Source organism: Ochotona curzoniae, unplaced genomic scaffold (assembly GCF_017591425.1).
Source record: "Ochotona curzoniae isolate NIBS_2020 unplaced genomic scaffold, NIBS_Ocur_1.0 scaffold_3835, whole genome shotgun sequence".
NCBI classification, from domain to species: Eukaryota; Metazoa; Chordata; class Mammalia; order Lagomorpha; family Ochotonidae; genus Ochotona; species Ochotona curzoniae.
Window position 1 is genome coordinate 20,870,140 of NW_024467114.1, and position 144,179 is coordinate 21,014,318.

Consider the following 144,179-nt stretch of genomic DNA (forward strand, 5'->3'; position numbering starts at 1 on the left):
AACTGTGAGAAGTCAATTTTTCTTGCTTATAAAATATCCAGTTTAGGACTGCCCTAACAGCTAAGTCACAGTCCAGCTTGGGAGAGACACAGAGTAAGAATGATGACCTAGTATATAATAAAGACTCTAAAAAATAGGTGTACCTTGTTCTATAGGACCACAAGAAGGATCATGTAATAGTGAGGGACATGAGTAAAGTTCCAGGGAGAAGGCTAGCCGCAGTGAAAGATCCGGAAGGAGGATCCAGAATGTTCTGGTGAAGAAGTGGCAATGAGTGGAAGGCAAGGGAAAAGCAAGCAGGGCCCAGGGGTGAGGGCAACAGTCTGGGTGTGGGTGAAAGGTCTGGGCAGGAAGCAGGAGGTGTGACAGCCTCTCCTTCCAGCTGAAGGTTCATTGGGGTGCTCTGAGCAGGACAAAGAGAAGAGGCACAAAAACTTTGTGCCTATAAACATTACTGTTTATTCACACACTCACCTTCTAGGTACGTTTTAGAGGTTTCAGCCACACCCCAGGACCAACCATAGGGCCCAGTTAGACGTGAGCCTCCCAGAGTTGGCCTCCCCTCGTGTTACGTGCCCACACTGGGGACTGGTGTAAAGGTGGCTATGGGAACCAGAATGCTGGCGCATGGAAGGAGCCATTTGATCCAAGGGAAAGCAGTCCTGGTAGACACTACCCACCAGGGACATGTAATGAGGTCTCCTCTTCGCCCTCCAAAAACTCTTTTATTAAAATCAGTTCATGGGCTCTCCCTGCACCTGCTCTGCCCCATGACAGAAGCAGGAAAGGCTATTTACTATTTACCATATGCCAAGCCTCCAAAACTTACAGCTGCTGTTTTGAGGAGCTCCCCAGTTAGTCAGGGCAAAGGGGCAGAAAGGCAGGCAGGCCTCCCATGGTTAGAACAATCAGCCCAGACCAATTGCTCACGACTGCAAAGTACAAGCCATCAGGGACACTCAGCCCAAAGCCCGAGCTAAAGCTTGAGCTGATTCTCTTTACGGGAAAACAGTAAGGAAGATTGCTTGATCCCAGCACCCTTGGCAAGAGTGTTGTTAGTTGTCCTTGGCCGTCACCAAGCACCCCCTTACACTCCCAGCTAGGATGTTCAGCCCAAAGCCCAAATGTGCAGACAGAGGCAGGTAGTGGTTTGGCACCACTAAAGTCTGGGTTTCCAGGCCAAACTCCACACTTGCCAATAACTATTTGCATTACGGAGGCAGTGCACAAAACCCAGGGCCTCCTCAGGGCTGCAGAGCTGTGAAAGGACCTTAATGAGCCCTGAGGAGCCTGCCATCCATGCCCAACAAGTGGCTCAAGGTCAACACCATCAGAATCCCCAGTGAAGACCTTGTTTTGCCTGAGAGATCAAAGCAAGAGGTGTTTTTGATCAGAGTGGCCAGCCTCCAATTTATTCTGATTATGCAGAACAGGCCAGAGAGGGTCACAATCATTAGCGGGATGGTCACTCAGCCCAGCCAATGTGGAGGGACAAGAACCCTGTTGGAGAGTCTCGAGACTGTAGAATGTTCTACTAGATTGACTAAGGTGATCAAAGCAGGTGATTCCTCCTGGCCATGCTTGCTGAGCTTGTTACTCTGATGAGAAAGGGAAGATGGAGCCAAAAACGGGGCCCTCTAGAGAGTTCCGGGGCTCATAGCCAAGGTCCAGCAACTGGCTATACAGCCCCAAATGACCAAGTTGAAAGGTAAAACAGGCTACACATCTTTCCCTGCTGCTTCCTGTTAGAAATGTACCATGGAACATAACTCCAGATGAGAAGTGCCAAGTCCTAGAAAGATGCCAACACGTGCCTCAGAGATGTCCCTGGGAAGCTGGGGTGAGCAGTGCACCGTCATAGCTGCAGCTCTGAAGGGCTGAGAAAAGCTCTTCTGGAGGAAGCCAGGTCACGTGTTCCCCAAAGGTGGGCTTCACAGACACTGTAGGCATTTGATGAGCTCTTTCTGCAGCTGATTACATTAGGTTACCAAAAACTGATAGAGTGCTATACATTGGAAGGATCAACCCTGGCAGCACAAAACGACAGCCACACACAAGGTGCTCTCTCTCCAGGTGATGCAGCATGCAGTTTAGAAATCTATTGTGAAAAATTACACCTGAATCTGATGAAGTCTCTGCACATACCACCATCTCAGAGAAACACTGCTCTGAGATACAATGGAAAAATCTGATACCAGGGCTGTTTTCCCCTGCTGGAGGAAAAGACACAGCAGGGATATGTGGACAAAAGAAGCTTCAGAAATAAAAGACAAATCAAAGATGTGGACCTTACTGAGACTAGGATCCAAATAAATCAGTGGGGAAGTCTTAGCACCCACAGTATACCAGGAGTATCCATTTCCCTTGAAACTACAACTAACTGCCACAGTCCAGCCAGTGAACACAGCACCTGCCTGTCATCTCATGTTCCATAGATCCCTAGACCAACAACAGCACGGCTCAGCTGGGCTTGTGCTTAAACCACAACATGCCAAATTGCAGGTGTCAGTAGGTTTCTGCTCCTTTCTACAGTCTTTGGAGGAAGAATCTGGTTCTAGGCCATTCAAGTTGTTGGCCTGTAAGTCTAAGCTTTACTGGAGGCCACCCTTAGCCCTCCGAGGCCTTTTCCTGGTCACTGCACGTGGTGCTCTCCAGGGTAGCACTAGTAACAACTTATCAAATTCTCCTCCCTCTCAGAATCTCTCCAACATTTGCCTCTTTCTTTCTTCTGCTTCTTCCAGAAGGAGAAGGTTGTCTATTTTTCAGGCCTTGCAGATTGCGATCACCTCAATAACTCAGGAGTATCTTCCTGTCTTTAGATCCCTAACCTTAATTCCATCTACACAGTCAGGTTTTATTTTCTATGTATTTGCTACTTCTGGGCAACTTCACAGAAAGGGCACTCTCCTGTCCACCCCACCAAGAAATCAGAAACTTGTCAGCAATGGTCATGCAGTTGTAGTTATGGGTCAAAGCAGTCCTTACCCTTTAGAGTGTATTATGTCCTCAGACGCTTACAATAGTCAAGGGCAGAGCCAGGGTGAAGGCAGGAGCCCGGAACACAATTCAGGTCTGCCAAGCAGGTGGCAAAGAATCAAGTACTTGTGCCATCACCCACTGCCTCCTAAGGTGCACATTAGCAGAATGCTGCAATCAGAAGAGCCAGGACTCAAACCCAGGTATTAATGGCTAATATGGGACATAGGAGTCCCAAGCGGCATCTTCATCATGGTGCCAAATGCCTGACCTTGTACAAAGAAATATTTAGAGGCTAAGAGATATAATAACAGATTTTCTTAAAGTACCCAAGGGGGTCTGGGGGAAGCTACAGGTAAGCACAATTGCTTAGTTCTGATCATTGTCAAGCGTGCCTCCGAAGGCATATGATGTGTCCAGTGGCTTACCAAAGAGTGGGAAACCTTTTCCACCACAACAGTGATCCTCAAAATTCAGCAGACACCAGCTACTAAAACTGCTAGAAAATTCATTATATGCACAGATGCAGAGCTCAAAATGCCAGGGTTTACAACAAAGCAAGCAGACAATGGAGCATGGATGGTGACTGCCAAGGAGAAAGGCATGCATGCAGCTATGTGTTCCAATCCAAACCTGCATTTCATAATAAATGCCATTTACTATCTGTCCAAGCCTTGGCTAGGAAGTATCGGAAGGTTTGGCCATGCTGCAGCCAATTACATGTTATCCAAAACCAAGACCAGTGCTCAGAAAGTCATGTTGCTGGAGGAGGGTGGCTGGACTTCCCTGGGCCCCTTTATCCTTGCTGTCTGTATAAATACACTTTACCAAAGCATGCGCTCATTATGAAAGAGAAATAACCAAAGTGGTAACTTTAAAACAGATCGTCACAGCTGCTATTTGAAATCCAGCCAAATAAACCTCTCATTTTTCGAAGTGTTGATTAAGCATGGTGAGACTCAGGCCACTGTTTGGAAAGGTGAACCCGACTATCCATCTTCCTTGTATATTTTGACATTTCTCAGGGAGAGACAAAGGGGTAAATGAGGTTGGGTCTGTGTTCTCCCTTTGGGAAATGGAGAATGTAGATTATTATGCTCTCCTCTCTTCCAGAAGTGCCTCTTAGACACTCAAAGAGACTTTTAAGTACCAAAATATTTCACAACATTTCTGCGCCTGTGAGCCCAGAATTCAGTGTGTAGCAGTTATGCTTGTTACAGATATGTACAGCGTGCACATACACACACACACACACACACAGTTTTATCTAAATGGAAAAGACCACATATTTTTCACTGGATTTCATTGCAAGTAAGACACTTCTAATTATGAGATACATCTTTAAACTATGATGCACTATTGATTACACAATGCAGCCCAATTTCAAGAATATTAAAATGTGAATTGATGATGTGTAGGATTTTGTTTAAATCCCTTTCTAGAAGGCTGTTCAAATTGCACCTTCCATAAACACAATCAGTCACCAGCCTTCAGGGAAACATGGAAGTCATCATCACAACCACAGCAAGGCTCAGACTCCAACTAACCCGAAGAATCAAATCACTACCTTCGGCGCCGATGCCAGGCCTCCTGCCTCCAACTGTGCCCACTGTAGCCAGTCTTGGAACATCCCCTGAGTTTTCAGTTCCCTTATGTTGTACGAGAGTTATGTCTTCTACTGAACAAGGTTATTGTGCAAATAAAATTATAAGCTCCCAAGGAGTCCCTACCTCTGAACCTGTCATACAACAAGTGGTCATTATGTGTTAGTTGAATCCAAATCAAAGCGCCTGTGTTACACGTCATGAATGCCAAGCCCAGTAGAGGCAACAGAAAGTGCAAAGGCAGAATAAACAATCAGCCGCATAAATCATTACTGAGATCGTCCCATGAAAACCCCCTCAGTTTTTATCCACATTGCACAAAGTGGTGATTCTCCAACTTAAGAGGATCAGAATCACTTTGAAGGGCAATTGCTGAAGCAGACTACTGGGCCTACTCCCAGAAGTTCTGATTCCGTACAATAGGATGGGGCATGGGGACTTGCACTCTTCAGTTCCCACGTGACTGCGACCCTGCTCTTTCAGACACTGCACGTTGCAGACCACAGCTTTTAAATGTCTCTCCCCACGGGCTCTTGGTTGTGCTGAAAAGGTAAGGAGAGGCTCACATGGGGCTTCCATGAACAGTAAAAATCTCTTTCCAAGGAGCCATCAATGTGGACTGAGATAATGGCTTCAGCAGAAGGTCCCAGGGAGAGAGTGCATGGAATCTCAAAGCCAGGTCCCCAGTGAGCTGATGTGAGAGGTGGTGGCACCTTTAAGAGGCAGGGCCTAGTGGAAGTTGGTTTGGACACTGGGGGCATTGTCTTTGGAAGGAGTTTTCAACACTGGTATTGGGGAAGCAGTCAGTTCCTAGAGAGATGGATCATTACCATAGAGGTGTGTGGAGGCAGAGGACGTACCCAGGTGAAGATGATGCACACACATGGATGCTGAACTTGCACTGCTGCTCTTCTGCTGAGCTTCCCAGACACGCTCAGAGCACAGATCTATCTCCTCCTGAATCAAACACCCAGAAGGGAGACTCTGCAGCTGGGATTTATTCTCTATCTCCATCTGCATGGCTCACCTCTCCATCTGCACGGCTGGAGACAGTTTTACTACACCATCAGGATGCCGGCTGGACGGCCCTGATGAAAACACGTATTACCAGACCCTGATTCAACACAGGCTGATGTTAGCTGGCATTTGGCTTTCACAATGCAAACTAGACCAGGCAAGAGGCTAGGGACCTGCCACCAATGGGCCAATACCCACCGATGAGATGGGCTTGTTCTCCGTGCTGACACTCCATGGTGCTGATGGAGGAACTTACGGCTGGGTGGATGCTAGGGACCCAGGCAGCCCTCATCATGTTCAATGAGCTGAGAGCACAACGGGTATGAGCAGTAGTATCTTGGGCCTTTGGAGAAGTCTCTGGATTTCAACACCCTTGTGAATGACTCACAGTGTGCTCTGGCCTGCTGAGGCATTAGAGATGATTTAGAGCAAGTGGGATTCATTTGTGGTTGGAAGGATCTCTTTACAATTCCAATTGCCAGCTTTGCTGGGCCTTCAAAACCCATTGTGCTTGGAACAAAGCCAGGCCCTTGCAAACTATGGTTGAGGGACCAGCAGTGTGGCCTAGCAGCTAAAATCCTCGCCTTGAACGCACCGAGATCCCATATGGGTGCCGGCTCTAATCCTGGCAGCTCCACTTCCCATCCAGCTCCCTGCTTGTGGCCTGGGAAAGCAGAAGAGGACGGCCCAAAACTTTGGGACCCTGCACCTGTGTGGGATACCCAGAAGAAGTTCCTGGATCCTGGCTTCGGATCAGCATAGCATCGGCCGTTGCACTCATTTGGGGAGTGAATCATCAGACGGAAGATCTTGCTCTCTGTCTCTCCTCCTCTCTGTATATCTGACTTTCCAATAAATAAATAAATCTTTGAATGCAAATCAGAATCACATGGTAGGGGTGTTGGGGAGAAGTTCAGTTAGTTCCTGTTTCATGAGGCCTGGGGGGACGCCCAGGAACTTGCATTTCAAACAAGGTCCCAGATGCTGCCAAGGCTGCGGTCCAGGAAGTGCATTTTGTGAATCCCTGGCCCCAAGGAACCACAGTGACCAGAGCCAAAGTTGCACCTGCTGGCTGCTTCGATTTTATCTCAAAGCCCAGCTCAGCCCCCCTCCCTGCACTATAATTAGAAAGTACAAAGAGTCACCCTTGTGATGAAGAGCACGGCACGTCCACTCTGTGCCAGGCTACCTCGGATCTAAACTTTAATTCAACGACACAGGCCCAAACAGAATCCATTACAGTGCTGCTTAGATTTGAAAATCAATCTCTCTCTCTCCACTCTCCTCTCTCCTTTCTCCCACACATACAATGGATTAAATGGCAATCAACCGAATTCAACCTTTCATTGAACACCAGTACTGATTCCTGAGCAGATGGGAGGATATTAAAGCCACAGCAGGGAAGGGCATTTTGAGCAGTGGGTAAGACACTGCTGGGGATATCCACATCTTCAGAGGGCCTGGGTTCAAGTCCCAGCCCCATTCTGACTCCAGCTTCCTGAGAACACACGTCCTGGGGAGGCAGAGGGTGATGGTCCCAATCCTTGAGCCCTGACGCCCATGAGAGAGACTCAGATTGCATTCCAGGCCCCTGGCTTTGGCCTGGCTCGGCTCTGGTTATTGCAGGCATTTGAGGGAGTGAATCAGCAGATGGAAGACTGACACATACACACACTGGGCCCAAATTGCACAGCAGAATGTGGGCGGGAGAAGGTGGGGGCAGGGGTGAAGGGAGGTGGTGAGGCAGGGAGCAGTTGGGCATACGGAAGCGAGGCCGCAGTGACCTGTGTGTGGCCCTGGGAGAAGCCGGACCTGGCTCACTCCATCTCCCCATTTCTTCAAGAAGAGTCAGAAACCTAAAGTTTCGTGTGCAATCTCTACTAGGAGCTCTCTCTCTCTCTCTCTCTTTCTCTCTCTCTCTCTCTTTTTAAACTTACACAGGTCAGAGGGAACCTCTAAAGAGCTGAATGGCATTCCAAGGTCACGAGCTTGCAATCTTTGCTCCAAGGAAAGGCCATACTCAAAGTACATATTTAATAACAAAAGAAGCCCCATGCAGCAGAGGAGGCAGGGCACTGGGCCGGGGCATGGAAAGAACTGGCAGCACAGACCAGGATGGCTGAGATGGGACAAATTATCAGCATAACTTATCTGCTTTAATTGAATTCACCAGATAATTGCACAGCCCTAGCCCAGAGCGCCCGCTGAGTATTCATGTTCAAAGTTCCTTCCTAAATTTAGCTCCGACTTCTGATAACCCAGTCCTGGTGCAGGTCTACTCTCTGACCTGGTTCTGGCACACATCCAAGGCTCCAGCACACTGGCGAGCATTGTACACCATTCCCCAGGACTGGCCTCGGGCACAATGCTTCAGAGTCCCGCACAGCATGCCAATGGCCACCCTGGCCTGGAGGTGGTGGGGACACGAGAGCTGGGTCCCTGTCCTCCTCTGATATTTGGGAGTGTACATGATATGCCCACTTAGTCCTAACTCCTTGTTCTGGTTTAATCTTCCAAACGTCTGATGGATGAGCCAAAAAGGTTGAGTGACTTGCTCGAGACCCCAGGGCCAGAAGGTGGCAACGCTGGGGTTTTGACCTGGGTTTAACGGGGTTCCCTTTCCACAGGCAGTTGAAGCTGAAGCAACCAGAATGACCTCCTTTCTGAAATGCTTTCCATCTCTGCCTGGCACAGGGTCCTCAGGGCATTGGCAGTAGATACCTAGGCTGTGGGCAAGGCCTCTCCTTCTGTGGCTAGCTCTTCCGGCCCGTGAAGTGGACATGGCACCTGCTCAGGGAATATTCTGAGGAATGCATCTGTTAGGCATGAAAAGAACCTGGCCCAGCCCCTAGCACAGAGAAGGCACCCAGCAAGGGGAAGATTCCCTTTCCTGATTTTGGGAGGACTGGACAGTTTCTACAAAGTGTGAGAGGTCAGGCATGGGCGCTGAAGCCCAGCAGGTTCGGCCCATCTCAGAGGAACTGGTGCAGCTTCCATTTCCTCCACTAACGCTCATTCTGGGGGCGTACTTTCAAATAAACTAAACAGGAGTAAGTAGGCTTTTCAAGAAGCATGCCCACGCTTCCCTGACACCTGGCATCTGGCAGAGTTACCCAGGGGATCAGCCCACCTCAGAAAGGTGCAGAGGACCCACTTGCTTGTCCCCCACCCCACCCCTTGTTGGTGTCACCTCCAAGAGTATCCACAGAACAATCTAATTTGCTATGTGTGAATCATGAAATTTCTGAATGAGGCAAAGTTACCAAATGCATTTCTGTAGATCCTCTGTCTGGATCTTCTAGAACATGAAGGTACTTTGTGATATGTCAAAGCAGGCACAGAAAAGGAGATTGTCCTGCTTTTGTTTTACTTCGGAGAATCCCACCAAAGGCATCCTTCCTGGGCCCCCTCATTTAAATATTTCATGGCTGTCCAGGCGCACATTCAGTTCCCACTAACACTGAGGACAGTGAGGTGTGCATATACATGCTGGACCCTTAGCTCCAATAGAACCACCACTGGCATTAAGCTTGGGCGTATGAATGGGCAGCATAGTGGGGAGGTAGTGCCATCTACAGGAAACATGTGGTACTGCACAATCCCACCAGTAGAAACTGCTCCACCCCAGGCTTGCCAATAGGGTTATTTAACAGGAGAGCTGAGAGCTCTTTAACAAGTAAACTCCACAACACTTTTCTATGTTTATTCTCAGGTCAGAATTCTGAACAATTATACATATACATATATACACATACATACGTGTGCATATATATACATGCACATATACATATATGTATATATAGATTCTTCCCAAAGAGGTAAGGCAATGGTGCTTACATCACAAGTGTGGATAATTTGTGATAAAACAGAAAAGGCCGGTGCTATGGGTCAGCGTGTTGGGATACTGCTTGCGATGCCCGCATCCCACATCAGTTTAAGTTCTCCTCTTCCTGCTAACGTACATGGGAAGGCAGCAGATGATGGCTTGGTACTTGGTCCCTACCACCCTTGTGAATCTTGGCTTTGGTCTGATTCAGCTGTGGTGATTGCAAGCATTTGGGGAAGCAAGTCAGCAAATACAAGATACATCTCTCTGTTTGTCTCGTCCCCCTCTCAGTTATTCTTTCAAATAAGTTAATAACTTTTCTTTCTTTCTTTCTTTCTTTTTTTTTTTTCAAAGCAAAATGAGAAGGTTTCTCATACACTCAGCAACCAGGCTGATGAGAAAGCAGTGAGCAAGGCACCCCGGGCGGGCGAGGAGGGCGGAAGTATGGTGGCGCTCAGCGTGAGATCACCGTCCCTCTGTGCAAACGGAGTTCCCTCCTTCGTCCCACGTCCCACAGTACTGACTGACCGGGGTTGGCACACACCTGGATGGCGTGGTGAGGATGACAGACCTAGTCCTCTGCCCGCCACCACTGATCTGCACATGTGGGGAAACTCAAAGGTCATTTTATAAGGAACCCCGACTACGAGGGCTTTCCGGGTTTGCAGGAGAATTTGTAAGTGGGAATAAAGCAGGGCTTATTGCACTTTGTTAGGTGGGCTAGCTGTGCCCAAAGTAGATATCATTGGTCTTTTCCAAAAATCCACTGGAAGGTGGGACTGGTGGCTTGCGCTCTCAGTCCAAGACCTATAAAGAAACTTCAAATAACTCCTATGAGGATATTTCACCTAAGCAATCCGTCCCAGTTAACTCAAACCCCAATCATCTTGCTGATAATTGATAGTCATATAAGTGAATGAAACAGCATTATAACTGAAACTCCAAATGTTAAGAACACCCAAATAATATTATCTTAAATGTTCTTAACCCATTCTATGTATTTGCTTTTCTTGTACATTTGATTTGACTTCATAAATTACTTGAAATCATTTACTAAATAAATGATATACTGAAGTTTTAGTATTGAAACTTATTGTTGAAAAGAGGAACTTTCCTGAGTATTTTTAACTTGGATTGTCTAACTGAACTGTTTGGAGAAAAGCATGCAATTCCAGCATTCCTGAGGGGCCAAACTCAGCAAGCCAGATGTCATTCAGGAAAAGCTGAAAGGAACAGTCCCACCCCCAAGCCTCATGGCGCCCTGCATTCCTACACTTGTGAACGGAAAACGGCGATGCATCGTTAGGCTGAGCTTGCCTCGAACAAGACAACTGTGGACAAGGGACTTAGCAGAGGAGACCACCATCAACTCCACCTGTACCCCCAGCAAAAGGAAGAAGAGTAGGGTCTGAAGTTGGGGTGCAGAGTGGGCAGGGGCCCAAGGGCAGCTCCCGGAATGTCAGCTGTCCATCTGGGGAGTAAAGAGCCAGGCTAGAATTCATCAGGCCACACACTCAGGATGAGGGCACTCAGCAAACTTTACCACGTTGTAACTTAATTCAACTCGCACAAATTAAATCGACTGCATTGCACTTGCTTGAATTAAACATGCTTTGCTGTGTTAGTCCTTCAAATACCAGCAATTAATACATGTATGTGTAAAACTCTTACTTCTGGGACCTTATTGAGTTCAAAGATCGCCTCAAATGAATTTTTAAAGAGGTTAAACGTTGTCCATTCTATTCAGACCGTACCCTTTTGCCAAATGAATGGAAGCGTTTCTAAGCGTCCATCCAGACTGAGCTGGAGACTAAAACACGCCCTGCTTGCACAGAGTCAAGACGCGTCACCCGAGGGAGGGGCCACCCTGGCCGGACCCCCGCTCTCTGAGAGCTCACCAGCTGCAGGCAGGGCCTGGCAGAGCTGTGCTGGTGGGGCTCCTGGTGGGCAGCAGGCAGTGCAGCAGGAATCTGGACGCATGGCGGATGCCCCTCCTGGCCAGGGGGCTTCCTCCAGCCTCCACTCCAACACGAGCAGCAGCTTCGTTGTATTTTCCCTTCAGCCTGTAGCGAGCAGGCCCACCAGGGAGGTCAGGCGCCACCTGAAGTATGGGCAGTTCGGGACTTCCCAATGTGCCTTGGGAACGCTGGCATCAGCTTTGGGCCCACGTGTGACGGTCACAGGGAGAAGGAAGCCACAGCAGCCTGCTGGCCAAAGGGACCCTGCCACTGTGGTGGCACGGCCTGAGCCCCATCAGCGAGGTGGAGAAGTAGGGTCCAGGGCACAGAGGGATCCGTGTGGCTGTGCCCACTGCTCAGCTGCGGCTACAGCAGCATCGCACGGAAAGCAAAAGCCTTCCCCCCCAGAGGTCTCAGAGCGCACCTTCCCTGCACACCCTGGAGGGACACTGGGCACTCCTCATGCTCCAGACCCTGGGAAGGCCCCTTGTGTGCAGGGTTTCAGTAAATGCTAGCAGTAAGGAGATGCTTTCTTGCCTGCCCATGGGGGAGCTGGCCAGACTGCCCGCGGGTGCACATGCAAGGACATGGGCTGCCTGGGCAACTGCAGTACGTGCTGGGGTCTGTGGGCCAAATGGACCCTCACATCTGAGAAAGGAAGGGAAGTCACAGATACAATCTGAGCCACAAAGGAAAAGCAGGGCTGAGGCTGAGGAGCCTGGTTGCTTCCCAGACCGACTCCAGGCCACCGACAGGGACAGGGCGGTGGGGGGGGGGGGGACACTAGGCACCTCCGGGGCAGGTTTACAGCTAGGTGGGCGGCATCACTGCCTGGAGTGTGTGGAAGCAGTAGTCAGAGGCCTGGGGGCTCCACCACAGTCACTTCCCATGGGCATTCCCCACACGGGCTGTCCGTTTTTCCTGCAGATTCAGCCTGCACCCCTTAGCGCTGCTCGCTGCTGCCCGAGTGCAGATCAGCTGGGCGCTGGCGCCACCTAGTGTTGACAGCACTTAATGACTCCTAACCGACCAGTGCACCTGCAGACCCTGACTTTAAAAAGACCTTCCAGTCGTCATGGTACCCTGGCGAGAACGACGTGATGTCTCCAAGGACCAGGCAGAAGAGAAACAAGAGCTCTGTGTCTCTACTTCACCGTGCGACTGTTGTTGCCGCAAATGCAGCATTTCCCACGCAAAGAGTCTCTCGTACAGATACTCAGCTGAAGCCCCTGGTTACTGCATGCGTTCTTCTGTATTACTAATGCATTAGTTTATCTTTTACTTCTCTGGGTCGTGTGTATGTGTGCGCATGCGCTTACTGAGTCACACCTGCGAGGATGCATCCACTTGTGAGTGACTCCAGCCCGAGAACCCCCTCTGTGAGCAGTCTTTGCCTCACATATGTGCCCCTAAGGAAGCTGTGTACACACTGATCTGCTGAGGAGAAGCGAGCAAATGTGGGGCTTCTGTTTATTTTCTATGAAAAATTAAGGAAGCTATTGAATCTTAGTAACACTTAATGAACAAGTCTACACGGACCATTTATTGGGTCCACCCGGGAGCCAGGTGCAGTGGTCCACAGCTTTCTAAAGGAGGAAGAGCTCCCAGGCAGCGGCCTTGCCTTCTTGCCTGCACCTGCCTACAGTGAATCATGCTGTAGCAGAGCCTATGCGCATTCATTATGCCCGCTTATGGTGCTGGCATTCAGATGGAACTGAACTAAGCCCCAGGAAATAAAGCAAGCTGCTTTAAGTAGTCCTTTCAGGATGTGGCAGATTGTAGACGATAATGATGAAGATAACGGTGCAAGTGTCGCCAACAGGAGAAAGCTGGTGCAGTCCTCAGCCACATTATTAGATAAAAGCGGGCTGACAGAAAGTCAGCCAGCCAGCATTAAGACAGAGGGGATATCTGAACACAAGCAGGAAAGAAGGAACAAATAGCAAACTGCTCTCCGAGCTCCGGCGAGCCTGCATTTCTCAGGGGGTGGATGTCTGGTGTGAGCAGTAAGGGCCCATTCAGGATGCCAGAAGAACGGGCTCAAGTCCTGGTTCCCTTCTGAGTAGCTCCCAGCCTCCTGCTAATGCTCATTCTGGGACAGTGCTTAGATGCCCTGAGCCCATGCGGGCAGTCTGCATGGAGTGCCAGCTCCTGCGTTAGCCCGGCCCACTGCTGACTGCTGAGGGCGATGGGAGCCAGCAAACAGAAGACCTCTCCCACTGCCCCTCTTGGAAGCTCTCTCTCTGTCTCTCTCTCTCTGTCCTTTTCTCTCTCCCTCCTTTCTCTTATCTCTCTGTGATTGTCTCTCATTGACATATGTGTGTCTCTTAAAATGCAAAGTAAAGAGCAAGCAGTGGTCATCACCAAGTGCTAATTGAAAAGGGGGAGGGCCGCCTCACTGCCCTGACAGGCATGGGTGTTACACGCATTTGCCCTTTGCCTGGGATATTGTTTTGTTTTGTTTTTGTAATTAAAACCATTGCATACAGTAACCTGTCATTGTCACCCTTATCCCTGTAAGGCTCCCTCTGCTAAGAGGACAGACTAGAAGCCTCCAGCAATGCCGAGCCTGAAGCAATCTGCATTTGGAAAGGAACATTGGAAGGATGTCTCAGACACAAACACCCGTGCCAACAGCCACAGGACAGTGAGAAGCAGGTACATGGTCTGGGTGAGGAAGCTGACATTTCATTGCTCTACTTACCGTGCTTTTTGTACTTTGAACAAACAAACTGTTTTCCCCCCCCGAAAGAAAGTTTTCAAAGGCACTTTTCTCTTGAGGCTTTTTCAGAATATTTCTGAACTATATCCTATAAAAATATTCTACTTTTGGAATCTGTCCTACTGGCTTATGATTCAGAGTAAAAGCTAGTCTTAGATTCGGTCAGGATTCCTGATTTCCAACACTTGTTCAATACACCCCCGACACACACACACACACACACACACACACACACACACACACACACGTTTTCCAGAACATTTCCTAAATGCAGCGATGGACATAAAGAGAAGAAGGGCTGGGTGGGGGGAGGGGAGAAAAACATTAGAATAGACGCCTCCTTCCTCCTACCTGAAGAGGTGCCAATCTGTTCCCCCCAAACTCTGTGCCCCTGCTCTGCCTTCAACCCTGCCCCTATGCAGGACAAATATTTACCCCTGAGTGTTTGGCCAAGCCTCGGTCACTGGACTAGAGTCCTAATCATCAGACCACACATGTTCCATCCTAGTCCTCCAGGGAACATCAGTCTAACCAAACGGACAAGTCATGTCTGTCCATCGTGACGGCATTTTACATCCAGGACCCCAGATATTTAAGTGGCTGAAAATACACTACCATTGGAAGTCGGAAGGAATCCTAGGTGACCTCTGCTTCTGGTCCAGGACACGAGGGACATGGAACTCGTCACTTCCACCTGCACAATGAGAAAAAAGCTGAATAAGCCGGAAGCCAGAGCTCTTCTTAGTTCTACCACAAGACAGAGGCCACAGGGACAAGTGCCGCCTCCTGTGGGAGATGTGAATAGAAAAGCATGGTTGACTGGGGTGGGAAGAGCCGTAGAACCAGTGCCAGGAGAGGGAAAGCTGAGCCACATCTGAGGAATTGCTGAAGGGTTCCTGTGGATGACTCTGAAAGATACACACACACAAGGAGGCTGATTTTAGGAGGGTCTCCCACCCTGGGGTCTACTTCCGAGAGCACTAGAGGGTCTGACAGGGTCAAACTGCCAATGAGGACAGAAGGGCGCCATTTTGAGAGTCAGAAGAGAGAAAGGAAAGCAAAGGCTAGGTCCATGGTTTGACTCGAAGGTGCTTTTCCCATTCCTACCACTGAAACAAGGTGAGTAGGAGGGGATGGGTGGGGACAGAGAAGGAGATGTAGAAGGAAGGGAGAAGGTATGGGATAGGTGGATGACAGCGTGACCTTCCCTACGTTGGAACAGCTTCCAGAACCTCCATGATGTGGACAGTCATACAGAGTACTTGTATTACAAGAACAAGCCCTCAGGTGACCTACCCTTCTACCCCATAACTCAAAACATCTTTAGCTAATGTCTTTCTCTCATGTTACATTGTTTTATTTATTTGTTCATTTTCACTTCTTTTTATTATTATCATTTTATGATACAGTTCCATAGGCCCTGGGATTTCCCTTAACCCACCCCCTCACTGAGTTCCCCTATATCATTACTAACATATAGTTCTTCATACACAGTCATATGTCCATCACTGCGGGCATGGACAATAGCAGAAAGTCCAGCATCCTATTGTCAAGATACAGTAAACAGTTTCATTGTAAGTCCATCTTTGGAAGTAGAGATGCATACTGCATTGTATCCTCACATCTGGATATGATAGTCTCCATTACACAGTTACTATACATCCCTTTAAATAAAGTCACAATGCAAAATCAACAACAGGAAGAAAAATAGAAATCTACAATGCCATGAAATTAAATAACATGCTGCTAGATATGATAGTCTCCATTACACAGTTACTATACATCCCCTTAATTGTGGATTTATAAGCTCATATGAAAGATCGCCTGTCACAAAAGACTTCTGCACTTGTAATTTTTTTGACACATACACAAAAGCCCATATCCATACCCAGGATGTGCACAGCCCTCTGAGGCAGGACAAGGACATCACGCGTGTCACAGAGATGGAAAGACCCTCCATGGGGGAGATACTTTTTCCTTTAGGACAGCTTCCCACCACATGGAAATGAATACATTTGTCATAGTAATGCCACAAATTCAGGCGTCATAACAATTGTCCTTACTGTCTGAGACTACAATGCTATCAGCTACTAGAAGATAAACACGAAGGTTTAGCAAAAATACACAAAGACATCTTACAAAGGCGACTGCCTTGTTCTCCTGATTAGAAATATGAGCAGGAATGCATGTTCCGCTTCGTCCAGCACAGCCAGGCTCCCATGCCAGCATCTACAACATCCGAAGTGTCTTTCTCTCTCTACCGTCTTCATTTAGGGCTACAAAACATGACTTAATGGGGGAAGCGATTTCTTTGCATACACAAGATGTAGCTTAAGGCCCAACTCTCAGGATACTTGCTTTCAGAATGAATGAATGCAAACAGACCAGGCAAATAAAGGAACCCAAGGAGGTTTTGGAATTGAGAGGAGAAAAGGAACTGAACATCTCACGGCATCACTTTGCTGGAGTCAGCTTCTTCAAGCCCTAGGTTCTTCTTTGTGTGGCTACTTCTCCTGACCAGCAGGAGGCCACCCTCACTGACTGCTCACATGGATGACCTCTTAGAGTCCTTGGGCTCCGGAAAGCCTGTGACTGTGTAGGCCACATGGGCACCGACACATTTGTTGCAGCGGAAGGTGGAAAAGAAGGTAGTTTAAAATAGACAGGGGAGAAAAATGTCCATATCAACCGAATCTTTTCAATGTGGGCGTAAAACGTGTGTTCTCGGGAACCTAGAGGCCGCCCATCTCCACAGGATACTTTAGAAAACAGATGACATACTTATCGTCAGATAATGGGAATACCTCAAAACAGAGAGAACACGGACTATATGGAGACACAGGCATCTTTCAAAAAACAGGATGTACAGTCGAGCTTTTTCAAGTTACACCCTCCAGAGCTAAAATTGATGTTTTTCTTTTATAATGACACACTTGGCTCCTGCTGGTCGCTGATAGGTCCCTTGGAAGTCCCTGTACTGTAGCTAAGAGCAGGAACAGTGTTAGAGGGGGCAAATGGTGGAAACAAAGCACTAGCCCCATTGTCTTCCCAGTCACCGGGAAGCCACGGGTGAGGAAAGCATGGATGTGGGCTTCCACCTGGCTGGTCTGGAGCCTGTGATGCCATTGCCTGTCCTGCAGCCTCGGAAAATAGAATCCACGTAAACATCAATTCAGTCACTTATAAAGGAAGGATGATTCTGCCTATTCTGGAATAGGCAGTACAGATTAAATGCAACGAGTATCAGAGAGCCTGGCTTAAAAAAAAAAAACCCAAAAAACGAAGGAGGGGGTGTTTTGAGATTCAGAGAGGCAGACAAACACCCATCCCCCCTCCTTTATAGAGTTAACTCCCCAAATGGCCACAATGGCCAGTCATCAGGCACTAACTTCAGGTGCCTCACGAGGGGGGTGTAACCCACCAGCTTGAGTTGCCTCCCAAGACCTGCTTCGGTTGCAAGTGGGAGTCAGGAGAATGAATCTGTCTACACTGGCCTAAATGGTTTTACTTTCCAGCCAAAACTGGTTTTCCTTGATGCAAAGCGGACATATTCATCACTAATCCTTCCTTTATATTCAAGGTTCGAAAAGTCAGTCACCTCATTCTTCCCCAACCCTGATGGCTGCCAGCTTATTACTGCAGCCTCTTGTAATTCTTATATATATAAATATTTTATATAATTATATATATTTGAAAGGTGTGGTGGGGGAGGAAGGAGGAGAGAATGAGAGTCTCTGTTTCATCCCATCCTCCTGTTTCATCCTGCTGTTTCATCCTCCAAAAGTATGCAGTAGCATGTAAGAGCCAGGGTTGCACCAAGCGGAACCCAGGAGCCACAGACTCTCTCCTTGTCTCTCATGTGAGTGGTGGGAGCACAGTACTGGGGCTACCACCTGCCACCTTCCCCGGATCAATGGCAGGGAGCTGGACCACAAGCAGATTAGTCAGGACTCAACACGGTGGCTTAACCCAGAGCACCACAGTGCTGGCCCCTGTCACTCCTCTTGGTCTGTCCTTTCCTTTCCCACTTAGACACAGACCCCCCAGTCACATCCCTTCCTTCACATCAGCCATGAGTGATTTCTGCATTGCTCTTCCAGCCTCCATCACTTCTTTTGCACCTCCTGACACCTCACTGTTTAATCTTCAATACACTCATGGTGAATACTCAGGCCATGTTCCTTCTCAGAACTTTCCAGGACTTCCCACTCTTTACGGGGCAAACATCATTAACCTGGCACTGAGGATCTCCCATGGTTAATGCCAGTCTGCTCTTCTGGTCTTGTCTCCCATCGCTTACCTATTCAAAGTAAACCAAGACAACCTTTGCTTCATCATCTGAATCTGTCCATGTTTTGGGGCCCTCCTATAATAGTAATTCTCAGCTCATTTTCTCCAGCATCTCCACATTTTCAAAAATCCTTCCTGCCTTCCAAATCTTCCCATCTCAATCACTTAATGCAAACTACCACCTGAATCACTGTAATCCTTTCACCATATAAGGCATTTGGATCTTTACTGTCCTCTGTTACAAGGACTTTGAATGCATCATTGCTTTAGTGGGGGAAAATGCTTAAACACCTAAGATAAGAGTATTCTTGTAACTGACTCTGTCTGACCCGTTGAAGATTCATTTGCTCACCAAGAAATGTGCCAGATGCAATTGGCCAGTCACAGAACACAGAAATGGAACATATAAAAATCAGTCATACTGGAATAGACCAATGAAATCATTGCATCCCAATTATCTCTTTAAAGACATTATCTCCAAATACAGATATATTTATGTCATTTATGTTTACAGTTTCAAAATAGAGATTAGGATGGGAGAGCATTTGGAAAGTGAACCAGTATATGGGAATGATCTCTCTCTCTCTCTCCCTAATAAATATATAAATACACTAAAGTGGCCAAGGTGGAAGTCATTTATCTAAAAGGAGATGGAGATGAATGACCAGAAAGTAAGGGACTTGGAATTGTCACGTTCTCTTTGGGCCAGGTGGGGACAGAGTATAGGAGAAGGAATAAAGGCTGAAAATAAAAGCACTTGTAGACCTGCACAGGGAACACTGGGTGGAAGCCCTGTAGTTGAAGACCTTGGGTGAAAGGCCATCTCAAACATCTGACCAAGCAGGTTACTTCAATGCTGCTCTTCTCATTCCCAAACCTTCTCAGGCCTGGTGCAAGCAGGGCACAGGGATGGACCTTAGGGTGGGAGAGGCAGTATCTGTGGGTTCAGGTACACAGGGTGGCAAGGGGAAGAGGGGAAACTAGAGGAGCCCCTAATTAAACCCTGGTGCTTGCAGCCCACAGCAAGGCATTGTTCTTTCCTTTCACACAGCAAGAAGTCATTACTAGCACTGCAGAGGCATTTATGGGACGCCACAACCAACCACCTTGTTGGGGGGGTGTCTGGAAGAGTTGAGAGGACCTGCTTACTTTCAAGACAGCAGTCCTCTGCTGTCCAGGCTTGAAGTTCCAGTTACACCTGTTCTGGTCCTTGTAAGCCTTGCATATAAAATACCCTACATGAGTTACCTGTTCACTTGTTTCCTAGCACCCTTCTGCTGAGATGTAAACTCCTCTGTAGGAAATCAGACTTCCAATGAGTGGTGGGGAGGGGGAGCAGAGTTGGATGAGGGGAATCTGTAACAGTAGGAGGAGTGTGTTAGATTCCAGAGGCTCCTGCGGCCTTTGGGGCCATTCCCTGGGTGTACCATGGATGCAGCTTTCATTCCCAGGGGCAGGCCGGGCACATAATGCAGAACCTGCAGGTATCTTGCAAGAAACTCACAGGTGCATCTTGCCAAGTCCCCCAAGTAAGTAAAAGCCTCGGAAAATAATGTGAAATTGTCCTGAGTACATTCATACACAGAATGAATGTAAGTGCCTCTTACTTTTTGCAGGTGGAGAGCATTTCAAGGCTTTGTCTTCATAATAGGGGAGACCTAAGGTGATGTGGGAGCACAGTGACATTAGTGCCACATGGAAAAGCCATGCATCTGGTGTTGAATGTAGAGAGCCAGGGCAAGCCAGCAAGCACCTTCTTACAGGCACCACTACGCAAAAGGAAAGAGGAATGGTATGCAAGTCAATGAAGGTACTTCAAAAAGTCTGTGGAAAAATGAAAAGATGAGTTTATTTTGGTGCATGATTTTTTTGAAACTCATACCTTTTTTCCCCCATAATGTGTCTTTTCCGTGATGTTAAGATACCTCCTGTCTTAGAGACAGTTACTAGGATGCCCTTTAGAGAAGGTGGCACAGCAGGTGAGACTGACTGAACTGAGGGAGGGGAACATTGGGGAAGTCTGAGAGAAGACCTTCCAGGCCATGGGAAAAAGCAGCGAAGGTCTTAAGACAAGAGCATGCTGGAATGTCTGTGACAGCCAGGAAACTATAGAGCTGGGGTGAAGAGGGTGAGGCCCAGGACTGACTTAGACCTTGTTCTGGGACTGGCCTTTAGCATCCTTCAGAATTAGCTCTCAGGTGAACTGCCAGTTTTTCCTATGCCTTCTGTTTCTTTCACTTCGTCTCCTTCTGCCCTGGTACTTCACTGAGCCAATGGCAGATGTTGGGTGAAAACATGAGGGCTGCTGGGCAGTGCTGCTCCCAGCCCTTGCTCAGTGATTCCATTGTGGAGGGTGGCTGTGGGACCAATCAACAGGGCACTAGGACAGTGCGACTGTATCCTTGTTGGGAGCGACAAGGAGTTTGGCTGAGGACAAGTTCTGGGTACAGGAGGTCATCACATTTTTGTGGTTTCAGTATCAATGGGCAGGAACTTGCTTCCTCTGAGCTAAGGCTCCATGGACACCAAAGTGGGGTGCTGTCTGCACATAAAGCTGAGAAGGTGCAGGGAGGAGGGCCTGTTCCCAGGAGTTCCATGCTCTCAGAATTCCCACATTCCTGCAAAAAGTGGGGATTTAGTGGGGGAGCTCTCATTGAAGCCAGATTAATCTGCCTGTGTATAGCAAAAGGCCAAGTACAGAAGCTATGGTCTCCTATGGAGAGACAGGCTATTACAGGGAGCCCTGTGTGGCAGCTTCCCACAACCAGGAGCACACACTGCTGGACGCTCTGCATCCACACTTCATTCTCATACGCATGGCACACTTCATTTTAGGACCTCAGAACAGACAGGTGATGGAGAGGGTGCAGCACCCTCAGGGAGTGGTTATACATTCTGAGCCATGGGCTAGGATCTAAAATCTAGGATGACCCAGAAGTTTTCTTGGACAGGTGAGGCTGGGGCAGACTTATTCCTGCACATCTTTGAGATATCCCACAGAGAATTCCAGAAATACAGACATGGAGCTTACACCTAGGGTGAACCACCAGCCCTGCTAAATTGGCCTCATTTGTGTCCTTGATGTGGAGGAGCCATGGGAAGACAAGGTAGCAACAGTAAGGATTGGCAATGACTACTAGTTGAGCACCTGTTCTAGTCCAGGCCCCATGCTTGCTGTTCTGAATATAGGACTGACCCCCTACCCTAAACCGGAAATGAAAACATATGACACAGGAGGAAACTGTTTCTCAGTGTCCAGGGAACAGGAAGGTGCTGTGGAGCTGCAGGGAGGTGGGACCAACACACTCATAATGGGCTCTGGGGAAGATCAAAGGGCAGTTAGCCAGCCAGCCAGCCAGCTAGAGGCCTCAAAGTCCATTCCTTTAGGTGGTGTGGCCACCTGTTAGGGTTCCCACGACTTTGGGGCAAAGGAAAAGGCATGTCCTACTCAGATTCCATATGGAAGTTTTTTCATTTCTAACAGAAAGCTGTTTGCTGTGGGTGCAGACCTCAGTCCATCTGGGTGAGAGAACCTTGTGTTGCTCCCATGCTGTCCCCCTGACCCATGGAGACCAGCCCACAGTGGCCTGGCTTGTCACAGCTCTTTCTGTGTGTGAAGGTTTGTCCACACTGGCCCAGGGGCTCTGCTCATCAGTAACTGAAAGAAAAGAGATCCACAAGCTGGGCGTGCCAAGCCAGGTCAAGCCAAGGCAGTCTTTTCTTTGGTGTCCTTTGGCTTCTACTGGAGGACTCTGCAGAGTCTCGGGCACATGAAAATGAATTGTGAGTCACTGGGGCAGGGGATTGGGGTGGGAGGACAGGGGAAGCACAGCCTTTCCTCAACCTATCTGAAAAAATCAAAGTCTTTCTTTGGAAACTGTGTGTTACTGTCTTAATAAACTGGTAATCTCTGAAAAGACCATTTAGGAAAATCTGCTCTGTGCATCTCTCTGCCTGCTTTAGGACTGCATATTAGCTCATTTGCTGAGACTCTCTCTCTCTCTTTTTGATAGTAAGTAAAATGATGAATCAGATGTATCATTTGAGCAACCTCCCCCCACTCCAAACATACACCGTTCCTCCTACTTCTCCTCTTTACTTCTCTCCATTCCCTCTCTCTCCCGTCCTCCCTCATCTGTTATATAGGAAGCCTGAGAGTAAAGTAAACCTAGGAAACAGAAGCAGAAATATGCATTAAACAATGGTTATTTCCATTGGATTTCGATTTCATAACAGGCAAAAATAAGCTGGCTTTCCTTTTCACACACAAAAAGCTGAATAAAATCAATATCTGGGATAAATAGGTGTTGGCTTAATTCCTGGAGCATGTGGCATGGTTGTTAATTGGAAGTATACCACATACACATCAGGAATGTAAAAGACACCATATTTTTGCACAGGGCACAGAACCTCAGTACTTCTGTACCCCAGGGGGCGCCACTTACACACAGGTCTAGGTAAATGACCACACAAAACCAGGATGTGGCAGTCCTGGATTCATTCCACATAAAACCGATTCTTTGGTATTTTAATGTCCCTATAACAATCACTCAATAGGAACCAGATGAAAATGTAGCATTTTAACAGGGAATGTTTACTGAGAACAAAAGCGAGATGAAAAGATCAGTTAGCACCCATAACATGCTGCAGAGTCAGTCAACTGTGGGTCTCGGGCCTGGGCATCATCCATCAGACCCAGTATCTCTCAGCATTCAGACTGCACAGCACTCAGCTACCTGTGCTGCGCTCAGTGCCAACAAAGCCTACCGAGTCCTCAAGAAATACTGGCAAGTAAAGCCAAGGATGGCAGTCAGTCTGGTACCACTCCTCCATGCCAGAGCCACCTGCACACCGCATGATACATAGCCAATAGCCAGAAAACCTAGCTCTTGTTGCCTGGAAACCGGCAGCAGTGGTGCCTGTGTATTGCATCCACCCCCAGTAAGGGGAGCTATGATGGAAGAAGGCAGATGGAGGGGGCCCAGGCTGGCAGAAGGCTTGGGGAGGGGGCATACCTATTCTTCCTGCTCCTCAGGAACAACTAGCATGGTTGTCTACTTGGTACTGGGTAAGTTGGTTCTTGCCCTAGTGTCACTGAAATATCCCCTAGTGGCTTTGGACTCCAACTACCTTTGGCGGTTGCAGCACATGATCCGCTCCATAACATAAGTCCTACTATACCTGTTACCATCTTTCACTGATTTGGGGGTGGGCTGCATTCAGCAAGGCAGTTTCTGGTCCTCACACAGGTCAGATAGTATCTGAGACTTCAGTTTACTTGAAAGTCTCCTTCCTGTTCACTTGGTCTAGTGCCTGGCCTGGGAACACACACATAGCAGGGAGCTGGGCGCCAGGATGTTGTAGGACATCAGGCCCTTCTCCCATCACAATGTGGCCCCTCCCTGTGGATTCTTTAAGGTAGCTTAACTTCCTACATGAAGACACAGCCGCTAAATGCACCTGTCCCAAGACAGAGGAAAGCAGAACGCAATTTCCCTTTGTGACCCATCCTTAGAAGTCACATGAAGTCACCTTTTCCACATATTTATGGAGGAGGTTAAAAGCCACTGTTCCCATTCCCTCATAGATGGCAAGCATATCAAAGAGTTGATGGACATTTTTTGAAACAACCACACACTCAGTATATCCATAAATTAAGTGGAGATGGAAATACTTCCTGGGCCGGATTTTTCAAGGATATTGGAGGAAATGTAGGGCTAATGTAGAGGAACTCGTGTGTGTATGTGTGTGTGTGTGCATGTGTATTTTAAATTCAGGTGCTTTCAAAACACAAGACAGACAATCAGAAAAAGTTATCTGTATTATAAACTCTCAAATAGGAGCATATTATTATACTTCATTGTCTGAAAAAACTTTCCTCATTGGCATCTTTCTTTTCAGCTGAATTGTAAAAATATACTTTCCCCCAAAGGAGCAACAATAAAGCCATCTTGAATGAAAAAGAATTATAGCCTGAAGCATTTTTTCTTTTCCCTTGATCTAAATAAGGTTGTCCACCACTATTTCTTATCACCATTCCCAAGGCTCAATGGTTTGAAACTATTGTTGTATGTTGTGCTGTGTTTACAGTGGAACAACTTAAAAACAAAAAAAGAGTTATCACTGGCTTATTTATCATTGAACATAAAGGCTTCTTTTAAGAGGTCAAAAATCTTTTCTGTATTGATTTCAATTGTTATGCCAAAAATAATTGACTGTGCTAATTTTAGGAGTACTGGTTGCAAACAGCTCCCTCTCTCTCACACACACCCCGGTATGAGCAGACTTCAACAGAAATGCGACATGGAAAGCGCCCTCAGCCCTGGGGTGCTGAAATGTGGTCATCTCAGGAAGGCTCGGGCACAGATAACAGTCAGGAGGCTGCATTCTAAGATTCTTGCAGTCCTCTCCCTCCTGTTTCACTGTGTCTGTAGCCTTGCTCTTTGTGCAAACTGTTTCATTTTCTACTTCTTGGTGACCCTGATAAGCTGTCAAGCACAAGGGACTGTCCCATGATCTTCTGATCTTTCATTCTCAGGCTTTGCCTCACTACGTTAATGACACATTCAGACTCTCAGGAAATAGGACACAAACGGCCCTGCATGGGTCACGTAACCACCATGCAACTCTGCTGCAGGCTGCTGGGATCATGTGGAGACAGGCAAGTGCTAGGAAGGAGAGATCTGACAGGGAGATTACTGGGAACTCTTTAGGAAATGAATGACATTCCAGAAGGTACACACAACCACCAATTTACTCACATATTTCCCTGCTCTAGTAGACTTGATAGCAGGGCTTTGTTCACTTTTACCCTCAAGATTAAGTCCACTCCTTAAGGACACTGGGTTTTCCTACGTTCTTAGGAACTCCATGCACACTGAACTTAGGATTGAAAGTGCCCGTAATCAAAACCACTGAGAGTTATGGTGAAGACTTCGAGTTTTGAGATCTTTGTGTGATTATTAGCATATTAAATGGAATTGTCTCTTTTAAGTGCATCTTGGTTATTTGAAATGTAACCAAAAGGCATATGTTGCTGTTTGAAAATAAAGTTCTATATTGAATTTCTTATCTTTAATGAAATAACACAAAGTGCATTTTAGATGGGAACAGACTGGGAAAAGAAAAGGAGAGCTTGCAGAATTTGCATTTAGATATACACTTGTCTTAGGTTTTAGTCTAAATAGTGCTTATGTGAACTGATACATATGTCCTGGTGTCTGGGCCAGAGATGGAGTCGGGTTTTATGGCAAACATATTCAGCTGAAATGAAAAGGAAATAATTTGGAGGTGGATTGCTGGAGGAAGATTGAAGGCAGGAGGGAAATAGGCAGCGAACATCTAGCAATCAGAGCTAGCCCTGCTCCGAGAAAAATCAAAATAACAAGCCAGCCTCGTTTTAATCAAAGCTTCCAAGACTTTTGCAATTGGTGGGACTTCAGAAATCACATGCTTCATCCCTCCTGGTCTTAAGTGATTGGACAGAAGCCACTTAGCTGACTTGGAGGATGAGCCTGTCATTTGCTCCTTCACGGTGGGGCAATCTCGGTCGGGGCTGAATCAGTTGTACGCAGTCAGTGCTGTGGCTTTAGCAACTCCCGTCCTGGGACCTTTTCAGGCAGCACACATCGCAGAGCTTCCCTTTATAGGCACATCTGCTCTTCCATGATGGGTCTGTTTTCCTACCAGCTTCTGCCTACTCTTCTAGGAAAGCTCTAAGCTGGGAGGCCTGATAGACACTGCTAAGGTCTACTTCCGTGCATTTTCTGGCTGCCTCTTTCAGCACAATTATATAAATCTCTCTCTGCTCAGGTTTATTTTCCAAACCAATGATTCCAGCCCTGGTGGTATCACAATACACTGAGGTACTGCACTTGTGCAAGTCATTTGTCACTAACAACAGAGTTCCAACGTCTGCAAAGGAATTACTTCAAAACATAAATTAAAGAGAATTTGAAGTAATCCTGTGATATGTTGCACTCCAACGCACTGAACATACTTTCATTGGACAGCTTGTGATGAGCAATTTTTAGGAGGTAGGCGTTTAGCAGTAGCTTAGGACACCAGCAGTTCACATCAGGGTGCCTAAGACCTCCACTTCCACCCCAGCTTCTGGAAAAAGCACAAGAAAGGCAGCTAGTGACGGCCCAAGTCCTGGGGTCCCTGCCACCCATGCAGAGACTCAGATGGAGTTCCAGTTCCTGGTTTTGGCCTTGTTTAGCATAAGATGTCATGACCACCAGGAAATGATGATCTTTCTCTCTTTCCCTGTGCTACTCAATGCTTCAGATTCATCAACAGATTATTTAACCAACAGATATTCCAGGTCCTAAGGGAAACCTCAACTGGTGATGCCTGACAGTTTTATGAATTCTCCATCTCATAAAATAGTGTAGTCAAGGGTTAGACATGGGCATTGCCTGGGTTCATACTCCAGGGTCATCCCTAACTTTGTGATCTTCAGCGAAGTTACCCAGGCTCTGTTGTTGTTTCTCTAGTGAACTGTGGACAATGAAAGTTATACATGGTGAGTTGTTGTGATAATTAAACAAGTTAATCTGTGTAAAAGATTTCAAACAGTGCCCAGAACCTGAAAAACAAAGGCCTGTTTTGTAGGGCTGTAATTATTTGCTATGATAAAGCTTTTCCCTTTTCTGAATGTCTTCCCTGAGGTTGTATCAGTATTCTTGTCTTTAGGCATAAAGAATGAATGCCTCATTACCGTGTTGAATCACATCCATACAGAAGTACATAGGTGTCCTCCTGGTTTTCTTTTGTTTTCATGATGCTTAAAATTCCATGGGGCCTCTTCTTTGGCTGGTTCCCCGGATGTGTCTTGTGCTTGGGTAAATCCAGAAAAAATGAGATTTGGCATGAGGAGCTATCTCCAAAATAGTTCATGATTCTTCACTGGTTCTCAGATTGTACCTTGATTCATCTTTCCCTCCCTACATCCATCATTTTTGGGCTCTTTCTGATTCTGGCCAGCTTGGAGATGGGAGGAGATTGCCGTTCAGAATGCCAGAGCTGCAGCCGAGCTGGGGTCTTGGAAATGAATCACAAGCACCTTGGTTACAGTTCCAAATGACTTTCCAACCAATAATGTGCACTTTCTGCATCCTGTTAAGTTAGCACTCAAGACCTGATTCACGGTGGGAAAGGCGACAAAGAGGAGCTCCAATAGAGACCAGTGTTAGGGACAGAGGCTTAACCTTTGATATGATTCTAACATTTATATTTGCTTTCTTAAAAAAAAGATTTATATATATATATATATCTGACTTTGCACTAAATATATATGCAAAGTCAGATATACAGAAAGGAAGATCCTCCATTTGCTGATTTACACCCCAAGTGGCCACAGGAGCCAGGAGCCTCCTCCAGGTCCTCCATGTGGGTACAGGGTCCCAAGGCTCAAGGCCATCCTCAACTGCTTTCCCAGGCCACAAGCAGGAAGCTGGGTGGAAAATGGGACCAGTGGGACTAGAACTGGCGCCCATAGGGGACTCTGCTGTGTGTGAGGCGAAGACTTTAGCCACTAGGCTATTGTGCCGGGCCCAACTTTAATATTTAAAATAAACCTTTAAGAGATTTCAGAAAGACAAATTAAGTTTTAAAAGAATTATTTCTTTTTCACTTGAAAGATTTTACAGAGAGAAAGGAGAGAGAGGTCTTCCATCTGCTGGTTTACTCCCCAAATGGCCACAATGACCAGAGCTGAGCACAGTCAAAGCTGGGAGCCAGGAATTTCTTCCTCATCTCTCATGTGGGTGCAATCCTCTGCTGTTTCGCCCAGGCACATCAGCAGGGAGCTGGATTGAGAAATGGGGTACTTGGACATGAACTAGTGGACACATGGGATGCCAGCACTACTACTGGAGGATCAGCCTGATTTACCACTACTCTGGCCCCCACCAAACTAATATTTTGAAATGATTTATTTATTTAAAAGGCGGAGTTAAAGAGAGTGAGAGACTCACACAGACAGAAAGATCTTCCACTTGCTGGCTTACTCCTTAAATAGTCGCAATAGCCAGAACTGTGCGAGCTAAAGCCAGGAGCATGGCACCCCATCAAGGCAATCCATGTGGGTTGCAGAGGCAAGCCCATGTGCTTGAGTCATCTTCCACTGATCTCCTAGGTGCATTATCAGGGAGCTGGGTCAAAACTGGGACAGCCAGTACTCCAACCGGTGCCCGTAAGTGATGCCTGTGCTGTTGACAACAACTTAACCTGCTCTATCAGTTCCCAATCCTTTATACACCTGAATGTTTATCACAGTCCCTAATTCTTTAAACATCTGAATGTAACTTGCATATTAGCTGAATTGCCAAGCACTGCCCTCATTGTCCAAGACAACTGTGGAGGGCTGCATCTTGAATTAGCTGTATTTCTGTGTTATGCGAGATAACTTGCAGTACAATCTCTAATGTAAGTCTACTTCCCTTAATAAAATAACTGGATAGGTTAAAATTCCCAAAGGGAATTTTATGTGTGCCTCATAGATGACCACTTAAAGACCCAATTACGTTTATTTTGTCATGCTTGATGAAAAAAGAACAAACCCAAGCCTGACTGTGAAGGGCACTGTTATCACAAGCTGCCAAAGAGCCCTCTGGTGGGACAGTGCCAATTCGGCCATGAGACTGTCTGCAGTCCAAGTGTGACTCAATTCTGATTGCACAAAGCAAGACACAACATTTGGAGAGATTGCTGGGTGGGATACTGAGGCTTCTCTTGTGCGAATGTGGAACTTCTCTCTGACTTCACACTGTGGATAAGTGAGTATTGAGACGCTTAGTGCTTGGAACAGCCCTGGCCCTAGAGCATCATTGGCATCACTGCACCCATTTCCAGTCACCCCCAAACACAGGCAGAGACTCCAAAAGATCCACGTGGGAGCACGAGATGTGTAACAGGAGCAAGGACGAACTGTGTGCTCAGCTCGTGCCTCCTGCTCCTCCTTTGTCCATGGCACCCAACCAACAAGCTGCTGTGAGCCAGTCACAACAGACTGGTCTAAGTCTCTCTTTCTTTTTTTTTTTTCTCTCTCTCTCTCTCTTTCATGAACTGAGGATCAGTGGCAACTGGGTCTTGCCTCCAGAGGCTGCAAAAAAACTCTGTCACGCAAACTCCTCTGCAAGCAAGATACTACAGGTAACATGGGGGGAACTTCACCGTGCTTTGCACAAAGCTCTTGCTGGAGCAGCTGTGTCTGCCTCAGGCACAAGGGCCACGGTTGGGTTAGACATCAGCTGCTGTAACCCATGCCAGTCAGTTTTCTCCGAAGAGTCAAAGCCACTTTACCTGTTATCTGTCACCTGCTGCAAAATGAATATTGTAACAACGTCACAGTTTCTGGCATGCAGAAGTGAAGCGCACACTCACTCCAACAATGCTGAACATTTTGTATGCTTTGGGTCATCCTTAGATGGCAATGAATCATCTCTAGCTTTTCCCTTAAGCTGAGTTTCCTGAGAACAAAGTAAGATTTATGGCATTAGCCAAGGGAAGTTTTAATAATACCTGTGTGGTAAGCAGAACAAGTTTTTAAGTATATCTGCAGGATGAATATAATTATTCTTTGGAAACAGAGTGGAGGGGCTGGCACTGTGGTGCAGTGTTTAAACCACTGCCTGCCTTGCCTGCACTCTATCACCATTCGTTCAAGTCCCAGCTGCTCTGCTGCTTAATCCAGCTCCCTGCTAAGAAAAGCAGATGTCCCGGGGAATTTGGACCACTGCCACTCACAAGGAGACCCAGGTGGAGTTCCAGGTGCCTGGCTTCGATTGGTCCAGTTCAGAACCTCAGAAGACTCAGAATCTCAACTCATCGAATCTAATCAACTTTGCTATTATTTAATTCATGTGATCACAGATTCCATGGCTAATCAACAAAGATTGAACAGGTGCCTCTAGTGTCTGTAGGGAATACTATACCGTTTTACCCAGAAGCCCCCTTGGGTCTGATGTCCTCATTTTCTTGATGCAAGGGGTGTTGATGGCTAAGGTCTCCCTGCTGAGACCCTCTCTGGGAGTTGCCCTTGGCAGGAGGGACTTGCCTTGCTGAGGTTTTGCCTGTTTACTGCAAGCAGGAAGTATCAAACAGCTGATGTGAGCATCCTGACCCAAGACCCTTAGTGCAATCCACAGTGCTTCCTTAGGGTCAGTCTACTTACAGAGCTCCCTATCAAGCTGGACTAAAGTTTAGCATCTCTCCTTCTAATCTCAGCATTGCCATTCCCTCACAGGCACAAGGGGTTTACAGTCTGAGAAGTTGGATTAATCCACAGGCAACAGAACAGTCTGGCAAGCAATGTGCCAAGAGGAAGTCTAGGTTACTGCATGTGTGGCCTGTAGGGGCCAGGGAGGAGACTGTTCCTGCCAGATGTGAGCTCTGAGTGAGGTGTGAGTAACGAGTGAGGATTTCCAGAACTGGTAGGGAGTGGGCGGATCCTCTGTGCGGCTGAAATGAGTGGAGGTACAGGGGCACAGAGGTCACTGGGCACTGGAGAATAGCAGTGGCAGGGCTGGAGGAGTGGGGCAAGGGTGTGGTCTAGTTCATGGGAGTCTAGTATGCCACTCTTAGGACAGGGCCAATGCTGACTGGTTGTGAAACAATGCGTGAATGCATCAGACAGATGTGCTTGGTGGAAATAACTCTCAGCAGGATGGATGAGCAGCCAGGAAGATGCTGATGAACGCACTGGGCACAACAACTGGAATAATGGCAGCAAGGGTGGAAGGAATGAACTGAGAGATGTTCAGAGGATTCTGAGACTGATTGGGTGTTGGGCATAAGAGAAGAAAGAAGGATGACTCCACAGATAAGGAAGCAGGGTAATGGTGATGCCATTTCTAGGAGACTGGAGGACAAGCAGGTATAGATTTTGGGGTTTGAGGTGCCAAAAAGACATCCCAGTGTAATGGAAGCTGGGCATAGGAGTCTGAGACTCAGGGAGGACAGCTGGGCTGGAGACACAAGTTTGGAAGTCTCTAACAGAAAGACAGTAATGAGACTGCCTAGGAAACAAGGACAAAAAGAAAAGAAGCCAGCGTTTGAACTCTAAGGGACATCAGTATTTGTGAACAACAGGTGCCTTTGAGGGAGACTAGAATAAAGCAGCCAGAGAGATCACAAAGCCCAAGTGTTCAGGTCAAAGAGACCAAAGGACATGAGTGGACAAATGACACAATAGGGACAGACTAGTGTGTCCTGTGAACCAAGCAACACGGGGACATGAGTGATCTGGCCAAGAGCAGTGCTGTGGAGTACTAGATGCAGATATCAAACTTGTATGAGCCTGAGAAGGACTGAGAAATCATTCTAAAGGCTGCAAAGGGACACAGGAGTGACAGTAGGTATAAGGAACTTTATCAACAATGTTTGGGAAGGAAGGAGCGAGGGAGAGCGGGAGGGCAGGACAGACAGCTGCCTTGGGAGATGCTTGCCTCGCAGAAGGGTCTTCCCGAGTTGATCTGGGGATGCTTTCTCTTCTATGTTCTCCCAACCAGGCCCAACTTGAAATCTCACTTCTTCCCAGAGAACTCTTGGCTCTTGTCAACCATCACCTCTTGTCTACAGCATCCTCTTGTTAACTTCTGTAAGGAGTTGGGGATTTTGCCGCATTACATTTTGTGTTAGTGTAGCTTGCTTCTCCAACTGAACTTGGTAGAGGGGGACCTGGTACATGGGTTTTTTTTTGGGGGGGGTATGTCTTGCCCTCCTCTTAAGGCACGTAAGGATAACGTATGTCTCCACTCTAATAGAAATTGCATTTTTAAAGAGACAAGCCCTGCACAACAGGGTGGCTCCGGCTGATGTGCTCTAACTAGGACTCATAACCAACTCCAGTTTCTCAGGAACACTCAGTGGAGCATGAACAGTTTAAATTACAAGGTCAGCTAGAAGAAGAAGATAAAATGTAAAGAGCAATAAAGCAGCAATTTACACATGTTCTCACCAGACTGCAGGAATGCATTATCACGTGGTGACAAGCTAATGCTGCAGCCTTGCTCGAAGCTGAACCTTACACACACACTGTGCTGCACCCATTTTAGGGTTCTATGACTTGAGCTGGGCTTATGCAAGCTCCTCTGCTGGAGTTGAGCAACTGCTGCTGAGACAACTGTTAGAATCTTGAACCTGGCCCTTAGACACTTCTCTAACACAATAATGAAGTGGCATAGTTCAAGAAAATGAGAAATGCCAGATTTCTCATTTAGCGGTCACTCTCTAGGTAGGGAGGAGAGGGAGAGCATGGATGTTTCAAATGGGCCTGTAAAGCTCCCGTGGGGAGACAGAAGGAAACTGGTTCCCAGCACGGCCTCTGCTTGGTCAAATCTACATTTTACACTATACATCTGACAATGCTTCCCTAGTTCTACAGCTCAATATCGCTAAGCTTTATTTTTATGCATTTACTTATTATTTGACCCATTTCTTTAGTTTCTGTCATTTTCTTCCTTATAACCCATGTCTCCATCCTAAAAGTTTTAGAAAAGTTCAGTTTTTTTTTAACTTCTTTAACTTGAAAGGGAGACAAGGGAACAGGTGCAGAAAGCGGGAGTAGACAAGGCTGAAAGAGCAGGAGGCAGAGAGATCCTCCGTCCACAGATTCCCAGGCTGTGTCAGGCCGAAGCCAGGAGCCAGCTACTTGGCCTGGCTCTGCCGCACGGGTAGCAGGGACATAAGCGGTTGAGCCATCACCTGCTGAGAGCACCACAGTAGGAAGCTGGATCAAAAGTAGAGCTGGGACTTGAATTCAGCAACAGGTACATGGGATGTGGGTGTCCTGAGTGGAGACGTTAATTGCTGTGCCTAATATTTACCCCTAAAATTATCTTAAAAACAAAGCACTTCTTTTAGGCTGACAGCTTCTACATCAATGTCCACAGCACAGTTCATGCTGAGGACAGCCGAGATCCTGGCCCGGGAATTAAACTAGGGAGTCCTCCGCAGTAGCTGTTCTTTCAGGCTCCCATGCTCAGCCTTAGCACAGAGATTCTGATGGTGCCCAAGGAAGCACTCTCTCAATGCACTCGCGACGCTCACGGAAAGTGGGTGAGCAGCTATGACGCCAAAGCTGTTAGAACCTCGGACTGATCCACGGAATCCACGTGGTTTTACAAGACACAGCTTTTACTGCCTCCGAGTCCGTTTTACTTTGTTAAGCAGTCATCACTGCCTACGGATCATATAGGAGTAAGTTGCCATTCCTTGTGCTAGTGATCTTGTGGAAAGGAAATTGGGCACATAGTCTGAGGTGACTGTTGCTGGAGTCTACCCCCTCTGCCCTCCCTGGGGCAAGCGTCCTCCTCTTGGGGACCTGCTCTCTTAGCCGGCTGGGACGGAGCACTGACAAAGCACCTGTGGGAAGCAGGGGCCACGGGGAGGCACCCACCGCACACGCAGCTGAGGAGCCGGAAGTCTGTGCAGTGAGGCTGGGCTGAGTATCACAGGGCTGCCCTCTGCTCCCCTGGCTCCTTGGCTCTGAGGGAAAGTGGGAGGTGACAGCAAAGACTCCCTGCCTTATCTGAGACCCCGGGATGAGACAGAAGGCTACCGTGAAGTGACCCTCAAGTGCACCAAGAAGACAGTGTTATGCATGGCTGCTGGATAATGCTACTTCTCGCACCTTCCTGCTTACAGATTAACCAACAAGCACTCTGTCTGGTAAAACGGTAGGGCCTGCGGGGAAGCAGTTCCTGAATCCGGGGCCCCTGGCACACAGAGAAGACAAGCAACCCGCAGTCTAAATGCTAACCCATCTTCCTTGCATAGTCAGCAGATTGTTGTATGTATAGACACAGAATTCAAAAATATATATATATTTTAAACTATAAAGGTATCTCATTTGTTGGTTCACTCCTCAGATGTTTGCAAGGGCTGCGGCCAGAAGCTGGGCAAACTCGGTCTCCGTAGGAGGGCTGCACAGACCCATCTGCACACAAAAAAATATACTAAGAGGGATTTTAATTAGCTAGGCAAACACCTTTCCTAACAACCTGCAATCCCTTAAAAATAGCCTAGTATGTGAATGAACGGCAGTGCTAATGAACTCACTGGGCTGAGACACACAGCGAGCAGCCAGTCACGTGAGCTACAACGGGGATGAGCAGACCCAGATGCTCTGGTTCATTAGACGGGGCCTGTGCGAGAGACGACTCCTGGAGCAAGTCCAGGGGCCACAGCCAGGGAGAGAAACACCGCCGCCTCGGCGCTCGCGCGGGAGGAGCTGGGAAGGGCGGCTTCCCTCCGCTCCCGCACGCCGCCCCTGCTTAACCACAGCAAGTTTCTCCCGCTGGCTGCTGCTCAGGAGGGACGAACAGGACACGGTGGTTGCCAGGCTCCGGGGTTCAGGGCCCGCGCCCGGTGCGCCCCTCGCTCCGGCTCCCACCCCGGTGCGCCCTCCTGCCCTCGCTCGCTCCCGGCCGGCTCCCCACGGACTCCGGCTGCCGGAGACAGCGCCTCGCGCCCGGTCACCAGGGCGACTCCGCTCCGCCTTCTTAAGTTGGGAGGCCGCGCGTGGCAGTGGGTGTCAAGACCTCTCCCCACCCCATCCCCGGACTTGACTCGTCCTCTTGTGGAGCCGACGGGGGTTCCGGGGCGCCCCTCTGTGGCGGCGCGGCGGCGCGGCGGCGTTCTCCTCCCGGGCCGCTGCCTGTCCACGCGCTCCACGCGCAGCCCTTACCCGGCTCCGAAACTTCGGTCAGCGCCGCCCTTCCCCGAGGGGGCGCCGCCTTCGGCCCCCGCCAACCCCGCTTCGGGAAAGCCGTCCAGCGTCCCCCCCCAAAAGCCCCCGGCCGAGCCCCGACGCGTGCGCCCGGCCAAGGCGAGGGTCGCGCGGCGCCACCGAGAGGTCGGGGCCCCGCCCGCGCGGGAGGACTGCGCGTGCGCGCTAGGCGGCTGGGCGCGCGCGTCCGGCGCGGAGGGAGTCCCCGCCCCCGCCCCCCGGCGTTCCGCGGTCGCCGTGACAACCCGAGCGGCGGCCACGGCGGCGGGCGGGCGGGCGAGTCCGGCGCCGCCTCCCGGCCGCACCGCCACAGCCAGCCAGTCAGCCAACGAGGCCAGGCAGGCAGTCAGGCAGCCGCCACCCGGCCTCGCTGCTCTTCCCCGCCTTCCCCGCCCGCGCGCGGAGGGGACGGCCCGCCCTCGGCCCGCCCGCCACAGAGTGAGCGGCGCCCGGCCGGCCCGCCAGCCCGACTGTTCCCCGGCCGCCGTCCGGGCGCGCGCAGGAGCGGGCGCGACTATGCCAAGATGGTCCTACAGGCGCGGAACAAGCACCGGGAGGCGGCTCCCAGGGCGCCCCAGCCGCCCCGCGCCTCGCAGTCGCCGCTGAGGGGAGCCCCGGACCTCGGCGCCGGGGAACCCGGGCCCGAGCGCGCGCCCCCGTCCCCCGCGCGCAAGGGCGCCGCGGGCAGGAAGGGGCCCCGCACCGAGCCCGCCGCGCCGCCCGCCGGGGGCGGCCTCCGGGGGCGCTTGGCGGCCGGACTGCGCGGGGCGCTGGGCCTGCGGCGCGCGGGGCGCGGCCGGACGTGGACCACGCTCCTGCTAGGTGAGCAGCCCCGAGCGCCGGGACGCGGAACTTTGAGGCGCGGGCCCCTTCTCCCTCCCCTTTTCTCCCCGGCTTCCGCCGCCCGCAGCCCCACAGGCCGATCCTCGGCGGTCGGGCGGGCGTCTGCGACTTTTTTCCCGGGACCTTCTTACCTCTTCTTCCTTCTCCCCTTCCCCTTCCGGCTCTATCCGCCCCGCTAGGCGAAGTGTCCCGGCCTTTTTTTTTTTTCAGAAAGATGGCCCTGGGATCAACAGCTGCCCGGCCCGGCTTCCGCTACTCCCCTTCCCCACCGGCACGAGCGGCCGCCCTGCGGTGCCTGGGCTGCCCGGCCGCCGGGTGCTTTGGTTTGGGGCGCGAGCGATCCGGGATTCGGTGGAGCTCGGAGCCACCGCTCCTGGTCCCCTGTCCTGCAAAGTTGCTCAACTTGCCGTTACATCGCAGTGTGCCTTTTCCTAGTTGGCCAAAGTCCCCGCTGGTGGCAGTGGGTTTGCGATTCATTTCCCCCGCGTCACTTTTTGGGGTTGTTTTGTTTGGGGTGCCCGAGCCCTGATGCTCCCTGCTGGGCTGCGGAGGTTCCACACCTCTCCCCCTGCATTATACCAAATAGGGTGCCGGGGTAAAACCCCCAAAACTTGAAGCGTTCCTAAGGTGGGGGACCACCCTAAGGTTGCCGTTGTTACCCGTTGTGACTTCCTGATAAGGCAAGTTGGAGCAGTTTGTATAATGGGCCCGAGTTTTTGTAAGGCAGCTGTTCTGTGTATATTTTTGTAAAGCTGCCTCCGTTGTGTATTTACTGCCATAGTGGGTTAACTTAGTTACTGTTGATGTATCACTTTCTAGCTTTTCAGATTCCCAGGGTGACCCAAAGTACCTAGAGTTTGGGGGTTCAGTAAAGGCGGAGGAATGGAACACAACAAATTGTGTTTTCCCCTGAGATCCCAGCCAATGCTTGAAGCCACCAGTCCTAAAAGGCACAGTCGTGGCTCTGTGTGTGTGTGTGTGTGTACATTGTTATTAGGCTATCTTGTTTTCCTGTGGTCGATTGCAGCCTAGGAAACATCCCGGCTTTTCTGAGCAGCGGTGTGCAGGTTGCCTTCACCTTGGGGAGGCAGCATGGTACAGTAGATGAGGCAGAGCGGCAGGCGGGAGCCAGCGCTGAGGTTGAGTTTGGCTCAAGTTTCAAGCCATTTCTTTGTGAGCCTGTTCCTTCTCTGCTGGAGGGGTACTCCCAAGGCTCCACTGTCTCCAGGCGGACACCCAGGGGGGCTACATCGTGAGGGCTGGCTGAGAGCCACAGGCTTACTTGATGGTCTTAGCTGCTGTTAGAGAAGTACGCACTTAGGCGATGCTGGTTCGAAATCTCATGACCATAGAGTTGGCATTTTCTTTGAAAGGCTGATATAAACATTGACCGCTTTGCCACAAAGTACGGACTCCTCGGGCAGGCTCAGGAGAATAATGATGTAATATCTGTAGCCTGTTTTTGTTTTTTTGAGGGATGGGATATTTTCTTTTCACATGATTGTATTTGCATTGAGTAGTCTTGTATTACTGGCTTGTAGACCTGGTAACGTGTGTACCTTCATACAGCTTTGTGTTACTGTCACTGGGCTTGAAGGGCCTCTGCAGCCATTGCTGGAGTCACAGTGTAACATGTGGGGGCCATTCTGCTTGCTGGTTGCCACACCTGTGGAGGTTGGATGGCCAGACCAAGGCCTGAGCATCGGCAGGACATGAGCACCCAGGGCACCCGGGGAGGTGACTGTGCCTTGCGGCTGGACTTGGGGTGCTTGGTGTGCCCTTGGGGCCTGCACTCTGCAATCCTGATGTCATACATATTTGCTCCCTGTCATCCATTCGGACAGAGCATCCAAAAACACAACCAAAAGCAGCTCAGGTCCTTCAGAGAAAAGTTAGTGGTTTTTGACAGCTGCCTGATTATTCTTGCCTTCCCAGGATGAGCAGGACCTGGGCTGACTCACTCTGGCGCTTCGGAGTGGCATTTAGAAACGACAATGTCTTTCCACATTGAAAGACTTTCAATCTTCTATGGTTCCTGAAAAGTTAGAGATGAAGCATATCAATTAAGTATTATATTGCCAGAAAAAAAGATTTCGTTTTTCTTTAAGAAGAAATTTTGTAGCACGTGAGGTTCTGTGACAGAAGCACGGATTCTTACAAGTTAGGAATTGATTGGGGTCTCTTGCATGTGTGCCAAGCGCCGAGACAGAAGGTGGTGCCTACCAGATGGGCCCTCCGGGCACTGTTGGAGAAACATGCATTTGTCTTTATTTGATGTCATCCTGATGGTAGCAGACATAAAAGAAGCATTCTTAAAATGTTTTATTTTTAGTAATTTTAGTTTTTAAAATTTTATTTCAAAACCCTGGAGGGGAGTGAGGGGAGAGAAATCTCCCATCTTCTGGTTTGTTCCCAAGATTACGAGGACTAAGCCGAGCCCGTGTCTGGAACTGGGCGCCTAGTAAGGTCTCCCACGGGAGTGGGGCACAGCACCGCAGCCCTTTCCCGTGCTTCCCAGCATGCACAGTGGTAGGAAGCTAGGCTCAAGAGTGGAACTGCAGCCCAGGCACTGCAACCCAGGCCTTGGGACACTGCTGAGCAAGCATGGCTTCTGGGAGATGGCGTATCAGCCCGAGGAGGTGAAAGTGTCAGCGGAAGCCTGACAGTGTTCCTCACACTTACTTCCGTCACAGCCCGCTGTAAGTAATGTGTCCATGAAACTGGTCACATTTCTGAATATGTGACCCAGATGTGTAGGTATGTGCTTGTGTGTGTGTGTGTTGACCTATTTATGCATGTTAGTGTTTTAGCGGAAAACAGATGTGGTGAATGGACTATTTTCAGCTGCATGAGCCTGTTTAAAGTGCTCACAGAGGAGCGTGACGCTCTTGGGGACCGTCAGCAAAGCCAAGGTGCACCTTTGGGTGGGAAAGGGGAACTTTGTTGGGGGGAGCTGTGCTGGTGGAGCAAGCCCAGTCACGCAGAGTGACCTCAGACCCTCCTCCCCTCTGACCTCTCCTTAGTGCCTCACACTGGTCAGACCTACCAGAAACCCTTGGGCAAGGGACATAGTGGGACACTATAGGGCCAGCCTCCTGAGGGGGAGAGGGAGGTGCATGGATTTAGAGAGACGGGGGAGGCCAACCAGTGCATATGTGTATGGGTTTGAAAAGGAATGGCGAGGCCTGGCGTGATAGTGTTGTGATTAAGGTCCTCGCCTTGAATGCGCTGGGATCCCATATGGGCGCTGGTTCTAATCTCGGCAGCTCCACTTCCCATCCAGCTCCCTGCCTGTGGCCTGGGAAAGCAGTTGAGGACGGCCCAAAGCCTTGGGACCCTGCACCCATGTGGGAGACCTGGAAGAGCTCCTGGCTCCTGGCTTCAGATCGGCACAGCACCGGTCATTGCGACACTTGGGGAGTGAATCATTGGACGGAAGATCTTCCTCTCTGTCTCTCCTCCTCTTTGTACATCTGCCTTTCCAATAAAAATAAATAATAAAATCTTAAAACAAAATAAAAGGAATGGCACCAAGTACTTACCCCTGCAATGTGCAGTGTGCTAGGATTTTCTCCCCCCACACTCGTTGTTGCTCCACCAGGCTGTTTATAAACCATTAAGTTGATTCATGGTCCTGTGCTCTGACACAGTGTTTGAAAATACTCTGGGATGAACAGTTTTCACGTTCTCTGCATTTTGCAAACTACTTGGGTGTCTGAGCACAGCAAGCAGCCTTTCTGGTCTCAGTTTGTGTGTATGTGAAATGGGAGGCCTTCCTAGATCAGTGGGACTTCCTCCATCGAGCCTTCTATGGAGTCACTTGGGAGTTTTAAAACATCCTGATACCCGAGCCACTGAGCAGGGCCACGACCCTGCATTTGGGATGGAGGTGGCAGTGCGGAGCACCCTGCAGCACCCCTGAGCTGACGCTTGCACAGTGCCACTGTGGAAATCTCTCCCTTCTGTAAATGAGGACACCGAGCACTGGGCTGCGGTTTCCCCAGAGCTGGGACTGCATCGGTGCTGTTTGCCATCTGATAAGGCTGTTGCTTTAGTTGAAGAGTGACATATTTCTTGTACCATATCCCTTATCAAGAAAGGGAAGGCAGAAGGTGCAGCCCAAGAGGGTTCCAATTTTCAAGGGGGAATAGAATGTAAGGGCAGCTTTTCTATGTTAGCGTGGAAGACACACATGTTAAACATAGGAACAAACCATGTCTGGTTGAAGGACTAAACTGAGGTATTTATGAAGGAACTGTAAAAACTATAACCTGAGGATGGAGCAGGTACTTTTCCCGCTCCTCCACCTGCGCTAGTTGACTCGTTCTCATCCCCTGCCTGGTGCCTGTGGTCAGGGGCACCTACACTCCTGCCCCCACCTGCTTCTTCCCTGGCAAGGCTTCACAGCCTCAGTGTTGGGGCACTATGGACAGGGCGGTTCTTTGTTTTGGGGGAGCTGTTCTGTGCACCCTAGGTTCAGCAGCATCCCTAGTTCTACATGACAGATGCCAGGTGTACCTTCCCATGGCACACAGGCAGAATGCCTCCAGATATTGGCATGTCTGGACCACATTCACTCCCCAAATGGCTGCAACGGCTGGGCCTAGAGCAAGGAGAAGCCAGGAGCTGCCACCTGAATGACAGGGGCTCGAGTACTTGGGCCTTCTTCTGCTGCTTTCCCAGGGAGCTGTTTGGAAGTGGAGCAGCAGGATGCTTATATGGGGTGCTGGCATTGCAAGTGGTGACTTAACTTGCTATGCTACCACAGTGGCCCAATATAAAGAAGATCAGGAAATGCTCCTTTGGAGGTGACCTTGAAGATGAGGGTTATGAAAGATGTTAGGTGTGTAGAGGAAGCGAAAGAGCAAAACATGTTTTTATTTTTTTGAAAGGCAGAGTGCAAGAGCTAGAGAGTGAGAGAAACATTTCCCAATGACTGACCTGCTCCCTAAACACCGCCAGCAGCTGGGGCTAGCTCAGGCTGAAGCTGAGGGCTGAGAACTCAGTCCGGGTTTTCCACCTGGGGGGCACAGACCCAGATGCTTGATGTTACCTGCTGTCCACCAAGGTGTGTATGAGAAGGAGGCTGGAGGTGAGAGCAGAGCTGGGCCTTGAACGCAGACAACTGTATCCTAAGCAGTGTCATCCCCTGCTGTGCCAAACCCCAGCCCTGAAAAACTGTATCCTGGCAGCAGACAGCAGGTGTGAAGGTCAGATGTAGCTTAGTGATAGAGAGGATGCTAGTGTGTCCAGATGAGATGAGCATGAACCAGATTTTATTAAGGAGCTTGGGTTTTGTTTCTAGGGTAGGCTGGAGCCATTGAAGATTGTTTGAACAGAAGAGTGAAATTACTACATTTTTACTTGACACATTTCTTAAAAATGCATTGTGGTAATACAAGGACAGAAGCATTTGGGAGACCAGCGAGAAGGCTTCTCTGCGGACTTTTCAGGAGCGATGTTGGCCTGGCTGAAGGGGTGGCTGTCAAGGTGGAAAGAGGGGGCTGGATCTGAGATATCCATCTATCTATCCATGGTAGAAATTATGACTTACAGTAATAGAGGGGTAGAAATGAAATGACTTTTGAATTGAACTTTGCAGTTAAGGAAAGTGTTGGAAATGCTTCCTAAGGGTTTGGTTGTTGTAATTGAGCAAGTTGCATTCATAGACATTCATGATGAAGACTTGGTGTGTGGGTAAGGGGACAGGGCTGAAGGAAAAGATGTAGAATTGTGTTTGGGATGTGCTACCTTTGAGATACTTCTGAGATGCTCAAGAAACAGCAAGTTGACAGTGGGATATGCAAGGAAAGGTCTGGGTGTGGACACCAGGCAGGGAACCAGCTGGAACACAAGTGGCATCCACGTTCTTAGGAACTGAATCCGTATTCCCAGTTAATCCATATTCCCGGGTTCCTGGGGGTGCATCCTGCTGATGTGGGGTCCACTCTGCCAGGCTGTGTGCTAGGTCCCTTGATGAACTCCTGTAACTGTTAACTCAGCACTCCCCATGATGCTTGCCATAGTCGCTGCACAGATGGGGTTCTGAGGCACACAGACCTTGAGTAGCTTGCCCATCACCCCCACGATGTCGAAGGCCCAGGCTGTGCTCCCAGGTCTGGTGACCCCTGAGTTCCTGGTCCAACATATTACATCTCTTTTGGGCCACAGCATAACAAGAAAAGAAGCCCCAGAATCCAGTTCTAAAAAATAGCCCAACATTTCATGTGCAGTAAGTGTTAGTTTTCATGATTCTTTCTTCAAGGGAAATAAGGAAAGGAGCGCGTTAGAACTGGCCAGGAAAGCTTGATGAGGTGTGAGTCCCGGGCACCCTGGCCGTCTTAGCGGGCTTGCCTTCACATAGACCTCAGACACAGCTAAACACCAGCTGTGAGTGTGTTGTGTCTGTCAACACAGGCGATTCCCAGGAGAGCCACTGAGCAAGATGGGAATTGGGGATCTAACAATTTCTTGTTTGGAAAAAAATTTCCCTTTAAAATAGACACCTGATTAAAAGTAAAGAATGTTTAAAATTACCAACTCATATTTTATTATTACAAAATGCAGTTAGATTTCTGAATATGTAATGCTTATAAGCACTGTCAAAATTTAAAGGGTTTAGTTTGGGTAAATAATACATTCCTAATATGTGCTGGACTTTTGGTTAGTAATATAGTATCAATACTGAACATTTTTGACAAAATATAATGTATATTTGGATATTGTTAAAATTTGGGTAGTTACATATTTTAAAAGGCGAAAGATTTATACGATCTGAAGAGAAGCCAGAGAATAGGTAGTTACATATTTTAAACACTTACCTTTTTGGATTGTATTCATATGTCAGTGTCTTAAGCAACATCTCAAAATATTTATTAAAGAGATATTTACATTATCATGCAGGCTATAAACCTGTATACTTGGGGTAACTTTAGGCTGTATTGTTTTTGCTAGCTTTTTAAATGATAGATAGGGCTTTATTATTAGTACTTTTCAAAAGATTTGTTTTTATTGGGAAGGCAGAACTGATTGGCAGAGAGGAGGCGAGAGAGAAAGACCTTCTATCCCCTGGTTTACTCTCCAAATGACTGCAGTGGTTGGAGCTGAGCTGATCTGAAGCATGGAGCCAGGAGCTTCCTCCAGGTCCCCCATGCAGGTGCAGGTTCCCAAGGCTTTGGGCCATCCTCCGCTGCTTTCCCAGGCACAAACAGGGAGCTGGATGGGAAATGGAGTAGCCTGGACATGAACTGCCAACAATACAATATGGGATCCTGGCAGTTGCAAGGTGAGCATTTAGCCACTGAACCATCATGCTGGGTCAGAGGGTTTATTAGTTTAAGCTATGTTATTTATTTGAGAGGCAGAGAGAGATAAACGGGAGCAATATCTCCCATCAGATGTTCACCTAACCAAATTCCTGCAGTAACTAACTGGGCCTGGCTAGCTAAGAGCAGGAAACTCAGCCCTCATCTCTCACAAGGGGGGGCGGAGCCCAGTTACTGGAGCTATCCCTTGCTGTCTCCCGGGGTGAACATTAGCAGGAAGTTGGAATTGGGAGCAAAATCAGGACTCGATCCCAAGTAGTCTTGATGTCACAGCATGGGTATCCCATGCGGCATCTTAGTTGCTGTGCCAAATATGTGTCTGGATGTCATTATTCTCACGTTCCTGCAGTGGTAGATTATCTTTCTGAGCTTCGGTAGTAGTTCATCAGCTTATACTTTATCCAGCCATTGTAACTTTACTCGTTGGTGGGACAGGCTGTAGTGTTCCTACGTCTCTTCACAGGTCCAGACCTTGATGCTGTCGTTTAATCTCATAAAGTGTGGTCTTGTTTAATAGGGAAGATCAGTCCCCATGAATGACCTTTTACAATTCAATAAAAACCATTGAATCAGAATAAACTAAAAAAAATTAATTTTCAGGGTGTAAATGAGGACTTTACAGTGTATCTTTGTGCTTTGATAGTGTTCTTTGTTCTCTCAGCATTATTGCCGTGGCTTTTTCCTGAGGCCATGTAAAGGAACAATTTGTTTGGCATCACTCCTTGTGTTTGACTTCCTTCCAAAGTAACCCGTTGTCAGGTGTGTTTTCTTGTTCAAAATGAATGTGGGGAAGGCATTTTGTAATTTTAACTTGTTGTAGCAATGAATGTTAACATAACAGCAGAGCTGTACCAAAATCACATATGCAAGTTCCTCCGTGAGTCATTTCTGACCAAAGACGGAAGTGATTTTGTGTGTAGTTTTGGTACCACCAATTGTATCTCTTGTTTATTTATTTGAAAGGCAGATTTATAGAGAGGAGGAGTGACAGAAAGATCTTGCATCTGTGGGTTCACTCTCCAAGTAACTGCAATGGCTGCAGCTGAGATTATCTGAAGCCAGGAGCTAGGAGCCTCTTCTGGGTCTCCCATGCGGGTGCAGGGTCCCAAGGCTTTGGGCGGTCCTCTGCTTTCCCAGGACACAAGCAGGGAGCCGGATGGGAAGTGGAGCAGCTGAAACATGAAATGGCATCAAATTACTTTTGAAAACTTGCTATCAAGGCACATTTTTAATTTGGGAAAATTGTAATTCAGAAGAGTGAGGCTTTATTGTAAATTTATGCTTAATTTGCCTAAAATTTTTCTTCTTGTTCTGCACTACATTTTCTTATTTCTTATTGTTGTTAGATAATCACTGATTTTGTATGTGTGTGTGCTATAGTTAGTTGTCACACAGCAGAATCTTTTCTGGAATTAAGTACCGATCATAAAGTATTCATGTAGCAAGTGCTGCTGTTTTCTACTATGCTTAAACATGTTTTTCTTGTATTTCTTGCTCACTATATCCAAGTCTTTATTGTCATTTTTGAGGATAGAAATTCCAGCTAAAAGGTTACCTCTCAGCTCTTGAGTAAACTGAAGTGGGACAGATGAAAGGCCCAACATGTGTTCTAAGTGCAGTGGGTAAAATCTGGGTTTGTTGTTAAGGTCTCTTGGCTTTGTTAATCACATCTGTCAAGTTGTATGTTTCAAGGTTAAGGTCGGAGGAAATGATCAGCGGGAAGATGAACTGCGAGGTCTGATAAAGCACGGTTCCTGCTGCGCTGACCTGCTTGTTTGAGAACCTTCTGATCTGTGTGTCTGCACAGTCAGTCTGTCGGTCTTCATTTTGTCTCCACTGAATTATTTTTGAAAGCAATTAAATTTTGAGATTTAAAAATTGATTTGCTTGTTCAGCCATGTTGTAAAGAACAGAGCATAACAGTAAAAGCGGTATTGGCAGCTTTCTTCATCAGTTAAGTTACAAGATACGCAAGACACTGTGACTAAGGGGCAGTTTGCAGTTTGGGGGCAGTCCCAACTCCTGAGAGCTTGGAAAGGTTTGTTGTTTAGTGGACTTGTTAGGCTCTCATGTTGAGTGTGGTGGGCCTGGATGTGTACCGTGTGTGTGCGCGGCTCCCCAGCACTAAAGCTTCTCCACGTTTCCCGTCAGCGTTGCCAGAGGTCTGCCCGTTCCTATGCAGGCTCAGAAGTATTTCATGAGCTAGTATTTTGTTGTGTGTTTTAGTTAGCTCCTTGTTCTTAAAAGATAATACTTTTAAAATATTACTTTATGAAAATTGTTAATATAGATTGTGATTTGATTTAGAAATATTTGTATTCACATTATGAGGATGAAACTTATGTGGAAAGTTAGACGTCACTGACTTTAAGACAAATGTTTGGTAGTTTAGTAAATGTTGTCTATTTTAATATTTATACATACACTAATATTTAAAATATGTGAACATTTGCTTTGATAATTCTCTGGGTTGGTGATAGGTTTTCTAGGTTCTGCTGTTTTCACGTAGTCACTTAAAAAAGACCAGTTGTCCTTGATGTTTTGTGATTGTGAAAGGATTTCACTCTGTGTGCTGGTGAGTCCTTTTGATTGAATAAACTTAACATTTTCCTGCCTGAATTTGGAGTCCAGGAAACCTGGGCTTTCCTCCAGGCCTTGCTGCATGCATGTCACGTGACTTTTGGGCCTCCTGGGAAATAACCATATTTGCCTCAAAAGGACTCTGGATTCTTTTTGCTTAAACCGAAAGTGCTTTGTAATCTTTAGCAGATAAGCAGATGCTAGACATTACCATTATAATTAAGAGTTTCATAAATTTTTCTAAACTTGTAAAACACTGTTTTGTACAGTGCAAATATATGAAGGATATCTAGATTAGCTACAGTCAACTTCCATGTCATTGTCATGTGGACTGCTGGGAATTTTAGACCTTCCTGGGAGCAATAGGTTCTCTCACTTGGAGATTGATTATCTGTTAATAAATTGAAGGTATTTCTTTTCATATAGAAAATAGATGTCACCGCATTCAAAGTGAAAGTCAAAACAGGTTTTGTATTTGGGAAGCAGAAACATCATGGTACAGGTGGAAAGCGGAAAAAAAAACCATGCAGTTATAAAATAAAAAGCGTTAGTGGTAATAGCTCTGTGTAGCTCTTCAGGGTCGTTAAATACTAGGAATAGAAGTAACTAAGTAAGACCCCCTCATTTTACCCTTGGTGAAAAGGAGACTCCAGTTGGCTAAGGGACTTACAAGGCATACAGAAAGCCAAGCATAGTTCTTAAGATTAACTTTCATAGCAGACAAGAAAGAATTCTTTCCCTTTTTAAATGGTTATTTTTCAGCCACCGAGTTTACCCTTGAATCTTTTGAATTTATACTTGCCTTTTCCCAGTGAAGCCCATTTCATCACCACTGCCAGTGTCTCTTCATTGCAACGCCTGGATTGTCGTCACACTTTTCTCACTGGGCTTCCTGGTGGCCATGGTACTTCTCAAAGGACTGCAGAGAATCACTTGAGGGTTGCAAAGTGTAGGTTTCTGCCCCCGGAGAAGTCTGTTGAATCAGTCTGTCCACTATGGAGGCCCCAGAAGGCAGCGTTCATGTGTTCCTCCCAACTGGTGCCCTCTACCCTGGGGTCAGCCCCATGGCAGCCCTGGTGGTGAGGAAGGGTCCCAGGGTCCCCAAGTGCTGCCAGGGTTGAAGCTGTGTCCTCACAAGTGTATATGGAGCACTTCATGCAACCTGTGAAAATGTCGATGGTAAGTCTAGGGGTCTCAAATTTTATATTTCCAAATGGCTCCCAGGTGTTGTCCTAGGTTACCGTATTTTTTATTTTAGGTCATACTGATTGCTGGTTCTGTATGTCTTTCAGTTGTGTCTTGTAGCTTCCACCAAAATTTTATTGAGTAAAATTCGGCAGGCAGTAGAACGCTTCTGTGTTTCATTCAGTGAACGAATGAGTGAGAATTGTAGAGCCGTCTCCCGTCCCCAAGGTCCAAGTCTGCTGGTTTTCAGGCATAGTCCTGGTATTTTTTTTTTTTAAGAGTCAGTATTCTTTTCCTAATTTTTAAGATTGGAATAACAGTTGCATGCCAAAAGCATCGCCATTCTCATGTTGGAAGTCTTTATGGAACAAGAAACATTTCTTTTAGCTAAAATAATAATTGAAAATTTTTTTCCTTGCAGCCGCCTTTGCAGCAGTGTTGCACTGGTAAGATTGCTCTTTCTTCTGTGATGTATTTACATTGATTGTTTAGTTTACTGATTTGACACTCTGACACAGAGCGGGGAGCACTCCCACCCTCAGGATTAGAAATGCTCCTGACAGCTGAGGCTTGATCAGGCTGACACCGCGAGGAGTCAGGGAATTCAGTGCAGCCTCTGATGTCGGTGGCAGAGACCCAGCTCCTTGAGCCTCCCGGAATAGGTTGTGCATTAGCAAGAAGCTAGAATTAGGAGCAGAGCCAAGACTCAAACCCAGACACTCAGACATGGGGTGAGAATATTTCAAGTGATGTTTGAACTGCTGTGCCAGACACCCATCCCTCTTATGGGGTATTGTATGCAGATGTTTATAATTAAGCAATGCTATTCCTGAGTATTCAAAGGAATAATAATAGATGAAAATATATTACATGTAACATAAGAACCTGAAAAAATAGCTGATAACTCAGAGTCAAAATATAATTTTTAATAAAAAAGAAATCTATTATTAAAGAACCTACATTTTAGTCTTGACTTCCCTTACCATTAATATAGTGCTCATGTGGAGAGGAAGATTAATTTTTTTAATTATCTGGAAGAGAGACACATGAATCTCATTAATCAGCCATTTCTGAAATGGAACATACCCTATGACATTTATAATTTAATCTATATTTTCATTGTACTTCACTTAATATATCATTAATCTCATTTATTTTCATCTTAAAAATCTAGTTTGAATGTATTTTCTCATAGAGAAACATTTTAATAAGCTGTAAAGCATATTGAATGGCAAGGAAATTGGACTATCATTGCGTTTGAGTTTTATTACTAAATCATCTGCAAGTGTATAATACTTGTGTTTTTGCTTTTAGACTTACTTTAAGAATGTAATACTTTGTACAAGTTTTAACGTAGTTGTTTTGTACTGCTTCTTTTTCCCAGGAGCCATATAACACACCTGTTTGAAAATGATCGCCATTTCTCTCACCTCTCAACGTTGGAAAGGGAGATGGCTTTTCGCACTGAAATGGTTAGTTGTGTGTGACATTTTATTAAAACAGTTTAAGATTTTTTAAAAATAGTTTTTTAGTAGGAAATATTAAGAGAAAATGTTCTGAAGAAGAAAAGGTAGATATTTCCCTGTCTGTCACATTTAACAGCTGACAGCATCTCTCCGCAGCCCTCTGTGAAAGGAAATCGTGGACTTGTGTCATGTCATTGGCTAATATTTGTAGAGTTCATAAGTAACTCCAAAGACAAGATGTTTTTACTTTAGTTTTGGTGAACCGCAGTAGCAGTGTCATACAGGAATACAGTTAACAGCAATTCCTTACTATCATCAAATGGAAGTGAGCGTCTGGCGTCTGGTGACGTGACAGGCTGTTGATGGGCTTGAGCAGGGGTCCAGCCAATGTCTGCACACTGCATTTGGTTGGTAGATGTTTTAAAGATTTTCAATCTTGCAGTTCCCTTTTCTACTTTTATTGTTTTCTTTTTCTGTCATTTCTTCAGCTAGTAATTGGAATTGTTTGTCGCATAGAATTATCCAGAGAGATTGTTGTTTACTGTATTTGTCTAACGTTCCTTTAGATTGATAGATCAGTCTTAGAGCTGACGATCTGAGTTCATTCTGTCACCGGTCCAGGGGTCGGAAGCGGGAGGTGAAGTGTTTGCAGGTTGTGTCTGAAGTGGCGGTGGGGGTGGTGGAGGTCCTGCTTTGCCTGTGTGCTGCTGGTGTTTTGGCAGTCCCTGGCTTCCCTGGCTTGCCGACCGTCACCCTGGAGTTGGCCTCCCCCTTGCCTTGGCCTTTTCTCCTCGGGTGGCTGTGTCTCAGCGCACAAGTTTACTCTCTTAGGTAAGGATTCCACTTATGTGGGGTTAGAAGCTTGGTCAGTGCAGAGTGGCCTCGGCTTAGTTTTACATCCACATATGGACAGGTTCTTCAAAGGTTCAGGTTGACAGGCAGTTTTGGGGAAAATGATTCAACACGGGATGGTCAAAAGTGTAATTTTTAAAAATAGTGATATGAAACCCAAACATCATAGTACCCGAGTTGTTTTTTTTTTTTTTTGATAAATGTTTGGCTAGGTAAGTTATATTTGAGTATCTGAGACTTAATCTAAGTTTAGAGTTTGTCATGAAATGGTGCTGACTGCGAGGGGAGCTATAGATAAAATTGGGTAGGAGATGGAGTTTGTATCCAATTTATTTGTCTTATTCTGGATAGAACATGAACTTTATATCCTGTTTGTCTTTCCTTATACTGCCACTTAAGTTTCTCACTAGGCTTCTGATATGTTCTTGTTTATTATTACCTGTTTTACTTCACGCCTGCTATATTTTCAAGATGGCATGTCAGGCTAAACAATTATTCTGGTCTGTCCCCATCTCTGTATCTCCAGCTCTTTTGGGTTCTTAATGCTGAGCTGAAAATGATGTGTAAAATTGTTTGGCAACAAAGGGAAAATTATATGTAATGCATATATATCGAAGTATCAAAGTACGTAATCGGTTGTGCAGCCTTTTCAACATATTTGCATTTTGTGCATATAAATCTGGAGGGAGAATGACTAATGTCATTTTGGGAATTTCAATGAAGCGTTAGAATGGAAGCATTTTTGGCTTGAGAAGATTTTTTTGATTCATGGTAAACTGTAATTCTGTGGTAAACCATTTATTCTGAGCATAAGATAGTCTTTTCTAGCAGTTACATTGGTTTGGCTTATGGGATTTTCTTAAGTTGAGTATGTGAAAGTTGTTTACTTTTTTTTTGAGAAAAGTGTTTTTGAAGCTACTGTATTTAATTATTCCAGTTAAGAAAGGTTATACAAAAGTATATGATTTTTTTGCGGCCTAAAAATTTATCTGTGATCGGAAACCTGTGAAATTAATTGTAGCTATTACTTGCTTGATTGCTTTCTTTCACAAAGAGTGTATTTGAAGTACTTTGTTTTGCTAGGCTAAAAGGGCATGGTAATTATGTACCTTTCACTTATAACCAGAGCATCTCCTTGTTTCAGGGATTATATTATTCTTACTTCAAGACCATTGTGGAAGCACCCTCATTCTTCAGTGGAGTCTGGATGATTATGAATGATAAACTGACTGAATACCCTCTTGTCATTAATACATTGAAAAGGTTCAATCTTTACCCTGAGGTAAGTTACTTTTCCAGTTGTGAATTCCACTTATATGAACTGCTTTTTAAAAATATTAAATGCTGATTCTAAAACACATTTTCATATGTTGCATTTTATTTTGCTTTTTAAAAAAGAAAATATCTCAGAAAGGATTATTGAAAACATCCTTTTTTAAAGATTTATTTGAAAGGCAGAGTTACAGAGGGAGAAAGAGACACAATGAGAGAAACAGAGACTGTGCGGTATCTTCTATCCGTGGTTTGCTCTCCAAATGGCCACGAGGACTGGAGCCAGAGCCTCCTCCAGTTCTCCCACATGGGTGGCAAGGGCCCAGTACTTGAACTGTCTTCCACTGCTTTACCAGGCACATTAGTGGACAACTGAATTGGAACTGGAACAGCTAGGATTCTGTTGCCTGTATGGAATTCCAGTGTCATAGGTTACCCACTGTGCTACTGCACCATTCCCAACAGAACATTATGGATTTGAGGAATCAGATAAAATCATTATTAATTCTGTGGCTCTATTATGATGTCGTTGGTTAAAAGTTGTGAAGCAGGAGTCAGCACTGTGGTATAATATAATAAGTTGACACTACCACCTGTGGCATTGGTGTCCCATCTGGGTGCTGATTCATGTAGCTTAGTTCAAGGCAGGATCTGCATGACTTACTGCTGCCTGTACACAGTTACATTGATCTCTGGTTATTATTCTTTGTTTGTTTGTTTTGTAAGATTTATTTATTTTTATCGAAAAGGCATATATGCAGATAAAAGGAGATGCAGAGAGAAAGATCGACCATCTGCTGGTTCATTCCCTAAGTGGCCAAAATGACCGTAGCAGAGCCGATCCAAAGCCAGGAGCCAGGAGCCTCTTCTGGGTCTCCCACATGGGTGCAGGGTTCCAAGGCTTTGGGTTATGCTCTGCTGCTTTCCCAGACCACAGGCAGGGAGCTGGATGGCAGGGAGCAGCTGGGATTAGAACTGGTGCTCATATGGGATCCCAGCGCATGCAAGGAGGGCTTTAGCCATTGGACCATCGCTCTGGTCCCTCTTCTGTGATTTTCACACTGTTTATGAGTTCTAAAATGTGTTAGCTATTTCCTTGTTCTATTTCTGAATACATTTTATACACTAGAGATTTTGCTTTGTATTGTTTTATGTTTATGAATTAATTTGAGGCAGATTCGTGTCTTGAAAAATTTAGTCTATTCAAATCAGTGTAGTGTATCTATTTGTATGCATCTTCTTGTATGCCCCTTAGTAGAGTATTTTAACTTGAGAAACAAACCTTGCATGGTTTTTCTTATCTTTTATTACTGTCTGTAGGGAAACAGATGACTGACAAGTGAAGAATATGTTTGGAGATCCTAACTTAATTCTGTAAGCCTAATGAATGGTCCAGGAAAGGGAAAGTTGATAATCAGCAGACGATCTTAAAGTAATTGTAATTACTTTAATTAATTAATGAAAACTGTTTAGAGTGGTATATTTTCTTGTGGTGTTTTGTATTTTAAAAAATAGGTAATCTTGGCCAGTTGGTATCGGATTTATACCAAAATAATGGACATGATTGGCATTCAAACCAAGATATGTTGGACAGTTACCAGAGGAGAAGGGCTCAGTCCTATTGAAAGCTGTGAAGGTAAGCTTCTTCGTGTAATAACACTTGCTGCCAGCATCGTACATTGACTCCACGCTTGCTTGGCATAGAAGACTGAACGCAAGTGTGGTAGTATAAATAACCACCGCTGTATTGGCGATGGATACTCACCTTGGCTAGGTCATGCAGGCTCACAGTGGCCACTGTTTTCAAGATTCTGGTCTCTGAAAAGAAGCCCGATTCTGACTGGAAGGGACTCTGTGCACATTGACTTTTGGGCTTGTGAGACCGTGAGGCTGAGTTGCACCTAGACTGTTGACTGGTGTGGGACCTTTCCATGTGACTTGAGCTTTGTTGTAATGGGTGCCTCCAAGTCATCAGGAAGCTCAAGGCACTGCGGTCATCCACTGTGTGGCTGTGTATGTTTTGTTTCTGCCATACTCTGTCAAGGCAGTCACATACTCAACCTGACTCAGAGGGCATAGATCCCAAACCCAGTGGATGGTGTTTCAACAAATTTGCAGCCGTTTTTCTTTCTTTTTTTTTTTTTAAAGATTTTTTAAAAAATTTTTATTGGAAAGTCAGATATACAGAGAGGAGGAGAGTGAGAGAAGAAGATCTTCCATCTGTTGATTCACTCCCCAAGTGGCTGCAACAGCTGGAGTTCAGCCGATCTGAAGCCAGGAGCCAAGAGCCTCTTCCGGGTCTCCCATGCAGATGCAGGTTCCCAAGGCTTTGGGCCATCCTCAGCTGTTTTCCCAGGCCACAAGCATGGAGCTGGATGGGAAGCGAGGCTGCCAGGATTAAAACTGGTGCCAATATGGGATCCTGATGCTTGCAAGGCAAGGACTTTAGCCACTAGGCTACTGCGCCTGGCCCGCAGCCCTGTTTTAAAACTACCACAGTTGCTGTTCCGGTCTCATGTGCTCTTGCTGTAGTGTCTTGTTTTGGTTTGGGAACCTAGGCAACCATTTAATGTATCTGGCAACCAATTTCAAAATAAGCACAGTTTAATGTAAATTGCTTGAAGTGTAAAGTAATTTATGGTTAGAACATATGTTTTGTTTATTTTTTTAAGGGTTGGGAGATCCTGCTTGCTTTTATGTTGCTGTAATTTTTATTTTAAATGGATTGATGATGGCATTGTTCTTCATATATGGCACATATTTAAGGTAAGAATATTTTACTGTATGTATGTAAGATAACTAGAGTAATGAGCTGAGTAGTTGTTAGGTAATAGTTAATGACCTTGAAAATTATAGTTAAGCTTTGTGATATCAGTCCTAAAATATCTGAGATGTTTATAAAACTTTTATATTTGCCTGAGTTTACTGTTGTCATGACCAGCCATTTTAAAGATAGTTGTTGAGGCCAAAATAGAGCATTATGGAGATAATCGATAAAATTTAAGCATTAACAGGCATTTGAGCATCTGCCAAATATATAGATAGTTTAAATAAAACATAAGTGAAAATCCCACTTATCACGAATTAACATTAATGAAATTTATTTTTCTAATGTTGAAATTGAAGAATATTCTGTACAAATATTTTGGGATCTGATTGATTTAGCAATTTTGCTGCATTACTAAAACCTGAAGATAAACAACTTTAAAAGGATTTTTATGTTTATTTTCCTCCTTTTGACAAGTTAACACATTGTATGTATGTTTGAACTCTTCTATCTTCAGAGTAACTTTGGAATTCTCTTCCTTAGTGCTGACTGATTGCGTTGCAGAAGTATGAGCATATGGTTTTCAGTTTGGGATAATGAGTTTGGATCTGCTCTTTTCCCATTATCTTCTTTACTTTAGAAGTGCAGCATTTTCAGTTTAGTAGCTCACACATCTATTGAATCTTTGTCTTAGTGTTTGAATGTATAGCATTTACTTGTTAAATATTTGTCAAATGAGGAAGCTATTAGAAGATAAATTTTAAAGTTCTTTTAATTATTTGATCAGGGAGACTGAAATGAAAATGTATGATCATGTGATGATGTGAGTGATTTATGTTTGAATCTAGACAGAGAAGCAACTGCAGGAATTTTGATAGTCAGGGAAGGAGGCTGACTTGAGGGTCAGGATGCCAGTATGCCTGTATTGAAGCAAGCTGAAGGACAGAACCTTGGTGGGCTAGGTTCATCATATTCCATTTGACCATCTATCTTGTGGATATGCCTTTATCACATTTGGGAGCTCAGATTATAAGTCAGGGGAGTTAAAATATGCAATAATTAATTGCTACATTGGTTTTCAATGTGTTTCAATTGAAAGAATTTCTGAGCATTTGTTTAAGTAATCCTTCATGTTATTTTCTTATAATGCTGGTGTTGGGATCATTGTTTCAAAGACTGGAAGTACAGTGTCTGCTAACTGATAGGTTCTGTTTTTGGTTGAGGAGTTCTTAATATTCTGGGCTCTGAGCTGAACTTTCTTAATCGTCAGCTCCATTAGTCCCTGGTGGGCAGGTTTTTTCCCTCCGTGCGAGATCCATATTTAAGTTGCCCAGTCAACAGATGACATACGTATCAAAGTAGTTTGTTTTGAAGGAGTGCATGTTTGGCCTCTGTGAGCTGAATAAGAATGAGACAGGGCAAAATATGGGGATGGTGATTAGGTGTGTGTGAATAGAAGATGGACAGTAAGGGTCTGTCTTCATTTAGTGTTGATCTTGGAAAGTATTATGAAATAGTTTATTTAGTTCACATGTCAGGAGGCAGGGCAGTGCTGTGATCTAATGGCTGTGCCTGGCAAGAGCTTCGTCCATGCTTAAAGGTGATGGTTGGCATCACATGGCAGGTGTATCTGAGAGTGTCCGTGGGTGTGTGTGGGAAACAGCAGAATAGCGGGAGTAGCATTGTTCTGCAACAGCCCACTGTGGAGATGATTAGAGACCCAGTCCTGAGAGACCCAACTCATTCCCTCAAGACCGAGTCTAGTTCTCCAGAGCTCTAACTCGGTCTCTTAGAAAAGGTATTAACCCACTCAAGAGGGCAGTGCCCCCAGGAGCCAGTCACCTTCTTGACACCTGCTCCTGCCACTGACTCCTCAAGAGCTCCAGCCTCAAGCTGAGCTGTGATGGAGACAACCACATCGAAACCAGAGTAGGAAGGAAGGATCAGTGCTCGAATTTCTTGAAGCAGGAGACGTTTCTTCTGTGTGGAGGAGCTTTTTTTTTTTCTTTCATTACATTTTAGCCTGCTTTTGACATTAAATATTTTATGTTCCAGGAATTGAATTTCTGTTTGTTCTTACTGTTTTCTTCCTTGCTGGTGTTCAGTTGTTTTTTATTTTTTTTTTTTAAGATTTATTTTTATTGGAAAGGTAGATTTACAGAGAAGAGCAGAGCTAGAAAGATCCTCCAAACACTGTTTCACTCCCAAGCAGCTGCAGTGGCAGGAGCTGAGCTGGTCTGAAGCCAGGAGCCAGGAGCTTCTTCTGGGTCTCTCATGCGGGACTGATTGGGCCCAAGCCTTTGGGCCATCTCTACTGCTTTCCCAGGGCCATTAGTAGGTTGCTGGAAGGGATCCTGGTGTTTGCAAGGTGAGGATTAAGCTACTATGCTGTCACATTGGGTGCATAGTTTAGTCAGTCTTATAATTTCATGAGTGGGATAAAGCTGTAGACGTCTTATTGTACGGCTGTGACTAAGGAGCAAGCTGTCTAAATTTGTGTTTAGATTGCTATTTTATAAATTATGCTGATAGAAAAATAGACGTTACAATTTATCTCACAGGTTAGAAATCTGGCACTGTAAAATCAACAAGTATATTTGTCTTTGTATACAGTATATAAATTTTCAGACATCAGGAATGCCTGACCCTTTCATCAGAAATGGAAGTAGGCTGGAGACTGGAGACGGTGCAGTGGAGGGGGCGGGCTGCCACACTGTGGAGATGAAGCGCGATGTGCTTTTTCAGATGCCGCCTACTCATGGTGGACTTCTTTTTCTGGAATTGCTCTTATTTTGGTCTTTCTTAAACATGCTTATTGTTTTCTTTTAAGCTGTATTTTGAATTCACAGATATAGTTGTTTATTTTGTAAGATTCCCTGATGTTTCTGAATCACAGACTAATGCTTTCTGGAGACCAATTCTGCAGACCCACCATGTGGAAATCTGCCCCACGGTGAGGAGCGAGCATGGTCAGAGGTTGCCAGGTGATTCTGGACTTCCCTCAAAGTTTCTTTTGGGAGAACTTCGTGTATTCAATGGAAGTGAAATTCTCTTATTGACAGACACCAAATGTTTTGATGGCTGGACCCTGAGAGCAGATACCAAGAATACATTCTTAATCCTGAGCTCTTTTCCGTTTCTTTTATTTTACTTTTATTCTGGAGTTTGGGCTTACCTCTAGCTAGATCAGTGCAATTGCTGAGGAAGGATAAATTGGAAGGTATATTTAGCTATTAGTTATTTCCCCATAGTTGGTGGTACTCTGGTGTTTGTTGAAAAACTACATGTATACAAACAACAACAAACCTGCATGTATACACAAAATTTATTATAAACTCTACTAATACAAAAAAGCTGTGCAAAAAGTAGTGAATTTTCTAGTTGGGTGGTTTTCTTTTCTTTTTTTTTTTTTTTTTTCTGAAAACAGTATACCAGAAATACTCTGACTAGCTTAAATGAGAGAGTGAGAACACAGTACTGGTTACAGAGTTGATGGATTCAGGGTCACGGAAGAAAGTGTGTGGACCAGGTGACCACCCACAGGAGCGTGGGAAAGCCTCCTTAGCCAAGGAGGCCTGCCCTGTTCTCATTGCTGCCCTTCCCCAGGTCCTGCTGCTCTTGTTTCCCATCTGTTAACTCTCTGGTTGAGGGGAGAGAGAGAGTGTGTGTGCACTGTGTATCTGACTGTCTCTGTCTCTCCTAGTCATTGAAGCAGGTTTAACTCCCTATTATTTAGTTGTAGTCATTTAGTCTGATTTTGAAAATGAAAGCTTCTTGAGTGTGTTTCTAAAGGTGTACAATTAAGTCAGGACAGAGTGGTTGGTGATTGGAGGAGACTGTTCAGTGGGTGAATTGCTCTGTTTTTGTTTTGAGGCTTGTTCCTCCGTTGGTTTTAGAGTTTACTTCTGCTCTTTTCCTTTTGTCCTTCACCCTTTGTTGTTCTTAATCTTTCTCTCTGTTCCTTCCCATCAGCTGAGAATGTATTCATCCCTTATCTCCTCTCAAGCACTGGGAGGCTTTAATTGGACCATCCTTTGAATGCACTTGCTGCCCCATGCGAAGGCTGGTCCTGTGCACCCTGTGCACTTGCTTCCTTGCTCAGTGATTTCCCAACAGTCCTTCATTGGCAGACTGCGTTGTTTCTGTCTTAGGATAGTAAAATGGTACATGAAACCACCTGAATCTTCACTGAGAACTGCTGTGCTTATCCCAGCAGGACTCTGGGAGTGTTCCTTGGAGATACTCCACTCATTATTCTTACCTCTGGTCTTATTATTCTTACCAGTTACTGGTCTCTTGCTAAACCGCAGCTGAAAAATGGGCAAAAATCCCTTTCCTCCTTTACATAAAGTCAAACAAATAGGGCAGAATCATATGATTACTTAAATTTCAACCTACTTTTTAGATCTTTTATTAGAATCTTTGAGCCTTTTCCCATTTAACACCCTAGCTGAGGGTTCACAAAAATACCCAGTTTGGTGTTTTAGGCTCTTCAGCCTTTGATTTTGTTGTAGGTTGAGCAGAGTCTGAGCATGTCTTTGGGAGAAGAGGAGCAGGAGAGTGGGTGGGGTGATGGCCCAGCCTGGGACATAGGACACAGTGGCTCCTGACATCCTCTGCCTCTGTGTGGAAAGCTTTTACTGACACTCGTATTTCATTCCTTCGGCTTGTAGAAAGGGCCTTTCTAGAAACAGTTGTATGAAGTTTCTTTATGTTTTGTGCTGTTTGAGTCTGTTATCTGTGATATGATACAGTATCTTCCCTTTTAAAAGCCTGTTTTATGTGCAAATTGTGTCATACTTATGGAGTTGAACATAAAATCTTTATAGCAATTTAAATAATTAGTAAATTGAACCTTTTGTGTACCTGTTACTCAGATGAAGAAACAATATAATTATCAAAGGCTTATACAACCTTAAATTTCTGCTTAATGCATTCTTCTCCCTTCTCCCAGCCCTCAGAAGAGCAACCTAACTTTGAGTTTAATTTTTCCTTGATTTTATTTATAATTATACCACATACCCTCTTTCAGTGTGTTGTGTTGTTTTGAAAAACTGAGTGTCAAGTCCAAACCCAGCTCCTGGGGAAAAGGCACTGGTACCTTTGTTAGGCCAGAGTCCCTGGAGGAAGAAAGGGCACAAAGTCTTTGGGTCCTGGCCTGCCTGAGAGAAACACTGGCCTGTTGAGCCTTTTCATGGAGCCAGGCTGCCAGGTATTAAAGTGCTGGCCCCATCTCTTCATTTCTTCCCTTCCCCACAGGGTGGATAGGTAATCTTAAGTTGAGGAACCAGTTTCCCAGAGGAAACTGGGGTTGGGGATCTGGCACTGGAAAAATCTCAGGATTTGAGTTAGAGTGAAGAAAGTGACATTGAGGTGACTCATCCAAGGTCCTGAGTAGGACCCCTGTCCCAAGGCCTCAGATAGAGACCATAGAATCAAGGTGTCTGCAGATCTGTGAAGTGTGACAAGCATTGGGTGTGCACCACCCTGCCTTTGGGAGGGCAGCTTCTCTGCTTGAGCATCAGGAAGGCGTTGACTATGAAATCGTATGCACAATTTATTCAAGGTACCCACTCTTTTTTTTTTTAAGATTTATTTATTTATTGGAAAGTCAGATATACAGAGAGGAGGAGAGACAGAGAGCAAGATCTTCTGTCCGATGATTCACTCCCCAAGTGAGCGCAACGGCTGATGCTATGCTGATCCGAAACCAGGATCCAGGAACTTCTTCCGGGTCTCCCACACGGGTGCAGGGTCCCAAGGCTTTGGGCCGTCCTCTTCTGCTTTCTCAGGCCACAAGCAGGGAGCTGGATGGGAAGTGGAGCTTCCGGGATCAGAACCAGCGCCCATATGGGATCCCGGCTCGTTCAAGGTGAGGACTTTAGCTGCTAGGCCAATGTGCCGCTAGGCCCCAAGGTACCCACTCTTTAGGACACCAGCAAACAAAGTCATGAGTTAATTTTGGCCTAAAATAGGACACAGGCAAATATGGCCCAGGGACTTCATGTCCTGCAGTAATATTGTCAGGGAAAGGCACCAGTGTGTCACCACTACCCTGGCTATCAGGAGTGGGCGTGAAAAGTGGCTTTAGCTGGTACCGGTAGTGAGAAATGGAAGAGCTACAATCAGAAGAATCTGTATTTCATCCAGGCTCATCCATGCTCTGTTCTCCTTTCAGTTTGAATAAAGGATGAGGATCTTTGGCATAAGACAGTTGTGCTGGCCACCTTCTGTGTGTTTCTGTGCACAGCTGTATTCTTGGCATTCTCCTAGACTGTTAAGTTGGGATTTCTTTCACTGCTCCTGTGTTGGACCTCTTGGGCTGTATCTTGTTTATTCTTCTTTATTGGTTTATTTTTCCACCTTGATAGAGCATATCTGCTAGTTGTCCTTAAGAGGAGGTAGATGAAAGGAAGATGTGTATTAACTTTGTATATTTGAATATGTTTTTGTTTTGTACTTGTGTTTGTTTGCTTGTTAGGCTCAAGATATGTAGCATTGTCCTTAAGAAATTTGAAAGTATTACGCTATTGTTGACTGACTTCTAAGTTACTCAGATTCCTGAAATGTACTGTGCCCCTCTCTTCCTCTCTCTGAAAGTTGGTAGAATCTTCTGTTTCCATGATTCTGAAACTTCACCAAAGTTTATTTGGCATATATCTGCTTTCATTTGGTACCTTGGATATTTGGTGGGTTGTTTCATTCTTGCTCTTTATGGCTTTAAGTCCTGAGAAGTTTTCTTTGATAATGTCTTCTCTCGTTGTGTTTTCTCTTTCACAGTTTTTTTTTTTTTTTGATGTTTCGTTTTTCCATTGCTTTTATTTTCTCATTTTTTGGTTCATTTTTAGGCTCTTTGGCTTTGTTTTGCATTCTAGAAAGTTTTACCAGCCTTATTTTTCTCTTTCTTCTACTACATGCTTGTTAATATACTTTTGATTTCTAATTATTTTTTTATGTGATCACTCCTTTTTGAGTTTTGTCTTAGTCTACATATTTCAATATCTTTTCTCTCTGATGATATTATTTTTTCCCTTTTTGAATAACTTCATCTTTCAGTGTGCTCCTTTAATATCTTTTGTCTCCACCTTTCTTGTTTGAAGTTCTCCTTAGATAGCTGGCAATCCTAGATAAGAGGACAGAGAGCTATAGGAATTTCTGAGGTGTAGGTGGAACCTACTCAACTTGATTTTTTATATAATTCGAGTAAATGATATGAGAAGAGCTTAAGAATGACCTTGTTAGTTGATTTGCCTTTAGTTATGAAAGAAAATATAGTGTAGCGCATACCTTTCAGAATTGTAACAGAATGCATTTTGTCAAGTTAGCTGAAATATACTTATAAGTTTTAAGAAGTTATTTGGTTAGAGGGAGAATATATAAGCAAATTTAGGAATACCCAGAAGGATGGCCACCTTCATGAAATCACTTTTGATTGATTGAATGAATGAATAAATTCCTGAAAGAAGCTTCACTTTTGATTGCATGTAAGAAAGGCACAACAGGGGCTCACATTGTAGTATAGGAAGTAACCCCGCCACTCCTGTGTGATGTCAGCATCCCCCATGCACTGGTTCAGGATCTAGGTGACCCATTTCCAATACACACCCTGATAATGCTGCTGAGGAAGCAGTGGAAGATGGCCAGCGGTCTCCCACCACCTGCTTGCAAGCCGTGGGAGAATCCCCTGACTTCTGACTTTGGCCTGGCCTAGCCCTGGCTGTTGTAGTAATTTGGGGGAAGAACCAGTAGATGAAAGATCTGTCTGCCCCACTGCCTTCCCAGGTCAGCTTCTCAGTTGGGATTTAAATGCGGGCTAGAGTGTGGCCCTGTGGTCTGTGGGACTACATTTTAAATGTTTACACAGTACTGAAATCATTGTGTAAAGACCCTGAGTAATAAAGAGAAAACGGTTTCACCCATTGCCAAAGGAAGTATGTATTTATTTTTCATGAAAAACATCTCACCTGATACATTTTGAAGATAAACGTCGCTTAGAAGGAACTTGACTTCCCATTCTCATTTTGTAGTAATTCGTTTCTCAAGATTTCTGATTTCTGAGAACTGATCTTACATTAGTTTTTTTAATATATTGTCTCTTTCTGTTTAATATATAGACCTGTAATAGTGACATCTCTCAGAATCCTATTTTGCTTCAGTGTTAAGTATCTAATGTGTTTTTTAGAATTATTCTAGTGGTTTTCATATCAGGTAGTTTTTCTTCAAGTCACTTTATTGACATTTTAAATACAGTACATTTTGGAAGGAAAGGTGACTGTTGCCTTAAATGTTTGTGTATGCAATTGCATGTTTCCCTTAATTCATCGTTCTCCATATATACTGTAGCTCATAATGCTCCTCATAGGAATGGGTGGCCCAGTTTTTGAGTGCTCCCCTTTGTTTTTGGAAAATTTATCTTTATATTTTTGTGATTTTCTTTCTTGCAGTCATTTATCCATTAGATATCTGCAAGTTTCCAAGTAGTTTTACTGAATGTCTTTCTATTAATGTGCTGTACCTCTGGGTATGATATATACTGATGGCTAAATATCCCTTATCTAGAATGGTTGGGAACAGAATTGTTTTGCATTTTTTCTCTCTTTTTTGGAATACCTATGCACAGGGACTTCAGGATTTTAAAAATTCAGTTTCTCATGCACATGTTGAACTTTCATATTTGCGTACCATCATGAGATACTGGGGATGATACCCAGTCTTAAGCACACTGTGTTTATGTTGCACATGGACTGAAGATCACTCTAAGCAGTATTTGCCATCTGTGTGTGAAACAGTGTTTACATTGAACTATCAGACTTGTGACATTTGGTGCTAAAACATTTTGCATTTTAGAGCATATCATATATCAGATTTTTAGGTAACACTCAACCCACAGTATGTTTTCAAAATTAGTTCTCATTTATTTTATCATTAGTCTTATGCATTATTTGACTAAAAATAAGACACAGCAGTGTTTTCTTGTTTTCATTGTGTTGGTTTACATGTTAGAACTGCTGAGATTTCAAAGATTTTCTGGGACAAAAGGATGGGTAATGTGTTTACCTCTTCTCAGTTACTCATGCTGTCCCAGGTTGTGTGAGAAAAACCCAGCCATGTTCTCTAGACTAAAATGCTTTGGTCAGCGCAATATGCTTTTATCTTCCTCTTTTTCTGTTACCTCCTTGGATCATTCATTAGCAGAGTAGTGTCTCTGATTGCAATGAGAATTCCTTAATTATGTTAAGTCTAGGTATGTTCTGGAAGCCTTGTGATTCTGTATATGTATACAGATTAGTCTGTGCATCAACTTCCACTTTTAAGATTAATGTTCCCACTTACATATAAGGTAAATAGTAATTTAAAGACTAATTCAACAAGCAGAAAGAGATACAAAGTCAGAAAGAGAGAATATTAAGAAGCAGTGCTGCTGTTTGTTGGTTTACTCCTCAGGTTTCTGCAGTGGCTAGAGCTGGGAAGCCAGGAATGCAGTCCAGGTCTCTCACATGGGTGACAGGGACCCAACTAGGTAGCCATCACCTGCTACCTCACTGTGTCTATGTTGACAAGAAGCTGTTGAGAACCAGAACTTGGAATTGAACCAAAGAATATGTGACTAAACTAGGTAACTCAACCACCAGGTCAATGTGCTGTACACGCCTTCCCCCATTGTTAGCATAACCAGTCTTTCTATTTTCTGTCTTCAAGATCCAACCCAAGTTACCTAGGAAGCGCTCAGTATTTTTAGTCTCTAGAATAGAATCACTGCCCTACCCTGACATTTTTTAAGGAAAAGTTAAATTTGTACTTTATACCAATTTTATTTCCATTGTTTTATCTATTTTCTTGTTCTTACTTTGCTTGAAAAAACTAAGCATTTGTGTTTATACAGTATGGATTCTTAACTAAAAATGTGCCTTAAGTAGGCTGTGAAATTACCATCTCAAACTTTCTCAGCTGCAGATTTTTTGGAATGTTCTGTTAAGTTGGCCTGTTAACATGTCTCTTATCAAACCCACTTGGTCTAACAGTTGTATATGAATATTTAAGAGATAAGTATTTCTCTTTAGTATGCACAAATTGATGAAAGTCATTGGTGGAAAATATTGGCACCCTTTCTTGACAATCTGCTCCCTGTGTATCTTCTGTATCTGTTTGCAGCCCTTCTGCCCACGCTGGTGCCCAGGTCTCACTGCTGAGAGTTTGCCTGGCTTTGCTCTCTTCTTCTTCCACTATCCAAGTAGATACACAGTCTACTTGGCTTTCATCTTCAGAATGTCTCTAGCATGCTTCTGGTTCTCTTTTTGCCATCACTGTCCCCCAAGGACACCTCAGGGATCTATTACAGGATTTGCCTTGGCTCTACCACCAGCGGTGCTTTCCCAAGGCGTTTCATTTGAAGATCTGGAATCCTAGGGACAACAGTGAATGAAGTTAGGCAGTGTAGGCAGGAGCGGATCCTGTGAGGCATTCTGCACCTGTGCCTGGGTTTGACTTTGAGAATAAGGGCGTGCCAGAGGAGGTTAATGTGGATGGTAGTAGTGTGATTGGATTCATTTATCCCTGAAGATTGCATTTACTGCAGTGGGGGCAGGTGGAGGATGGCAGCCTGGGATGGTATGTGTGGGGACAGAGTGGGAAGAGTAGAGATGTGCAGATGTTGGATAGGGAGCAGGGAGAGACCAGCTTCCCAGAGGAAAATGTTTCAGGAAGCATATCGGAAGAGGCTCAGAGTATCCATGTCCGGGAATTAGTCCTTCACCACCCACCCCAAGCTCTGAAGAGTTGAGCAGAGTGGTGATCGGCTTAGAGCAGAGGCTCCACTGAGCACAGGTGCGGGCAAAAACATAAGACCACACTGGAACAGGTACCCAGGATGACAAGAGAGGTGTGGTGTGCTGGGTTTGACTGAATTTCCATGACATTGAATGCAGTAGTCATGACTGAATAGGAATTATGGTTACTGTTGGGTTTTCAGGTGCCTTTCAACCCTCTGCCATGGCCAAGGTTTGGTGACTCTGTCACAGCAACCATAATGAATTAGGAGGATCATTAGATGCTAAATGAAATATCCTTTTCTTTAGTGTGACAGACGGTGAGTTAAATTAAAGCCATTAATTAGTTGCTTGCACAGAGCTCTTTCTGCCCCTTCTCTGCATTGTATTATTGCTTGTCTTAGTGAATGAGGAACTCCCCACTCACTGCGAATGGGAACCAGGCCTCACTGGGGTTTAGACCGCTGAGTTCCAATGCCTTAAATCTCAGTCTTGAGACTGGGGTTCTCTTAATTTATTTATTTTCAAATTAGTCCTTTCCCTCTTTAAGCATTTGGATATCAGTAAGAAAGCTCACTCCTAAGAGTTATTTAGTATAATTTCAAATGAACTATAATTGGTTTTTTTCCCTCTTGGAAAGTTGAACTTAATGTTTCATCTTTTTTGCATATAGAAATTAAAATCTCATTTATGGCATCTACTAAAACTTGATGACTGATTTAAATCTGTTCAACTTTAGGGTGTGGGCAAGAGAACTACAGGATTCCTGGATATCAGAGCCAGAAAGTGTTCATAAGATCTTTCAAAAATTTAATTTTTAAAAAATTTTCCTCCCCTTTTATGTCTGTAGAAATAGAGGCTTGAAAGGTGAAGTAGATGAGTAAATATAGTAAATGTCTATCAAGCTAAATATGTTTTAAAATTTTCATAGTAGGAGCTTTCGTATTTCACAGCTGGTGGTGATATTACAGAAGAAATCTCTTTTTCTAGCCACCAGGAAGTGCTGGAATCTCAACTGGTCACCTGTAATGTAAAAAAAAAAAAATTTTTTAAGTGATTTAAAGTGTTCTGACTACTTCATCTTTTTTGCTTGGTAAAATAAGCAAAATTAGGTTGATTAGGTTCGTAGTTTCTTTGAATTGAGGTGTGAGGGAGGTAGATACTAGGAATGCTATTTTAGGTTTATTAGGTTTATTACAAGCCATGACATTTCATAGTGATTGTAACTCAGAATATTCCTGGTAGATAAGCACATTTTGTTTTCCCTTCCTAGCTTTGTGGGGCATGAAATTGTACCAGCGAATCTACCTCCTGGGTTAGTTATGTCCGTAGAGGATGGTGGCCAAATTACCAAAACCTGTGTTTGGTAATTTGATAGAAACGTAGTATTGTCACCCTGGTTCTGCCTTCAGGAAGATGCCCACCCCCAGAGCCACAAAGTTGTATAGCACTTGAGTGAAGTATGCGATTGCATAAGCAAATGTCACTCTTTAATTCTATTGGGAATTTGTATTTGTGGCTTTCTTCTCTTCTCTCTGCCTTTACTCTGCCACTTGCCGTTAAAAAATTGAAGTTATAAGGTTAGACATTAAACTTGATAGTTGACACACTTGTCAAGATGCCCATGTTCCTCATTGAAGGGCTCCTCCCCTAACTGTGACTCCTGGAAGCAGCATAAGTTGTATTCCTTCCACCCATGAGGGACACCTGCCTGAGCTCCCTGCTCCTTCCTTTGGTGTGACCCGGCCTAGGTCCAGTTATGGTGAACATCCGCTAAGTGAACCAGCAAATGGATGCTGTGTGTATGTGTGTGTGCACAAGCATGTGAGCCTGTCTGTTTCTATCTAACAAAAAGACATGGGATTTCAGTTTTGGCATCATTTTGTTGCAGGGAACCTTTAACCGGAAAATTTGCATTAGATTCCCTAAGCTTTTTCTTCTTTTATCTTTGGGTTTTAGGTTGCCTTCAATTGTAATCACATTATAAGCGGTCTTGTCTCATCCCCTTTCTGTAGCCAGGTGATATGAAAATGCAAGGAAATAACATATCCTCTGCATAGTTAGAATCTTGATAAATTCACAAAATTGAGCTTTTCTATTTTCTCCTTCAGATCCTTGATGTGTTTTCTTTAACTTACATGACCATTCAGGATCTGAAAATAATGAAAAGCTCTATTCTGATCACATTTTAATCATATCTTTCATGCATTTGTAAATTTTAACTTTAAGGTGCTTGGTTACTATATTTCTTATTCCTAAAGTTTTTATTTAAAGAATTATAGCTAGAACCAAATAATTTGAATGGGCAGTGATATTCTCCTATAATGATGATGCTCCCCAAATTAAGTTAAATACCATTTCTAAAGATTCATTTACTCTTACTTGATAGGTAGGTTTTACAGAGAGAAGGAGAAACAGAGAGAGTCTTGGTCTTCTGTCTGCTGGCTCACTCCCCAGATGGCCACAGCAGCCAGAGCTGAGCTGATCAGAAGCTGGGAGCCAGGAGACTCTCCCAGGTCTCCTAAGTGGATGCAGCGTCCCAAGGCACTGGGCCATTCTTTGCTGCTTTCCTAGGCTGTAAGGAACCGGATTAGTAATGAAGCACCTGAAGCAGTGTCAGCACCACTCACATGTGACAGCCAAAGATTCGATCACCCTAGTCTAGCAGCGAAACAGACCAGACAAGTGGCAGTTCACAGTAGAGAACTGTTTTGTCAAAACACAGCACAGCACTGAAAATGATGGCCCATGTAAGTAAACAGCGAGGTACAAGTTAAAATTAATAAGAGAAAAAAAAGTTTTCACCTTTCTAAAGGACAAAATTCAAAGGATTTCACCACATCCTGCACTGTGTCATTGATAAAGAACTACCACACACTGTGGTACTACTGTGCTTCTTGACATAGGTTGCTTCTTTGACTCATGGATCACATGTTGGATCTGTCCTTTGGAAACAAAAATACAAGTAGGTCCAATAGTAAGGAAGAGGCTGAACAAATTGACGTATGTTGATGTGGTGCAGTATTTGACATCTGTGAAGGAATGCTTTAGGTTGCGTAAAGATTAATTACAAAAGGAGCAAGTTTGAAAGGGGTGGTAGTAGTTTGATCACATTGAAATGACTGTGGAGAAAGACTTGGAAGAATGGGCACACACAGAGGTTGCTGATTGTGATTCTCTTAGAGAAAGATTAAAGGACAGTGGTATGGAGGAAGTCACTGTTAGAAAATCCTGTACTCTGTGTCTTGTTAGAATACATTCAAAATACTAAAATTTATTTATTGTTTCAAACCACTTGCTCTGCCTTAACCTCTCTAATTTGCAATCACTTTTAATGGTGCCTGAAATCAGCCTGTTGACTTTTCTTCATGGTGTGGACCTCTAAGGAGAGAACCCTGGCTTCCACTCTCTAACCTGTGCTAACTTCCCGAGCTCTCTCATCTATCCCTCTTACTTCAGCCAGGTACCAGCCAACATCCTTAGTTCCTTTGCCCTTTGGCATTTCATCTGTGCCACTTCAGGCTGACAGTTGAGGGAGAAAAAAAGAAAACACGTATTATTATTATTATGACATACTAAGTTTGTGTCACCAGCTGCCACAGCTCCCTTGCATCGCTCCACAGCCCTCCTGACCTCTGTTCAAGTGGAAGTGGCATCTCAGAGTTAATACTGCCACCTCTGCTCTCTAGAAGTGAGTGTCTGTCGGGAAAAACTGAGCTCCAAAAACTACTGGCCACCAAACATTGCATCCTTCCATGTCCTCCTTTTCCAAGACACTCGGGTCGTCCATGCTGGAGATTGTAGCCTGGCTTGTCCCCTTGTCAGAGTGACAAAGAGGAGTCATGTAGCCCCCTCCCTGCCCTGCCACCTGGATTACTCCTGCTGTCTCTTGCTCCACTTTTCCCATTTCTGCATCCCCAGTAGTAAATGCAGTGAGCTGCGATAACTTGTACACTTAGCTCTCTGACCTTTCTGTGTTGTTCTCTTATTGACATTTGGCTTGAATGAAGGAAGGATATTTGGAGACAATAAAGAGAAAGCAGCTGTGAATTAAAGAATAAGAAGACCTGAAGAATAAAGATAAAAAAACAAGGGAGGAAACCTAAAAACTACCTCGATTTTCCTGGCCAGACTTGGAGGAAAGTAGCAAACACATTTCACTGTGTTTGCTGAGAACAGATGATGCTTCATTTGTAAGAACTGCCAGACTATTCCCTGGTGATTTCATGGCTAGAGTCACAAACCTGGTTGTCATCCTGAATATAAACAAATGAAAAAGCCTTGATTTGTAAGCTAGTGCTCTCCAGACATTTTCTGTCGATTTTCAAGTTCAAGCTGAAGGAGTGATGTTTTCCTTTTGACTCCTGTTCTGCAGTTCTTCCTCACCTTTTTCTCTAATGAATGTCTTAATATCAAGTAACATATTTTGAGAAATGCTGAAGGACAGAAATAAGTCATGGCACTGGAAAGAAAAACAGAAAAGGGCAGTCAGGGTGAATGATTCACAATTAACACGACTACCTGTTTTGTTTTTGATTTTTTAAATCCTTTTTCAGTTGGTTTTCTGAGTCTATACATTTTGAAGAAGGCAAATGCTTTTTCAAAAGGAAAGTTATTTTGACTAGTGATACTTTGGAAGAAATAAACTATTCTGTAAATAAGTATAGGCGAGTTGTAGTAGCAGGTTTTCAGGGTGTGCTACGGGTTTGTTAGGAAGGATTGCTGTGGATTCCCACTGTCTGAGATCTCCTCTCTTATCCTCCTTTTCAGTGGCAGTCGACTAGGAGGCCTGGTCACTGTGCTGTGCTTCTTTTTCAATCATGGAGAGGTGAGTAGTCAGTTGTTCTCAGAATCACTTCAAGAAATACAGGTTCCTTCTGAAATTCAATTTCAATCTATTTGGCTTTTCTTAAATATAGGATGTTGCTGTTGTGATTCAAAATTTACATGCTAAATTAACTTCGTTACCATTCCACAGCTGTTATGTCTCCTATGTGACATATATCTTAGGTATTTGAAGAAATAGTGGGTCTGTAGAATTTTTTTTTTTGAATTTTAGAAGGTATGAAAGTCATGTTTTAAGAAAATAGATACAAGCCAGCCATAGATAAGGTTTGAACTGTCTGTGCAGAAGTTACTTTTTCTTATAGGAGTGATTCACTAAGTTTTTACCATAATGTGTTAAGCAGATGTCCTTTGCAGAATACTTCGTTCTACCTGGACATTTGCAAATGTCTGCAGGCTTTTTAAAGAGAGCAGCGTTGCAAAGGTTGTAGTCCTGGATCTAGGCTGTTTGAATTCAGATCCTGGCTCTGGTGTTTATTTAGTTGCTGTGTGAACCAAGCAGATCCTCTTTATCTCTGGTGGTGAATGGTACAACGGTATTACTGGTCTCTTAGGATTATTTCAGAGAATAAATGAAATTATATGTGTAAAGTACCTAAAGCAGAGTTAGAAATATGGTGATTGCAATGTAATTGTTAGCTTGGTTTATTAATAGTTTAAAGTTATTAGTAATTTAGTTCAGATTAAATCCTGTAATAAATTGAAAGCATCAACGAATTCCTTCTCTTAAATTAATCATAGTTGTAAATGAATTTCTAGTGAAATATCTTTGCCCAGATCTCTTTCATGGAAAGTTTAGCATGAAGGAAAGCGTTTATACATTTATACATTTGGTTTCTGCAGTATTTGAATATGTACATGTTAGGAAGGACTAGAAGTAGTAATGCCCAAACCTAATGCAGAGTTGAATTTGGACTACTTTTTAAAATCAGTAAATTACTAATGGAGATTCAACTAATATGTGCTTAGAGTCATAGAAATGTAAAGCTGCAGAAGCTTTGTAGATTACAGCATTTGATAGGTGATCATAGCATGACATCGTAATTAGTGTAGTGTGAGTTCTGAGCCAAAAGTGAAAAGACAGAGAGAAAAGAATGATTTTGCTTTTCTTTGTGTGGATGCTGCACATCATGCTAGTGTAGACCATGAAATATGTTGACGTATAAATTCTTGTGAGAATGAGCTAAGAAATGGGAACAGATTTATTAAAATTGGAAGAAGCATTGTATAATAGCAAGATGTTGGAGACAGGGAATGATTGAGAGTTGTGGAGCCAAGACACAGTAAGGTGGCTGTTCAGCCAGAGGTCTGCTGTGTTCCATATGCTGTGCTGTGTACTGGGGTTGTTACTTTCTCATCTTACATTTTCCTTATAATTTGATTGTCTTGTGACCTGCACATCATTTCTTAGAGGGGACTCAGACAATTTGGATGATTTTTTTTTTCACTCGTAGAACTTCCTCTTGATACTTTTTAGCTATTTATGTATTTAAACATGTTTAGACATCACTTTGTTCAGAAAAATTAACCTATCATCAGAATTCCTGTTTTACTGAGAAGGTCAAGTAGATAGTTGTACTGATGTGTATCTCTAACCTTGGAGTGGATAAGTTACTGTACCCAAGTTGGGAGAGAAACTGGCCCATTTGGGCAGTAGCAGGGAGGCCATCATAGGAACAGAGAGTGATGGATTAGGTCAGGCAGGAAGGAGCAGACTCTGGTCCCTGAAGGTCACTGTAGGATTGACTAAAGCAGATGGAAAGCTACTGAAGGAGGAGAGTGACATAATTTTTATATTAACCTGTAACTTAGTGTAAGTACAAGATGTATTACTGGTTTAGGCTGTTGATTGATGTGTCTCTGGATTTGTGATGTTATATTCAACCTTGAGAAACTCAGAAAGCTCCAAAAAAGAAGGCAAGGTAACATGATTTGGCAATGAATCTGCAAATACGTGTCTGAAAATTAGTCAGTGTTGCAGTAGAAATCCAGATAATGACATCCTGAGAGACAGCCCTTGTGGGTTTCTCGTCTTGTTTGACATCACTCTCCAGGCTGGTTGTGTGTCCCAGTTCCTCTGGCTTGCCCTCGTCCAGTTCCTAGTGCATACCATCCCTTCTTCTTCTTCAGGGCCTTTGCATGTGCTATTTCCCGTGCCTTTTTTCCTGCCCGCTTGACACCCCACGCCGGCACACATTTCCTCACCAGCGCCTGATCAAACCCTAGCTATCTGGAATAGCTAGACATTTCAGCTAGCATTGCAGTGGTAATTTTTTTCCTTTTGCAGATCTGTGTTTCCATTTTGCACAATTTCTCTTTGGTTTTAAGAACTTTGTTTAGCACCGTGGTGAAAATCTGTTGCCAAGAAATTCCCTTAGGCATTGTGTGTAAAAAAAAAAAAAGTCCTTATTTTCTCATCATTTTTTGAAGTTTCTTTTTTGCTGGATAATTTTAGATTTATAGTTTTATTTTTCAGCACTTTAAAAGATGTCATTCTATTGTCTCCTAGCTGTTGTTTATTAAGAAGCCAATCATTATTTTTATTGTTGTTCTCCAAATGTGCCTCTTCTCTGGAGGGTTGAAGGTTTTTTTCTTGCATTTGCTTTTATGCATTTGATAGTGGTAAACCTAGATGCACTGGGCTTTTATGTAACCTGCTTGAGTCACTGAACATCTTTGTTCAGTGGTTTGATTTTTTCCTTAAATCATTTGGGGACATTTTTTGGAGGTTTTAGCAGGGGAGCGCAGCTACTCGTATACCTTTGAGTGAAGACCGGTCCTCCTCTAGCAGGGATGGTCGTCCTCTTCGACCGAGCGCGAAGCTTCGGGAGGGACGCACATGGAGCGGAGAAGGAGGAAGGGGACACCCGCCTAGCCAGCCAGATCAGCCGAATCAACCCTGGCGATCAGTGGGGTGACAGATGTCGCAGCCAGATCGCCCTCACATCCACATTTGGGGACATTTTAACCAGTCTGTTCTCTCTGGATATTTTCATCTTCCCCATTTCCTTTGAGCATTCTGATTGTGTGAATGGTCCATGTTGTTGTTTGATATAGGTCCTGCTTTTTTTTCTTTTCTTTCATTTTTCCTTCTGTGTTTCCCTTTGAATATTTTCTCTTTCTCTGCTCCAGATTTCACTGGTATTTTGTTTTCTTACCAGGTCAGACAGAACTTTTCATTGTGTTTGTGGCTTTTGCAGGTTTGGTGTATGTACTTGGAAAGTGTGTTTTCTACTGGTTCCAACAGGGACGGCACGCGGCAGGCCCATTCCTGGAGTAGGGAGTTGTTTCCATGCGTTCAGGCAGATCAACAGCTGTGCATCTCGATTTGAGCAATGTCTAGTTCTTCTGTAAATCTTGTACTACAAAGGCCGTGCAAGGAAAACATGTTTCTGTATGTTTCCCTTTACGTTTTTCATCTTGATAAGTTTTAAGCCCCACGAAAAATTCTAGGTTCAATTATTCTCTTTTGGTTTTAATGTTTTGCTGTATTTTCTTTTTATTATGTACACACTTGAGTGGACTTTATCCTTATTTGAACAGAGACATGATGGCCTGAACTCTCTAAATACTAAATGTTGCTGCAAACAAGGACATTGTCACACACAGTCACAGTGATTTTATCACACCCGAGAAGCTTACCTCAGAAATATGCAGTAGCACTTGAATATAATTTATATCCAAATTGCTAAAGTTATTCTAATAAATAAATCCTGTTATGATATTTCTTGGATCCAGAGTTTGATTAAGGATCACACATATTGCATTTATTATTTTGCCTAAAAAAGTTTATTTTGAAAAATTAATTTTATTCATAAAATTTCTATAACTTTGACATTATAAGGAATTTAGGCTTACTGTTAGTTCTTCATTTTGGTGAAATTCAATTTATTAATCCTTCATGCTTATTACTTTTTGTATCCCAATTTTAAAAATTCCATACCTGCTGTAGAACTTAAGATTTCCTCATATTTTTTCTTCTGGAAGCCTGATTTGTGTGGTTTTCATGTTTTGGACAATAGTCTATTTAAACATTCACGTGTAGTATGAAATAGAGTAAGACTCCCCTCCGCCCTCTATCATCCAGTTGGCAAGTGATTGCATGTTTTTAGGTTTGTTTCTAGACTTACTTACAGTTCTGCTCCATCTTCTTTTTCTTAAGCTAGAATCACTGTGTTAAATATTGTAGCTTTGTGAATTTGCTATCTGATAGTGAGTTTTTCAGTATTGCTATTGTTACACCAGGTCCTTTGTGTTTATCTCCACATGTTTTAAAATCACCTTGTCACCCACTTCTTCCTTGTCCAACGTATATGTAACCTACTGGAATTTTAGCTGATTATGTTGAATCTCTAGAGATCAGTTTGAAGAGACTTGACATCCACATCCTAAATAGTTGAGGAATCTTCAATAAGTTCATGGTAAATGGATATTATGGAGAACCATTTCATGGAATTTGAAAGCTTTTGCATCAAAATAAACTCAAACTAATTTGTCATATATCTGCACAGGACTTAGTGTGAGGCATTAAGAACAATTAGATACTAGTTTGGAAAGAACTTCTATCAGTGCAACCAGATTTCTGCTAAAATTAAAGCGCAGCAAACATGAATGTTTTGCTGATATTTGAGTAAAATAGTGAAATCACTGATGTTCTAGAAAATATCTGGGGACAGTACCCTAAAGAAATCAGCAGTTAGAAATGGATTCTGTGGTTTAAGAAGACATATAATGAAGATAAAGCCTGCAGTAGCAAGCCATCCACATCAATTTGGTGGGAAAAAAATTAATCCAGTTGCAAAGGGGAGGAATAGGCCGCTTTCAACAGATGGAAGGTCATGTATTAACAGACACATGAGAAAATGCTCGGGATAGTAATCAGGGAATTTTCAATAAAAACCACGGTGAGGCTTTACCTATGCTAGTTACACTGGCTGTCATCCAAAGATGAAACAAGCAAAATAAATAATAAACATCCAAACAGTCCCCAGCAAACACTGACAAGGATGTGGGGAAAAGGTACCCTGATCCACCATTGGTAGCAGTGTTAACTTTTATAGCCATTGTAGAAGACACTTCAGAGCTTCCCCAGAGATCTGAAAATAGAGATTCCTTCTGATCCAACCATCCTACTCCTGGGGATTTACTCGAAGGAAATACAAAGAACCACCTGTATCCCTGCGTTTATTGCTCATATACAGAATAGCTGAAATACCAGAATACCTATAGCTGAAATACAAAATCAACCCAGATATTCATCAGCTGGTGGCTTAAGAAAATGTGATATATCTATATCTGTATATACACACACACATGCACTATATAATGCTGTTCAGCCATAAAAAAGAATAAAACCCTGTCTTTTGCAGCAAAATGGATGTGACTGAAAATCATTTTGCTTAATGAAATAAGCCAGGCTCAAAAACACAGATGTCTAATGGTTTCTCTGGTATGTGGCAGTTAGGATAGAATGCCATAAAAATGTATAGGAGTTAAATGATCTTTTTGGGATGGGATTGTTGTGCTTAGTCCTTGTTTGTACTCCTGTTGCACTGCGGCCTTCCTGCTTTTAACTTGTTCAGAGTTATGATTTGTTGCAAATAAATCCTACAAATACAAAATGTATTCAAATTATGTCTCCTGAAAAACTGATCGAGGGGAGTGGGGAGAAGGTTTGGGGGAAGCCAGTGAGAGGGGAAATGGGGTTGTTTTCTTGAAACTGTAGCTGTGAAATAGAGAAAGTCTATTTATATTAATAACATTGAAAAATTAGCCCTGTTCATGCCCTGATTGAGGAGGACCAACAATTAGCAGCAGGGATAATTAACATCTCATTTGGTTCCATTTAAAATTCAGACTGAAAATTAAAATGAAACAAACTTTCCACTAGATTTGTTATACCTAGATCAGCTACAGATAAAACATATTTTTCAATGGACATTTGAAACAAGTGAGATCAAGATTCAGAAGCGTTTTTTGGAAGAATTGTAACCGAAGACAAAGACAGAATGTAGCTGTGCTATTGTAAGCCCAAGGGGAAAGCACTCTCAAAGCAATGGCTACGAGAAGGGGGCTGCAGGCCAGTCAAGGCAAGAGCACATTATAGAACTCAATTTCTGAAATGGGAAAGCATGCTAACAAAGTAATAATATCTGATGATTGAGGAAGTATTCTCAGAAATTTAGCCAGAGCCTTAGAAAAATGCCCAGGAAAGCTTTGCCCAGGCTCTGCCTCTTCCTTGACAGTGGTCTTGCTCACTCTGCTCATCATACCAGGGTGTTTTCCCCCAGTTTTTCAGCAGGAATTCATCAGGCTTCCACCTGCCAGTTCTGTCTTGGCTCTTCCTAACTCTTCAAAATACTCAAGTGGTACCCAGTTTGCTTCAGTTAAGAATGTAAGAATAACTGAATTGATATGATAAATTTCACATTATTTAGGGGTTGACTAAATGGTATCATTTACAAATGTGCCTCAAATTTAGTAAGAACTTATATTGAAAAATGTATGTGATTAATTTTTTGTGTGAATAGTTTTTCCCTCCTAATTACATTTCCTGTTAACCATTCCTTCATATTAACCATACTAACCATCCCTGCAGTTTTGGACACAGCTCTTCATTTACTTCTTTAATTTCTCTTAGCATATTTTGTTTTGCCTATGTTTGTTAGATTAATTCTAAGGCAGTTTATGTGCTTTTTTTAGAAAATGGTATTCTCTTTTTGATGTGTCCTTTCAGCCTTTGAACATGGCTTTTTTTGTCAATAAAAATTGTTCCAGGATTGTCTTGTACTGTCTTGTCCCCAGATATGGAATCAGCTATATTACAAGAAATTTGATCCTATTAGTGGAAAAATAGTATTTGGAGACCACAGCCTAGGTGCATGCTGTGCACAGTGCTACTTGCATGTAATTGTTTTTAGTTCCCTTTTTGTGGAAAGCTAGAAAAATGTGTTTTAGCTGCCTGTTTTTAAGGCAGAGAGACAGAGAGAGCATTCCCATCCACTGACACCCTGCTCCTGCTCCCCCCTTGCCCACAGCGGCCCTCTAGCAAGAGCAGAGACTTGGAGGCTGGCGCTCAACCCAGTTTCTGCATGGGCAACAGGAGCTCAGTTACTTGAATTGACAGCTCTCTCCCAGGGACTGCTTTAGCAGGAAGCTGGAACCGGAAGATGAAGGTGGGAAATAAACGCAGGCACTGTGGTGTGGGATGCATCCTAACCTGCATTTTAACTGCTAGTACCAATACCTGTCCCCAGAAAATGCATTTTAAAAATATCATTAATTCATATTGATTCTTCTAATTCTTACCTAGTGTTATGTTCTTCCTTTTGCTGCTCCATGTTTGTATCTCTCTACACATCTTAAACACTTACTTGCTTTATTCTATAATACAATAAAGTGCTTTTTTCAGAATTACTACACTAGTACTGATATAACAACTTATTAAATAAGTGTATTTGATTAAGGGAATGAAAAGTAACTGAGGATAAGATGTCATGATATATTGGAAATTTAGAGAAAAAGATATATGTTTCTTTATGTGGAACTAACATAAATTCTATAGAAACATAATGAAGCTAAATAATAGCAGTTGCTTATCATGGCAGTATTAATCCCTGCGTGAGGCAAAATTGAATTATCAGTTCAGATGGAAAATATGTAACTTGATAATTGAGCCACTTAGTAGTATTTGGTACAGAAATAGGCAAAAACGCTAACAAAGCAGCTAAGTTAAATACTTACCAATTTGCAGTGTCATCAGAAGCACAAAGCCCAAACTAAGATTAGGGTCTACCCAGAGAGTGAGACCCTTTAACATAGATATGCAAGCCATCACTGATAGCACGGTTTTTTTTCTTTATGGTTTTCACATAACTTGTAGGATGCTTATACCTGTCATTCTCTAAAGAATGGTGGCCAGGTATCTTTAATGGGAGTACTCATAGGTATAGTGTTTAAGGCTTTATGATAGCTAGCATTAAGCAATATAAAGCAACATTACAACTAATTCAGCATAGCAATAGTTAGAGGTGGGCAGCTTTTTTTTTTTCCCCAAAAGATTTATTTGTTTTTATTGCAAAATCAGATGTATAGAGAGGAATAGAGACAGAGAGGAAGATCTTCCATCCTTTGATTTATTCCCCAAGTGACTACAACAGCTGGAGCTGAGCCAATCCAAAGCCAGGAGCCTGGAGCCTCTTCCGGGTCTGCCATGCGGATGCAGGGCCTCAAGGCTCTGGGCCATCCTCAACTGCTTTCCTAGGCCACAAGCAGGGAGCTGGATGGGAAGCAAGGCTGCCAGGATGATAACTGGTGCCCATATGGGACCCCAAGCTTTCAAGGTGAGGACTTTAGCTGATAGGCTATCATGTTGAGCTCAAGGTGGGCAGCTTATTTGAAAGACATTTTCCAGAGAGAGAAGGAAAGATAGAGAGAGATTTTCCACCCACTAGTTCACTCCCCAGATGGCCACAGTGGCGAGACCTGAGCTGATCTGAAGCTAGGAGCCAGGAGCTTCCCCTGGGTCTCCCACATGTGTTGAGAAGCCAATGACTTGAGTCATCCTCCACTGCTTTCCCAGGCCACAAGCAGGGAGCTGGATTGAAAGTGAATTAGGCAGGACTGGAACTGCTGCCGATGTGGAATGGAATATCTGTGCTTGCAGGTGGAGGGTTAGCTTGCTGCTCAATACATCACTGTCCCTGGACGTGTGGTGGTTTTTTGTTTGTTTGTTTTGTTTTGTTTTTAACAATTTGTTTTAAATCCAAAAGTTATCAAGTCAGAAATCTTGGGTCAAACCTGAAATATGCTCTATTTTATGCTAGTGCTAACCACAATTTATAGCCCAATACTTCTGTTTATTCTGAAATCATGAAGAGAAAGTAAGTAGATTATGCTACATCTCTAATATTATCAGCAAAATATTTGAAAGGAGATATTGGAAAATAAAGCTGGCTGTTGCTAAAATTGCTTAGATTTTGGTTCATGAATGAATTATTAAACAATTCATTTTCAATAAGCAGAAAAATAAAGGAAAGCCTGCTGCCAGCCATCTTTAGACAGTATTCTGTTGCAGTCCTGTGCAGTGCAGTGAAATGTGTGTTAAACATGGCGTGCTACGTGACAACAGCTTCTACAGCTTTTCACTTTGACAACAAATTTCTCATTTAATATGCACCATACATTGCACATTTGTATAATTGTTTTTGAAGTAGGTCACATGTATGTGTTTTTTCTTTAATTTTTAGTTTGCAAGATACTACCTTCAACAAACACTGCCCTTTTAAACTTTGACATTACATAGACAAGTAGAAGACTTTTGTGTTCCATCTAAAATTGTAATTAAGAAAAAGCATTTGTTGAAACTAAGGGTGTGATTAAACCAAATTTGTTGACTGTTTTCAAATTATGTGGGGTCATCTGAAACAGCAGTTATGTCCGTGGCAGATGCTGTAAAGCAGGCTGTGTTGTCGGAGAAGCCTTTAAAAGCACTGCCACGTGCATTTGAATTCACTAGCTCTTCGCATTCTGAAGGAGGAAGACCTTGTTCTTATTACAGTCCTGTAATTGGATGTTCTTATTCCTACTTCGGGGGATTTAATTGAGCTTGAGAGACCTGAATGACTTTAGCTAATAAATGAATTATGAGAAATGTCAAGGAAGTTGAATCTGGGTAACAAAAATTGTTTTTGAACACTGAATGAGGAAAATTCTCCAATGTATGTTAAATATTTCGGGCATTTTCTTGCTGCATTTGCAAGAGACTATTAGTTTTATAATTTTTGGTTATGTATCTTACTGTCAGTCATACTAAAATTTCTGATGACTGCAGGATTTTAATATAGGTTTATTTGAAAGAGTAACAGAGAAGAAGAGGCAATTGAGGAGAAAGAGAGGCTCAGGGAGAGAAAAGTAAGGAGTCAGGGAGGGAGAGAGAGACAGAGAAAGAGAGAGAGAGGCTTCCTTGTGCTAATTAACTCCTCAGATGGCTGCATTGTCCAGGACTGGGATAGGACAGAGCTCTGGGACTGCCGGCACGTCTCCCATGCGGGTGGCAAAGTCCTGAGTACTTGTCATGTGCATGGACAGGAATCTGCATCAGAAGCCAGCGCAGCTGAGAGTTGAACCAGTTCTCCGTAGAGTGCTGGCCAACACAGAGCTGCTGCTTAATCTGTAGTTTTTTAAAGTTGAATTCCAGTAACTATAATATGCATTATCAGGATTGTTTTGTGGAGTATAGTTCATTCATAAATAAGTATTTTTATCAATTTCTTAGAGGGTGGTCAACTTTAATAGAAAAGGAAAAAAATATCCCAGAGTTTTGTAGCATTAGTGTAAGTATCCAGTAATCTGAAGTAGAGCTAAAAAGAAGAAATGTATTTTCAACATGGTCTTTGCAATTCCTTTATATTCTTGGTATAATCAACAGTGCTTGACATGAAGACTAAATGATTTCTTGTAGTGTTGCTGGCTTAGTGGCAGCCATTCGATTTGCTTACATTTAGTGCAGTGGAGTTTTCTTTAAGTGGAAAGGTGGATTTTTCCTATTTAGAATATATTCAAGAACTTGCCTGAATAATAAAACTCAGGGACTACTTTGTTAATTATGTCTAAAGTAAATTTTTTGGAAGGCCTGATGCTTGAATTTTTTTTATTTTTTATTTATTTTTTTTTTTTTACAACTTTGGCGGTTTAATTCCTTTTTCATGTTTGTAACCCAGAGTTGCTTGGGCAAAGAGGAAGAAAGAACAAAATGAAATGTCCTTCTTTTGGGAACACAAATTCCAAAATAGATGACTGTGAAGAATTCTCAAGTATTAGTTATAGGTAGTTCTGCTGCAGTTCATAGGAAAGAAGGCAATCCGCAGATAAATAATTATTTAAAAAGAAACATTTCTGATGTTGATAGAACATGTTTTTGCTTGAAATGCCCTCCCCCTTTCCTCTTAAGGTATGGTTGGAGCTCTGTGACAGCTCATGACTTACCACTTGGCGTGTCTCTCAGAGATGCTTCCTTCCTCAGTTGGCTAGTTTTGGAAAGTCTGATAGCTTAGTAACAGACAATTTAAAAGTGCTTCTCCTTGTGTTTATAGTTAGCAGCTTCTGCTTGGTAAGCCTTAGCTAGCTACTGTAACCAGTGTATTGTATCACTGTACGCTCTGCATTTTTTTTTTCAGTGTACCCGTGTGATGTGGACCCCGCCTCTCCGTGAAAGCTTCTCCTATCCATTCCTTGTGCTGCAGATGTTGCTCGTGACTCATATTCTCAGGTAATTTTGACTTATCTTTAGGTTTCCTTTTTTTTTTTTTTTGCCTTTAAGAACTAAATATTCATGCATTTTTGTAATAAAAAAACAACATAATTAAAATGATATTGTTATACTGAATTAGTAAAAGCTGTTTTAAGAGTATAACTTAATGGGCCACTGTGGTGGCTTAGCAAGCTTATCCTCCTTCCTGTGGCATCAACATCCCATATGAGCACCAGTTTTTGTCCTGGCTGCTCTGCTTCCCACCCAGCTCACTGCTTGTGGCCTGAAAAAGCAGTGGAGAATGGCCACAAGCCGTAGGACCCTGCAGCACTTGGGAGACCTGGATGAAGCTCCTGGCTTCTGAATCAGATCAGCTCACTACTGGCTGTTGTGGTCATTTGGGGAATGAACCAGCAAATGGAAGGTCTTTACCTCTGCTTCCCCTATTTCTGCCTTTCAAATAAAAATAAATTCTTTTGTAAAAAGTATGACTTAAAAATAATTAAACCAAAGACATTTCCTCCATGTACTTTCTAGTCCTCTTTTTCTTAGTGGTCCACAGTAATTACTCATGTGCAGCAAATTCACTCTGATTTCTGTCAGCTGTCCTTAACCAGGCAGAAAGAAGGGGAATGATGGCCAGTCTGGAGTGTGTGTTGCGAGGTATAGTCCCTTCGAATGAAGAATGGTTTACAGAATCATTGTACTCGGATTCATTAACATGGGAAATTTGTTTAGTGCCTCTGAGAATCAGATAATATGTGTAGAAAGGAACTACTTCAGTACACATAAGGTGTGCCAGGAAAAATCTTTCCAGAAATTTAGGATTTGATTGGATTTTGCTGTGTTCATCTGTTTTATCTCAGTAGAGCCGAAAATGATTAGCTCCCCTTTTTGTTGACAGATATTAAGTAAACTTATTACAGAAGGTAGTAAATAAAACAAAATGGAGCCCATAAAAATGTAGAGCAAAGCTTGATCATGATAAATAGGCTGAAGGAGATGTGGATTAAGAACTGCATTCATGACTGTATAATGGAGACTATCGTACTGGGAAGTGAAGGTACATTGCAGTGTGCATCTCTACTCCCTAATAAAAGATGGACTCCCAAAGAAACAGTTAACTAAACCTTGACAGTATGGCACTAGATTTCCTACCCTGGCCTGTGCCTACAATGCCATGATATAGCTAAATAGCAGTGTGTTAAACTTGTAACTATTAGTAAGGGACTATATTACTGTAAGAATTTGGAAGGGAGTGGTAGGATAGAAAATGGGGAGGGAGGAAGCAAAGGGAAATCTCTAACTACAAATCTGTATCATGGAAAATAATAACAAGCTGCATTCATTGATCTGCCGAGTTCATAAGAAAGGTGTTGAAGTCCACAGCGTGAGCCCTCTTGACCCATTTCCTTGGTGATCCACAGTACTACTTTCAGTCCTCCTAGGTAGTGTTCTTACAACTTTCACACTGTATGGCCTGGGGGTGGCTTTTGCAGTAGCTTCTTGAAGTCTTTGACGCTTGAGTCTACCTTACTGTTCTCCCCTAAATTTTCCTCTTATCATATGATTGAAAACTTCTTTAGCACTTTCAAATAGGTGTACTATTCTCGGGGTGCCATGAGACAAACATTTCTGGAAGAACTGTTGTTCTTTGAGAGTCTTGGCTTCTCCGCTTCAGTGTTTGTATGCCTGTTTATTTGTGTGTTTATTTGGTATGTCCCATCCACATTTCTCCCATGAATGGCAGGCAGTAGACTGTCTGTGATTCTTTAATTCCTGCTCCTCTTCTGCCTATGCTTTTGTTTGAAACCCAAAGACTATTAGAAGCTTCTTACTGCTGCAATAACAGATCATTACAAACTTAGATTTTATCTTAGACTGTAGGTAACATCAAGGCTGGCAGGGCTGCACTTCCCCTGGAGACCCGGGTGGGGAGAATCAGTTTTCCTGCCTTTTCTAGCTTGGGAAACTGCCTGATTTTCCTGGCTGGTGGCCTTTTTCATAATTGAAGCCAGCAACAGTGGACTGTGTCCTGCTCTAGTCAGATGTCCCCTCTGCCTCTCTACCAAGAACCCTTCAGATTGCACTGGCATCCCCTGGATCGACTCCCTTTCTTAAGGTCAGTCAAGTGATTAGTCATCATAATTGCATTCACAGCCTTACATCCCCGTTGCCAAGCCGTGTAACATATCTGTGGGTTCCAGGCATCACAACAGCACCATCTTTGCGTGTTGTTATTCTGCTGACCGGGATGGGCTGCTGCAGTAGGCTTTGTTCCCAGGTGCTTCTGTGGCAGACTCTTTTCTTGACATTCTCTTTGGTCTCATGGTCATTTTCAGCCTCATTTACCTTCTCCCATCATTCCTGCCTTTATATTCTCTTTCTTTCTTTCTTTTTTTAAATATTTTTGTTTTCTTTTTTCATTAGAAAGAAATGTAAGAATTCCATTCTTCTGTATCACCATCATTCTCTATTCTTTTATGAAGTAGACCCTTTCTTGTTCATGTTTCTGGGCACTTGAAGCTAAAATAGCTGTTGTTTTCTTCAGATAGTGTTTTCTATTAAGGATTTTTATTTACGTGTTTCAAAGTCAGGGTTATAAAGCAAGGGAGAGACAGAGAAAGATGGCTGGCTCACTGCTTAGATGACCACAATGGCCAGAATGGGCCAGGCCAAGGACAGGGGCCAAGAGCTAGATCTCCCATGTGGGTGGAAGGAGCCCCAACACTTTGGCCATTTTTGGCTTTTCCCAGACTATAAACAGGGAGCTGAATCAGAAGTGAAGCAGCCAGAACATGAACAGATACGGCACCCTCTGAAATGTTGGTGTCATGGGCAGGGCTTAACAGACACACACAGCACTGTCCCTTTCAGGTTGATCTTGATCTTCCCCATCATCCCCATGGCTTTCTGGATTCATTCCATGGTTGGCTTGATTCTTCCTACCTGGTGTGGCTATTGCTGGTTGACTGGAAATGTGGCTGCTTTCATTGTGCCTGGGGTGGCAGCTTCTTTCTCAACAGTTGCAGTATTTTTGCTGGGGAGACCACATTCTTGCTTATAGCTAACTTTTTGCTTTTCTTCTGAAGGATGATAACTTTGTCTCTGTTGGGTATCCACATCGACTGGTACATTATCCTTTTTACTGGCATTAGTCTTCTTGGCCATGTGGCTGTGGAGCTCTTGGTTTCCGTCTATATTTGCCACCCTGTGGTGTTCGAGGGAGGTGGTTTGAGAATGGCTGGAGTCAGTGAACAAAGACCTGGCTAAGCAGTATGGTGCTGATGTCAGCTGCGGTGTGGAGGGGTGCTGTTATAAAACTGGAAAAGGAGTTATTCTGTTTATACTATGAATCATGTGAGGTAACTAGTATATTTTATTTTAATGAGTTGGTTTTGTCTAGTTTTGAGGTTTAAGAATTTTTTCGGAAATTTTAAGAATTTTTAAGCATGCTCCTTTATATAAATCATGTAATTTATAGCTTAGTCTTAGCTTTTCTTGATTTTCATGGCGCTGTGTATATTTCCACTTCTGTTATCCTGAGTCGGTGCTGTGTTGATCATACCAGCACCACTTGGAATTCCTTGCTGTCTGTTCATTTCTGTTTCTTCCTAGTGCATTCTGTACCCAGTCTCCAGATTAGCATTAAATTCTACTCACAGATCTTTAATGTTTCTTGTTACCTAAAACATGAAGATGATGTTCAGTATTCAAACGTTGTAGAGAAATGCTTTATTTTAGACAGTGATTTTTATGTTTTTGGTTGTAATGTCTAAGAGCTAAGAAATAAATTTTATACTGTGGTCCAGTAAACACCTATGTGTGTGTCTGTATACAATTACAAAAAGAGTTTCATGAAAGTTTTGGAGTCTTGCAGAACAAATATTTGAAGTAGAGAGGCATGTCACTATAGTATCCAGTGCCTAGGTAGGCGTATCCTATGAGAAAGATCTCTGCCTTGTCCAGGCTGCATGCTCAGTTGGTTAACATTCAGACTCCACTTATGTGTATTGGCTGTGTGCTAACTCATAGATTTAGGAGAAAAGAAATCATCACTCTTCACCTCTTAAAATAACTTGCTGCCATACAATTAGATACATAGAGAAGCCCATAAATGTGGCTCCAGAATGATCTTCCACCCACTACCCCTGCCTCTTCCCTTTTTAATATCTTGTCTGCAGTAAGACCCACTTTTCCCCCACAGCCACACAAAAATTTCCCCCAACTATTTGATCCTTATTCTGAATGCTTGCAGTACTTGTCCATACAGTACTTAGCACTTAGAATATGCTTATTTCTGTTACTATTTCTTTCTTTTTTCACATTTTTTTTTATTTTTTGAAAATCTTTACATAGTTAATTAGGGCACAAAGGTTCAAGGGCTACAGGAAAGTGGGTAAGAATATTATTTCCACATTTTTTTCTGTATCTTGGGTAAAGGGGAAGATAAAGGAGAAGCCCCACCCAGCCTCCCACCCATCCCAGGTCCCTGATGTGGGGCGTGCTCCTAGGATCCTACTCAAGTGGTTTTGATAGTTCAACAGTTACGAATTGCTGCAAATCTCGCCATTCTAAGCGTGATGAAGTCACTACAGAATCCACTGATTGACATAGTCCACCTCAGAGTCTCCGTTTGCCCAGTTTTTCACTGCCAACATATGGTTGGGGTAGTTGATTGATTTGTTCTGTCCTGTTGTGGTGCCAGGAATCCTTTGCAGGTTTCGATAGACTGCCATATCCTCCATGTGCAGCTGGTTATGTTGTCCACTGCTCTGTCTGAGCCTCTTAGGAGGCTTGGCTCTGACACTTACACTCCATGGCAGACCATGGAACCTGCACTTCCCTTCGTGGTTAGGGTTCTGAGTCTGGCAGTTTGATTGGGGAGATCTCCAAAGAGACTTTGAGGTGATCCCAGACCAGATTCTTGTGTGTACTTGCAAGTACAGGGCCTGGCACAGTCCATTGCCCCAATCAGCAGGTGGTGGCAATTACTGAGTCGATTCTGTTTCCAGCCATGTCTTCCACTGGAATCAATGGGTGTTGCAGTCCAGCCTGATTCTGCCCAGCACAGACTCGGCCCTCACATAAACCAGTAGGAGCTGCAGCCTAGTCAGAGCGACCCACAATAATTCCCACCTGGCCTGCCCACTACGCTGGTTCCCATGCTTGTGAGTATGTGCAGTAGACTAGACCAGTCTGTCCCACATCCCATTCAGCTTTCATACATGTCAATGGGCATTGAACCCTAGCTTAACCCAACCAGCCATACTATCCAGCCCACACACATACTGTCGGAGGCCTTTCTGTGTAGCCACCCCTGCCCTAGTCCTGGTTTTCATGCTCTCCAGTAGTAGTGGTAACCAAGAGGGAAGTGCCCATTAATTCCCTCCTAGGCCACTCTTACTCCCAGATCATGCATTCTCCTGGTGGTTCTATAGTTTAACTTGACAGATTAGCCACCTGTGACAGCATCTGCTATCTGATGTGGCAAAGCCCAACCAACCCTCATCCACTCTAATTTTTGCTTGCATCAGTCGGAACAGTCAGCCCAACCTGGCTTTTCCCTGATCTAGCTCACATGAGGCCCATACATATTGTAGCCCTGTCTAGTCTTGTGTGCCCCCATCCCAACTCATGTTCTCCGGTGGGTGAGGTGTTCCAGCAGGGGGCCCTCCACACTCCCCCTACCAGCTTTACCCCTCCCTCCCTGGTTCCTACTAGTGCTGCGGCCCAGTCTGGCATGGCCCACCTCCCTTTGACATTTGCTAGTGGGTGCTGTAGCCTGGCCCAGCCTGGCCCACCCCCAATTCCAGCTGGTGAGGGTTACAGTCTAGCCCAGCCCAGCATACATCCTATCCAAGCTGTAATGTGTACTGGTATGTGTTGCAACCATACCTGGCCCAAACCAACCTGTTCTGGTACACGGATTTGTCAGCGGCTGAGGTGAACTGATTTAGCCCGGTCTGCCCTGACCTGTGCCAAATGTATGCTGGTGGATACCTTTCCCTGGCCTGGTCTGGGCTGTTCCTTACCGTGCTTCTTGTGCTTACCTGCAGGGATTGTGTCCTGCCAGAGGAGTTGCCCAGGCTCCTCCATCAGAACCTCTCCCAATGCTAGATTTCTTTCTTTTAAAATTTAATTTAATTTAATTTTTATTGCAAAGTCGTATATACAAAGAGGAGGAGAGACAGAGAGGAAGATCTTCCATCCAATGATTCATTCCTCAGGTGACCGCAACGGCTAGTGATGTACCGATCCAAAGCCAGGAGTCAGGAACTTCCTCCAGATCTCCCACACAGACACAGTGTCCCAAGGCTTTGGGCCCTCCTTGACTGCTTTCCCAGGCCACAAGCTGGATGGAAGTGGAGCTGCTGGGATTAGAACCGGCACCCATATGGGATCCTAGCACTTCCAAAGCGAGAACTTTAGCCACTAGGCCACCACACCGGGCCCCCAGTGCCAGATTTCGCACATATTGGTGGGTCCTTGAGCCAGTTCTACTCAATCCACTTCCTGTTCTAGCAGGACAGTGGCCTTTGCTGACTGGCCTTCAATCCATTCTGGTTCTTACTGTTGGATGTTTCAGCCCAGCCACAACTCGTTCATATCCAAACACAGCTCACACATGGTTCAGTAGGGGCAGAGACCTAGCCTACTCCATCCTACATCTTCCCAGGTCCTCCAGAGCATTAGATGGTGCTGGAGTCTAGCCTGGCTTGGTGTGTCCAGTCCTAGTCCACAAAGGAGACTACAGCCATATCCAGATCAGAACATAGCTCCCACTCTAGCCCCCGTGCTCCTCGGTGGGAATCCCAACCCAGTGAGTGTGTCCTCTTAGCTCCCCAGCCAGGCCTGTTCCCAGCCATAGATCACATGCATGCCAGTGCTTGCTCTAACTCAGCTTGGCACAGCCCCTCACCTGTCTTTGCATTTGCCCTAGATGCTGTGGCCTAGTGTCCCTGGCTCATGCATTCCAGTAGGTGCAAGAGCCTAGCTCAGCATGACCTATGCTCCATCCCTTATTTCTGTTTTTGCTTGTGAGCTAAGGTTTGCTCGGCCCTGCCTAGTCCACCCTGTTCCAGTACCAGTCCACACATTAGCCAGCCATTGGAGCTACTTTGCCCAGCTTGTCTGACCCCCAAGCCTGAACTATGTGTTTACCAGTGGGAGCTATGACCTGCCAGGGGAATTTCCCAAGTTCCTCCACACGATCAACTCCCAGGCCCAGTTCTCATACATGCCAGTGGTGTTAGGCCAGTGTCCGGCATAGTCTGACCTTCCATTTGGCCCTGTATGAGCTGGTGAATGTTGCAGCCCAGTTCACCCCACACCCCATTTAGGATGCACATTTGGATGCTGCTGCCTTGGCCAGCCCAGATTGTTGTCACTTCCTTTACCCGTGAGTGATGGCAGGCTCCTTGGTCACACCTAGCTGAGTCCATCACCACCCCAACACTTGAGCTAACCAGTGCGACTAGTATTTCCATAAGGTTTGGCCCAACATCCCCCATAGAATCTATCCCCGGAAATGGTTCTATCGTGTGCTGGTTAATGCCATGTCCCTGCCTGATGTGATCCGTCTCCTGATCCCTCATTCTGTCAGCTAAGCCCCAGCCTTAGCTTTTGCATGGATTAGTATATGGTGGTCAGCATTGTTCAGTGATAACAAGTTCTGCAGAGGACTCAAAGGAGGCTGGTATATTAGTCTGAGCCATAAAGATCATCTGGTCACTCTCCTTGAAACTACCTGGTCTTAGTACCCTCGCTTACCTTCAAAGGAAAAGTTACTCTGTCATTGGGAGTCTTCGGGATTGATTCGCAATCCAGAAGCACAGTGGGCTCAACATGGAGGTGTGTAGGCAGCAGTTCATAGTCCCACAACCCCAGTGCTTGCTTCTGGAGCTTGGGCAGGCCCCGGGGAGAGCTCACTTTGTGTTCGTGGTGGCTGGAATTAGGGCTCCGAGCATGGAGTCGGACCTGGCCTGAGACCTCCAGCAGCCAACAGGCTGCAGGAAGTTCTACCTCTTGTTAACTATTTCAAAAATACCTTTTCATTCCAACCAGTGAATCTGTTGACTCAGCTTGAAAAAATGTTGGGTTATGAATTCACTGAAATATAATGGGGGGCGAGGCTGTCCTCAATAGATGTACTGACCTGGTCACCCTTCCCTTCTTTAACAGGTTTTGTATTTTTTAACAGTATTTGCTTTGCATAATTGTAACTGAGTCTCAGGAGGTATAATTTCTAACTCATTTGTTTGTTTTATGTTCAGTTTGTGCAATATCCATATCGTATTTAGAGATTCTAATTTGGAGCCATGCTAGATTATTTGTGGTTAAACTTAACTGATCTTTATCTTTTCTAGGGCTACGAAACTTTACAGAGGAAGCTTGATTGCACTCTGCATTTCCAATGTATTTTTCATGCTTCCATGGCAGTTTGCACAGTTTGTACTTCTTACTCAGGTAAGATGATTATGTTTTTATAAGATTACTGCATTTGGTTATGTCAACTCATTTGTGTAAAATTACAATGGAGATGTTACAATTCTTAAGCCCTAAAATGTTTCCTGCTTAATGCTCTTGAACAAAGTTTAGGGTAGCACAATGTGTAAGATATTGTTAATGAATGTTGATTATGCATTTATTAAAGTACAATTTTCACGAATGCAAATATTTGGTAGTGTGCTTAAAAGACCAGTTTAGGACTTTAAGTATTCCTCCCAAAAAACTATAGTCTTTCTCATAAGTAAAAGGTATTTCTTTTATGAATAGTGCCATATGTTTTTACATATTGGTTAAATATACATAGGATAATAGCATAAATAGCAAACCAGCTCCTGTTTTATATTATTCCATTTACCAATCTGAAGTTTATTTATCAGCTTTTCATGTGTTGTAGCGTGCCTTCAGATAAAGGTATACAAAGGCAGAGTTTGCGGAGAGAGGGAGTAAATGGTGTGTTGTTTTTGCCCCGCTTTCTGGTTTTTTTTTTTTTTTTTATAATGGCAGTAGTGTTGTTATAAAGCAGTTGAAACATTGCATTTTAACATTTTTTGAAATATCTTGTTGGGAAATGAAGTTATAGCTCTATTTGAATCCTGATTCTGTGTAATGTGTAATGGCTTATTGAGATGGACAGAAATCTTCAGTTGAAGTTTTTCTCATTTTTGATATGGGAAAATAATTAAGAGAACCCTACTTTATTGGGTTGTTTCTCAAATGAGTTAATGTATAGAAGACGCTGGCATAGTGCTTGATAGCCAAGTGTTAGTAATATTGAATGCTTTTGTCATTATTATTTTAAAAATGGCTTTATTTGTATTTACTTGTTACTTTGACCTTTTAGACTCTTGTGTTAAGTTTTACCCCATTTTTAATCAGTTTCTGGTTTAAATTATTTCTGTGTTCTCCCCTTAAGATTCTACCTTTGGATGGTTGCTGGCTCAGCCTCTACAATGTAAAAGGAACTTCCTCATTACTTTGTTAGTGGAGCTGGCCTGCTTGTTTTTGGCTTTGAGGCTTCTGTTGAGTAATAGTACACTCTTGCACACAGTACATCCCGTGTCACCCTGCATCAGTGCAGTGTCGCCCGTGGGTCCTTTGGAGTATGAAGAAACCTTGTTGTTCTTGCTGCATAGGGGGGAATTTGCTGTCGATTTCTTGAAGATAAAGAGTTGATGAATAAAGCTCAGTGTGTTTAAGAATTTGGCTGTTTTGCATTTGTTTATACTGTGTGTAGTAGAAGAGGCATAGGATAAATTTGAATTCTTCATGAAGGAGGCAAGAAATGCATAGTCTGAGATAATATCTTCAAGCAAGAAGAGCGCTATCTTCATTTACTCAATTGGTGGTTCTAAGGAGTTCTAGAATTCTTAGCTTTCCTGAGTAATATGGTGCAGTTTTCTTCAGAATGGGGGAAAAAACCTCCCTTTGTGGTGAAAGTGCTTATTCTAATATGAAGTTTGTAGCTAGCAGTTGAATATTTGTGCTAATGAAAGAGAACACTAATGGATATGTTTGCAAAGTGACTGGCAATCAGAACTGAATATATTTTATACATGTGTGTATTATGTAATTATTTTTGGGTTTTATGTATGCGTTTTAGTTATGCGTTTGTAATTGTGTATGTAGGCCTTTGAGTCAACCTTATGTTAGAATGAGTGGTGTTTAACGAATAGCCCAGCCAAGTAGGAAATCATGCTGTTTATTTACAGATCTGTGTATGGGGTTTTTCATTAACAGAGAGTTGCTGTATCAATGTATCGGTCATATTCAATGAAAGGAAAAATTTTAAATCAACTTTTGTAACAACATGAATCCATTTGAAACAGCAGTAATCTTTTTTCATTCTTACAGTTATTCATTTTAGGTATACTTTTATTTTTAACTTACATTTTCTTTACATTTCAGATTGCATCATTATTTGCAGTATATGTTGTGGGGTACATTGATATATGTAAACTGCAGAAGATCATTTATATACACATGGTAAGTTTTTTTTTACTGCTTTTCTTTTAGTTTAACCTCTAAGTAAATTGGCTAATATTTGACTTATTTATTATTGAAACTAGTTGTAAAATGATTCCATAACTAAAGCAAATATCATTTAAACATTATAGTAAATCAACAAATCTGGTTTTAAATAGGTTGCCCGCAAAATTTTAATTTAGGTCATATCTGATTAGAGTTGTTCCTAAATTATACATTATTGGTAAAATAAATAATTCATGAAAGAGCAAACTTAGAATGAGATATAATCCAGGAGCTGCCTGTTAAAAGGAAGTGGAATGTTCATTCATTGAGCACGTACTTCAGGCTCGGCAACACATCAGTGACTGAACTACAGAGGTCTGGCACTTGTGTTGCTGACATTTAGCGCAGTGGGGAAAGGAGAAAGACAGAAGAGAAGTAGTGAGTTCAGTAAATAAATGGTGAAAGGTGAAAGAGATTATAGGACAAAAAATAAATCAGGGCGACTTTAGATAGGCATGTCAGCATGAAGGATTGTGGAACAAAGATTGGAAGGAGAGGGAATGAACTCAGTAGATGGTGCTAAGAGGGGAACATTCTAGTTTGTGGAAATAGCTAGTACAAAGGTCAGCATTTTTAGAAACAATTTGTCTCCTGTCATTAGTGTTATAACGTTGGTATTTTCCTTTTCTAATGATTTTAATATTATTATAATAGACTATTGTTATTTTTTATTTCCTGATAATTGACATTTTTAGTGTCCAGAGCAGGTAGGAATGCAGTTATAAAACAATCAGGTGAGCAACCTTAAAATGAAAAAAAGAGCCTTAGTATTCCCTGAAGTCTGCAAGCCCCCAACGTATCCCCTTATCTGACATGGACTTTGTCATTCCCTTGCTTCTCTGTGTAAGTTTGCCATATTTGCGTTTGTTTTTGCTTAGTAACAAAAACAAAGCCTTGTTTTTAAAGTTTATACAAATGATGTTCTTTTGTGAAACCTCTTTGCCCATTGATCTGGGTTTTGTGTGTTCCTGGAGTTCAGATATTTCCACTGCTTTAGGTTTTCTGTTGTACTGTTTATCTGCTTCCTTGGTGAAGGGCATTTAGGCTCTTCACCTATGCTAAGCTCTGCTATTCCTCATGAATAATTCTGTTCACATCTCCTGAGGCTTAGAGATTAAGAATTTTTCCACATTTACTCAGTAGTAGGCTTGCTGTGTGATGAATGACGCATCTTTTAAACGTCATAAGACCCAGTGTTGTTCTACATCCATTTTTATTTTTCAATCTGGAGGTTACAGAGTGGTGTTTTGTGACCTTAATTTGCATCTTCTCTTACTGTTGACAAAACTGAGTGTCTTTCTTTATGTTTATGGGCTATTCTGTGCTTCTGCTTTTGTGATAATTCTGTTTGTATCTTTCACCATTTTTTCTCAGGCTCAAGCGAAAATAGCATCTATTGAATTCAGTGCAGTGTATTCTGTTATTTTTATTTGCATTGATGCTTGCATTATTCCAGATTTGTCCTACCATCCAAATAATCTCTTCTGTTCTTTTAAAAAGAGTCTCTTCACTGTGTTGAGTACTTTTAAAAACAAGTTAATAAATATTAAGCTTTATGAAATGCTTTTCTTTTATTTAGATGTCCCTATCTGTTTTGTACTGTTTAAACTGTTACCATGGCAAATTACTATTAGTTGACTTGTTAATGTTAAAATTGCTTTTCTTGGCTAAGCTCAAATTCTTTTTATATTGCTGGATTCAGTTTTTATCATTTTGCTATAATTTTCATGCCTGCATTCATATGTGAGTTATACAATAAGTATATATTTTTAATATTTGGCTTTTTTCTGAAATTGCTTAGTACAGTTTTTAAATTTGCAATATAAATCAGATTATGTGGTAATCATTCAGAGTTGGCCAGTCACATTGTCAGATAGGCAGCTATAGCTGAGGGCTTCAACTCAGATCTACTTCTTAAAGAACTGAAGTTATATAGGTTCAAACAGTGGAAGCTATCTTGGGAAAATACTGTGTTTCATAATAGGATTTACTATTCTGTGTCCTCTTATCACTTTTCTGGATTCCCAAATTCTTAGGGTTTACATAAAAATATATATATAGAATTGTCCCTAGGAAGGGTTTTTATTCTTTTTAAATAATTTTCTTGTTGTAGTAAAATACACATAGCAGACTTTTCCATCTGAGCCATTTTTAAGTGTCTACTCCCATCCGGTTTCTTCCCTGCCCCTTGATTCCTACCTTATTTTGGTTAGTTCTTTGAGATGTAAAGTTATGTTGTTGTTGATGAGAAGTTTTGTTTTGTAATCTACCACTTATAGGACTATAAGTTTCTTTCTTAGCATTGCTTTTCTTTCATGTAAAGTTTTTGATATATTGAGTTTTCATTTCCATTTCCCTCTATTTTCTAATTTACTTTTGTGATTCCTTCTTCGGGCTGTTGGTTGTTTCATTTTCACAAATTTTTAAATTTTCAAGTTACTCTATTTTTATACCTTCCTAATCTGCTACTGTTGTGATCACAGAAGATAGTTAAAAAAAAATTTTTTTTTATTGGAAAGGCAGATTTACAGAGGAAAGGAGAGACAGAGAGAATAATCTTATGTCTTCTGGCTCACTCTACAAGTGGCTTCAACTCCAGAGCTGTGCCCATCTGAAACCAAGAGCCAGAAGCCACTTCTAGGTCTCCCATGCAGGTGCAGGGTCCCAAGGCTTTGGACCGTCTCTGACTGCTTTCCCAGGCCACAAGCAGGGAGCTGATGGGAAGTTTAACAACTGGGCACAAACCAGCATGCATATGGGATCTTAGTGGTTTCAAGGCAAAGATTTAGTCACTAGGCAATCACGCTGGACCCCATGAAAGATAATTTTTTGTATTCATTTTAACTAATAACGTATTAGGAAATTTTTAGTTATTCTTAAATCTTAGCATTTATGGACTGGAAGTATTGTCATTAATTTTTTAGAATTTGGTTATTTACCCATGTAGCAAGTTTGTGAGAATAAAATATGACAAATAAAGATCGTTACAGGAATGCATTGGGGATTCTGATAATATAATTTATCAGTTTAAAAAGTTTTGAGAAAGATTAATAGCATGGTTGTTTCCCTTGATGTGATAGCTAATAAGTCCACATTTATTTCTGAATTCTGACATCTTAGAAGTAAAAATAAATCTTACTGAAAGTTATATCTATATGTGTATATATAGATATTTGTGTATATATTTCTATATGTGTGTGTCTACACACATACCTCATTCCAAAGCCAGCATCACATAGTATAATGAATCACCCAATGAATGGGAATTAGTCCCATTCATGCCAGAAGCATGACAAATATGTCTATTGCCATTCTTATTACTTAACATTGTTGCAGAAATATTACCCAATACAATTGGCTGGAAAAGAAAGAGTTTAAAAATAGGAAAGGTAGTTGTAAGGCATCATTGATAGCAGGTGATATGATTTGAATACTTGAGAAATTCAAATTAGTAAACATTGGAAACAGGAAAAGTTATATTCATTGTGTACTTTGATTTAATGTATTTTTCTATATATAAACAATGATCTCAAAATATGGAAAAAGATTGTTGATATAATGCCAGCAGAAACAATATACTTTAGAATAGAGAAATATGTAGGTTTAAATGAGGGAAACGTACTCACTAAAATATGTAAAATAAATTGAAGAATAAATAAACATTCTTTTTAATATAATATCGCTGGAATGTTAGATATAAGTGCACTGTGCGTTTTTGAATAATTTTAAAAATTCTTTTTGAAACTTAAGCTTATAAAATTTACATAAAAATGTATGTGTGGATTAAACATAAAACTACTTGAAAGGAATACAAATTGTTTTTAAAAACTTTGTAAGTAAGGGAACAAATCCTAGAGACTTATGGGAAATGAATGATAAATTTGACATTAAATTTTAGCAAATTATCATAATAAAATATCACAAAGATAAAAATGAACTGTGAAAATCACTTATAAAATATTAACTTATAAGGAACTTGTGTTCTGAAATATTTATAAGAGTTCTTATGGAAAATAAACCCCAGCAAAATAATAGTCTGGATAAGCAGTTCACACAAATAGCCAATGGGAGAGACAATGCTGTGTGTCTTCCAGTATTGAGTGAATGGACAAGGCAGACAGCGAGATGGCACATTTTGTCCTGTCGGCCATGGACCTTCTCAGTAGTAGTGACAGCATGAGCTGTAGGGAGCCTGACCGAAGCTCTCCTACCTTACAGGTGAGAGAGATCATCATCAGTCTTTGGTTTTCGTACAAGTTTAACAGTGTCTGTATCTTTGACTCATCAATTCCACTTCTGGTAATTTATCCAAATGTATTGACATAGAATTATGATGTACAGATAAGAATATTTGTTATGCCAGTATTAGTATAAAAAAAACAACACAACTGGGCCTGGCGCGATAGCATAGTGGTTAAGGTCCTCGCCTTGCACACACTGGGATCCCATATGGTCACTGGTTCTAATCCCAGCAGCCCTGCTTCACATCCAGCTTCCTGGGAAAGCAGTCGAGGACAGCTAAAGCATTGGGACCCTGCACCCATGTGGGAGACGTGGAAGACCTCCTGGCTTCGGATTGTCTCAGCTCCAGCCATTGCGGCTGCTTTGGGAGTGAACCATTGGATGGAAGAACTTCCTCTCTGTCTCTCCTCCTCTCTTTATATCTATCTGCCTTTCCAATAAAAATATAAATAAATCTTAAAAAAAAAACATGATCTTCAAAAAAAAGAAACACCCAACTGGTGAGTGCGTCAGTGTTGAACAGATTCAGAGGATCAGTTACATAGATTATGGTGCCTGCGTGGAGTCGGATGCTTTCTTCAGTGCTTTCCACAATGAATCGACTGTTTTAGGGTGATACGGAAAACTCTCGAAACATCCTCAGAGTAAAGTCAGGAGTTAGTGTAGATCATAGGAGACTGCATTTGTGCGTGTGTGTATGTAAAGCGTGAAAACAAGGGTTCATACACGTTGACGCCTAGTTGGAAGCACAAGGGTGATGGTTGGCAGTGATCATTTCCAGAAGGGTGAAGCATTCCATCTTGAGGGTGTATTCCCCATTGAACAGCTTATATTGTGTTGGTTGTGGGCATGTGCAATTTATACGATAAGAACAAACACTTTATGTGCATTAATTGTATTTTTCTTGTACCTTTCTAGATTTCTCTCGCACTTTGTTTTGTTTTGATGTTTGGGAACTCGATGTTATTAACATCTTACTATGCTTCCTCTTTGATAGTCATTTGGGTAAGTGTTGTTTAAGCATGGGACTGATGTTCAAGCTAATGCTATCCGTTTCTTGATCACTGTCTTGGGCTGTGTGAGGAGTTTCTGGAAGAACTGTTTCCTGCGTCTTACTGAATGTATCTACGTGTGACAGAATGTTCAGTTTCTCACTTTCAGAACTTCCAAGATGGGGAAATATCCCTCCAGAAATGATACTATTAGCACAGCACCTCACTTCAGATTCCAGTCTGTCCTTTGCTTCTCTTTCCTCAGTTTTTGTATCACCTAAGTTTTAATCACAGGCTTCATTTCAACAAGTTTGTGTGCTGAATTTTTCCTTCCTTATTTTCAGCATCATTCTAAATGCAGAATTCTTTTAAAATTTAAGCTTCTAGGAATGGCTATGCCTTTTTTTCAGTGTTTTGCAAACCCAAGTTCTTTCTCATATTCAAAGTGCGTGCGCTTTGCTGTAGGTAGTATTCTAAAGACAAATGCATTTGTTGCCCTGAATGAGTTGAAATGTCTGCTTCTTGCATAGTCATTCAAGCTATTTAGATCTTTTTGGCTATTTTGGTTTCTAGAACCATTAACAAATTTGGACTCTCCTGCAATTACTGTTTAAGAGCCCATTTCCCAAATTAGCAATATACTCCTCCTATAATTTACATGGTGCATTGGCTAGTAGTATTATTGCCTGCAGAGAAGTACAAGACTTGCTGCTTATGTACAGGGGACCTGTTGAAATCAGTACTGACTTGGAATAAACTCTAAAGTACATGGGAGTTTATCTACCTAGAAAGATATAAAATTTTATAGAGAAATATTTAAATCAGTAAAATTTTGTTTGTAATTTATCTGAAGTTGCAGTTTTTAAATTAAGGAAAGTATTATACCTGTGTAACTGCTTTCTAAATTCTAAAATTGTTATTTATCTCTTGGTTCTTAGCTAATAAGCTATGGTAAAACCAATCATAGGAATTCACATTTGCTCACCATGTTCAGTCATATGAATTTACTAACTGACCTGACCTACTTTGTATCAAATAAAGCTGTTTTTAAGTTATGTATTACAGAAGTGAGTTTATGGAGGTGCTGTGTGCAGAATCAACCTGTGTGCTGAATTTTAGATTCTTTAGTGTAATAACATAAATTTTTGGTACTTGAATTTATAAATATTAACTGTTATTTCCTCTTTTCAGGGCTTGCTAGCAATGAAGCCACATTTTCTGAAAATAAATGTATCCGAACTTAGTTTATGGGTAAAAATCAATCTATTTTAATGCATGTATTTTCCTTATCTAAAATTTATTATTGGCTTTATGTTCTAGTTTTAATGAAATGATCTATATAATGCAGGGCATCTGACAGTTTTAAAACATATTAGGGCTTAGTCTTGATATGCCGAATCGCCCTTTTCATGGAGCCTGTTAAAATTAATCTGTGATAAAGAATTTCAGTTTTGTTTATTATCTGTGGTTTTTCCTGAATTGCAGTTCTTCTAGGAAGCACTTGTACAAGGGGAATTTAGCTCTTAAAATATCTTAAATTTGATAATAAATTTTTAGTTTTAGTCTTGATTTTGGAGAAACTAAATGAAATGTGTTTTCTCTTAGAGAGATTTTTTACATTTATTTATTTTCCATTTCATATTTATATAATTAGAGCACTTACTTTTTTCTTCCTTGGCTATGGAATTTCAGTCATCATACTTAGTTAAATTTTGTTTCTGTTTTGTAGGTTATCCAAGGCTCTTTTTGGTTATTTGGAACTGTAATTCTGAAGTTTTTGACTTCCAAAATCTTTGGTATTGCAGATGATGTAAGTGTATTTTTACTTATTCTTGGAAGACTTAAAATAATTAATAGGCCAAGAATGTATGATTTGTATTGTAAAATTATCACTACTTAACTAGATTCTAGGATGAAGTCTATTCACTTGCTATTTTACCTACTTAATATAATTGTCAATAAATGTGATTTTATGCATAGTTTCTATTATCCAGAATTAACTTCTTGACAAATTCTCTTATTGACCCCTTCTAATCATGAAGTTTTAAAAAATGTAATACTAGAAAATTGGAGCGATCTAAGGTCTGTGAATCCATTTTTCTTTTTTCCTGCCTTCCTTCTTTCCTGCCTGCCTTCCTTCCTTCCTTCCTTCCTTCCTTCCTTCCTTCCTTTCTTTCTTTCTTTTATTGATTTTTTTGTTGATTTGAAAGCCAGAGTTAGAGAGTGAGAGATCCTCCATCTGCTGACTTTTTCCTCAAGTGATCACAATAATGTGCGCTGGGCCAGGCCACAGCGGGGGAACCCAGAGCTTCATCCAGGACAGTTGGATGCCTTCAGCTGCTTGTCCCGTTCTGCCAGCAGGGAGCTGGAGCAAAAGCAGAGCATGTGGACATGAACCAGGGCCCAATGCAATACTGGCTTGCAGGTGGCCCAATTTTTAAAATTCAGAAAGGATAAAAAAATCCGTGTTTGTAACAAATGGGAGCACTATTTTCCGACCCTTAACTAGAGATCATATTGTCGTATTACTGTTTAATCCCCTCAAATTTTCGGAGGAATTCTAAAATATTTTTGAGCCTTTAGCAATAATTTAACATAAGAGAGTCTTATTTAGAGAAGTGTTTGTGTAGGAGAGAAAGTGAGGAAAGAATTTTGCTTTATAACTTTAAGGATTCTTTGCAAGTATGATTGCTGTCCTGGTTGGGTGTTTTATTATTAAAACATCTTAAATCAGGAGGCCATCAGAAATTTAGTGTTTTTTTTTTTTAAGATTTATTTTTTATTTTTATTGGAGAGGCAGATATACAGAGAGGAGAGACAGAGAGGAAGATCTTCTGTCTGATGATTCACTCCCCAAGTGAGCACAAACGGCTGATACTATGCCGATCCGAAGCCAGGAGCCTCTTCCAGATCTCCCGTGTGGGTGCAGGGTCCCAAAGCTTTGGGCCGTCCTCGACTGCTTTCCCGGGCCACAAGCGGGGAGCTGGAAGGGAAGAGGGGCCGCTGGGATTAGAACCGGCGCCCATATGGGATCCTGGGCATGCAAGGCGAGGACCTTAACCACTGCGCCACCGTGCCGGGCCCCAGAAATTTAGTTTTAAAAGAAAGCAGTTTGGCACAGAAAAAGTAAAAGGAGCCACCTATATATATATATATATATTTTTTTTTTTTTTTCATCCTCCACTAGATTAAAACTTTGGCTTTTGAAGCTGGGTTCTAGGAAGTCCGGACTGGCCATGACTCTTGCAGGGGACCTGTCTGCTCTTTTATCGACTCTTTAATAGTCTCTGACGTACTATTTATGTAACTTTTTTTCCCCCCAATGAAGGAGGTGATTTTTGCTTTAAGCCTGGTTTAAAACAAAACAAAACAAACAAACAAACAATGGAAACTGCTCTTAAGTGAGTTTGCACAACCTGTGCAAAGATTGTGAAGACTTTACCAAGGGAGAAGCCTGAGCTTGGTGTGCGAATGAGAGGCCATGCTAGAGTGTAGGAGCTATCACTTGGCAGCACGGGGGAGAGACATTGTGAGCGTGGAGGGCACAGCACTTTGCTTAACAGAAGCAGGTCTAATATGGGAATAGTGGGTTCCATAAGGGTATGAAAGCTATTTTTAGATATCACTTAAAATGCATTGTAATATTCAACTAAATGCAATGATCCCTCACTTTATTTCTTGCTAGGCTCACATTGGCAATTTATTAACATCAAAATTCTTCAGCTACAAGGATTTTGATACTTTATTGTATACCTGTGCAGCGGAATTTGACTTTATGGAAAAGGAGGTGAGTTGAGATTTCTCATGTTCTTTCCTTGGGTTTTAGCCCCTTCATTATTCAGAAAAGGGACTCCTGTTATTTCAGACACTGTGTGTTCTTATCACAGTTTGAAGGAAAAGGAAAATCTGGCAGCTTAGATAAGATGTTCCAGTTTATTTGTACAGCGCCTTTAACTAGAAGGCCCTTCTCATGTTGGTAATCTGGAACTAGGCGTTTGGACTTGCATGAGGAAACAGAGGCATTTCGAGTTGCTTCCTTTCAGTGACAGCATTGATCTATAAGTCAGGCACTCAGGTTCTTACGTTTCCACCCATTTTGTGATGGTTTGAATGATCACATTGCTTTGCAATATCTGAGTATGAATCTGTCATTGAAATATCCTTCTTCCTGAACCTATCCTCAAAAAACTGGGAGATGGGAGCCTTCAATATTACTACTTACTGGTCATGAACAAATGGTTCTCCTTTAGGTTATAATTGACCTTAGCAGTATCCTACAGACAGGAATTGTGGAGACAAAATGTGATAATACATAGGAAAATACTTCAGTATTTTAATATCATTTCACAATACCTCATGAGCTGGTTTGATTCAAAAACGTGTTTGTATACTTTTTACTGCTGCTCATGTGGCACTGATTGACTGTGTTTTGTCATCTGTGATGTATCTCCACTCAGAGCTGTTGGTATGTGTGTATCAAACTGGCCAGTGACACCTCATGACACACTTGTTTCCCCATGATCCCACTACATTAGCCCACTGTCCTGAGTTCTAGACCAGTAGACTTTGAGCAATGTGTGCTAGCTCTTCTCAGCTTGCCCTTCAAAATGTGTTCTGCAAATCCACTGTTCACCCCCAGGCCCTGTTAATCTTCACTTACTGTGTTCTGGCAAGTGACTTGACACAAAATGGGTAATCAGAAAAGATACGTGAGTGATAGTGCTGAAAGACACAAAGAAAATATGTTGTGAGACACTAATGCATGTTCACAGGAGATCCAGATTCCTTCAGGGCAGTGATACAGAACATAGAGGGTAAACATCAAGACCGGATTAGGATGCATTGGAAGCCCATCAAAATAATTAAAGATATCATATGTGCCACTGTTCCCTGAGAGTACTAACCTTTGGTTATGTGGTGAAAGAATTGTTTGTGGAAGCACAGCATGATTTCAGTTGATTTGGAATGAATGCAAGGCCCTTGGTTCCATTGCTCATCCCTTAGAGCATAAGAACTCTGCTGCAGGGATAGAATGTGGTGCAGTACAGGTAGTGCGTCCCTGTTAAAAAATATGAGGAGTATTTCACATGGTATTTCATAATGTGCTGTCAGACTAACAATATAAAATACTTCAGATATGTCATGTCAGAAACAGAATGCTGTGACCAACGAGTGAAGCACGTGGAGTAAAGAAGAGCAAAATTTTAACTTTCTTTTTCTTTCAGATGATAAACAAAAGACATGTGTAATTATAATGTGTGGGGCTTGTGTGAGGCTTTGTTTCACAAACTTTTTTTCCTCAGTACCAGTAAGGCTTGACTTACTATATTTCCTCAGGAAGAGGAGAACTAATAAGGAGAGTCAGCCCAGGGGGATAAAAGTGTTTAGAAATGGGAAAATGAATGCCTAGTACAGCAAAATTTAAGCTTCAGATACGCAGACTTAGTTGCTATGTCTAGGCTACCAGAGACCAAGGGGACTTAGTCTCCTGAATTTAGGACTGAGGAAAGGGGTTTGAAAAAGGCCTGACACAAGGTTTTCTGCCCCTCAACCTTCCCTTGAATTGGAGACTTCATAGAGAGCTTTGGTTTGTAGGAGTAAACATAGAGTTACACTTCTCTTCTACCAAATCATCTCATGGATACTTTGTCGTAAGTTTCTCTCACCGAGTTAAAGGTTCCTGCCTGAGTGACTTGGGTATACATTCATAGCTCTCTTCCTGAAAAGACACCATTTTCTCTTTGCGTGGAAGGCCCCCCCAGTTTCTTCTCTGTTAGGATATAACAAACCCTTTAGTGTCTTTAACTTTTTGGTGTGAATTACATCAATAAATGGTCTTGACTTAGGAAGCTAGGAACAAGGGATGGAAGGTTCATCCATCCATCCATTCATTAAGGTTCATGAATTTTACACAAATGCTTTAGAGTTATGGGGATGCCCAAGAACTAAATGTTCACGTGGGGGTGTGTAGATTTTGTTTTGTGGATGGGAAATGGAGAAGGTAGGGCAGGAGTCAAGATTTAAATGTGGAATATCCAAAATAGGCTAGGAGAAGGGGAACACAGAAGAAAAACTAGTGTGAGATCCTCACTTCAAGAAGAGCTCCCCTTCCCTGCAAATCCATATCTGAGTTCTTTTTGTTTGCTGCAAAACTTCAGTCGAAGGCACTTCAGCCTTCAAACTCATCCTTACCAGCTCACTTTTTTTTTTTACCCACATGTGCAGGCGCACACACACACACACACACACACACACACACACACGCACGCACGCACGCTGTTGAGTGTAGTGGGCCTGGTTTAATCTGGTGCTGGATCAGTCCGTTGTTTAAAGCAAAAGACCTGTGTCCTCTCGATCAGGCAATCCTAACTGGCTTCCTCTCTGAGCCTTACACTTAGTTCAGCTGTTAACTTGCCTGTACCACTTTTCCATGTTTAGTGTTCAGTTTTCCAGGACAAGGAGCAGGTCAAGTCATGGGGCAGCCCAATTAACACCTCATCTCCCATGAAATATTCTCAAGGAGGGGCACGGTTTTAAGAGAGAACACCGTCACAAAATAAAACAGTTTTAATTGGCCAGCTGAGGTGTTTAAACAGGCTGTGCATGCCAAATAGTTGTTCTTCATGGTAATTGAAACATAAAATATTCCTGCTGTGCAGACCTGGACCTGCTGCTGACTAATCCTAGAGATTGCTCCTGTACTTCAGAATGCAGTGTTGCAATGAAGGCCTTAGATTAAAATAGAAAAACTGGGATATTTATGATAAAACAAAAAGTTAAAATGCACGCAGTAGGTTGTTCCCACACAGTGCAGTTCACATCTTAGATAAAGTGGGGCTCAAGGTGAGCTTATCCAGGGAAGCAAATAAATAAAAGCACATTGGCCCAGAAGGGGGTAGGAAGGAGCTCAGGAGCAGTGAGCCTGCAACCCTTCCCATTAACAGCTCTATTGGTCATCACAACCCATTGCTTCGGATATTTCCCAGCACTGTCCAAGGGCTAGGTTGTGAGGAAACAGGATATGTGAAACCCAGCTGTATTCCTGCCGATCCTCTCCCAAACAATATAGGGGCCTATGGGTTGGGTCCAGTAATTTGGTTCTAGAACCAATCTTGGCACCAGGGTGAGGAAAGTGTTACTCTATATCCTCCCTTGAAAAGAAAACTTCTTCATCCAGGCAACTTTGTTTAGAAAGTTGGAGATTCTGAATGGGACCTCAGAGAAAGCATGTAGGCCCTCACTTGCATTTAAATACAATGTGCTTGGAATTCTTTGCCTTGCTCCTTCCTATGAACCTGCCTGAAATACCTTGCAGTGCCAGCTACCCCCAGCCCACCCTCTCCCTGCTTTATCTACTCTGCAGATAAAGCCTGTTCCTTGAAACTTCCTGGTAGCAAAGAATACCCCCCCACCCCACCCCGCCGCCAGTGTAGCCAAATTCTGGGCCTCAGGGAGCAAAACAGGTCTGTGGACCTCCTCTTCATCCTCCCAGAAGTGAGCTGACTTTGGGAGCCAGGGCCTGCTGAGTCTTCAGGGACACAAGGCCACCATAGGATGATGTTCTTGCAGAAGTGGTACTTCTTGGGCTGGGTGGCAGCATGCGTTCCAGTGCAAGGTGGTTTAGACCTCAACGGCTGTAGCAGTTTTCTGCTTTATATCTTTGCTTCTTCATGTTCTTCGCTATTGGCTGTCTCTCCTAGTACACAACACCAGGTCCATGAAGTGGATGGATTTCAGGTCCTTGACAAACTTTGAAAGGTGAACTCCACTGTTTGACTCCCCTTCAGACTCTGGAACCCCTCCATGTACAGTTTGCTCTGGTGCACAAACACATCCACTCAGCAGAGGAGGTCAGGCACTACCCTTATCCAGGTTATCGAGGACAGGAAGCCCAACCAGCGCACAGACTTTGAGCCACTTGCAGGGGCCTGCCTTGTGCAAAGCTTAGGCTTGTCCTCTATCCCACTGCATCCTTAAGTATCTTCACCACTGTGTTGGTTCAGACATCTGCAGATAGCTGTTTGGACACCTGTGGTCATCAGCTGAGTCCTAGTCGGGTAACTGCTGACCCCAAAGATGTCCCAACATAGAGGGATTGGGACTAGAGGCAGCCATATCTTTCTGTGCACTCTGTGGCTTTTTGCCCCAACGCCCCCTGCCTCAAATATCCCCCAAGTGTGTTTTGTTAGCTTCATAAACACTGAGCATTATTTTGTATGGATCTGTGTGTGGATGGCAGTGTGTGTGCATGCATGATGTGTGTGTGTGTACGTACACGCAGCGTGGGTGAAGTTGTTATCTTGCACAAGTGCATGCATTTAAAGGAGCTCTACAGGGGCACGTGTTTTGGTATAGCTGTTAAGGTGCTGCTTGAGACACTCACAGCCCCTGTGGATTTGAGTCCCACATTCGGGGAGACAACAACTCAGGTGCTTGGATCCCTCCAGCCCATGTGGAGGAACTGGACTGAGTTTCAGGGTCCTGGAGCTTGGAGAGTAAATCAGTGGATGGATGATATTCTCTCTCTCATAAACAAAAAATACATTTTTTAGAAGAGTTCAGCTAACATTGGAAGCGTGTTAAGCTTGACTCTACAATTGGACAAGGAACATGCAAATGGTGAAGAATAATTTCTCTGGTCACATTTCATTATAGCAAGTTTTGGGGAACTGTAGTTTCAGTGTTTTCAATTTCGCATTTTAGGGAAATTCATTTCTATGGAAATATGCCTTCGTTTTCATGATGGAAGTCAGTGGGTAGATCAGAATCTTGATGAGTGAATGTTCCTACTTCTCTATTTATAGTTTGAGAAAATCACCTGTTTATTATTTGAATGAGATTTTGTTTGGCTAAAATAATGTTTTTCTCTAACAAAACCTCTCTGAATTTCAGACTCCACTGAGATATACAAAGACGTTGTTGCTTCCCGTTGTTCTTGTAGTGTTTATTGCAATTGTTAGAAAGGTATGTCTATCATTTTATCATTTAAGAGCTGTCTTTTTATAAAAATAGCATTTCTTTGTTTTGGCATCATATTACGTATAGTTGACCTCATGTTCATGTGATGTAGTATTCTGTTTGGATTTACTGAAACATGAATTCTCTTACTGGTAGCTCCTCATGGACATTTATAAGCTTTCAAGGTATTCTGGTACCTTCTGAGATAATATACACACAGAACAGGGGTGATTCACATATTGATAGTCATATAATTTGGAAGACAAAGAGGTAGCAAATCATGCCCATTATAAAGCAACGGCCGAGTCAGACACTATACAGAACCCCTCCGAGGGCCACTGTGTGGTGTTCTGCTTGGCATTCTCACAGCACAGCGCCATTCTAGTCTGTTCCTGCCATGTATCAGCGTCTGTGTTACCGTTTTTATACTTTGGTTCTGCACCTGTTACGAACTCACAAGATTTGTACTATATATTGGCATTCAGAAGACAATGGCCTGGACATTAAGAGATGTTGAAAATGAAATCAGGCTAAAGAAGCTGAGTGGTTTGGTTTAAAAGAGAAGAAGTGTCAAATATTTTAAAACATACTATTTGAAAATAGGATTACATTCATTTTGGTCCTTTAGGGTGGTGACCAGTTCCAAAAGAGTGGACTTTCAGCCAGAAATGATCCGGGTTGTTTCAGAAAGGGTTACAGATTGAAACAGTAGCAGGGTGGTTCTTCCAAGGACTGGATTAAAACTTTGCATTGTTTTCATCAAAAGCATCCATACTGGGGATTGGATTTCAGAATCTGAATCGGTGGTAAATGTAAAGGCGCAGTGAGCATGTTTTGGATATGTGTACTTGTGGCGATCAGTTTCTGAGCCAGTTCTCCAGGTTTGTGTGTATATAAATAAGCAGAGGTGTTGTCAGTAATTTAGGCAGAGTGGAAGCAGCACAGAGTGTGAACTTGAAACCTGAAGAGCAGATTTCAGGCCCTAGGAGTGTTTCTGAATAGTTGACTGCCTTCAGGGAAATCATTTAATCCACCTGAGTGGTTGTTCTTTTGTAAAATGAGTATACTTTAATCTGTTTTTCAGGGTTATTGATATAGTCAAATATACAAATATAGGGCCATGTTGTTGTAGTTATTCTCAATTTTTCTTAAATTTTTAATAAAAATTTTAAACCTTAGAAGATAAAGTGTTTTCCTCTAACAACTTTTCTAAAATGTTTAAAAATTTATTTACAGATTATTAGTGACATGTGGTATGTCTTAACTAAACAGCAGACACATATAAGGTAAATATACTATTAAGCTTATTTTTTCTTCTGTTCATGTATTAAGTCTGTGCTGCATACCAATTTTATACTTGAAGTTTGATGCTTTCTGTTGTTGCCTTTCCTCTTGTCTTTTCGCTTTATTCTCTTCCTGTGCAGGCCACATCTAGCCTAATCTGACAGTAGCCCTGCATATAATTTATACTCTAAGGACACAGCTTTACATTGCTATTCAGCAAAGAAAGTAAATTTTTCTGTTGAGTGGTTTTAGATCTCATGGACTGCCTTTTGAGAAACGAGTAGGAGAATATAAAACTGGATTCAAACATAACTTTTTATACAAATAGATTCCAGAAAAAGATTTAAATATAGTCCAAAAGCCCCCTCCCCAAATGTTGAAATTAGCCAGATATGAAACTTTTGTACTAGTAGTACAGGTTGACAAAGTTGAATGAAGGAACTCATTGATATGGTAAAAAGTACAATAAGCATTGTTCAAAGATAAAGAACAAATCAGGGGAAATGTTTATGATCCATGACACAGGACTAATGACTGTAAGTTATAACAGACTTTTAATATGAAAAGATGATAAAAGCCATGAGGAAGATGAGTGAAAAACACAAATTGAAAAAAAATCTCCATCACGTCTTCTGTTTCCTACTATGCTCATGCCCCATGGACGCCCTTCTGTCTTCTTTAACCGCAGCAAGTTGTTTCCTGTCTGTGCAGCTTTGTGGGAGTTGCACCTGTCCCTGTCACCACCGTGCCCTCTCCAGCCTGACAGCATGACTCTTTTTGGCCTCCCTTAAGTATCTCCTTCAAGAAGCCTTTCCAGATCATCATTTCTGATTAAATTAGTTTTCTCTCTGCTTGCTGCTTACCATCACACTCTCTGTCTTTCTCTGTTGTTATCATCATTTGTTCTTAAATATTGATATTTTACCTGTATTTCCTGAAGGGATGGCCGATTTCTGTTCAGTTCCATTGTTGATATATGGTGGGTGGCACATGAGAATAATACTAGTTGAACAATGAATTATTTACATACAACCTGTGGAACATGAAAAGGTAGCCAGTCATATGGGAAAGAGATTAAAGTACAAAACAGTTACTAATTAGATCTGTGAAAATTAATGATATCCATGTATGCAGGGGTTAGAGGAAATACAAAATTATATAGCATGATTGCTTCTTTGTTTAAAATGTGGAGATTTTCTATGTTTATTTGTCCATCTATGTTTATCTGTAAGGATAAAACTTTCAGCTTGTAAGAGTGTAAGATTGGGAAACAGGTTGAAAGAAAGTTTGATTCTATTTTTATTTGAGGGGAAGGGATTACCAAATACACATGTCCATGTTTTCTTTTACGTATTAAATACTTACAGCCTTAATATTTTTCACTTCCTAGTCTCTACCAACACAATGATAAACTATTACTCATACTCCTGAGAAAATCTTTCTCATTTAGAAATAGTTCTCAATGGCTTTACCCTTGGTTATTATACTGAAGCGTTTGAGTTGAGAGCTGGGAGGAAAGGAAAGGGGCTCTGGTATACGCTACTGTAATTTCTTTGTTGGATGTGGAATTGTTTCTGAAGAACTTCAGAAAGAGCAGCAAGGTTATAGCTATAGTCCACATTTTTGGAAGAAGAGTAGATCTTCTGTCAGAAACAGAACTCTCCTTTCAAGAATAACAGAACTGTAGAAATAATTTTAGGAAGCCATTGAGTTTCAAGAATTCTTTTCTGGAAGTGTAACAGCATGCTGACTTTCTTTTTGTGTAAGAAGCAAAGTCATGTCATGTATACGAAGAAGAGAGGCAGAGGATTGATCTTTCATTATTAAAAAGTGACCACCAAATACTCTGTGTTCTGGAACCTACCAGATAAAACAGAACAGAAGAAACAAGACATAGCAGGAAAGATGTTAGTGATTGGTATCAGTCCAAATACAGTTCTGCTACCATTTAGTAGCTCTAGAATTCACATTTCTTTTCAGTAAATTGGGTTAAGAGATGATTGTACGGTCTGAGTTAATAGACTCTCTACGTACATACATTGTAGTTACACAATGAATGGTAGCTAATCATTTTTACTTGACGTGAAAGGATAAGAAACAAACATTTTACCAACTTCACTTACCTTCATATATTGTGACTGTGTTTTCTGATATATCACTGATTTTGAGGTCAGACTCTCAGATCATGTTGATGTGCTGCCTGGGTTTGGAGTTGTTAGTAACATTTATCCATCCATTAGAAAAACTGTTGTGTTGTGTTCTGTGGGCCAGTCATTGCTTCGGATCAGTGCTTAAACAGAAAAGTATGTTGTCAGCTTATACAATTCTGCTTCTCGCTCAGACTCCAGATTTAGATGTGTTAGTACTATTTTTTCAGCCTTCTTGGTTGAGAATTTCTCAGTTTTTGTGAAGGTAGCACTGAGCCTGGAACTGTCAAGAAATGCTAAAGGTGGAGGTCTGTGGGTATTTGTGTAGTCCGTGGTTGCTTTCTTAGGGAACTGGAACTGTCAAGAAATGCTAAAGGTGGAGGTCTGTGGGTAATTGTGTAGTCCATGGTTGCTACGGAGAAAAGTTCACATGGTGTCCCCAAGTCTCAGTTGTCTCAGCTGCATGACACTAAAGGCACCAGTGCTCTGTGGTGCTTCCTGCCTCTCTGGACTGTCAGCTGGGAGGGATTTGCTCACGTATGGTATGTCTGTCGAACTGAGACATACCCATGTAGTCAGGTGTTGAGAATACAAGGCAGCACTGTCAGGTTTAGAATAAACTTCTTAAAGGGTTATAGCACCCATTTTGGGATATAACTTCTAGATATTTTGATTTACATATTAGATCCTGAGGGAATGTTATAGAAGCTGTGAATCTCATTTATAAGCTAAAATGGAAAGTAATGAAGTGATTCGGTAACATAGAATACTTTTTTTCCCATTTCAGAAAACACCACTTTGATCATGGAGAGGTAAGGATATATGTTACCAACATTCTGCTTAGGTTTCTAGGTATTATTTGTACTGTCCTTTCTAGTTCCAATTTCTAAGTTTATTGACAGTTGTTGTGACTCATCTTCAAGTTATCCCAATGTGTGCTTTTATTAGAAGGCTGCATTTACATCCACAGACTGTTCATTTGTTGAAACAATTAAGCAGAAAATGTGTTAGGACTTCTCTGATAAGCTCTGCCGTAATAGCAGTTGATTAGTGGAGCCCATTTAGATGCACATGTGAGCTGTGTTTGCTTGGCAGAAAGCCACTTTGCTTGCTGCTCACTGACCGACCCTGAGGCCTTACCTTTGGTTCTGTGTGCTGCTGTCTGTGCTTTAGCTTGGCTTACCTAGCAGTTCCCAAGTGGAGTCTGGCATCTTGAAGCCACATCACTTCTCTCATCTTGCTGCTGCCTTGTTCTGCTGGTAGCACCAAAAGGAATTCAGAAATGTGGGCTGAATTAACTTGCATGCTTGTCTGAGTGAAATTACAGAAACACTTGCCTTCATGACTTGGTAATTTTAGCCTTTTACTTAAATAGAGCAGTGGGTTTTAACAGTTGTTTTAGAAATTTCAGGAATCAATGTAGTAAGTATTCATTTTTGTTACTAAGAAAAAATTTCCCTTTACTGTATATTCACCTGCTAAACTGTATTCTTCACAAATAAATAATGAAAAAAGCTTTCTTCTTTCTTTCAGCTGGTTTATCATGCACTGCAACTGTTGGCATATACAGCCCTCGGCATTTTAATTATGAGACTAAAGCTCTTCTTGACCCCACACATGTGTGTCATGGCTTCCTTGCTCTGCTCAAGACAGGTAACACAGTGGTGATGTTGGAATTTTGGCTGCCAGGATAACTTGCCCCAGCCTTGGTTGTTGAGAAACCCTCAAATTCTTGAGGTCATTGTAGTTAAAGTTTTTCCTGTTTCTGTGTTCATCCTTACTGCAGGGTGAGGGCCCAAGCGAATCAGTTTTCTATCCTAATTCCTAGAATAGTGTTTAGCATAAAACAAACACTGTCAGTGCAGGCTAAGTTTATGAGTGATAACTATAGATGCTGATAGCAAATGGACCTTAACAGTATAAAAAATTTTTTGTTATTTTGACATATAAATCACAAAGAATTCTAAGAATTGATTTCAAGACATAAATACTTTTAAATTACATATTCTTTTTTAGTATCAAGCTTTAACATTTTAAAAATTTATTTGCATATACAATTTATGTACATAACCCTGATATTCAAATTTAGTTAAAGCTGTGCTGGATTTGCTCCTTGTCTTTCCTGGTGACTGGCTCCCTGCTCTGCATTTGCAGGTTCACCTTGTCCAAAACATCACTTCCCACTCCAGTTAGGGGTTGGAGGCCAGCAGCTCCTCTTAGAAATGCAACCTGTACTTACCAAGCACCTTCTCAACACTCTAGGGGTGAGGATGGAGTAGATCAAGACGGGAGTTTCTTAGCCTCAAGAAACCCGAGATCCAAACTGTAGATAAATGCTATCAGGTAGACAGCAGGGACAAAGTGTTGTTACAGAGAGAGTAGACTATTTGAATATGAGGACAGCAGTCTATCCTAGGATGAGGGCTTTCTGTTACACCCAGCTTTCCCCAGCTCCTGAATGCAGCTGTAAAGGGGGTTGGCTATAAAGGGAGTTCATGGAGAGCCTTTCCATCTCCCTTCAGACATAGAGTGTCCCACCTCACTGAGGGCAGGACTTCTGCTGTACCTTCTGCCCAGAATTACAAAGTCAGAAGGACTCTATAGTGAATTTAATGTTTGCTCTTGTTTCAAACTTCTTAATGATTTTGAACAGTGAGCCTCCCATTTTCACTTTTCACTGAGTCTCATAAATTGTGTGGTTGGTTCTGGCTTTATGTGGATTTGATAGTAGAGGGAGCAGGTTGAAAGAACTTCTTAAATCATGTACTACCTGTGTAAGGCTGATGGTAGTGGAATTCCTTTGATCCCAAGAATCACTGTGTCTGCATTTTTCATAGGGTAATTCTTTATCTGAGACCCTAGAGGGCCCATATTCTTTTCTGGGAAGAACTTCTGATTATTGGATACATGATGCTTTATACTAGCAGTTACCAATGGCTTCTTAATTTGGTTTCAGCTGTTCGGTTGGCTGTTTTGCAAAATACATCCTGGTGCTGTTGTTTTTGCTGTATTAGCAGCAATGTCCATACAAGGTTCTGCAAATCTACAGACCCAGTGGAACATTGTAGGGGAATTCAGCAATTTACCTCAAGAAGAACTTATAGAATGGATCAAATATAGTACTAAACCAGGTAAAAAAAAATAGTCATTATTTAGTAAGTGTTTTTCTGAAAATAGTTTACAAGCCACTAGAAAGTCTTCTTTCTGGTACTTTTTTCCTAAGCAGTACTGTTCCTGTATTCAGAAAAGGTGAGAACTCAGTGCTGTTTAATGGTTTGGAGGAGAAATGTTAAAATATTCTCTTAATAGTCTGTCATTTTGTATAGATCCTCCTGTTTTTCAAAAGTTATCCAGAGTTTAGATGCTGCATTTTAAAAGTTTTATCATGCTTATTTTCTTGATGAATTTTTGGTGTTGGTCCTCATATTCTTTCTTGAAATGAACTCTTGGGATGTGGTGTTTTATTCATGTATAGGAAAAGAGACAGTAATCCACTAAATATCAAATGATTGAATATTAAATCATCTTCTAGAATATTCTAGGTGCTATAAAGCTTAGCTAGTGAATTTGCTGTTTCTTAGAGGTAAAAAAGATTTCTAGGATACTTTGAAGTTAAAAAAGGAAAGAAAAGAAATCCTCAGTGGTGAGGTGAACCTCTGTTTTCCAAGAAAAATAGTTGCTCTGCGTTCTCAGTAATCCAGTACATTCTGGTCCTGCCACTGAGTCGTTGAGCCATCAGCCTCACTGTGCCTCCACTCTGTCATCTGTGAGATCATTGAGTTGAACTATGAGGAGACACCTGCTGTTACTCACCATGTATCTTACTAAGATCCTCTGGCTTTGCAGATGCAGTGTTTGCGGGTGCCATGCCCACCATGGCCAGCGTTAAACTCTCTGCACTTCGGCCAGTCGTGAACCACCCACACTATGAAGATGCAGGTTTGAGGTCAGTATATGACCTCTCCTTATTAAATAGACAGCCCATGAAGAAACCAGCCTACCAGTGAGGGGTGTTTCCAGACGATGTGGTGAGCTGAGAATTAGCAGGGAAGGGAGAGAAGTGGTGAAATAAGACTGCTGCTCTGGAAACAAAACTGTTGAGCTTTGTTACTGCCCCAGGACAGTGGGACAACAGACAGACAAAGACACCGTGCTGTTTGAATTTCTGTAGGCTCACAGCACACCAGAATACCTAGGTCCTTTGGTATTCATCATTAGCCTCAAGTTCTCCTGAACCAGCTTGTTGTTTTTTTAATAATATTTCTTAGGGGCTTTTTTTCTTGCATTCTGAGTATCTCATTGAAATAGAACCATATTAAAAGGATTTTGTTCAGATTTTCATCAGTATAACCTCCTAGAATGACCTTGGGACTTTTCAGGATTTTTTTATACCGTTTGTTCATAATTTATAGCTTTGTATTCTCTTCATAGAGGTGCTTTATGTTTTGTTCAATTTCTAGGGTATGTGGAGCTATCATTTCCTAGGTGGATCCTGTTGATGTGTATGTTTTTTATAGAAACATGAGATGTATAGTTAATAAAAGCGTTTTCACTAAAAATTTTCAGCAGGTAGTTTCCAGTGCCATTTCAATAAGGTGGTTTTCTTATTTGCTTGTTTGTGAATCTATAATTTAGGTGGATAGCCATGTAATACTAATTGGTATTGAAGGGGGGGGGAGTTGACCTTCAGTGTAGTCCTGTGGTTGTGTTGGTTGTGGCTCATCCCTGTCCACATTCAGAGTGTCTTACGTTTATGTGTGGTACAGTGATGAAAGTGCTACAAACAAAAACTAGCAAACAAGTAGAAAGCAGACTAACTTTGGAAACACAGGGGTGTGCTAAAGTCCGACTTCCTCTCCTGGGCATGTGCTGCTGGCTGCTTCCATCAGTGAGAAGTTTCTGTGACCTGATTTCTGAATATGCTGATTCCATCCTTTGAATTTTGAAAAAAGTTCTGTTTCCTCCCCCCCTTATTTTTCTTTGAAGAGCTAGAACAAAAATAGTATATTCAATGTATAGTCGAAAAGCAGCTGAAGAGGTGAAGCGAGAGTTGATAAAGCTGAAAGTGAATTATTACATCCTAGAAGAGTCATGGTGTGTAAGAAGATCCAAGTGAGTACTAACTACGGTGAATGTGGTCTTGGGGAGTTCACTCAGCCTCATGGCAAGTGCTGTGTTGTTTGTGTTAGACACAGATAACACTTTGCGTACTGAATGTGAAAAATAAGATTTTAGATCATTTGACTTGGAGTGGTATTTTCTCTACTCATTATGAATATTTATAACTATCAGAGCATACTACCTTAAAGCAGTTATATTGGAACTGATTGGTATATTCTAAATTGCTCATATTTGCCAGTGGTATTTTAAAAGCTTTTATTTTAAAAAAATTGGATTTGTTTTTCTTTCATAAGATGTCCAGAGTCTGAAATTCAGCACTAATGAAGTGAGGCCAGTCTCTGAATGTTGTCTCCCACATCGGCTTAGGATGAAACTGTCCATTCTTGCTGTTTCACTTCTTCTTTGGGTACAAAAATAGTGAACTTTACAGACACCCATGCTGTCTTGAGTTTATAGTTTTAGAAATTTCTGTTCCCATGGAGAAGTTCGGTAAGCGCAGTGTAACTGCCAGGTTACGGGAAGTCAGCAGTGTAGAAGGGCTGCCCGTGGCCGGCTGCGCAGCCGGTGACCGTTCCTGCTCTTGAAGTGTACAGCACATGCGCAGTTGCATCAGAAATGGAGAGTATTTTGTAGAATTTTTGTTATGGAAAATTTTCTTACTGATCTATAAACGAAAACCGCCAGGAGATTGCTACATCTGTGACTTGTCCAACATACATCTCAGTAAAACACTTGGGTATTAAGATAAAAGGTAAAATATTGACTCACAAATGAAGATAGTTTTGTGGCATAGCAGCTATTCCGCTTTGCTCACAAGGGAAATGAAGTAATTGGCAATTGCGGGATGAGTGTGTTATAAGTATATGCCAGCTGACTTGAATATAATCACAAGCTTTATAGAAACATTATTCTTGTAGTTTAGAAAATGCTTTTGGTATGTGAATATATGCAGAATTCGCATACATTGAATGAACTTTCTGATGTGAATTTGGAACCATAAGTTATATACTCCTCTTCTGTGAGTGCATGGTGGTAAATGATAGCTGACACTTTCAGTAGGGAGACGCCTGCTCAACAGCTTCCCATCAGAATTGGTACCGGTTTTATTTCCTTGGATTTCACTTTCCTGAGAGTTACAGGTTACTAGAAGATTTAAAAAAAAAGGTTCATGCTCCCCCCCCCCCCCCCCCGCCTCAGAACTGACACAGTGGACCCTGAATCAAGATTCTTCATTCTTTTTTCCTGGACCCTTGCATGTTTTGAAAATGTCAGCATTATAAAGGCTTGTTTTCTAAGGGTTTGGCAGAGCTCCTTGGTTTGTATAGCTGTGGTAGCCTCATGTTCGGGTAGCCAGAGCCCTGTTTCATGTCCACAAGAAGGTGGATAGAAGCAATTGCAGGAAATGTGGCAATAACCATGCACACTAAACAAAGCCAGCAGCCACTGAACTGACTTGGGGTCCCAGTGGGCACGCCCTGACAGAATACGAGGAGGGGCAAGTGTGTGGCTTCCCTTTTGAGGACTTGGCTTGCCATTGCTGAGCCTGTTCCAGCAGCAGCTATGAGGGTGGAAGCTGAGAGGGTAACATTGTCTGTTTTCCCAACTCATTACCTGTTTTCCTAACTCATTTCCATCCAGCATAAGATCGGAGTCAGATTAAGTGCTTACTCCCAGGAAACCTAGGACAGATCTGAGCTTCAACCTCGGAGCAAAATAAAAGCTGTGTTTTCTGTTGCTGCAGTAAGGCAGATGGGCAACTGAGAAGGGAGAGGAAAAGAAGAGAGACTAATATTTATCCAATATCTAACTGTGCCTGCACTTTGCTGAGCATTGATAGACTCTCATTTACAAGTGGCTTAAGCATTTCTTAAATACTCAACACTCACTGCTCAAATGCAAGCTGTAGATGAGTTTTTGCTTAACTACACTTTTATTTTCAATTGTCTGCCTTCTTTCATTATTTCAATAATAGGGTTGACATAAAAGTAAAATACATGTAACCAGGGGAAAAATAATTCAAATTTTCACTAATGCTGTTTAACAATGTGGCTGGCTAGCCTGGGAAAAGCTTAAGAAACAAAGACTGTTGGTGCTACATAGTGGAGAATGGGGCAGGACTGTCACAGGGCTGAAAGGAACTTTTAGGAACTATTTCCTTACATTAAAATAGAGTAAAGCAACTAGGACCGAACGTAAGCAGTTGTCAGCTTCCTGCTGCTTACAGTTTATCCAGAAGCAAATAAGAAAAATGAATTATATCAAGTTCCAACAGTTACACTTATAAAACAGTTCTTGATTTAAAATACTACAGTTACTTTGAAGGACTTACTTAGGCAAACAAGGTATCACATGATCTCTTTCATTTTGTTCCTTATGAAACAATGCATCACTTTTAGACTTAATTATGCATTAATCTAATATGTAAACTTAATGCCAACAAATTTTCTTTAAATTTACTCTAAAATATAGTTGATGAAATTTCCCTGTGAATTGAGAATATTTTCTAATTAAGATTTCAGAAATCAACAGTAGGCCGATTACTCTTTACCAGACGTGGTGCCAGGTACCCGATCTCCTTTGTCATGGCTATTTCTCTGTTTCACAGATGAGGAAACTGAGGCCAAAAGAAGTCGCCTGTGCACTTTGGCCTTGGTAGATAGCTGAGGCTGACTTGAACCATGATCTCCCAACTCCAGCACCTGCATGAGAGTGTTCTATAGATGTGTTTCTTTGTAGTCATCTTGGGTCGATCTGACTTGCCCTAATAAAGGGCTTGTGGTCATTAAACAAAATACAAAGAACTGTGGTAGGAGTTCTTGGAAACTAAAGTTTAAAAAAAAAAGTTGAAATGAAGAATATAGGAAGTACAGAACCTGTTGCTTTTTGTCTGCATTTTTATGTGATGTGCACTGATCCTTTTCTAATGTGTATCTTCATTTCCTAGGCCTGGTTGTAGCATGCCTGAAATTTGGGATGTGGAAGATCCTGCTAATGCGGGGAAAACACCCTTGTGCCACCTCTTGGTGAAGGAGTCCAAGCCGCACTTCACCACCGTGTTCCAGAACAGTGTTTACAAAGTACTCGAAGTGATCAAACAGTGACTGCTAGAGGAGCTGCTGCCTGCAGACAGCCACATCAGTAACAGTTTTCATGTTTTGCTAATAAGTCATGTGTTGTTTTTAATTCAGATCCTAAACTTTTATAAGTAACTGTTTTCAAATAGAAAACGTTTTATTTGGTTAATTTGAATTATACTGTGACTGTAAAGCAACTTATACCTTTATCAGTTGGTTACTATTTCAATGCATCCCTTGAAATTTGCTATGCAAATGAGTAACTGCTTGTATTTAATATTTGTGCTGAAGTGAGCAAAGCTACCTGTATAAAACATTTGGATGGATCATGAGAAGGAGGATGCAAACAGTCAATTCTGGTAGGGACTCTCTAAGGGACGATGAATGTCCTAACTTTTTTTTCCTTTTGCCTCATTCTCTTGTCTTTAGGGAATTTTGTTGATTCTCCTAAGCTCCTGAGACCCCACCAGCCCCTGCTGCCAGCCCAGTGTTGATCGGTGGGGCAGGCGTGGGGCTTGGCAGGGTGCAGTTGAGTGTTTCGTCTGCTTCCTCCCGTCGTCTGCTGCACTGGTGACGGAAGCCTCTCCAACCCGTCACTTAACTCCGGTTTTTGTTCTTAGTGCTTAGGACCAAATGTCCTTCAGTTCCTCTGACTTCTAACCCTGCTGCATAATTTGTGAAACTCCTGCCTCTCCAACCTTCCCTGCCATTTTTGTCAAATAAGTGCTATTTACTTCTTGAGTTGCTTATCTAGTACTTACTCTTGGCTAAAAAAAAGAAAAAAAGAAAAAACCAATAATGGTAGCTGTATTTTCTCATTTTTAATATTATTCAAATGTTTATATTTTAATACCTTTAAACCACTTTCAAATTTTTTTATGTTTAATTGTAGTTTTAAGAAAAACTATTTTGAACAACCCCAAATATAATGTATGTAGAAACTAATGTATATTTGACTAGGCATAATTTACAGTGGAGTATTAGCTTGCAGTATATGGCAATTTTTCTTTTACTATTCAGATATAATTAAAATGTGACTAATTTTTGAGTCAAAAAGTAAATAAATATGATAAATGAGTTTTTATATTTTACTTTTAAGATTACCTGTCTTAAATAAGACAAAGCCTTAAGCCTTATGTTATAATTTTGGTTCTAAAAACCATTATCTTAGTATGAGGAATGTGTATATTGAGTCTTCCTCTTCTTTTTCTTCCTATTTATTTTCAAAATATTCCAAACTTTGAATTCTTGTATGAATTTTTGTCTCTTAGGAGTTAATTTGTGTGAAATGAGATTCTTCCGAAACAGTACAACATTACAGTTCTTAGAAATGGTTTTAAACTCTAAGCAAACTCTGACTATGGCCGAGTACACCTTTAATTATATAGTGTTCTCTTTACTAACCACAGGCAGATTACCTCATTGTGGATTGTCCTTGAGAACTGAGTCCTCAGGGATGGCTTTCCAGGACTCACTCCTGGGAGCCCCTGAAGAGCTATTTGCCTTCTCACCAGCGCCAAAGGACAAGGCTGGTGCTTGCTGAGTCAACAGGTGCGAAGCCAGCACAGCACACCAAGGAGTATGCCCTCGCCATCCCTGCCCTAGTGTCCGGAGCCAATTCTTCCTTCCCTGGAGTCAGCCTGGGACACTGGTTCTGTCATAGTACTCCGCACAGTGCTGGCTGGTTGGCTGGCTGTTTTATTTCTGAGACTTTTACCAGTGTCAGGAAGTAGGGGAGCCCCCAGAGTTTTATGGAGTAGAAGAAACATTTGAGCAGTGATGCAGCGACAGAGAAATGGGAAGAGGGCGCTGGTGGCTGAGAAGGGACAGGATGGAGGCTGTGCTCTGCTTCGTCTGCGGTTGTTTCTCACCCAAGATTGGCTGGTTTTGGGTTTTTTTTTCAGTCATACTTTTAAAATTATTATCTCCTCACCTTCCCCAAATTCCTTTGCCAATAAATTCTCATGTGATGTTTGAAAATTCTGTACAGGAGAACATGGAAATGTTGTTAAAACAGTGTCATATGCCGGGAAACAGTAAAAGTCAGCTAGACAAATGTTTCTCCGGATGAGTCCTTTCATAGCAGCACTTGGTGATGCATCCCCACCAGCAAGCCCTGGTTCTGTTCCAGCCGGTCAGTGCAGAAGCGGGCACTGCACACTTGGCCTTCATCGCGTTTCGCAGCAGCCTGCGCTGTGGAATACAAGTGTCTGTCAGGACAGTGTAGAGTAGCAGTACGTTCCCTATGAAAAGCAAAGCAGTATTAAGGCTCAGTATTTTACATATTTTTAACATTTCAAAAATATTTTTGTTTTAGTATGGAGAAAGCTGAATTGGGCGGAAGAAGATAGAAATAGTTATTGTTACAACATTTAAACAAACCAAGTTGAGGCAATATTTCTATTAAAAAAAAGCCTCTAACAGTGCTGGCAGCAAAGCATAATGTTACAATAGGTCAGTGACTGTAAGAAGATGAAATGATGTATCAGGAATAAAACAATATTGCATAGAAGTATTTTTATGAATTTTATGCCACTTGTTTACACATACTATATATGTTAAATAAAAAAGATCATGAAAAATGTACAAGGTGTTTTCTTCTTGATTGTTATTTTCATTTCTACCTCAACTGAGGATATATTTGGTTTCATTTTGTAGCCAGGAAGCCATGGATTGGTCTGAGACATGTGTTAAAATGAGGGAAAGAGTTTCTAATTGGGTCCATGAGCCTCCTTGATCTCATCATTGATCATTGGACAAGCTGGAATTTTCCAAACTTTTTTTCCTATTTAGAGCAGAGTCACATTACTTCTTGATCCTTTCCATCAAGGGGCACAGTAGTTCATTAAAATTATATGTTTGGGATAATTACAGAGTATGTGAAAGCATTTTCTCACACGTTAAACCACAGGCAATTTGGTGCCATAACATTTCCTAAATTGTAGCTCCGTGTTTTAGCTTAATAGAAACAGCAGTTCTGTTGTGTTGTCCACTTGGAGTAAAGGCATTGTAGCTTTGTTCATCCATATATAATTAATTTCTCAGCAGAGAGCCACCTGGATGCTGACATCTTTGGGGAGTGCAAAATTCTAACGCAGTAGTTCTCAGAATTCCTAGGCATCTGAATCAGCTGGAGGGAACGTAGAGTGCTGTGGCAATACAAGGGTGAGATCCAAGAAGGTATGTTTCTGACCATGTCTCAGGCAGTGCTGGTGCCGTTCGTCTTAGGAGCATAGTTGAGAACAGCTGCCCTGATGCCTGGGGTGCCGGTGAGGTTGGAAGACTGGCAATCAGGGGGGTGCTACATCCCCGAAGCACACCCCATCATGTGGAGTTGAATTTTATGAAGTCCCTTCTTTGTTACGGGTCATTTAAATATTTAGATGCCACAAACTGGACCTTGTTTTTAGAATGGGGAAGGAGAAAAAGACATCAATTCACTGCTGTGTGGGTGTTTGCAAGCTTTTGCACTGTATTTTGTTTTCACCCCAGAAATCCTTCATCTCCTTCCTCTGCTGGAGAGCAGCCAAGAATCAGCCTGAGGTCACAGGCTGCTGGCCCTCTTCCTCCTCCTCCTCCTCCTCCTCCTCCTGTCCCAACTAGAGGCCCCCTTTCTCCTTCTCCTCCTCCCCCCCTACCCCCAACTAGTGGCCCTCCTCCTCCTCCTCCTGCCCCAACTAGAGGCTCATCATTTAAATCAGAAAAAAAAAAAACCAGGAGCAGCTTCTCAATTGCTTGACACTTCTGAATTGGTCTTTATTTCACAGCACTATATGGGGGCAAATGTGTTTTTGTATTAGGATATAGAAGGATATCAAGGATAGTACAGAGAGGCCTTAGAAACCCTCTTTTTTTACATTTGCTTGTGTGAGTGGGTTTTAAAATTCTGAAGAAATTTAAGATTTTGAGTGATTATAGTGAAATTGAGTGGTAAGATTTTTGTTTTTCCCAAAGAGATTAGGATTGCAGTGATACCGGCTCCACTGTCAAAAGCAGTTCTTTCTACCCAATTATCTCTAACCCCAAACTCTTATTTCTTTGTGTACAGTGTTGTCTAGAGGACTAAAAAATAAACAGCAGTGCTGTCCAGTATTCAGTTTATGTAGGCATGCTCTTTTTAATGTTGCATAATTAGCATTTCATTAGTTTTTAAGCACCTGGTATACTTAAAAATTAAGCTCATCCAGTTGTTTTGTTGATTGCTTTTGACATCTTTAGTTCTTACCAATTTATAAATAATAGAAATGAATGTAAGGAACGAAAGTTTCTAAATAGATTTGCATCTTACCATATAAACTGCTTTTATTTGTGTTTTTTTCAAGGTGCTGGCAGACTGCCTCTTGAGCTCAGCATTACTGGTACAGCTCAGGCCCCAGGCCGCATCCCTGGTGATGCTCTGCTTTGTGGTCATGGTATCTGTATTGGTCAGACTTCAGACTCAGGTTCCCTCAGGCCTTGGGAATCCTCTTACTAGGAAGTTCAAGTCAGTAATCCCTCTAGATCTTAGTGGTGAGTGTGGCTCGCTCGCTTGCTTGCTTGCTTTTTTTCTTTCTTTCTCTCTTTTTCTGTCTCTTTCTTTCTCTCTTTCTTTCTTAAGATATTGTTTGTTTGAAAGAACAAGGGATGGAGAGACATAGAGAGTGCACTTCCATCCACTGGTTTACTCCCCAAGTAATGTGAAATCAGTTTTGTTTTTCTTTGTAGATGCTTTTCTTGATCAGTGTCTACTTCAACATGCAACTCTTTCATCCCTTTCCTAACTTCCTACCAGTTAGGACTGAGTGAACTATTCCACATAGTCAGTGCTCCTATAACTTTTGTATGGCAGGACTACTACTGTGGCTTTCTGCTGTACTTTGTCCTGCTAGAAGTGGGACGTATATTTTATTCCAACATGAATTCACTGTACTTCCAACACAGTTCCTGACAGGTAATACTGGCCTAATGATTTTTCAAAGAAGCCCTTTTTTATTCAACAATGTGATACATCCCAGATTTTTTTTTTTAGAGTGGAAGTTTATGTTTCTAATCTTTGAAGAATAACCAAATGCAAGGCACCTTCAGATGAGATTAATGTCACACACACAGGAGAATAATAACCTCTTGGCATATGCTGTCTAGCTGCATACCTCTGGGGAGAGCTGGCAGCTTTGCCTTCAAAGGGAAGCTGTGTGAACTAGTAACGACAGTTTCTCTATCTGCTGGACAGGGACCCTTCAGGAACCTGTTCTCAGTTGTGTGGTCCAGGATACTGTGATGGCTAGGCCTGGTCTGACAGCGGATCAGGAAGCTCTTAAAATGTGGTTAAAGACTAGGCAGCAGGAATTTTCCAGAGTGAGAACAGATTGGTGTTATGTTTAGAGGCAGATGTTGGCAGCAATCATGTAACATTGTGAGAGCAAATAAAGTGGAGTTCTATGTCCATCCTTTACAAACCTTGTGGAATAAGGCGTGTTGCTTCATAAGGCTGTCCATCAGGGGTGCTAATTATAAACAGGTGCAGACAAATCTATGGTCACCACAGGAGATTGGAGCCTCTTGCTCACTGATGGGAACCAAGTGCCTGACTGGTACCTCACACAGATAAGTAATCAATATCTGTTGAATCAATAGAAATTCTCAAAAAAAATTTAAAGCCCTTAAGTTACAAATCAATACAGAATTTAAAAATGAAGCTATGAATAATACATGAGTCAGAGAGTTTATGGTGAAAACTTGGGTGGGGGCAGAACAATGATATATTCCAAATAGCTTGTGAGGTATACATAAGGCACATATTCATAAAGTACATACATTAAGCTAAAAATTAAATACAACATGCACCTCTGGCCACTCCCATGTTTAAATAAATAATGGGGAGAAGTTGAAAGTACAAAATAAATATTAGCAAATTTAGTGTTATTTGAAAGTATTATCGGAAGAAAGATACCATAAAAACTAGGAATGGTCAACTACAAAACTGCAGCGAGTCAGCCTGTAAAGTAAGATATTATAAGCACTTTCCTTAATAAGTAGGTTGTTAGATAAAATAGTTTAATTCATTTAAAATACACTTTGACAGAACTGATCCAAGAAGCAGCAGAAATTAGAAATAATGATCATGTCTACCAAACAAATCAGTAATTAAAAAGATCCTCCCTCAAAGAAAACAACAAAACCAGGACAGTTCAACATAGTGATTATTCCAGTCTCACACAGACATTTGATGAGTAGAAAGTGGAAGAACTCGGTTTTTTAGGTGACTGCAACATTAATACCAAGATCAGAATAAGGTCAGTGCAGTAAAGGAGAGCTGCAGGATTGTTACATTCATGAATACCAATGCAGACAAAAGCCTAGGAATAAGTTTAACATTAAGAGTCAAAACAGCAGTACAAAGATTTGTTCCTGATTTTAATCAAAATCCCAATGAGACTTTTTATGAAGCTTGACAAACAATGTAAAAAGTCTGGATATTAAGAATAAACAAGTTGGGCCCAGCACAATAGCGTAATAGTTAAGGTCTTCACCTTGAACACGCCAGGATCCCATCTGGGTGCTGGTTCTAATCCCGGCAGCTTCACTTCCCACCCAGCTCCCTTCTTGTTGCTTGGGAAAGTAGTTGAGGGCGACCCAAAGCCTTGGGACCCTCCACCAGCGTGGGAGACCTGGAAGAGCTCCTGGCTTTGGATTGGCTTCAGATCAGCACTGACCATGCAGCCACTTGGGGAGTGAACCATCGGATGGAAGATCTTCCTCTCTCTCCTCCTCTCTGTATATCTGCCTTTCCAATAAAGTAAATAAATCTTAAAAAAAAATAAACAAGTTTGAAGAATATGAGATAAGGACATTTTTCCTGCCAGATTTATTGTAACAGTTATTATAGAGGTATTGGGTGTGTGCATACATATATCCTCTGTATCCTATGCATATAGCCTATATATGTGAGATATATATCTCTTATGTATATACCCCCAACATACATATATATATATATATATACATGTGTGTGTATATATATGTTTGTGTTTCAGCCTGGCACATTCCTGGCTTTTGTAGGCACTTGGGATGTGAACATCATATGGAAAAATCCATCTCTCCCTCTTCCTCTCTCTCTCATTGTAACTCTGCCTTTCAAGTAAATATTTTTTAAAAATTGAGAAGTGGAATAACTAGTGAGGAAAAATAAATGCAAATAACTTGTACAATTTTAAAAATTGCTTTGAAATCAGATAAATGCAAAATAAATCCATGATATCACCATTTATAATTCATAACGTTAATAAGAAATTTTAATGACAGAAGAAGGTAGAGCAGTATGAACACTCCCTTATTCCCTGTGGAAAGTTACCTCTTTGGACATAAATGACCTTGGTGATCAGTTGGAGAAAGCACACACCATAAACCATCATCTCTGCCCCTTAGGCACCTGCCCCAGGAAGTTGCTACACGCCTGCACTTGATGAGTATGAAAGTCCGTAACAGCAGAGAGCTGGGACTTAGCCATGTATCCGGAGCAGATAATAAAGTGACAGCACTGAGCTGTGCTCATCCAGTGGGCTTCTGCTGTCCACATCAAGGTGTGAAACGACTGTCAGCAGCAACTTGGGGTAATCACAGGGAAATACTGCTGAGACAAAGACCAAACACCCACTGTGGAGGAATACACGTGAGTTCATTTATAAAAAGCTCAGTAACACAAAGCTAAATGAAATGCTTTTGGTGGATTAAAACATAAAATATGAAGAGAACTAAGTTAGTGGTCAGCACTACCTTGTGTAAGGGGTGCAATGGAGTAAGAGTGTCTGGGGGTCTTCAAAGCTATGTTCTTTGGTGTAAGATAACTGGGGACTATGTCATGATGTGCACATTAGGTCAATTCAGAGCACTTCCAACGTAGGATAACTTAGCAACACAGCATGCCGTGCTATGTGGGATGCGTCCCCCAGAACTGCCTCCAGCTGGGAGCACCTGACAACACAAAGAAAGACTGTCCCTCCCACATATTGCTAGCAGGAGCAAAGGTCCAAATCCAAAACTCCAAGTACACTCTACTAAATACCATCACTTTGGGTTCATCGTAAAGTTTAAAAATTGTGAAGTGATCTGCCATAATTCAGGAACAGTCTATTTTTACCTTACTCCTATTTTATAACTTTCCTTCAGCATCTATTCAACTTTGAGGAAAAATGTTAGACATTCTCAGACATTAATGTATGTAAAAAGGATCATCTACAACAGCAAATCCCAATGGCAAGATTCCATTTCTCCAACAATCACAATTTGTAAAAGGAGTTTCCTTAGGTGCCTTGGTAGGTCCTCAGTTGAGTGTGAAGGGAGAAACCAGTTGTAGGAGATGAAGGTAACACTGAACATTTTAGGATAATAAAACCACAGAGTTGGTTGGAACAGTGCTGAAGCCAACACCTTTTTGCAAACAAAGACATTGTTCTGGAAGGAATAGTACACTGGCACTTGGTAGTGAACCTGACTTTACCAGACTGGTTCCTATGTCCTATCCCAAGACCTTGGGTAGTATGGAAAGAACATGAACTTGAGAATATACCGACTGTGGACTGGAGTGCATGCTCTGCCACAACTATGGGTTATTGAAAGCCCATTTTCTCCTAGGTCAAATGTGGATAAGAAATGGTGTCAGATTCCATATAGCAATGAGGAAGATTGCATGAAGCATTATACTTTGCAGAATGAACGTGATAAATGAGGGCTTCTTTGTGTATGTTCCACTCATTATGGCAGCAGTGTAGAGGCTTACATGGTAGTGTATCAAACCAATACACATTGATGCCAGGCAGTACCAGGCTCACCCAAGTAGTTAAGGACTTGGTGCCTCTGCTTGCTATTTCCCACTCACTCTGAACTCATTTCTTGTTGTACATGAGTGAGCATTCACTTTGCATTGTGCAAACAATTGTAGTTTTCTGTTTAGTCCAGACACTAAGAACTTCCATTATTACCAAGAGATCCCTGTGGGAACCTAAAGAGTTGCATTCAGCAGAGATTTCTGCCCAGAATCAGTTTCCTGAGATTGAGAGAGCCTTAGAGAGCCACTTCTGGTCAAATCCTAAATCCCCACTCATTACAAAGTCATTCCTTTGTCTGTAGTCTCATCAGAATTCTGCATAGGGTGCTTCATGTTCTTCATCAGATGCATCCATTAAGTGGCCTTTACCATCCAGAGGATCAGGACTTTTTAAAATATATGTTTGACCATCAAGCATAAATGGCAGAATAGGTTCCCACCATCTTCCCTCTGCTTAACCACAATGCCTGGCTCAGTGGAGCCAATCAGACCGGATGCTGCATCTGATTCTATGCCATTTTTAACTTTGAAAACCTCAGAGGTTTTCTTTTGGTTCCTTTCCTTGCAGGTGTCTCCCCAGTCCATCAGGGGGAAGTGAATCATTCCTTTCTGCTTTCACTGAGAATAAAAACAATTCATCTAAATGTATGGAGAGAAAAACAAGGGGATACAAGGTGAAAATGAATCTTCTGTCCAACCAGTCTGGGCCCCACAGCCACCCCTTTCACTCTGCCTTTCAGTAAAGGGGCTTGCTTGGATCTGGTGGGCTGGAAGCTCTGTTCTGCTCTGCTGTGGCTCCCACTCCTGGCAGTGTCAGGCCTATCTCCTGCACTGAATCAGGAATGACTGAGTGATGATGGGGAAATGGTTGCCAATCCCAAGTTGAACCGCCACCTCAGAGAAGCTTGGCGTTGTCTTTTCAGATGCATTTTTCACAATGGCCATTCTGCTCCCACAGCAGCATTATGATCTCCAGATCTGATTTGCTTCCAACGGCCTTGGCATCCACTGATTCAGAGAGTTGTTGAGTTTTGTAGTGGAAAGACAAACCAAAACACCCACCAACACACTTGAAAAGAAGGGCAAGGTTGTAGGCTGTGAAATTGATTGGAAAAGATAAAAAAATTCCTAAAGAGAATTCCAAGAATTGCAAGGGTTCTGTGTAGATGATGGGGACAAACAGTGAACTTGTTCCAAAAGACTTGGTAAGTCTCCACTGATGTCTTGTGTGATCTTGGGCAATTTGCTTTAGTTCCCTGTAGTTTAGCTTTCTCTCTAATTGTGTAAGGCTATAAAATGGAATCAATCATTTTCACATTGTGTTTCAAGAATCCTGGAGTCCATAATTTGGAGGACTTCGGAGACCAGTAACTTAAAATGTAATATGACCTTCTCAGAAACTTTAACATCCTAATATATACACCGAGGCTTCCAGGATAAGTTCTATACCTTTGCCTAAATAGCCAAAGGTCCTTTTAAACATGTTTTGATGCTTTTAAAATTTGCACTTTAGCCAACATTGCAGGCGTAATGAATTATGCTACTGCGTGCAATACTAGCTTCCTATATGGGTGCTGGTTTGAGGTCTGGCTGCTGCACTTCTGCTCATTTCCTGCTGGTGGCCTGAGAAAAGGAGTGGGAGATAGCCCACGTGCTATGGTCTGTTCTACTCACGGGGAGGCCTGGAAGAAGCTTTCAGCTCCTGGCCTTAGCCTTGTCACTTGCAGCCATTTTTCTCCCTCTGAAACTCTGATTTCAACTAATGCATAAATCTCTTAAGGGTATATTTGCCTTTTATCACTAGATTTAAGTAATTTGATTGGGTTGTGTGTTTCAGCTTTTTATTCAAATATTTTTTCTGTCCATATCTCGCTTTCTGTTGTCTCTGTGGAGACTCTGTGCAGGCATTGTAATCCTTCTGCAGCTCCCTGGGGCTCCTTTTGTTCTGGGGTTTCAGGATGGAGGAAGGGAGGAAAAAATTCTTGTTAGTCTCTGGGCTTCAGTTGAATTGTCTTTTTTGCTATGGCTTTCTGTTTACTAATTTGGAAACATCTGATTTGCTGTGGATGCCATCTAATACATTTCTCGTCTCAGAAATTATATTTTCCATTCCCTGAAGCTCCATTTTGGTGATTATTTTTTATATCTTCTCCATTTCTATTTAGTTTTATGAACATGTTTGAATGCATTTGTATTAAATGCCTTAATGTCCCTTTCTGCTTGTTCTACCATCTGTGTCAGTTTCTAGTGATTGATTATGGGTCATATTTTCTTTTTTGCATATCTGATATTCTTTGATTAGATGCTAGACAACATGAATTTCATACAGTTTGTGCTGATTATTTTTATATTCCTACCAATATCTTTAAACTTCATTCTGGGATGCGGAGAAGTTACTTTGAGGCACTTTGATCCTTTTGGGTCTTATTTTATAATTTTTTAAAAAGATGAACCCAGAGTCAAGCTCAGTCTTAGAATAATTATTCCTTGGAGCTGAAAGTTGGGGTCCCTATGTTCTCTCCCACTATCCTAGCCTGGCCTGTAGGAACAGACACTATCTACAGTGCTGTGGACTGGGCTCTATTCTCTTGTCCCTCCAGATGGTTTTCCCAGCCTCCGATGATTTCCTTATCTGTGTGTGCTCATCAACCCTCCACTGAATATTTGAGAAGGAACCTCTCCAACTCACTCTTTGTGTAGCCATCTCCTGTTTAATATTCTGGGGAAGACACATTCTTTCCATTTCTCCAGACTCCCAGCTCTATTGCCTCACTTCTGGGAGTCTCTTTGTGTCATCCCTGCTAAAGCCATAGTGTGTAAATGTTCTGAAAGTGACAGTCTGGGGCCATCATAAGACTCATCTCATTAGTTAATCATGTTGGGGATCACTGTCCTTTGTTGCCTTGTACTGAGGGCTTTGAAAAATTTTGGTTTTATAGAGCTATTTCCCTTTGTGTTATTTACATAGAAAGGTAAATTCATTTCTTATACTCAGGTGGAAGCAAAAGTCTTTAACTTAAAATTACAGCGTAAAGTTTAAGTTGAATGTAGTACATGACTTTTTAAAATAAATGACGAAAGCGAAAACTGTAGGCATGAGGAACTCAGGACAAGGTTGACAGGTGGCTTTAGATATGTGTGGTTATTTAAGAACTCTTTCCGATGACTGTGACAGCAAGTAAATTCAAACCTGAACCGAAAAGAGGTAATTTATTGCTTTGATTCTCCTTTGCAAAGGCTAAGGAGTTGGGCCAAGCTCACTTGTCATTCAGAGTTTGAGTGAAAGTTTCTGAATCTATTTGTTCTCTTGCCTGGAGGTCTAAGGAACAAAGACCTGCCCAACGGAAGTCATCTCATCATCCTTGTTTGAACCGTGTGAACAGGTCTGGATGAAGTACTGTTCCCAGAGAAAGTGATTGCTGATGCTCTAGGGGTTAGCTTGGATCTGGTTCTTCAACCTCTCAGGATTCTTCCTCCTCCTTCTGCCCATCCCTGTGATTGACAGCCGTGCTGGAAACTTGTGCAGTAAGAGAGGAGTGTCAAGTAGACAAATATTTACCTGTAAAAACAAAAAGCAGCTCCAGCCAGAGGATACTGTGTTAGTCACCTACTCTAAGAAAGGCATTAAAAGGATTTGGAAGATATCAATTATAAGACTTCAGACAACACTCTGTAAATGCATTCCCTTGTAAAAACCATTCCATTTTTAAAAATTGAGACAATTTTTATTTATGTATTGGAAAAGAAGGGGCAGAGAGAACTGTCATCTGCTGGTTCACTCTTCATGTGCCTGTGATGACACAGAGCAGGCCAAAGCCAGAACTGAAAACTTAATTTATGTTTTCCATGTGAGGAGTGCCAGGAACCCAGTAGCCATTGCCTCCCAAGCATTACGAAGACACTGGAGTGGCAGGAAACTGGTGTCAGAGGAGTTAGAACTAAGGTGCCTCGATATGACGATGGAGCACCTAACCTGAAATCTTAACTATTAGGCCAAATGTCTACCCTTGCTTTTAAAAGTAAAGCAAACATATTATGAAAATTTGGAGTAAATGAGAAGGCTCTACTATCTGAAGAACTCCAAAACGTAGGTCCATATTATTAAAAAAAAATTTTAAATGAAAAAAGGTCACATCTGAATAAAGATCCTTAATGCTGATGGAACAAGTTGAATGCTGAAGTTTGGCCTTTATGTTCCCTAAAGGATTAGCAGATTTTAAACACTCCCTGAGGCCTGTGTGCACTTTTGAAGGCCTCAGTCCTCTCCTTTCCTGCCAATCACTGCTCTGCATTGTGCTTGACTCAATCAGATGCCTGCTGTCTGCATCCAGCTGCTACTGCTGCTGCACCCCTCTGCTCCAGGACCTCACACCCACATGCATCTTGTCTTCACGGATTCTAGAAGGATCTCAAATAGAAATGAGAATATTGAGCTGTGGGTTGGATGGAACTCATGGTTGGTTTGGTGCTGATTCTGCGCATCTCTTCCCACATTCATTATTCACGGACTAATCATTTATCCAATGACATTTTGCTGAATTCTCGGTGTATTCCAGCTACCTACAGGACAGCAGAGAAGTAAACATCAACAAAACAGACAGAAGTCCTTGCCTGTCATGAACCTATTGGGACATATAAGAATAGCAGCAAGCCAACAAGATAATTACCAACTGTGATAGGTGAAGAAAGCCATGTTGAGATTGACAGCTCTTCTCTACATCGGACCTTCCAAAGCTTCCACTGCCTAGGCAAGGAAGCCTGAAGCCCCTATACATGGCATTCAAAACCCTCTATGATCAGAACCTTGCCTGATGTTCCTGGCCTCTGAAGCCTGTAATATACTGCAGGCACACCCACAGACACCACTCCCTGTGCCTGAGTGTTATGCCAAGCAGTTCAGATTTTGTGTGTTAGGGAGAGTTGAGTCCTGGTGTGTGCTAAACCTGACACCCTCAATTGGTGGGTGTTTTAAATGCAAGCAGAAATGAGGGACCTTCTGGGAAACCTCAAAGGACTTCAGCAAGGGATTGCCTCACCTGGAATGATAGTACATGCAACCTATCTAGGAGGCATCCGGGTGATCTCTAAGTCTTGGGCAAACTGCGGAGGGAGAGGAGAGCAGATAACAAATGACATTCAGGCCTCTGGCCTTGAAGGAGCTGGCCAGCTGCCAACCAAGATAATAACAGTGGTAGAAAGTGGTATTAAAGAGATAACACCCCCTTTAATCAATATATGGATTCTTCCAAAGAAAAGCCAGAAATAATTTTTGCCTCTGGGACCCATTAGAATCTTACAAGAAAAGCCTCCAGACTTCCTGACAGTGCTGTTTCCACATCCAAGGGCCCGGCCAGGGGATCATTTCGCAAGTCTCTAGCCCAGGGTCTCACAGGCGTGACTTGCAGGCTGAAACTGGCTTGTCTATGAATGAGTAGTCAATCCTGCATTGCTAAACTAACGTTCTTCTGTGACAACAGTAGGCCAGAACTGAGAAATGAATGACTCTTGTCAAAGGCACCCGCATCTCCCATTTACCACAAGCCCCACTTTGCTCTACTGCACCCTGGACACAGACTGAGAAGTCCTTAGTGGTGACACGGTGAGGGCCCTCATGTGCCAAGTGCAAGGATACAGCCAGTAAAGCCCAGAGGATTCTATAAGCTCATGCATATTCTGTCCTGTTGGCCGATGAGGTGCACACTTTCTTCACTCGGCTTTTCCAGGGCCTTCTCCCATGAATGCTCCAGCCCATGGCTGCTCTCCCTATGCCACATCTCTCCCCAGGCAATGCATTCTGATTCCCTGTGGGGATTGGACAGAACATTGTGCCCTGTAGCAAGGCCTCATGTAGCTTCATGGCAGTCTCTCCACTGTTTAAGCATGGGTAATTATAATGCATTCCATAATGTTAATAGGAACAATTATGAACCAGTTGCCACTTTCCGGGCACTCTTCCAAGGGCTTCCCATGGATGCTTGACTCCTTCAGGGACCCTGGCAGTAGATATTCCGGAGACAGTCTGGATTTGAAATGCTTGTCCCTGTTATATTTGCCTGCAGCTTTGATGTGTGTGTTGATGGCCCTTTCCATCACTGTCAAGGATTTAAAAAAAATTATGTGCAGGTCAGCCCTCTGAGACAGTGAAGGTCTCAGAACAGAAACCATGCTTTCCTCATTTGCACAGGGCAGCTCAGAGCCTAGCTTGGGACTTGGTACACACAGCATTGCACATGGAGGGCCATCTGTCTTCTATCTTGATGGAGCTCAGTCCTAACTTCTTCCCTACATAGTAACACATTCAGATTCCCCTTTCCATTCTAGCATCGCACCAACATCACTGAAATGATGGAAGCTCATCCAGAGGCACCTCCCTAGGCACACACTTTGCAATTAACATTTAGGCCTGGTCTGGATGCTTTCATGCACATGTGGTCACTCACCCCATGAGTTCCAGGCAGAATAGTTCTGAGCCCAGCATAATTTCTTCTTCGCCACCCCATCCCACCTTTCTACTCCACTGCCAGGAGAATGTCTGAAGACACTGTCAGTTGTTGCAAGTTGGTGGAAGGTGTGAGAGCTTTACTGCATCTGGTGGACAGAGGTTAGGGATCCTGTGAGACATCCCACAGTTCACAGGACAGGACCTGCCACAAAGAATTGTCCAGAATTGAGTGTCAACACTGCTGCAGCAGAGAAACGCAGGCCAAGAGGGCGCCCCAGTATCCCATGCCAGCTGAAACCAAGCCCCCACTAACACACACGTCTTACCTTACATGTCTGCAGGTCAGGCATGTGTGAGTGGGTTGCCTGGGGACACAATGCAAGTGTGGCAGGACCTTCTGAGGCGGTAGGGAAGGACCATTCCCATGCTGTTTTCAGCTTTTAGAAGCACTGATGTTTCTTCTCTCTTGATATCTGTCTACTGTTTCCACAGGCATCCATGTCAGGCCAGGTACTCTTTGAGTTGCCCTCTGTCCTCACTCTGCTTTCATCTTCAACTTACATTGAATCTACCCAAATAAACCAGGATAATCTTCCTATTTTCAGGTCATCAGTTTAGCAGCTTTATCCTGTAAGCAACTTTAATTCCTACTTGGATGTAACTCAGCACATTCATATGTTCTGGGGGTTAGGCTGTCTTATTACAGAGGCTCCACATTGGCCATAGTCCAGTCCTAAACCCAACACTGATACTGGCTTTATCAAGACTGATTTTCAAATAATTTTAGTGTAGTGTGCTCAGAATATGTCACTGGCATTATCTCCTTTGAATTATAGTCATCTGATGACCAAGGGTGCCCTATAAAGCCTCTGAGGGCGTTGTTGTCTGAGTTGTAGGAACTCTCAACATCTCTGAGTTCAGTGACACCTCCTCTCAGTGTGACTACCAGGTGAGGGACATATCCACAGTTATTAAGAATCTGAACAGGGACCCTGGCATGGTAGCCTAGTGGCTTAAGTCTTCACCTTACATGAACTGGGATCCCACATGGGTGCTGGTTTTTGTCCCAGCTACTCCACTTCCCTTCCAGCTCCCTGCTTGTGGCCTAGGAAAGCGGTTGAGAATGGCCCAGAACCTTGGGACCCTGCACCCACATGGAGACCCTGAGGAAGCTCCTGTCTCCTGGCTTCAGATTGGCTTAGCAGCAGCCGTTGCAGCCGCCTGGGGAGTGAACCAGCAGACAGAAGATCTTCCTCTCTGTGTCTCATTAAATCTGACTTTCCAATAAAAATAAGTAAGTCTTTTAAAAAGATCAAAACAGGACCTGGCATTATGTCACAGCAGATAAATACACCACCTTTGATGCCAGCAACCCATGTGAGTACCATTTTGTGTCCTGACTGCTCTAAGCTAGCTTTCTGCTAATGTCTTTTGAAAAGCAGTGGAAGCTGGCCCAAATACTTATACCCCTGCCACTCACACAGGAGACTCAGGTGAAGCTCCTGGCTTCTGCCTAGTCCAGTGCCAGCCATTGCCTCCATCTGGAATATGAACAGACGGAAGATTAAATCTTCCCTTTCCCTTCCCCTACCCTTGTTTTCCCTCATATTCTCTCTCTCTCTCTCTCTCCACTCCCGCCTTCTCTTTCCTGCAGCATGAGTCAATGCACAGGAGCACTGACCTTTAAGGTCCAGGAATGCTTCTTACTCATAAGCCATAACCAGGTGGAGACCGTGAGCTCTGACCAATCAGTAACCATTTCCTTCCCTCTTAGCACTGCTTAGGTATTTGAGAAGCAAAAGGCTTTGGCTCATGTGAGTTTAGTTAGCCTCATGTTGGAGAGTTGCGCTTGCCCTTAGAAGATTTGCTGGAATTAGGGGAGCTTTGGATAAAAGATCATCCCGGTCATCTGAGATGACCACTTTGCATAACAACAGGATCAGTCCTGTGCTTCTGTCTGCATGCAACCGTGGGCCCCAGCCCTCTTCAAGAATGGTGAAAGCATGCAGACTCTGGCTCTGCAGCACATGCAGTTACTGGCTGGTGGTCTGTATTGCAGGGGTGTGGGAGGACATAGTTGCAGTTCCAGGCAGTCTGGTTTTAGACAGTGAGGCCCTTGGTATAGGATCGAGGCTGTGGTTCTGTGTCCTTGTTGGGTAGTTACATGAGCCTGCAGAGCTATTTTCTTTTGAAAAGAGCAATATGATTTATTTTAAAGAAAGTCTATAACAAGCATGTACTTCAAATGGAGAATCAGGTTGGAACTGCCAGAACCCAAACTGCTACACTAACACTCTGCAGGGAGATGGTTGGAAATGGCTTTTATAAGTGGACTGGGACACACAGCATGGCAAATAGAGGCTGCTGACAGCCGGAGGGCTCCTATCTTTTCACCTTCAATTTGCAAGCGACTAGGATGCTGGCTGCCCTTGGCAGAAGCTTTTAGCAGGTTTGTGGCTAGATGCTGGCCTCCTGGGCTATGCTGGCCTCCTGGGCTGTGCAGCCCTGGTGAAGTACTCCCTTTTCATCTGGAGTCACTGTCCTTGGCTGTCTTTGCTCTCTGGGTATCGCACAGCCAAGAAGAGTGGACTCCCTCGTACCAGCCCTCGTGCCTTTGTGGTGACAAGTGGACTGAGTTCTGGTTCTGATGAGAGGCTTGCAGACTGGCCATGCCATGCTGGCACCAAATGCCTTGCTGTTGACCCGGAGAAGGATTTCAAATACATCTTCTTGGGCTCTGACCTCATATCCTTTAAGGGTGGTGACCTTGTAGGCAATAGAAAAATCAGTCTGAATTCTCTTAGGTGATCACCAGTCAGATGCGTCCATGAGAGACTAATGAAAGCCAGGTCATTATCACTAGAGAAAGGAGGCATGGCAAGTCACACAGGGTGTTAAGGAGGCAGAAGGCAACAGTGAGGGGACAGTAGGCTAGACCAAGTTTCTGTAGGAAAGGCAAGCTAGGGTCAGGTAAACGGCTGGTGTGAATAATCTGGCTGATTTCTAACCTGTAGCGATGACTCCTGGTTGTCCAGCATTCAGTCCTGGGATGATTAATCCAGAGGAATGTGTGTGGGTACATGAGGTCTGTGTCTGAACTGGTTAGTGTCAAAGGTATGTTCATGAGTGGGCCTTGCCCTGACTCCAGGAGTTGGGCAGCCAGTCCTAGGAGGGCCTTCCCAGTGGGAAAGGGGTAATTTTTAAAAATGTCCAGAATGTCCCAGCACACAGAAAACTGTTAGGAGATGACAAATGAGGACTATGGCTGAAGTGCCTTTGTGTTCAAATTATTAACTGGCATTCAATCACCAGGACCATCTCATCTAACCCAGGATGCTTAAAATGTGCCCCCTTGGCCTTCCCTTTGCAGGGAGTGCAACCTTGGCGTTGGCGGCTGTGAAGAGTGAACAGTCAGCATTTGGGAGGCCAGGTCACACTTATAAAGAGGTCTGCAGTTAGATCTTCGTAGTGAACTGCGTTGTGTCGAAACACTAATCATTCAGGGACTGTGCGGGAGACATTGAATTCTTTGATTTGGAACAACAGTCTTGCATTTTCAATGCTAGAACAACAAGTATTCCAACCATATGTCCTTAAAATATGTCACACATGCCACTAATGAACAGATAAGTTCTGTTAACTATACAATTCAAATAAAAAAGAATGGGAGATTCACATTCAATGCCAAAGTGGACAAATGGATTGTTGAGTCTTTTTTTTTTTTTGCTTAAGAAAATCACATCTTTCCCACTCTGTGTGGGTTTGATGAGAATACCAATCAAGGTGCCCCATTTTCTTGCCAGATGTGGAATGTGATTCAGTCTGGACACACAGGAGAGTTATGTTGCTGAGTGCGAGAGAAATCACACCAGGCAAGTCTAAGCTATACTTAAGAGTCTTCATTAACCACGCTTGGTGATGATAGTGTCCACTAAAAATTACCAAATGACAAGTCCACGTGGCAATCCAATCTGAATCAAAACCCTGAGAGGAACAAATAGTCATGACTGAAATCCATCCACTAAACTGAAGATGTATGTTCCAGCTTCCTCAGCAATATAAATTAAAAGACATACAGCGAACAACCTGGACATACTTACAAAGCTGTAAACATTCACTTTTCCCTGGCTTCTCTGTTCACAATCCATTATTGCTGGCCTCACCTTTCCTGGAACTCTTGAGGGCACACATATTAGAAATACAAAGCATCTTATATCTTTGCTGACATGCTGAAGCAGTGAACAGAGGGTGAGGAATACAGACATATGGGGGCCATGTTCAGGGGTTTTCTGTCCTTGGAGTCTGTCCGTGGGAATCCAGAGAGCACGTGAGTACTAGGGAGGCCAAGAGACAGAGTGCGAGAGTGACAGAAGCATGTGACCAAGAGAAAGCCTCTTCCCGTGATGGGCCTTTGTGGGTGCTTGAGAGGGGAGTGGTCCTGCAACAGTGCAATACTGCTCCGCCTCACTCAGGTTCCAGGTGATAATAGGTTGTGCATCGTTTGACTCACAGATGGTCAGAAAGGATTACAGAGGTGGGGAAGAAGTGGCTTTCAAATTCATGACCCCGAACTAGCTGCCGAAGACCATAACAGTACCACCTCAGTCATTGTGCTGGGTGTGAAACATTGGTGATCCCCTAATTGGAGAGGTCCATGCTCCACCTATGTTTCATTTCCCTGAGCTGTCCAGTGCCATGAATCCAAACATTGACTGTGTACCAGTAACATGCAAATGGACTTTGTAGCATGTCCTGCTCTCCTGAAGTTCAGATTCATGCATAAGTGCCTATTCTGTTCCCACTGCTCTAACGTGCATCTGAAATTCAGCTTGCCCCGTGTCCGCTGTCACTATTTCCTGCATTTTTATAAGGAGCAACTCCATTTCATCTCTTGCAAACTCCCAGCTTCACCTTGAACTCCTTGCCTTTTTTTTTTTTTTAACACAATCTATCAAAAATGCCATCATCTGCACTTTGAAAAGTCGCCCTGAATCCTGCTATTTCAAGCCTCTTGAAATGCTGTAATCTCCATGGAAATCACTGACAATTACATCAGTGGCCCCCTAGCTGTTTCTCTGACCCTCCCTTCCTCCCCACCTCCTGAGGAAGAGAAAATCAAGCCCTGATGGCTGAGATCTGCCTGGTGTCACACACTGAAACGTGTGTGACATGGCCACTTTGTGACTGCAAAGCATGCGGACAGAGGCAAGACACTGTCCAGAGTCTAAGAGGGCTGAAGCATCTCCCTGGCCTTGGTTAACAAGAGTAGCCTCGTCAGTCACTGTTTCAGCTGTCCTCAACAGAAGACTTAGTAAGATCCACAATCAAAGGCTAGCTTGACAGCTTCCAATCCATAGCAAAGACTTGCTCCACTACCCTACACCCTCAAAACACTGGATCCTGCAGTAAGTTGTTCGTAATCTCTGTGTATTGAGACACCCATGCCTCTCCAGGGTGTACGGAGTCAGTGGCAGCCCACTAGAGACTAGTGATCTTACAGCTGGAGGACGTTGAGTACCCACTGGAGTCTGATCTCTGCATTCAGCAGAGTGCTGAACCTTCGTGTAAGATTGGGGAACATCTGACATGCAGGCCATACCACACCTGAGAAGTCATTTGGTTTGGCCCTGCCTAGGCAGTTACAGGCAATACTCAAAATTCAGTAAATCCATGGCAGGCTAATTTTTTTTAGATTTTATTTTTAATTGAAAGGCAGAGTTACAGAGAGGTAGAGATCTTCTACCTACTAGTTCATTCCCTGTTGTAACGGATCAAGCCAACTTTTTGCATTGGTTTCTAGGAAGCTCATTGTCTGTTCTTTTTTCTTTATTAAAAATTATTTGAGAGTCCAGCACGATGACTCAGTGGCTAAATTCTTGTCTTGCATGCACTAGAATCCCATAATGATGCTGGTTTGTGTCCTGGCTGCTCCACTTTCCATCCAGCTCTCTGTTTGTTGCTTGGGAAAGCAGTCGAGCATAGCTCAAAGCCTTGGGACCCTGCACCCACATAGGAGACCCAGAGGAAGTTCCTGGCTCCTGGCTTCAGATCATCTCACCTCCAGCCATTGGAGTCCTCGGGGAGTGAACCAGTAGATGGAGGATGTTCTCTCTGCCTTTCTCTCAGTAAATCTTGTTTTTCCAATAACAATAAAATAAATCATTTTAAAAAGCATTTATTTGGGGGGAGAGACAAGTAGAGGTAAAGAGAGAATATCTGTCTCCCATTTGCTGCTTACTCGCCAGATGCCTGCAACAGCTTGGGATGAACAGGGCCAAAGCTAGGCAGGGACTCTACTGGAGCCATCATGCTCTGGCCTCCAAGGTGTACGCTGGGAGGAGGCAACGATCTTAACCATATTTAGGCCTCAAACCCCAGGAACCCAATGTGGGCATCTGATCGCTCGAAATGCCTGTGCCCCTGTTTTAAATGGAAAATCTATTTTGAAACTTAGTGGAGATATGTTTTTGGTCTGTAAGGATCTGCACAGTTCATTCATATGTTTCTTTGATCTTAATCTTCTATTTTTAGTCATGTTTTGCCCACACCATTAGTCATTTTCCTATTTCTATTATTATTTCATTGAATGTATTCTAAGTGTGTATGTATAAAAGTCCTCTAGATTGAGTCCGACATCTGAACACTGCCTGAAATCATTAGGGGCACTTTAATTGCTCTTAGACAAATTAAATCCTCTCCTTGGATCTCATTTTCCTCATCTGAAAAATGAGGTCATTAAGCTCCATGTTGGTTTCTTGTAGCTGTAACCTCCTTAATTGGATGGAGACCCTGAACATTGACGGATTTCATCTTCCTCAGAGATGTTCACGTGGGCAACACCCGACAGCTCATACCCGTGGGGATAAGTGACCATATCTATCATATTTCCTGGTGACTTACACTTGCTTTAGAGAGCTGTGCTTACTCATTAGTAGAATACATCTCTCGCTATCTGTAAGACTTTCCTTTGGATAATCTCAGGAAATCTCAACATCTTGGTGGTTTAAACCACACAGCATGATTCTTGGCCCCACTCTGTTTGCACAGGGAGATGTTATGAATGCTGTTGGGTAACGTTAGGTTGTTCTGGAGCAGATTGGGCCCTCCATCAGACATGACCAGTGTCCTCTTTGGAGGAGGGTAGAAGCTACAGGAAGACACAGACACAGAGAAGGAGGCCATGGAGAGATGGAGGAAGGGCTTGGAGGGACACTGTAAGAGCCATTTTTTGAAGGGCTCTTTCCTACGGATTATTGCATTAGAATTTCTAGGTTTAGAAAGTTGTATTGTCGGAAGGCTCCCTGCTGGTTCTGCTGCAACCTGTCTTGCTGTGACTCATTTCTGGAGCAGCAGGTGTCCATGTGCCAGTGCAGGCAGTAAGAAGGGACACCAGGCATAGGACCACCTGCAGCATGTGGTGAGAGCTGTCCTTTTGCAGGCACTTAGGAAAATTTGGCTGGCCAAGCCTCCTTCTGGCTGTGCCCTGGAGGACAGAGCATGGGGTTGACGTAGGAATGAGGACCCTGGGAAGATGAAAGCTAATTGGAATGGTTGAGGGCCAAGCTTTTCCTGTTTGCATAAGAGGGAGCACATGTGACCTCATTCTGGTTACTCTTCACAATATGCAAAGTGTACCTCAATTCTTTACTTTGTCTTTAACACCACTGCAAGTATCTTTTCTGGGGAGGGAGGTGTAACATCTTCATTTGTTTATTTCTGTCTAAATTTTCCTGGCCCTTGGTGCCTCTTCTGGGTGTCTGAATTAAAGGGGCAAGTGGTACCTTGTTCACTCAGGCTTAATGTGGACAGCATTTCACACTTCCATACATGCCCTTTGTGATGTCAGCTTTAAGCCCACTGCTGAGCATTGGGATTGGTCTTCAGGCATTTCGGTGTCGTGATTTCAGTGGGCATCAAGATTTTCTCTACAATCTGCCACATATCAATCTCTGAGGCCACCTTTCAGTCAGGTGATCCCTCTGGATCCCAGGGTGGGTGGGCTTACCGCCTTATGATAGTCTCCCACTTGGACCTTCTCTTTGCTCAGTGTTTCAAAGGCTGTGCCTCAATCTTGAGCTCCATCCACAGTACCCCCCACCCCCTGCTGGACAGTGATTGCAGTCAGTGCAGTAACACTTGTTCCAATGCCTGGAACATGATGCAGCATTCTCTATGGAAGCTTTTGCCCCATCTCGTTGCTGCTGTAAGAGCACAGGGATAGTTTTGCCTCTCTGTGGTTTAGGAACGGGGTCGTAAGGGCCAGAGTTTTGATCCTGTGCTTTCACAAGCTCCCCTCCCCAGTATTTCCAGGCTCTGTCACTCCTTCAAAAATCACTGTCCCAGCCACACACCAGGAGACCTGTGCCCATCAGCACTCTGACTGGTCTGTGCTCCAACCCCAATCCTTTGGGGGCATGAGAATTACTGTCATCTTGATGAATCTCTCCTGGGATTGGTGAACCAACCTAGAATTCCCTATTCCCCAGCTCCTCTAGGCCACTGGGGGCTAGGACTATAGGCAGGAAGTCGGGGCTGACTCAGCCTGGTTGGCTGGGGGAGTTGTCACTTCTGCCATCCACCTGAGATCCTGACTCCGCAGGCCTGGTCCCCACTGGCTGCTGTCTCCCCAAGTCTGCTGCAGCCCTGCCATTCCAAGTCTGTTATGCTGTCATGTATTTCTCCACAACCTTTCTCATTGTACATGGCAACGGTAAAAATGATGCTTACTAGAAAGTGCTACCCATAGAGATTATTCACTCAGGCAGACATCATCCTAGGTCTCTCCCAGTTTTCTTCATTCTATTTCCATCGGTAGAGTCTTTCTTCTTAAACAGAAGCCATCAGTTCTTTTGGGCTCTCCACTTGTGTCTTCTTGGGGGAATTCACTCCTCTCAGGGTGGCAGTGGCAGAGCTGCGTGTGATATTATATTAGTTGCCAGGGCTCGGAAAGCAACTCCCAGTTCTTTCTGATGGAGGATTCATGATGTACATGCCAAGTGCTGCGCTAAGTGTTTTGTATGCTTCGTTTCATTTAATTCCATTGTCATCTCGAGAGGCAAATATCACTATCTGCATTTTGCTTATCAGGAAAATGAGAACCAGAAACGATACGCAAATGCCCAAGTGCAATAGTCTGTGAGAGAGTCAGAGAATTGAACTTGGGCTTTGTGGCTCATGGCCCCATGCTGTGGGACAGTGCTACTATTTCCCTAGCCTGTTCCTTCTCATCTTTGTTCACAGAGGCAGTGTTACACACATGGTCTTATCTGCATCCCTCCCCTGACCCATTTGTAGTCAAGGATTGTCACCTTCTGTCTACCTCTTCTCCATTCCCTAACCGCCCCCTTCCCTACCAGGCCTCCCAGACCCTGGTTGAGTATGCCATAGCTCCCCACTTTCCTTGAGCGCAGATGCTCAGGCATGTGCTGTAATTCTGATGATGGTGATGAGCCCAGGGCTTGTGGGAACACTGGATGCCCAAAAGTCACACAATACCCTGCCTTTTGTCTCTTAATTATTTCCGGGCCCATTTGGCTAGATCCTGCTGTTGAAATCCTGGAACAAAGGGCCGTTGTCCCAGACAGAACTGGGCTTGTCATTCTGAGTACGGACAGAAGCCTTGCTTCTCATTTAGCACAGATGGTACCCTGTCCCCACTGCTCCCTTTTCCCCCTCTAACAATAGCACCTAGGTGCTGCCAGCAGTGGGACTCCTGGATGTGCTTAAAGGAGGGCTCAATTCCTTACCTTGAACTTGGAGACCTCCAGGTCAATCTGAGGTGGACAGTGATCTGGTCATGGAGCTGCAGAGTCAGTTCTCCCCAAAGACTGACCTAGACTGCCTTCTCCTATTCTTGATCAGTTCATGTGGGTTGGTCACTAGTAGCAGCCACTGCTTTGAAAGACATTAGCCCCTTAGAACAGGGCTCTCTGGACTTGAACATGTAGTAGCAGTCCTCCGGGATCTTGTTAAAATGCAGGTTTAGACTCAGCCTGAGATCCTAAATTTTTAACAAGCGTCCAAGGGGGACTAAAGTTATGGTTTCTGGGACCATGTTTTCAGCAGCCAGAGTGTGAAGACTTGCTTGTTGTGGCCACTTTGATCTTTAATTACTTATTGGTGGGATTAGGGCCTGAGTGACACTGTCAAGAGAAGTTCCATTCTCTTCATTCATGTTCCTTCATGTATTCTCCCATCCACTCAGTAAATAAGCAAGGAGTGTCTGCTGTTGTCTAGGAGTGATGATGCCACAGGGATGAAGACAGAGTGGCTCTGTCTGTAGCTGTCGGGAGTAGAAGCAGGCAATTAAACCTATAATTAGGGCTCAGTGTGTCAAGTGGGATAAATGGAATCATGGAGGGAGTATTTCCCAGGAGTGACATCCCTGACAAATGCATTCACAGCTTAGAGAAGGAGAAGTGGTCCAGCCACTGACAGAGGGAAACAGGCTTGCTATGTGAGATTGTCCTTGAATGTCTGCCTGCTTGGCTTACGTGGGAGGTCATAGTGTCATGGTACATCATGTCCCCACCGATATCCTCCTCTCCCAACAATGGTCTTGGCTCACTGAGACCTAAGCCTGGCCCGTTCAATGGCCGTATAGGCTCTGAGAGTGCTGGGCTGCACCCCAGTTTCTCTTCTGTGGACAAGCTGTGGTGAGACTTCCACCCATCTACCCAACTATGCAACAACCTACCATCCTTTCATTTACCAATCTGTCCATCCATCTACTCACATACTCAGCCATCCTATCCAGTTCTTCCTGATCAATTTGTCAAATTAGGCCACCCTGTACATTCACATCTAGATAAGATGGATTTCACATTCCATTCTAAGGATTCTAAAAGCCCTGGCCTGCCTAGGATTTTCATGTTTCCAGGAGGTTTAATTTGCCCTCACCTCTTTCTCCAGGATCCTGCGTCCTTCTAAGTGAATTCGATCTTGGGCTTGCTTGTGCTCTCCCTAGTGTGTAACCGTTAATTCAATTGTAGGATTCATCCATTTCCTCAATATCAGCCATTCAATGAGTCACATAAGGTATTCATGTTTCAAGCATTTCATAAATATGGGATAATTTTCATACAGATAAGGAGATATCCATTGTTGTATGTTTTGATATCTAGTGCTCCATAATCATTTCCGCATTTTAGGTTCAACCCCATCTCAGCTCACACTTGATTGCTTTCCTAAAAATGGTGCTGGATAATGGCTGTTAAAATAAGATACATTTATTTTTTTCTCTTGGCTTCGAATTCACTCAATAAGAATTTGTTTTAGAGTGTTTCAGATCTGGGCCAGGCACTGTCCTAGCAATAGAAGATATTGATGAATCAGATCTTGTCCTTGACTTCAAGCAATTTACAGTGGAGGAGGCTATGATTACATGACTAAGTAGATGCTGCAGGCGCTGAGATGTGAAGCTGGTACAGAGGCAACATGGAAGTATAAGAGGGGATAAAGGAGGAAGAAGGAGAAAAATAACCACCAGCTCTCCTTGGGTCTGAAACTGTTTATTTGAGTATACTAGGAGTGAAGGCATGGAAGCATATTAATCTGCAACATTTAGGGAAATACAAACAGATGTGTTTTATAATGTAAGCAGGATATGCTGGTTATATTCAACAATCTATTCTTAAAAAGGGGGGAAAGGAGCCCCAAATCTGCTGATTTGTGGTGCCTGCTGATTCCTGAGGTATAAATGCCATCCCCATGGCTGCTTTCCAGCCAGCACAGCACTCGCACAGACAATGGGGCAGACACAGATTCCACTGGCCTTCCTGTGCTGGTGTGTGAGAAGACAGAATCAGGAGGATGGGAAACTTCACCAGTGGGAAACCGTAACCAGCTATAATCTTGTGAAAAAGCTCTGGAACTCAGGGCAAAGGCTCTGAAGCAGTTGGAATGGGGAAACATGAGCATAGGAACTACCTTGTAGGAAGATAATTTGATTGGGAGAGGACAGTGGGGAATCATGCCAGTGTGAAAACGTAGCCAGCTGTAATCCTGCTAGAAAGCTCTGGAACTCAGGGCAAAGGTCCTGGGGCAGGTGGAATGGAAGAGTATAGGTGCAGGAGCTCCCAGATCCTCAAACCTTGATAATAAATTAAAGAAGGGTGCTTCTTCTTCCATATGTTGTTAATCATTTGTAGCCTCCTAAAGAACACATTGTTTACTGATTGACTTCCCTTGCATGTTAGTACATAAACCACATCCTATTTCAAATCCTCAATCTTTATGCCTACATGACCCTCAGTCTTTAAAAGTCTTTTGCTGTTAATAAACTTTGCATGTTGATCA

The 144,179-nt window shown here is 43.1% G+C and overlaps 1 protein-coding gene across 1 annotated transcript; it reads left to right on the forward strand.

Moving 5' to 3' along the window:
- Positions 1–35,560: 35,560 nt before the first annotated feature.
- On the forward strand, positions 35,561–119,223 carry DPY19L1 (dpy-19 like C-mannosyltransferase 1). Its single transcript, XM_040964979.1, has 22 exons — positions 35,561–35,950; positions 47,483–47,507; positions 48,446–48,533; positions 50,524–50,661; positions 52,167–52,287; positions 53,324–53,417; positions 68,955–69,012; positions 80,207–80,298; positions 88,650–88,749; positions 90,697–90,774; positions 95,980–96,066; positions 97,245–97,304; positions 97,783–97,863; positions 99,739–99,840; positions 104,946–105,017; positions 106,248–106,297; positions 109,230–109,254; positions 109,976–110,095; positions 111,399–111,573; positions 112,289–112,388; positions 113,429–113,554; positions 116,508–119,223. The coding sequence occupies exons 1-22, from the start codon at positions 35,653–35,655 to the stop codon at positions 116,662–116,664; spliced, it is 2,247 nt and encodes a 748-aa protein (XP_040820913.1). The 5' UTR covers positions 35,561–35,652; the 3' UTR covers positions 116,665–119,223.
- The last annotated feature ends 24,956 nt before the right edge of the window (positions 119,224–144,179 follow it).

Coding starts and splice junctions, on each gene's coding strand:
- DPY19L1 (XM_040964979.1), top strand. CDS start 35,653: ATGGTCCTACAGGCGCGGAACAAGCACCGGGAGGCGGCTCCCAGGGCG. Junction 97,864..99,738: donor TCTTTGGTATTGCAGATGAT/GTAAGTGTATTT, acceptor ATTTCTTGCTAG/GCTCACATTGGCAATTTATT. Junction 110,096..111,398: donor CCTTGCTCTGCTCAAGACAG/GTAACACAGTGG, acceptor ATTTGGTTTCAG/CTGTTCGGTTGGCTGTTTTG.